We start from the raw sequence: 127148 nt of genomic DNA on the forward strand, positions 1-127148 counted from the left end.
ACACTCATGAAAGAAATGACTTACAGGTCCAAGAACTGCAGCATACACCAATCAAAATAAATCAAAACAGACCAACTCCAAGACACATACTGTTCAGAATATCAAACACCAAAGACAAATAGAAAAGTCTAAGAGGAGCAAGGGAGAAACAACTATCACATACAAGGGATGCTTAGTAGGACTTAGTGCAGATTTATCATCAGAAACCAGTGAGACAAGAAGACAGTGGTATGATACAGTTAGGATACTGAAAGAGAAAAATTGCTAGCCAGGTATTCTTTATCTGGCAAAATTGTCCTTCAAATATGAAGGTGAGTTTAAATGTTCACAAACAAACAGAAATTAAGAAAAATTTTTAAAAAGAATCCACCTTTGCAGGAAATAATAAAGGAAGCCTTACAACCCAAAAGAAAAAGAAGAGAGAGGCATGCAGGAGAATGTGGACAGCAAGAATAGCAGAAAGGATAACCAAAAGAGTAAAAACACAGACCAAAATGAGATATGACATATGAAAACCAAAGAATAGAATGGTAAAAGTAAATAAATGCATTTAGAGTAATAATATTGAATGTGAATGGAGTAAACACCCCAATCAAAAAATATACATTGACAGAATGGATTAAAAAAGCATGAGCCAGACAACCAGCAAGAAGGCAGCAGAGTAAGGAGCTCCTAAAGTCAGCTCCTGCAATAGGGCAGTTAGTAAACACCCAGAGCTATCTGGTGCTAGCATCTGTTTGGGGGCTCCAGGAGACCAGAAGGGCATCCTGCTACATTCTTGAAGGAATGGAAGGAGGAGACTGCCCATCTGCAGAGAAGATTCTTAAGTAGAGCACTCCATGCAACAGAGGCTGGTACCCATCCTCCACTGGAGGCACAAGCTACCTCAGAAGCTGTTCCACAGCTAGAATTGAAAGCTCCACTTCCCAAAAATGGGGGAGGAAGAGACCGTTGGGCACCAACTTTAGCTACTGATGAGTAAATTCAGTGGGCTAAAGTATAGTCCTGAGAACAGCTAAAGTTTGAGCCTGTCCAAGTCAGAAAGAGGCCAGTAGCTGCCATCTTATCTCTTCCCCTGCATGAGGGGAAGCAGGACAGACTGAAAATCACAGTGCTGGTAGGGATTGGTTTCTTTCCACTGAGATCAGATTGCAGGTCTGACTTAAGCCCCAGCCCCACCTGCAGCAGGGAGGAAGCTGCAGGGACCTGTGTGAGACTCTCCAGAAAATTACCAGCCAAGCCATGGAGGCTGGTGACTGTCCTACTTTGGCAGTGCAAGCTGTCCCAAGGGCTATTCTGTGGCTGGAATTGGAAGCTCCATTTCCCAAAAACAGGGGAGGAGGAGACAGCTGCCCACTGATTTTGGCTACTGATTAATGGACTCAGCTGGCTGAGGTATAACCCTAGGAACAGCTAGGGTGTGAATCTGTCCAAGTCAGAAAGAGGCCAGTAGCCACCATTTTGACTTCACCCCCAGCCTGAGGGGAAGCCAGGACTGAAAATCACAGTGACCATAGGAACCAGTTTCTTTCACCCAGATTGGCCTGCAGCCCTAGCCTAGGCTTCAACCCCTCCTCTGGCAGGGAGGAGGCTGGTGGGCCCTGCACTAGCCTGTCAGGTAACTGCAGGTACCTTTGGCTGGCACAGACTAAATAATTGAAAGCCTACTGGGGCAACTGTGGTCATCTTGGATCTGCACTGCATAAATTGCTGACCACATCTGCAGGTCCATCCCTACCTCAGGCAGGGGAAAAAGGGGTATGAAACCTCATCAATCTCTCTAGGCAACTACAGTCTAGGCCTGCATGACTTGGATTATTCCACACAGCTGTGACTTTGTCCTACTCCTGGCAAAGCAGAAAGTTGGGAGAAGATTCATCAGTCCCTGGGGCAATAAGGGCAGCTTGAGCCTCCTAGCTTATAGCACCAACTGCATCCTTGGCTCCTACTGTACAATCAGCAAGGGAGAAAGGGTAGGAAACCCTAAATTAAAGAGAAAAACTGCACCCAGAATAAATACTCTAGTAAGCCAGATGCCAAGCATCAACAAAAAATTACAATCCACACCAAGAAACAGGAAGCTATGGCCCAGTTAAAGGAACAAGATAAGCCTCCAGAGGACATAAAGAAGTTGAGACAACTATCATAGATGTTCAAAAAAATCTCCTTAATAAATTCAATGAGATAGCTAAAGAGATTAACGATAAGAAGACATTGGATGAGCCCAAAGAAGAATTTGAAAGCATACATGAAAAATAGCAGATCTTATGGAAAAGAAAGGCACAATAAATGAAATTTTAAAAACATTGGAATCATATAATAGCAGATTTGAGGAGGTAGAAGAAAGGATTGGTGAGCTTGAAGAAATAGCCTCTGAAAGTGAACATACAAAAGAGCAGGTGAAGAAAAGAATGGGAAAAAATGAACAAGGTCTCAGGGAACTTAAAGACAGCAAAAGACATGCAAACATATGTGTCATGGGTGTCCCAGAAGGAGAAGAGAAGGGAAGAGGGGCAGAAGGAATATTTGAAGAAATAATGGTAGAAAATTTCCCAACCTTATTGAAGGACATAGATATCCATGTCCAAGAAGCACAATGTATTCCATCTAAAAAATCCAAATAGACCAACTCCAAGACACGTACTAATCGGAATGTCAAATGCCAAAGACAAAGAATTCTGAGAACATCAAGAGAAAAGCAATGCATAGCATATAAGGTATATCCAATAAGGTTAAATGCTGATTTCTCACCAGAAACCATGGAGGCAAGACAGTGGTATGATATATTTAAGATACTGTAAGAGAAAAACTTCCAGCCAAGAATCTTATATCCAGCAAGATTGTCTTTCAAAAATGAGGGCAAGATTAGAATATTCACAGATAAACAGAAACTGAGAGAATTTCTAACCAAGAGACCAGATTTTCAGGAAATGCTAAAGGGTGTGCTAGAACCTGAAAAGAAAAGACAGGAGAGAGAAGCCTGAAAGAGAGTCTAGAAATGAAGACTGTATCAATAAAAGTAACCAAAAGTGTCAAAAGAGTGGGGAAAATAATATATGACAGATAAAACTCAAATAAGAGTAAACTTAACCAATGATGTAAAGCACTTGTATTCAGAAAACTGCAACTCAATGTTAAAAGAAATTTTAAAAAGCCCTAAATAACTGGAAGAACATTCCATGCTCCTGGATTGGAAGACTAAATATCATAAAGATGTCAATTCTACTCAAATTGATATACAGATTCAATGTAATCCCAATAAAAATTCCACCAGCATTTTTTTAAAAATGAAAACATGACTATCAAATTTATTTGAAAGGATAAGGGGTCCTGAATAGCCAGAAACTTCTTAAAAAGGAAAAGTGAACTCACATCTCCAAACTTTAAATTATATTACCTAGCTATAGTGGTAAAAACAGCATGGTACTGGTATAAAGAAAGACAGACCAATGGAACCAAATTTATGGTTCAGAAACAAACCATCACATGTATGGTCAAATGATTTTTTTTTTTGCATTTTAAAATTATTTTTTAATTTTCTTTTTTTTTTTTAAAGATACATAGACCACAAATTAAGTTACATTAAAAATTATAAGAGGTTCCCATATACCCCACACCCTACCCCTTCCCCACTCCTCCCACATCAACAACCTCTTTCATCATTGCATCAATGCAATGCACATTCATTGCATTTGGTGAATACATTTTGGAGCACTGCTGCACCACATGGATTATAGTTTACATTGTAGTTTACACTCTCCCCCAGTCCATTCAGTGGGTTATGGCAGGATATATAAAGTCCAGCATCTGTCCCTGAAATTTTATTTAGGACAAAAACCCATACAGCTCGGGCGGAACATTTCATTCAACAAATGTTGCTGAAAGAACTGGATATCCATAGCCAAAAGAAGGAAAGAGGACCCTATGTCACACCTTATCCAAAAATTAACTCAAAATGGATCAAAAACCTAAATATAAAAGCAAGAACCACAAAGTTTTTAGAGGAAATTGTAGGAAAATATCTTCGAGCCCTCATGGTAGGTAGTAGATTCTTAAAGGAGATAAGAGGAGGTTTGAGATGGACTCTTGACGTTTGATATATGTGGAAGTTTTAATTAGCTTTACTGTAAAAGTGTGGAAATGTATAGAGTGGATGGTAACACACAGTAAGTAACAGCTAGTTTACAAATGGGGATGTGACTGAAAATGGTAATCTAGTTATGTAAATGCCAATTAACAGAATGCTAGAGAATAATCTAGGAACTAGGTATCACAGTAAACCAAGAGGTGGATGAGAATTGTGGTTGATGGTATAGATGCAAGAGTGTCCTTTGTTAGCTAGAGCAAATGTATATCAGTATTGCAGGGTGTTGGGAATGTGGAGAAGCATGGGAAAAAATACAGCTGGAGTGACCGATGGACTGTGGTTAGTAGAAGGAATATAATATTCTTGCATCTATGATGAAGATATACTGTCTTGATACTGAGGCAATATGGAAAATGTGAACCAAATATACACTATGGATGTGGTAACAATCAGATGATATTATTTTATCTGTAACAAATGTCCCACCACAGTGTGGTGTGTTGATGGATGGATGTTGTTTTGGAGTTCTGCAGTTGTGAATGCCTGTTTTATAAGTTTACACCTTCTGTCATAAAAAAAATATTTAAAAAATAATAATAGGGTGGGTAGGGGGAAAAATAAAACAAATGTAAGATAAGGACTATAATTAGTAATAAGATTTTGACAACATTCTTTCATAACCTGTAACAAATGTCTCATGACAATGCAAGGTGTTGGTGGAGGGTTGATGTATGGGACCCATGTATGTTATGCATATTTGCTTTGTAAATCCACAACTTTTATTGTACACTTACTGTTTATGTATGTTCATATATAAATAATATAAAGATAATAATAGGGTGGACTGGGGGAAAATACTTTGGTTAGTAGTAATATTTTGACAGTGCTCTTCAATCATTAATTTAAAATGTTTAAGAACAATGCAAGGTATTGGTGGCTGAGTTAGGCTGAATTATGAGAGTCCTTTATGATGCTATATAAGTTTTGCAAGTTCACAACTATTACTATACACTTATTATTTATCTATGTTTATGTGTGAGTGATATACTTCAATAAATTTTTTTAAAAAGTATGAGCCATTCATATGCCACCTACAAGAAACTCATCTTAGACCCAGGGTTACAAATTGGCTAAAAGTAAAAGGTTGGAAAAAAATACTCCACACTAACAGTAACCAAAAAGATTAGGTATATCTTTACTGATATTGGACAAAACAGACTTCAAATGCAAAAAAGTTATAAGCAATATAGAAGGACATTATATATTACTAAAAAGGACAATTCACCAGAAAGAAATAAGAGTCAAAATATCTATCCAACTAAGAGGTTGTCCCAAAATAATGAAGCAAATGCTGGCAAAACTAAAGGGAGAAATCACATCTCTACAATAATAGTTGGAGATTTCAACACATCACTCACATCATTAGATAGAACAACTAGACAGAAGATCAACAAGGAAACAGAATTTGAACAATATGATAAACCAGTTAGACCTAACAGACATATACAGAATGTTGTATCCCAAATCAGCAGGTTATACATTCTTCTCAAGTGCACATTGATATTTCTCCAGGATAGACTAAATGTTAGGTCACAAGGCAGATCTCAATAAATATAAAAAGACTGAAATTATACAAAGCACCTTTTCAGATCACAAGGGAGTGAAATTGGAAGTCAATAATAGACAAGAAAGGGGAAAATTCACAAGTGTGTGGAGACTGAACAACACACTCCTAAACAATCAGTGGGTCAAAGAAGAAACTGAGGGTGAAATTAGTAAATATAGAGAGAAAAATGAAAATGAGAGCATAACATATCAAAACTTATGGTATACAGCAAAGACAGTGTTGAGAGGGAAATTTATACTCTTAAACGCCTATATTAAAAAAGAAGAAAGAGCCAACCTCAAAGATTTAACTGAACAAATAGAAAAACTAGAAAAAGAACAGCAAACCAATCCCAAAGCAAGCACAAGGAAAGAATAATAAAGATCAGAGCAGAAATAAATGAAACTGAGAATGAAAAAAACATTTTAGAAAATCACCAAAACCAAAAGCTGTTTCTTTGAGAAGATCAATAAAATTGACAACCCCCTAGCTAGACTAACAAAGAAAAAAAAGAGAGAAGGTGCAAATAAAAACAACCAGAAATGAAAAGGGGGAAGTTACAACTGACCCCACAGAAATAAAAAGAATCAGTAAGAGGATAATATAAGAAACTGTATGCCAACAAACTAGACAACCTAGATGAAATGGACAAATTCCTAGAAATGCACAACCAACCTACACTGACACTACAAGAAATACAAGAACTTAACAAACCAATCACATTTTTTTTCTCCCCATCCCGTCATTGTTTGCACTCACTGTCTGCTCTCTGTGTCTGTTCATTATGTGCTCTGTGTCTGCTTGTCATCTTTTTTTTTAAGGAGACAGAGGGAACCGAATCTGGGACCTCCCATATGGGAAGGAGGCATCCAATCCCTTGAGCCACATCCATTCCCTGTTTGTGTGTCTCTCATGGTTTCTCCTTGTTTTGTCTCCTCATTGCATCATCTCCTTGCATCATCTCATTGCATCAGCTTGCAATGCCAGCTGCTCTTGTCAGCTCGCTGTCTTGCTCGTCTTCTTTAGGAGGCACTGGGAACCAAACCCAGGACCTCCCTTGTGGTAGGCAGGCACTCAACTGCTTGAGCCACATCTGCTTCCCCATTGACTTTTTTTTTTTTTTGGTTACATCTTAGTTATTTATATAGAACATTGGTCCAATAACATAAAAATAGAGAACAGCAGCTGGAAATTTATCTCATTTAATGTTCAAAAACAAAAGGGTTAAACACTCTTTCCATTATTTTCTGTATGTAAGTTCTTTTTCATTTTGAAATCAGACTGCAATCAAATTCTGGCATTGTTCCAAGCTGTTGCACAAACAGGATACTGGAGGCCATCACTATACATCATACAGTAACAGGAACACTTGCATTCACTTATTCTGGCACACTTCCGAAACGTATCCAACAGGCCAGTTTTTTTTCTATCCAGGAGGTGGGGTGCCAAGGATCGGATGTAAGCACCAGTACACGCGGGCAGCAAGGCTGCAGTCACAGACTCTACTGACATGTCAGTATCTATCAAAATGACAAAGCCATTTAGCATTTGTCACAGCAACCCCATTTCAAGAGGTGTGTCCTACCAATCTACCGTTCTTTTAATCCGTTTATTGTCCCCCTCTCTCCGGGGAACAGGAAATCCTCAAGGGCAAGCTCCATGCTTCTCTCAGGTGGGCGCAGAGCACAGAGCGGGCACATAGTAGGCATACGCACGTCCTCAGAACCAGGGCAACTGCGGGGCTAGATGAACTAGCGGAAGGCAAATCGGACCCATTGCGGGGGCACAGAATAAAGTGCCTAGCCGGCGCCCTCCACTCGCCATCCCTGCACCCGGCAGTCGCTCATCCAGACGTGTGGAAGGAATGGCCGTTCCTGGGCCCGCCAGCGCAGGGCGCACTGCACCTGCAGGCAGGCCAGGGCCCGAGCCCTGTGGCCACGCATTCTGGCGACTGCGGGGCCTGGCCTGCCCAATCACATTTAAAGAGATTGAATGCATCATCAAAAATCTCCCAGCAGGGAAGCAGATGTGGCTCAAGTGATTGGGCTTCTGCCTGCCATATGGGAGGACACAGGCTCGGTCCCTGGGGCCTCCTGTTAAAAAAAAAAAAAAAGAGGCATGCCCAGGCAGCGAGCCAGTGCCCACGTGAGGAGCCAAGTGCCTGCATAGAAGCCAAGTGCCCACACAGTAAGATGATGATGCAACAAAAAAAGAGAGATGAAGGGGATAGTCAAGGCGAGATGCAACAGAAACCAGGAACTGAGGTGACACAAGTGACAGGGAGCCTCACGCCACATCAGAGGTCCCCAGGATGGAATGCCGGTGAATCCTAGAGAAAAAATGAAGAGAAGACAAAAAGAGAAACAGACACAGATGACCACATAGCAAATGGACACAGACAGCAAAAACAGCAGGGTTGGGGGGATGGGGGAAAAATCTCCCAGCAAAGAAAAGTCCAAGACCAACTGGCTTCATAAGTGAATTCTGCCAAGCATTTTGAAGAGAGTTAACACCAATTCTGTTTAAACTCTTCCAAAAAATTGAAGAGGAGGGAAAATTACCCAACACCTTTTGTGAAGCCAACATCACCCTAAGACCAAAGCCAGATAAAGATGTTACAAGAAAAGAAAATTATAGACCAATCTCTCTAATGAACATAGATACAAAAATTCTCAACAAAATACTTTCAAATCAAATCCAACAGCATATCAAAAAACACATACATCATGACCAAGTGGGATTTATTCCTGGTATGCAAGGGTGGTTCAAATTGAAGGAAAAAAACCACATGATAACCTCAATTGATGCAGAAAAAGGCATTCGATGAAATCCAGCACCTTTTTTTTTAAAAAGATTTATTTTTAATTTCTCTCCCCCTCCCCACCCTCCCTCCAGTTGCCTGCTCTCTGTCCAATCACTGTGTGTTCTTCTGTATCTGTTTGTATTCTTGTCAGTGGCACTGGGAATCTGTGTCTCTTTTTTTGTTGTTGCATCATCTTGCTGCATCAGCTCTCCGTGTGTGTGGCGGCACTCCTGGGCAGGCTGCACTTTTTTCACACTGGGCGGCTCTACTTATGGGGCACGCTTCTGTGTGTGGGGCTCCCCTACATGGGGGACACCCCTGTGTGGCACGGCACTCCTTGCGCACATCAGCATTGTGCATGGGCCAGCTCCACATGGGTCAGGAGGCCCTGGGTTTGAACACTGGACCTCCCATGTGGTAGGTGGATGTTCTATCTGTTGAGCCAAATCTGCTTCCCAAGCATCCTTTTTTGATAAAATACTTCAAAAGATAGGAATAGAAGGAAAATTCCTCAATATGAAAAAAGGTATATAGAAAAATCCATAGTCAACATCATACTCAATGGGGAAAGGCTGAAAGCTTTCCCTCTAAGATTGGGAATAAGACAAGGATGTCGATTGTCACCATTATTATTCAACATTGTACTAGAAGTTCTAGCTAGGGCAATTAGACAAGAAAAAAAAATTAAAAGCATCCAAACAGAAAAAGAGGAAGTAAAACTCTCACTGTTTGTGGATGACAAGATCCTGTACTTAGAAAATTCTGACGTATCCACAACAAAGCTACTTGAACTAATAAATGAATTCAGCAAAGTGGCAGGATACAAGATCAACACACAATAATCAGTAATATTTTGTATACTAGTACTGAACAATCTGAGGAGGAAATCAGGGGGGAAATTCCATTTTCAGTAGCAACAGAAATACTCGAATACCTAGGAATTAATTTAACCAAAGAAGTACAGGACTTACAAGTATAAAACTACAAAACAATGCTAAAAGAAATTCAAAGGACCTAAACAAATGGAAAGACATTCTTGTTCATGGATTGGAAGAATAAAATGAAGATGTCAATCTTACCCAAACTGATTTATAGGTTCAATGTAATACTAGTCAAATACCAACAACTTACTTTACAGAATTAGAAAAGGCAATTACCAAATTCATTTGGAAGGGAAAATGCACCCAAATAGCCAAAAGTATTCTAAAAAAGAAGAGTGACATGAGAGAAATTTCACTGCAACATGAGAGGAATTTCACTGCCTGACCTTGAAATATATTACAGAACTACAGTGGTCAAAGCAGCATGGTACCAGTATAAAGATAGACAAATTAATCAGCAAAATAGAACTGAGAATCCATAAATAAACCCTCACCTATATAGTCAACTGATTTTTGATAAACCTACCAAGTTAATGTTAATGAACAAAAGAGTCTCTTCAACGAATGGTGCTGGGAAAACGAGCTATCTATAATCAAAAGAATAAAAAAGGACCTCTATCTCACTCCCTATATAAGAATCAACTCAAGATAGGCCAAAGATGGGAAACGGACTTTGGCCCAGTGGTTAGGGCGTCCGTCTACCACATGGGAGGCCCGCGGTTCAAGCCCCGGGCCTCCTTGACCCGTGTGGAGCTGTCCATGCGCAGTGCTGATGCGCGCAAGGAGTGCCGTGCTACACAGGGGTGTCCCCCGCGTAGGGGAGCCCCACGCGCAAGGAATGCACCCATAAGGAGAGCCGCCCAGCGCGAAGGGGGGAGCAGCCTGCCCAGGAATGGCGCCGCCCACACTTCCCGTGCCGCTGACGACAACAGAAGCGGACAAAGAAACAAGACGCAGCAAAAAGACACAGAAAACAGACAACCGGGGAAGGGGAGGGGAATTAAATAAATAAAAATAAATCTTAAAAAAAAAAAAAAAAAAAGATAGGTCAAAGACCTAAATATAAAAACCAGGACCACAAAACTACTAGAAGAAAATGTAGGAAAACATCTTTAAGACATTGTAATAGTTGGTGGCTTTTCAGACTTTATACCCAAAGCATTTTTTGAAAAGAATTAACACCAATCCTGTTTAAACTTTCCAAAAAAATTGAAGAGGAGGGAAAATTACCCAACACATTTTATGAAGCCAACATCACCCTAATAGCAAAGTTGGATAAAGATACCACAAGAAAAGAAAATTACAGACCAATTTTTCTAATAAACATAGATAAAAAAATTCTCAACAAAATACTTGCAAATAGAATTCAACCGCATTTCAAGAGAATTATGCACCATGACCAAGTGGGATTTATTCATGATATGCAAGGGTGGTTCAACATAAGAAAATCAATCAACGTAATACACCACATTAACAAATTGAAGGGATAAAACCACCTGATCATCTCAATCAATACATAAAAGGCATTCAACAAAATTCAGCACCCTTTCTTGATAAAAAACACTTCAGTAGATAGACATAAAAGGAAAATTCCTCAATATCATAAAAGGCATATATGAAAAACCCACAGCCAATATTGTACTCAATGGGGAGTGGTTGAAAGCTTTCCCTCTAAGATCGGAAAGAAGACAAGGATGCTTACTCTCACCACTGTTATTCAACATTGTGCTAGAAGTTCTAGCTAGAGCAAGAAAAAAAGGGATCCAAATAGGGGAAGAGGAAGTAAAACTCTCAGTATTTGCAGATGACCTGATCTTATATTTAGAAAGCTCTGAAATGTCTACAACAAAGCTACTTGAATTAATGAATTTCAGCAAAATGACAGAATATAAGATCAATACACAAAAATCAATAACGTTTCTATACACTAGTATTGAAAAATCTGAGAAGGAAATCAGGGGAAAAAATTCCATTCACAACAGCAGCAAAAAGACTCAAATATCTCGGAATCAATTTAACCAAGGAAGTACAGGACCTATATGCAGAAAACTAAAAAAAAAAAAAAAAATGCTAAAACTGATCAACGAAGGCCTGAACAAATGGGAAGACATTCTGTGTTCATGGATTGGAAGACTAAATATTGTGAAGATGTCAGTCTTACCCAAACTGATTTATAGATTCAATGCAATATCAATCAAAATTCCAACAGCTTACCTTACAGAAAAAGAAAAGGCAATTACCAAATTTATTTGAAAGGGAAAGTGCACCCAAATAGTCAAAAACGTTCTAAAATAGTAAGAGCTATATGGGAGGAATTTCACTGCCTGACCATGAAACATATTGCAAAGCTACAGTAGTCAAAACAGCATGGTATTGGCATAAAGAGAGATATATTGATCAGTGGAATAGAATTGAGAGTCCAGAAATAAACCCTCATCTCTACAGCCAACTGGTTTTCACCAAACCTACCAAGTCCATGTTAATGGGACAAAGCAATCTTTTCAACAAATGGTGCTGGGAGAACTGGATATCCACAACCAAAAGAAAGAAAGAGGACCCCTTTCTTACTCCCAACACATGAATCAACTCAAGGTAGATCAAAGACCAATATATAAAAGTCATTTGGACCATAAAACTACTAGAAGAAAATGTAGGGTAGCATCTTAAAGATCTTGAGGTTTTCGGGACTTGGAGTTGTTCTAAATTATATTGCAAGGACAGATGTTGGACATTATATATCCTGCCATAACCCACTGAAAGTATTGGGGACGAGAGTGTAAACTATAATCCATGTGGTGCAGCAGTACTCCAAAATGTATTCACCAAATGAAATGAATGTGCCTCAATGATGAAAGAGGTTGTTGATGGGGGAGGAATGAGGTGGGGTGGGGTGTGGTATATATGGGAACTTCTTATATTTTTTAATGTAACATTTTTTGTGATCTATGTATCTTTAAAAAAAGAAAATTAAAAAAAAAAAAGATCTTGTGGTAGGTTGTTGGGGACGATTGGTGAGGGCGTGCGCTAAGATCAGCGATGCCAATAGCATGGCCGCCAGAGCGGAGCCCATTTCCTGGTTCTTCTCCCTCCCTGCTCCTTTGTTCTCTGTTCCCGCCACTGCCTAGGCTAACACAGTAACGCGCAGGCGCAAGGCGTGAAATTGAAGTCTGCCCTCCACCCCAGCAACGGCAACAGCCAGTCCCTGGACCCTGCCACTTCCCCTAGTGACAGCAATAGCCAATCCCTAACCCCCATCCCTCCCACTATCCCTCCCCTTCCCAAGAGTATAAATGCTTTGTTCTCACAATAAAACTTTGCAGCTTGATCCTCACCCTGTCTCGCTGTCATTCCTCGCGTCTCCTGTCTCACCATTCTCCTCCGCGCGACCACGAGCCCCCGTTCCCTGCCCCGCTGGCCGGGGCATTCACAGTAGGTGATGGTTTCTTGGACCTTACACCCCAAGAACAAGCAACAAAAGAAAAAATAGATAAATAGGACTTCCTCAAAATTAAACACTTTTGTAACCTCATAGGACTTTGTCAAAAGGGTGAAAAAGCAGCCAACTCAATAGGAGAAAATATTTGGAAATCACATATCCAATAAGTGTTTAATATCCATGATATATAAAGAGATGCTACGACTCAACAGTAAAGAGTCAAATAACCTGATTTAAAAACTAGAATAGACATTTGTCCAAAAAGAAATACAAATGGCATAGGGAAGTGGATTTGGCTCAACTGATAGAACATCCACCTACCACATGGGAGGTCCAGGGTTCAAATCCAGGGCCTCCTGACCTGTGTGGTGAGCTGGCCCACACGCAGTGCTGATGCGTGCAAGGAGTGCTGTGCCACACAGGGGTGTCCCGGCATAGGGCAGCCCCACACACAAGGAGTGCGTCCCGTGAGGAGAGCCGCTCAGTGTGAAAGAAAGTGCAGCCTGCCCAGGAATGGCGCTGCACACACGGAGAGCTGACACAAAAAGATGCAACAAAAAGAAAACAGATTCCCGGTGCCGCTGATAAGGATAGAAGCAGTCACAGAAGAACACACAGCAAAATGGACAAAGAGAACAGACAACTGGGGGGGGAGGGGGGAGAAATAAATAAAAAATAAATCTGAAAAAAGAAATTGCTTTAAAAATTTTTTGGTGATGAATGCCCAACATCGTGATCGTACTAAAAACCATTGATTATACACTTTGGATAGACTGTATGGTATATGAATATATCTCAATAAAACTGCTTAAAATAGATAAATAAATATGCAAGAATAGCCAGAAATAGCAGCAATGTACAGCAGGGGAAGCATAAAAGGATTGAAAGGTGACGAGTTTTTTGTCTGTGTGTTTTTTATTATTATTATTGAAATAATGAAAATGCTCTAATAATAATTGAAGTGATGAATGCATAACTATGTGATAGTAGCAAATACCATTGATTGCACACTAATATGTGCAATCATACTATTGCACATATTGATACATACTAATATGTATCAATAAAATTGATTTGTTAAAAAAACCCACTTTGATCATGATGAAAAATTTTTTAAATGTGTTATTGGATTCATTAGCAAGTATTTTGTTGAGGATTTTTGCATCCATGTTCATTAGGGAAATGGGTCTGTAATTTTCTTTTTTCATAATATCTTTATCTGGCTTTGGTATTAGGGTGATATTGGCTTCATAGAATGAGTTTGGGAGCATTCCTTCTTGTTCAATTTTTTGGAAGAGCTTGATTGTATTAAATCTTCTTTGAATACTTGGTAGAACTCCTGTGTGAAATCATCTGGTCCTGGGCTTTTCATTTTGGGGAGTTATTTGATAAGTATTTCAATCTCTTTACTTGTGATTGGTTTGCTAAGGTCTTCTATTTCTTCTAGGGTCAGTATAGTTATTTGTTTGTATGTTCCTAGGAATGTTTCCATTTCATCTACATTGTCTAGTTTTTTGGCCTACAGTTGTTCATAATATCCTCTTATGATCACTTTTATTTCTATGGAGTCAGTAGTAATGTCCCCTTTTTCATTTTTTATTTATTGGCATCTTCTTTCTTTTTTTCTTTGTCAGGTTAGTTAAGGCTTTGTCAATTTTGTTAATCTTCTCAAAGAACATATTTTGGTTTAATTAATTCTATTTTTTTTGTTTGTTTATTCTCAATTTCATTTATTTCTGCTCTGATCTGTGTTATTCCATTCATCCTACTTGCTTTGGGGATAGTCTGCTGTTCTTTTCTATTTCCTCCAGCTGTGTACTTAAGTCATTGATATTAGTACTTTCTTCTTTTTTAATGTAGGCTTTGAGGACTATAAATTTTCCCTCTTGGCACTGCCTTCTCTGCAACCCATAGGTCCTGATATGTTGTGTACTCATTTTCAATCACCTTGAGATATTTATTGATTTCTCTTGCAATTTCTTCTTTGACCCACTGATTATTTAAGAGTGTGTTGTTTAATCTCCATATATTTGTAAATTTCCCCTTTTTCTACCTCTTGATTTCCAACTTTATTCCATTATGATCAGAGAAAGTGCTTTGTATAATTTAATCTTGTTGAATTTATTGAGAGCTGCTTGTGACCCAACATATGGTATATCCAGAGAAAATCCATGAGCACTTGAGAAGAACATATGTTCTGCCCTTTGGGGGTACAATGTTCTATATATGTCTGTTAGGCTTAGTCCATTTATCATATTATTCAAGCTCTTTGTTTCTTTATCAATCCTGTGCCAAGGTGTTGTCTCCAATGCTAAGAGTGTATATTGAAGTCTCCAGCTATTATTGTAGAGACATCTATTTCTCCCTTCAGTTTTGCCATTGTTTGCCTCATGTAATTTGAGTCGTCCTGATTAGTGCATATAAATTTATAATTGTTTTTTCTGCCCAGAGAGACTGATGAAACTTCACATCCCTTCCTCCCCTGCCTGGGACAGAGATGGATCTGCAAGTGTCAGCAGCAAACTAAGTCTTATGGGTCAAAACTAACCAGTTTCTCACATAGACTGACATAGTACTGGCTCCCCTCCTCCCCTGCCAGGGGTGTGTATGGAACCCTCCAGTGTGCCAAATAATCTGATCTGTGTGGTCTGAAAGCACCTGTGGTTACCCTGAGAGGCTGAAGGAATACTGTCCCTTCTGCCCTGTAAGGGGTGGGAATGGAACCACAGGCACCCAACAGACCAGTCTGTGCAGGCCAAAAGCACCTGCATTTGCCCAGAGAGACTGAGGAAACATAGGCCTCCTCCTATCCTATTGGAGGGGGTGAGGAGAGCCACAGGTACACAACAGTCCAGTTCATGTGGGCCAAAAACACCTACAGTTGCCCTGAGAGGTTGAGGGGAGGCAACTCCCCTCCTATTCTATTGGAGCACGGCAGGGGCAGAGCCACAGGTGTGTGAGTATCCAGTCTGTGCGGGCAGAAAGCACCTGCAGTTTCCCGGGAGGCTAATGCAGGTCCTCCCCATCTTCCTCCCTACCCGAGGAGGGGCTGGGGCCTAGACTAGGGCTGCAATTCAATCTGGGTGGAAAAAAGCCTGTCCCTATGGCCACTGTCATTTTCAGTTAGCTCTGCTTCCCCTTATGCTGGGGGCAGAGGTAATATGACAGCTACCTGGCTTGAACAGGTTCAACATTAGCTGTTCTTAGAATAATACTTTAGCCATCAGAATTTACTAATCAGCAGCTGTGGTCGGTGCCCGACCATCACTTTCTTCCCATTTTGGGGAAATGGAGCTTCAGCTCCAGTCACAGAGCAGCTCCTGGCTTGCAGCCGCCAGTGGAGGATGGGCACCAGCTTCCACAGAGTGGAGTACTCTATCATGAATCCTCACGGCAGATGGGCAGTCTCCTCCTTCCATTCTTTCAAGGATATTACAGGATGCTCTTCAGTTCTCCTGGATCCCCCAAACAGGTGCTATAGATAGCTCTGGGTGATTACTTTACTAACTGTCCTGTAGGATAGGCTGACTCTTGGAGCTCCTTAATCTGCCACAATCTTGCTCCTCCCCCTCATCTTTGATCCTTTTTTTAAGATTTGTTTTATTTATTTATCTCTCCCCATCCATCGTTGTTTGCATTCACTGTCTGCTCTCTATATCCATTTACTGTGTGCTCTCTGTGTCTGCTCGTCTTCCCTTTAGGAGGCACCAGAAACCGAATCCAGGACCTCCCACGTGCAAGAGAGGTGCTCAAACACCTGAGCCACCTCAGCTCCCTGGTTTGTTGTCTTTCCTCTTTGTTGCATCATCTTTTTTGCCTCACCTTGCCACGCCTGCCTGCCAAAACAACTCGCCTTCTGGGATGCCCCTGGAACCAAACCAAGGACCTCCCATTTGGTAGGCAGAAACCCAGTCACTTGAGGCACATCTGCTTCTCCTGTGATCCATTTTGAGTTCTCTTCCTTCTTTCCTTCCTTCCTTCCTTCCTTCCTTCCTTCCTTCCTTCCTTCCTTCCTTCCTTCCTTCCTTCCTCCCTCCCTCCCTCCCTCCCTCCCTCCCTCCCTCCCTCCCTCCCTCTCTCCAAAGATTGAACCTGGGACCCCTGTATGTGGGAAGCCAGTGCTCAACCACTGAGCCACATCAGCTCTCCTGAGTAAGTTTTATTGTTTGTTTGTGCTTTTTGTCTTTATTTATTTTTTAATGTTACATTAAAAAAATATGAGGCCCCCATATACCCCCCTCACCCCACTCCTCCCACAATAACAACCTCCTCCAACATCATGGGACACTCACTGCACTTGGGGAACACATCTCTGAGCACTGCTGCACCACATGGTCAGTGGTCCACATTTAAGTTTACACTCTCCCCCAGTCCACCCAGTGGGCCATGGGAGGACATACAATGTCCAGTAACTGTCCCCACAGTACCACACAGGACAACTCCAAGTCCTGAAAATGCCCCCACATCACATCTCTTCTTCCCACTCTCCACCCCTAGCAGCCATCATGGCCACTTTCTCCACCTCAACGCCACATTTACTTCCATCACGAATCACAACAATTCCAGAATAGAGCATCAGCAAGTCCACTCCAATCCATACTCCACTCCTCCATTCTGTGGACCCTAGGATGGCTATGTCCACTCCACCTCTGTATCAAGAGGGTGCTTAGATTCCACTTTGATGATGGATGCAGTTCTCCTGTTTGCAGTTGTAGGCACCTAGGTGTGGTGGTTGACCTTCTTCACCTCCCTGTTAGCTGGCTCGGGTAAGTCCAATAAGCCAGAGGATAGGAGTTGCAAGTCTGTTGAGGCTCAGGGCCTGGCTATCACATGGACAGTCCAGAGATTCAGGTCCCCTGAGTATACACTAAACCCCAGCACCAACCACAGGTCTGGTAAAAGTGACAGGAGAGGCTTGTGAACAAAGATCACATCTGAGTCCAACTCCATCACACTCAGGACCACAAACTCCAAAGTAGGGCCAACTGACATGGCACTGAACTCCATCTGCCATGACCATAGAACCTGTGGGTCTCTGTAGCTCTCACAAGAACCAATACCTGGGGTTGTATCTACTTTACCTGTCTCTTGGACTCTGTTGAGGTGTGTGTAAGAGCAACCCCTCTGATGACCTCCTGGCTCTTTTTTGGAGACTCATAGCCATATAAACTCATTTTTCCTTCCCATTTCCCCCTTTTATTCAAGATCAAATAAGCATTTTTAACTCCTGATATTACATGTAGGCTGAGATATTCTGCTGGTCTGAGTTGACCCTTTTATTGAAGGTCGTTCTCCAGCCACATCATCAGTGGTACTTGGCAGTAATCCCTTGGTGCCAGGGAGGCTCATCCCCAGGAGTCATGTCCCATGCTGTGGGGAAAGCAATGCATTTACATGTTGAGTTTGGCTTTGAGACAGGCCACATTTGAGCAACGTGGAGGCTCCTAGGAGGTAACTCTTAGGCACCCTGCTGCTCTAGGCCTAGTTCTTATTTCAGGCACACAGGCTCACAAGCATAGTCATTAGCATCAAGGGCTCATTGTTGGACCATCCTTCCTTATTGGTCTTAGCCATTGCACTCGGGGGATTGTTGCTGTTCCATTAGAGAATGTGACAGAGCTCCCCCAGGCAAGGAACTCAGCACTCCCCAGCCGCTGCTCCCAACTGTAACCACTATGAAAATATCCAAACTTTTTTTTTTTTCTGTTTAAATATCCAAACATTTTTATGCACCTTGCACATATGCCTTGGAGTACTCCCTCCCAATCATGTGCCCCCACCAATAACCCCCCACACCAGTATTCCTCCCCCGCCACCATCAAACCCCTCTGTGGCCCAAAACCTCCCTGAAAACGAAGCCCAATATATTGCCAGGTTCCATTAATAGTAAAATGGAATATAGTGATGGGTTTATTTTTTTGTTTGTTTGTTTTTAAGGAGGCGCTGGGAACCAAACCTGGGACTTCCCATGTGGGAAGCAGACACTCAACTGCTTGAGCCACAGCCACTCCCTCACTTTTTTTTTTTTTTTTTGATTATGGATATCCAGTTCTCCCAGCACCATTTATTTCCTCCTTAGCTTGCTCATAACTATGAATTTTTGCATCTATATTCATTAGAAAGATTGGTCTGAGATTGTCTATTTTCACAGAATCTTTATTTGGCTTTGGTATTAGGGTAATAATGGCTTCATAAAACGTGTTGGTTAATTTTCCATCCTCTTCAATGTTTTGGAAGAGTTTAAACAAGATTGGCACTAATTCTTCTCAAAATGTTTAGTACAATTCACCTGTGAAGTCATCTGGTCCTGGACTTTTCTTTGTTGGAAGATTTTTTTTTTTAAGATTTATTGTATTTATTTCTCCCCCCTTCCCCTCATTATCTGCTCTCTGTGTCCAATAGCAGTGCGTTCTTCTGCATCCTCTTGCATTATCAGGCAGTACTGGGAATTTGCATCTCTTTTTTGTTGCATCATCTTGCTGTGTCAGCTCTCCATGTGTGCGGCGCCACTTCTGGGCAGGCTGCACTTTTTTCACGCAGGGCAGCTCTCCTTACAGGGCACACACCTTATATGTGGGGCACCCCTTTGTGAGGGCGCCCCTGCAAGGCATGGCACTCCTTGTGCATGGCAGCACTGTGCATGGGTCAGCTTACCACGAGTCAGGAGGCCCTGGGGATTGAACCCTGGACCATCTATATGGTAGATTGACGCTCTATCAGTTGAGCCATGTCTCCTTTCCTGTTGGAAGATTTTTGATGACTGATTCAATCTCTGCTTGTGATTGGTTTGCTGAGTTCCTATATTTCTTGAAGAGTCAATGTAGGCTGTTCATGGATTTCTAGGAATTTGTCTATTTCATCTAGGTTATCTAATTTGTTGGCACAGTTTCTCACAATATCAACTTATGATCCTTTTTATTTCTGCAGGGTAAGTTGTAATGTACCCTCATTCATTCCTTATTTTATATATTTGCATCTTCTCTCTTTTTCTCTTAGTCTAAGGATTAGTCTATTTTATTGATTTTTCTCAAAGAATCAGCTTTGGGTTGTTCTCAATTTCATTTGTTTTTGCTCTAATCTTTGGTATTTCTTTCTTCTTGCTTTGGGATTGGTTTGCTGTTCTTTTTGTAGTTATTCCAGTTGTTCAGGTAGTTCTTTGGTTTTAGCTCTTCTTTTTTAAAGAAGTGTTTAGTACTATAAATTCCCCTCTCAGCACTGCCTTCACTATATCCCATAAGTTTTGATATGTTGTTTTCTCTTTTTCATTTACCTCAAGATATCTACTAATTTCTTTTGCAATTTCTTCTTTAACCCACTGTATGTATAGCAGTGTGTTGTCCAGTCTCCATATATTTGCATACTTCCCCCTTTCCTGCCTATTACTGATTTCCAGCTTCATTCCATTATGATAAGAGAAGTGCCTTGTGTAATTTCAATCTTCTTCAACTTACTGAGAGCCACATTGTGGCCAACATGTGGTCTATCCTGAAGAAAGATCCATGAGCACTTGAGAAGAATACATAACCTGCTGGTTTTGGGTACAATGTTCTCTAAATGTCTGTCAGGTTCAACTTGTTTATCATATTGTTCAAGTTTTCTGTTTCCTTGTTGCTCTTCTGTCTACAACTATTATTGTAGAGACTTCTATTTCTCCTTTCATTTTTGCCAGAGTTTGCCTCATGTATTTTGGGGCACCCTCGTTAGGTCCATAGATATTTATGACTGTTACTCCTTCCTGGTGGATTGTACCTTTTATTAGTATATAATGCCTTTCTGCATTTCTTATCACTTTTTTGTATTTAAAGTCTGTTTTGTCTGACACGAGTATAGCTACTCCTGCTCTCATTTGGTTACTATTTGCATGAAATATCTTTTTTCCAACACTTCACTTTCAATCTATTTGCATTCTTTAGTCTAAGGTAAGGCTCCTGCAGACAGCATATGGATGGTTCATGTTTTCTTATCCATTCTGTCAGCCTATGTCTTTTGATTTGGGAGTTTAATCCATTAACATTCAATGTTATTACTGTACAGGCATTACTTACTTTAGTCATTTTATCCTTTGGACTTTAAATGCTATATCTTATTTTTGTCCATCTTTTTACCTTTTTCATTACCTGTAGCAGTTTGATATAGTTATGAATTTCAAAAATAGATATTAGATTATGATAATCCTGTACCTGGGCATGATTAAATTATGATTAGGGCTTTGATTGGGCCACGTCAGTAGGGTGTTGAGTCCCCATCCCTTAATGGGTGGGGACTCATAGATAAAAGACATGGCAAAGGAGTTGGAGGATTTTAATGTTGGAGTTTGGTGCTGAAGTCTTAAGTTGGAGCCCTTGGAAGTAAGCACACAGAGGAAAGAGAAGCAAGCCCCAGGAAGAGAGGAACCCTGAGCCTGGAGAGAAGCAAGACCTGGGAAGAGAGGAACCCAGGATGCCTGAACCCTGGCAGACATCAGGAGCCATCTTGCTCCAACGCGTGGAAATAGAATTTGGTGAGAAAAGTAACCTATGCTTTATGGCCTGCTATCTGTAAGCTCCTACCCCAAATAAATACCCTTTATAAAAGCCAACAGGCTTCTGCTTGTTGCCGCCTTTCTCCACCCCTCCTCCCCTTCCAGCCCCCGCCGTCCTTCCCGCCAGTCCCGCCCATATTGCCAACCCACAATCTGCCCTCTTCCCCAGTAACTGCTTACCTCAGGTCTATCCATCAGCTTCAGCCTGTCCACAGCCGCCCCTTAGCCAACCCTCCCTTCATCACGCCCCTCCCTCTACCCAACCCTATATAGCTAAGTACTTCCATAATAAAGCAGACCTGTTCTTGCGCTCAAGCGGTCTCCGTGGTTTTTCCCCAACCGCGCGTCCCCCACACCTGGAGAACCGGTGCTCCCTCTTGGGGCACCCCCTGCCGGCTGATCGGCAGGAGCAAGCCCCCCCGACTCTTGGGCCTGAGCGAGGACAAAACCCCCACGCTCTGCTACATCTGCTATTTTTTGTTCCATGCACCCCTTTGACAGTTAGATGAAATAAATACTACAGTAATTTATTTACTGCATACATTCATAAGTAAATGCTAGATTTCGGTTAGAGATCAGAGAAAAGAAAAGTAGTAAGTTGATTTTTTTAAAATTCAAGCTCATGGACCCCCTAAAATTCTTCCACAGACCCCTTGTGGGTCCATGGACACCTGGTTAAAAACCTCTGCTTTAAAGATTGTGTCTGAGTCAGTACACTGTCATCATCTCTTACAAAAGACTTGCTGTGTGATGACGGAGTCCTACCAGAGCAGGCTGTTTCAGGAACCTGCAGGATGGGAGGTGTCTGGACATCAATCTGGAGAGACTGCAGCAGAACTGGTGTTTGCTCAAGGTAGAACTGCGGGTTTCTAACACTGAACTCGGAAGCCGTGGGAAGAGCCTCGGCGTTCACTGAGAACTTCTGGTCGTGGAGTGGAGTTTCCAAGCCCTGTGCCCCCCAAACACGTGAACCCCAAGCCTGTGTCCCCTGAACCCCCGCAGCCCATGCTAAATACCCGAGTCCACATTCTCCCAGGTCTCTGTTTCCCCGAGCCCAGCACTCCTGGAAATCCAGCATTGCCCTACCCTTCTGGATGCGGAATAACTCCGGAAGTGGGAGAGTTTAGGTGGGAGGTGCAGAGAGACCAAGGAGTGTAGGTTCAATTTTCTGGTTCCCCCCTTTTTTATTGAGTTTGGAGGAGATATTAGCTGACTTGGGGAGAGCCTAATAAAGAATAGGCGAATCTGGTGAAAGAGCGCAATTTACCTAAACGCCCTGGGATAGGAAACTTGGTCTGGGAGAAGGTGGAGTCAGAAAATTAACCAGCCCCCTTGTAGCACACCTAAAGGAGAGGGACAGTAGGACGTGCTTTACAGGCTTCCAATAGCTTATTTAGGGTTTCTGGCAAGGGGTGGGTGCTCTCTTGAGAAATTAAGAGTCATTATTTCCTCAGGTGAGTTGGTTCACCAGGGACCCATTTGAATTTCCTACAGGAGCCCTCACAGAGCCTTCCTGCTGCCTTGGGAGAGAGAAAAGTGAGGAAGGGTGAAAGGGGGAAGGTCAGACTTCTAAGCAGTTTATTCATTTGCAAAGAGGATTCTTTGCCTGAGGCCTTGTCTGGTCTTTTTTGTTGGTCTGTTTTCTTGTTTTCCTTCCTCTTTATCCCCCCACTGCCCTTTTTCTTTTCTTTTCTTTTTTCTCCCCTCTCTCTGTCTTTTTTTTCTTCTCTCTTTCTTCTCCTTCTCCTCCCCCCTGTTTTTCTTTTTTTTGTATTAGTGCTGCAGGCAACATTTCTTATTTGCTGTGCTTCCTCACTCTCAATTTTCTCTTTTCTGGGTGTACTGATTTTGGTTTCCAATGCTATCCCTTTTCCTTTACATCATTCTCTCCCCCATCATTTATTGTTTCTCTTACATTCCACCTCTCTCTGTTTAACACCCAATATTTCTGACTTTTTATGTCTAAATACCTCTACTCTGTTTTCTATCATTTATTCACTCTTTATGTTATTGTCCTCTCTTTTCTTTTTCCCTCTCTCCTGATCACACTGACCTTTTAATTCATAGTATATTCCTCCCCACATTCAGTTTAATATCTCATTATAGGTACTCCACTTTTTTATGGTTACAACTATACACAGCTTCCATGAGTTCTATATCCATTCTCCTAGATCTCATATGGTTCTTCTGCTAACACTCACTATCAATACTACTATTATGTTTTTCTTTTTCTACCCTTTTTGCTTTCTCTGGACTTAATATTTTCCTTCAAGAGAACTTAGCCAACAACAAGGAAATAGAATAAGAAGAAAAAAATGACAAAGAGAAGACTTAACACACACACAAAACAACAACTAATTAAACCCCAAGGCTTGAATAAGAAGATAATCAGCAGAATAAACCCAACAAGATAAAATCATGACCAGACAGCAACAAAAAAAACTACAGACCATACCAATAATCAGGAAAACATGGCCCAATACAATGAACAAACTAAAAACCAGGAAGAGAAGTGGAACACCGAATAAGTAATTAAAGCTCTCAAAACATGTATCATGGACCAATTCAATGAAGTGAAGGAAGAGATTAAGCATATTAAGAAAACACTTGGAGAGCATACAGAAGAAGCTGTGATCATGCACAAAAAGATCACAGAGATGATGGGGATCAGTAGCACAATCCAAGAAATCATAAATACACTCTCAGGGAATAACAGCAGATTTGAAGAGGCAGAGGAAAGAATTAGTGATGTGGAAGACAGTACTTCTGAAATCAAACAGATAGTAGAATTAATTGATAAAAAGATAGAAAAAATCCAGCAGGGACTTAGGGACCTGAATGACAATGCAAAATGCACAAAATATATGCATTATAGGCATCCCAGAAGAATAGAAGGGAAAGGGGACAAAAGAGGTGTTGGAGGAAATAATGGCTGAAAACTTCCCAAACCTATTGAGGGAGATGGATGTACATGCCCAGGAAGCACAACACACCCCAAACAGCATAAATCTGAACAGGCCTACCCCAAGACATATACTTGTCAAATTACCCAGTGCACAAGACAAAGAGAAAATAATAAAAGCGGCAAGAGAAAAGAGAACTATCACATACAAGGGAGGCTCCATAAGATTAAGTGCTGATCTCTCATCTGAAACCATGGAGGCAAGAAGGCAGTGGTATGATATAGTCAAGGTACTAAAAGAAAAGAATTTCCAACCAAGAATACTCTATCCAGCAAAGTTAACATTCAAAAATGATGGAGAGTTCAAAATATTCACAGATAAACAGAAACTAAGAGAGTATGCCAACAAGAAACCTGCCCTTCAAGAAATACTAAAGGGAGTTCTGTAGGAGGAAAGAAACAAACAGGAGAGACAGAGTTGGAGGAGAGTGTAAGAGCAACTAAAAAGACAAAAAAAAAAAAAAAAAACCACACACATGAAAAAACATAAGACAAATACAAACCCAAAGAAAACATGGCTAATATAAGTAATTCCTTGAAAGTAATAACACTAAATGTCAATGGATTAAACTCATCTGTTAAGAGACACAGATTGGAAGACTGGATAAGGAAATACGACCCATCTATATGTTGTCTACAAGAAACTCATCTTAGACCCAGGGATTCAAGGAGGTTGAAAGTGAATGGCTTGTCTTCTAAATTTGAATTTATTTCAAAATAAAATGTATATGAATTTAAAAAAAAAAACCCTCTGCTTTAATGTTTCCTGCAGACCTGGATTCATGTTTACAAACTCTCTTAGTTTCTGTTTATCTGTGAATATTTTATGCTCACCATCATATTTGAATGACAGTTTTGCCAAATAAAAAACTCTTGCTGACAATTTTTCTTTCAATACCATAATTATATCATATCACTGCCTTCTTGCCTCTATGGTTTCTGAAGAGAAGTCTGCACTTAAGTCTCACTGGACATCCCTTATAGTGATGTTTCACTTTTCCCTTGATTACAGAATTTTCTCTTTATCTTTGGCATTTGGCATTCTGCATGTCATGTGTCTTGGGGTAGGTCTATTTGGATTTTTTCTAAGTGGAGTATGCTGCACTTTCTGGACACATATATTCATATCTTTCATGAAAGTTGGAAATTTTCAGTCATTATTTCCTCAGATACTACTTCTACCCCTTTTCCCTTCTTCTCTTCTGGAATTCTCATAACACATATGTTGGTGAGTGTATTAGTTAACTCTGTCCTTTGCCATGTCTTTTATCTGTCAGTCTCCACCCACCAAGGGGTGGGGACTCAGCACCCAGTGATGTGGCCCAATCAAAGCCCTAATCATAACTTAATGACACCCAGGTACAGACCAGATTACAAATATAATCCAATATCTATTTTTGGAATTCATAACTATATCAAAATGCTACACTCCACCCTCTGAATTCCAAAAAGACATTAATATTCAAAAAAACCTTCAATCAGTTACAGTGCAAGTACTAAATCATATCACAATCAATTTAAAGAAATAGTTTGTCTTGGGGCAAAGTCCTGTCTGCTATAGACCTCTGAAACTTACAAAACAATGTATGTTTCCAATACACAAATGGACAAAGGATAAACATTTTCATTACAATAAGGAGAAATTGGGAGGGAAACATGAATCATGGGTCCTCTACAGTTCAGTAAACCTGCAGGGCATCCTCCATTTGATTTCAGTTTGAGAGTCATTCTTAAGATGATGGTTTCTTCTCCTTGGTGCCTTAGGGGAACCCACCCTTTCCACATGCTTGCCCAATGGCCATTTTCTTGGTTCCACCCTCATTAAACATCTGGGTGTCAACCAAGCTCCAGAACTCACCCTTCAAGAGTGTTGGGGTGATTGCCACACCTTACCACACCTTACCCAATCTTTGGATTAGTCTTAACCCCTCTAGTACAGTGATGTGAAGACAACATTCCAGGGAAGCAGACGTGGCTCAACTGATAGAGCATCCATCTACCATATGGAGGGTCCAGGGTTCGATCCCTAGGGCCTCCTGACCTGTCTGGTAAGCTGGCCCATGCACAGTGCTGCTGCCATGCACAAGGAGTGCCATGCCATGCAGAGATGCCCCGTGTAGGTGTCCCCCATGCACAAGGAGTGTGCCCCGCAAGGAGAGCCACCCATGTGAAAAAAGCACAACCTGCCCAGGAGTGGGCCCGCACACATGAAGAGCTGAAGCAGCAAGATGATACAACAAAAAAGAGACACAGTTTCCCAGTGCCACATGATAATGCAGGTGGACACAGAAGAACACACAGCAAATGGACATAGCAGATAACAGGGGGAGGGGGAGAGGAATAAATAAAATAAGTATTAAAAAAAAAAGACAACATTTCCCCTAAAATTTCCCCTAACCTTTGGCATACAAGCTCAACCCTCTCAGAACAATGAGTTGATGGGAAGCAGACTTGGCCCAGTGGTTAGGGCATCCATCTAACACATGGGAGGTCCGTGGTTCAAACCACTGGCCTCCTTGACCCATGTGCAGCTGGCCCATGCGCAGTGCTGATTCGCACAAGAAGTGCCCTGCCACGCAGGGGTGTCCCCCACATAGGGGAGCCCCATGCACAAGGAGTGCGCCCCATAAGGAGAGTCACCCAGAGTGAAGGAAAGGCGCCGCACACACAGAGAGCTGACACAAGATGACGCAACAAAAAGAAACACAGATTCCCATGCTGCTGACAACAACAGAAGCTGACAAAGAAGAAGACGCAGCAAATAGACACAGAGAACAGACAACCAGGGCGGCAGGGGGAGGGGAGGAGAGAGAAATAAATAAATAAATAAATCTTAAAAAAAAAAGAACAATGAGTTGAATACTTGGCCTTCCTTAATCCACGGCGGACAGGTGAACCCCTCTCAGACCTGTGGGGTGCTGAGTTTAACTGCCATAATCCTTGGGGAATGTTCTCCACCCTCTCTGTTCTCTGGGGTGGCAAAACTCTCCCAGAATATTGGACAGGAACATCCACCCTCTTCAACTGCTAGGCAAACTCACCCTCTCTGCACACATGGGTGGGGTACCTCTCTAGGCTCAAGGCGATGTCTTAATTCTAGGTCTCAGCTTCCATGGTTTTCCTCTTAAAGCTGTTTCTCCTTCAATCTCTCCTTTCAATGTCCCTTTTAGTCCAAGCTGACAGTGGTTTTGTTCATACAGTTCTCTCAAAAACCTTGTTGGTTTAGCATGCCAGAAGCCAGGGCCCAAGCCATCAACAGTAAGACTTTTCACAAGCCTTTCTGAGATAACTGCAACTTCAATTCTGCTTTACAAGTTCCAAGTTTAGTTAAGTCCTCCAATGGGGCACTTTCTTCTGGGAGCTTGATTTCCAGAGGCTTGGGATTTCCAGAATTAGTTTCTGTTTTCTTTGTGTCTGACAGATCAGTCCTTAGTATATCTCTCTCGTATAGCATTTTGCTATGAGCTGCAAGCAGAAGGCAAGTCACAGTCTCCAGGTTTACTTTGGAAATTTCTTCAGCTAAATGCCCAGGCTCACCATTTTCAAATTCTGCCTTCCATAAAACACCAGGAGTTAATCTTGCTAAGTTCTCTGCAACTTTAAGTCACGGATCGCCTTTCCTCCAGTTTCCAATAATAGTGTCATCATTTACTTCTAAGACATCATAAAAAGTCTCTTTAGCATCTATATTGCAATCAGTAGTCTCTTCAAAGTGATCTAGGCCTTTTCCATCAAATATCTTACAATTCCTCCAAAAAATACCACTTACTCGTTTATAAAACCATTCCAGTGTTTTGGTAATTGGAAAAGCACTTCCCCACTCCTTGGTACCAAATTCTGTATTAGTCAGCCAAAAGGGTGCTGATACAAAATATCAGAAATCTCCTGGCTGTCTTAAAGGGTATTTATTTGGGATAGGAGCTTACAGATACCAGGACATAAAGCATAAGTTACTTATCTCACCAAAGTCTATTTTTACATGTTGGAGCAAGATGGCTGCCGACGTTTGCAAGGGTTCAGGCTTCCTGGTTCCGCTCTTCCTGGGGCTTGCTTCTCTTTCCTCTGTGTGCTTACTTCCTGGGGCTCCAGCTTAAGATTTCAGCATCAAACTCCAACATCAAAACTCCAACATTAAGAACCCTCAACTCTATCCTTTACTGCGTCTTTTATCTGTAAGTCTCCACCCACCAAGGGGTGGGGACTCAAACACCCTAATGGCATGGCCCAGTCAAAGCCCTAACCTTAATTTATTCATACCCAGGTACAGACCAGATTACAAACATAATCCAATATCTATTTTTGGAATTCAAAACCATATCAAACTGCTACAGTGAGATTCCTGTTATTAAAATCCCTGAGCCCTTGCTCAATTTTTTTCTATTCTTTTTGTTTTTCTCTTAAATTTAAGTTGTTCTTTCTTCCATGTCACTGATTCTTCCCTGATTTCAAATCAGCTGTTGTGTCCCTCTGTTAAATTTTTAATCTCACTTATCCTGTCTTTCATTCCCATAAGCTCTGTTACTTTTTTTCCCCAAGATTTCAAATTTTTCTTTGTGCTCACAGTATCTTCTTAATGTCTTTTATTTCTTAGCCATGTTGTCCTTCAACTTTATGATCAGATTTAGGAGATTTGTATGAACCTCATTGATTAGCTGGTTCAAGTCCTATGTCTCATCTGGAGTTTTGATTTGTTCTTTTGCCTGAGTAATATTTTCCTTTTTCTTTGTATGGCTTGTAATTTTTTTCTTTTGTCTAAGCATATGATTCTGATGCCGAGTTTAATCTGATGTTCAGTTTCTCTCTACTTTTAAGTAGCTGTGTGCTACCACTCTTCTTTGACTCTCAGTTCAACTTGTTCTAGATATTTAGGATTGCCCCTGTTTAACTGCTCAAACCAGACCTAAGGACCCAGTAATGGGGTGCAGGCCAGTTTCCAAGGGCCTTGGAGAGAGGGACAGTAAAGGCATCTGCTGCCTTTTTTTTTTTCCCTTTTCATGCTTTTTCTGGTCTGGCCAGCAGATGGCAACTTTGGCAGAATATGAGCTCAGACCACATGTGCTGGGGGGAATGCATTCAGTGTAACTCCTCAGGTGGGTGCAGAAGCAGTGTCCTCAGGACTGGCCAAACCTCAAAACTTTCTCGGAAGCTGTTCCCTACCCTTGACCAGCCACACCCTTCCTCCCTCTTCCTCTTCAGCTACCAGCCCCAGGCAGTAGGGAGGGTGTTTGAGAAGGCAAATTATCTTGAACTCCTTGCTGGCTCTCAAGGTAAACAATGTTTCTGTGCCATCTGGCTCAAAGTGTGTTACCCTCCAATGCAGTAAACCAAGTTCACTGGCCAAAATCAGTCTACAACTGCTACCATCCATGGCCCCTGCAGTCCAGACTGCTATTTGCTCAGTGTTGGGGTAAGGATGACTGCTGCTGCTTTTGCAGCTCTACTCATGGGACTTTTCAGCCACCTGAGACTCCTTTCTTTCACCCCTCTCTCTTCTGGGTGGTGTCTCACCTTCCCCTGGTGTCCTAAGCCCCAGTGCAGCCCCTCCAGACAGTCTCCGCCTGTCCTCTAGCTTTTTTTCTTTTTCTCCTGGGAGAGAAGTGATGCCTCCACCTCTCTAATACTCCATCTTCATTCTTAATATTTTTTTAAGAAAAGTTTTCTTCATTTGGCTGCATATTTTAAAATAACAGCTCTCCAATTCTTTTTTGCTTACTCTATTTTTTTTCAACCTGGGGTATTTCTTTACAGTTTTCCTAAAAATTAAACCTAACAGTCTCAGCTGCAGCAGTTCATTACACTGTCAATGTTAACACTGCTGCTGTGTTTTGTACTTTTGAAAACACACATAATATATATAATGAACTGTAAATCATAACTAAGCACAGTGGAAGTTGTTTTTATACTTCTATTTAAACAATGCATAATGAATAATCATTTGTACTAATTTATAAAAGTAAATTTTTAAACACTGAACCATCATTGCTAAAATACATATTCTTTCATAATATTTGAGCAAGAGGACATAATTTCATTGTTAGCATTCTTGATTATATCCCTTTCTAATGATTTTCAATAATATATCATAAATTATTAGTGCAAAAACAGGTTCAAATTCCATCTGTTGCAAATTTTTAATACCATTGATTTTTAAATTATTTCTTATATTTTGGTTCCTTCATTCCTAGAGATGAGCCAGTTAGTTTTGTAGTGCGAAAAAGCAGAAGCAAAGGTTCTACCTCTAATCTCACTATACTTGATAGTTACACACTCTTACCAGCTCAATTTAAAAAATACATTTTAAATAGGAAGAAGAGAGAAGGATATATTGAAAATGTATAGAAATGAGGTGATATTTTCATAAGAATCTGAAGACTCCTTGTCAGAATGCACAGGAACTAATCCTATTAAAATGATTGGATTAGGAGATGTGATCTCTGTTTACAATTCAAACTGTGATGGGAATTTTGAAAGGTTTATTTCACTTGTCCACTGGATCTCACAAAAAAGCAGCTATTAGTGTATGACTATGACTGAAGTCCTTTTTCATGGCTGAAATTAAAGAGTTGAGATTCATTTTAAGTCAGAACTTATAGGAGAATTTTTTTTTTTTTTCAGGAGGCACTGGGGATTGAATCCAGGACCTTGTATATGGGAGGCAGGTGCTCAACCACTGAGCTACACCCACTGACCTTTTGATTTTAACAGGTGACAGATCCTAAAAACAAAGTAATGGATCAGAAGATAATGGAATTTCACATCATTATCTAAAAATGTTTAAAAAGTGAGTATTTTTAACATCACTTCAGAAAGACTAGAAATGTATGCCTTTTTCTGCATGTTTATGAGCATCATGAGTATTACAGGATTATTCCAATTTTCAGTGATTTTCAGAGTAGGAAGTCAGCATTGTAATTTATCATTTAGGTATTGAACACTGAATTGCATGGTTGAATATATCTTTAGTCCACTGCAAAATGCGCTTGTTATTGATAGGATTATGTTAAGATGTATATTTTCAAAATTAATTGTTTTTAAAATGTTGAGGCCAAAGTAGTGTAGAAAAATTTAATTTAGTTGTACAATTATTAACATATTTGTTGTAGAGCTTGACATATTAAAGGGAGATATTGGTGCATATAAAAACAGTAATAATGCTGTATTGTTAAGCTTGTATTTTTGCATTACAGGGTAAGCCCTGATGAAATCTTATTTTAGTAGAACTACAGCTGAAATAGTTTTTAAGGCCATATCAACATCTAATTACAAATTATAGTTTCCGTGTTCAGTATCTCAGCTGTTTTAGAACTTTCAGCAAAGTTAAATCTCTTTTGGTGTTGAAATTTAGTAGTAAGCTTTTTTTTTCCTTCTAAAGTAATCCATAATCTGTTCTTTGTGTGGACTGAAACCTATTTATAATTCTTAAAATAAGAATAATTTAAAGAAGCCAAATACAGTAGTTTTACTTGCTACTGCTGAGTATGCACAGCAGGATTTTTCATTAATACAGTTTTCACATTTCAAGCCTTGACCATGGGCAAATTCAGTTACTCAATGACAAAGATACAGAGCAGTGGTCTAGTGTAGGGAGAAAATGAAATTGATTTTGGTCTTATAAATGTGATTCATGAACGTTACCTAGGCATATATTAAATGTATAATGGATGTTTGGTTTTAAGTTACAAATATAAATTATCCCTCCCTCAATTTCCCTGTATTTTCTTGATATTTTAAAAAAACAAGTTGACTCAGTGGTTCTCAAACTTAGAAACATAATAGAACACCCTGCAAAGCTTGAAAAAATATTGATACTTGGGTCCAATTCCACACCAACTAAATGAAAATCTCTGGGACTAATGCCCTGACATTTTTATTAGTCTTTCCAGGTGGTTCTAACGGATACCTAGGGTTGAAAATGGCTAGTTTTCTCTTTATAAAATATTCTAATTATACTGGACTCTGTCTGGAAGTATAGGAATAATTTAATTTGCAGCTATGTAATGACTGATTATATTTCTTAGTAATTTCTTTAGGAATAAAAGGTGCTAGGTATTTTCTTGTCTGCAATGAATTAGTCTACCTTAATTTTTAAAAAAATAAAATCCACCAGTAGATTAAATGTAAACTTTTAATGTGTGACACCTTTCTGCTCCTTACCTTTAAAACTTTCAAAAATTTATTTTTAGGAGGTACCAGGGATTATATCCAAGACCTCATACATGGGAAGCAGGCGCTCAGTGAGGGAGCTACATCTGCTCCCCCCAAAATATTATTTGAAAAAGCATGCTTAAAAATGCAGATAAGAAATAACATCATTGGTAATTATCTACTTTCTTATGTGACCATTGCATCCACTTTATAATGGTTATAGTGGCCTAGTTCATTGAGGTTTGATGATGCAGATGTGCTTTTTAAAAATCATTCTCCTCTAAATTTTTAAGTCATTTTGCTCATGTATTCAAGAAATTTAGCTCAAGTATTTTGTTTACAATTAAAATGGATACGATAGCATTTTTATTTTTTTTCTCTTTTCACCATTTTATTTTTTTAAAGATACATAGATGATACCATAGCATTTAATAGAAGAAATGGTTATGACTTCCCTGAAGAGAATGTCAGCATGACCTGGTGTAGATTTAATACATGTTGTGAATATTTTAGACCGTGGAAAGATCATGAAATATCAAGGACTCTGGTATTATTTGCATTTCCTGAATAAATGTAGGTTTATGAATTTAAAAAAAAAAAAATGAAGTTGAGCTGCAAGTGCTGGTATAACATTTTCTAAAACACACTGAATGATGTAGCATATCTAGTGGGATCTTGGCTAGAATTTTTAAAGGCATATATAAGGTTATATATACATACTTTTTCTGGAGTGATACACCAAAGAAACTTCAGTATTTGTCTTTGGGGAGAGAAACCAGGGGTAAAGAATAGGAAAACTTCTTTGTATGCCTGTGAGGGGTTTTTTTTTTTTTCAAACATGTATCTATCACTATTATTTTTAAAAATTTTAATGCAAAAATAAAGTGATTCAGAAGGGAAAATGACATCATTTAAAAAAACAGGTAAGAATGCAGGTATTAAAAATATTGTGGAAAGTCAATACTTGAAATTGTGGAAAACTCACCTGTGTAAAAACTGAATGGAGCAGTATAGCAGACTTGATTCTTAAATTATATTACTGCAGTTGCAAAAGAAGTCCCCATATCCATGACATTTGGTGGTGGTATAGAAAAAGTACTGGAATGCAATCAGCCTTTGATATAGCAAATGGAGTCACAGCCCAGTAACAAACTGACTGAAATAATCTTCTAAATCATGCAGTCCTAACCTACAGGGAAGGGCCACTGCCCCTGCCAGGTATTGTAAGAGGTCTTGGTTCTGATCAAAGAAAGCAACACCAGAGTACAGAAGAGCTACCCTGGCAACTTGAGTCTATCACGCACAGGCACACCAAGTAACGGCCCCTTGCCCATGAAAACGCCAGGGAGAAAACATGATAGACGAGACTGGGAAAAAGCGCTGTGAAACAAGCAGAGTAAGACTGTGAGTCAAATTATGGTGAAGCTTCTTTGGCCTATTTCCCCAGCAAGACTCCAATCAGGACAGCTTTCAAGTTTTGTTCATTGAAAAGGGCAGAGTATCTGGTTGCCCAGGAAGGGAAATCTGGGTCTGGAAGTTGTAGGTAGGGGTGGAACACCATTAGTCCATCCACTGAGCCAGCTGTAGAGGTATTGAAATCTTAAGCAATGAAATTGAAGGCTCCAGTGCTGTTTTAAGTGGGGACTGCCACTTAAAGTCACAAAGCCCTGGCCTAAGGCGTTTGGAAATTTAAAAGCAAATGTTGGGAGCAGATGAAGCTTAATGGTTGAGTGCCTGCCTCCCTGTACGAGGCCATGAGTTCAAAATCTAGTACCTACTTAAAAAAAAAAAGGCGGGTATCTGCCTGGATGAGATTCATAGAAGATTCAGAGGCCAGGGTGTAGCAGGGCTGGGTAGGAATCTTTCTGAACTTAATGAATATGCACACCACCACACTTGAACTGGGACAGCCCCACTCAAACTCCTTAAACTTCCCTGTTCTTCCCTGCAACATACACTCAGAAAAAAGCAAGTGGCTCAGGAATGGAAAAGGAAGCCATAACCCCCACACCAGGCAGCAAGATGCATAAACTCAAACCCCTCCCCTCATCACAAAGGCCCAATGCAAATCCACCTTCTCTTAGTAGGACTTGCCTACTCATTAATTAGCTTGTTTCTCTCTCCTTGAAATAATTTTTCACTACCCAGTGTAGAGCTGGCTGGTTTTTCCATTTGTTTCATTTTTAGGAGGTACCGGGAAATGAACCCAGGACCATGTACATGGGAAGCAGGCACTCAACCACTTGAGCTGTTTCGCTCTCCTTGCAATGCTTTTTGCAACCATTATCTACCTATGTCACTTCATTACAAGCTTACCATGTCTTAGGGTGTTAGCTTTTGGCTTGATCCTCCCAACTATTAGATTATAAATCCTAGTCTTATATTTCACCATTTGCCACTGAGCTCCTAACACTAAACAATTGGTTCTACAATGTATCTGACTGATGGATTTCCACAGACATGATGTGAAATGTGTAATGTACTTATTTCCTTCAAAAACCCAAAGTCAAAAAGGAAACCAGGAAGACCTAACCAGGAAAGAAAATCCAGAGGGCAGCATTCACATAAGTAAAAAGCAAACAAATGTATAAAGTTACAGAAAAAAAAGAAATGTTATTTCATTCATTAAAAATTTTTATTTTGAATAGCATCAATCAAAAAAGATTTAGTAAGATTATTTACAGTGTTGAATGTACAATTATGAATGTATGCATTTTTTGACAATAGGGTACCATCCTTGAGCAGCAATATACTTTAAAAAATATAAAGATGCCATATCATTTCTAATATAAAGTTACTTTTAAAAAATCCACGGTTTAAGGAATTCACAAATCATACCAGGTAGTTAACTATTTTATTGAATGTGCACATAATTACCAAATTTTAATACATTAAAAATATGTGTAAATGCCCACAGACTGTACAAAAATTAACACCCCATTTTTGTTTAAAAGTTCCCACCCACCTCCCACCATAAATATACAAAACCTATCTTCAGATATGTCAAAACTGCATGCATGAAATTTTAGAATGCTTTCTAATGCTTGAATTTTGCTCTTCTCTGGATATTGCATCTATAGCTTTTTTTGGAACAGACAACATAAAACAGATTGGCATATTATCTACCATGCCTTTGAAACTGTGCAGTACTTTCGTAAACATGGGAAACAAAATAAAGACTGCAACAGTTCTGTTTAAATTCAAGTGCAGTTTGGAAAAGCTTTCAAATTTGAGGATTACAAAACTAATTTAAAAAGTATTTTGTTGTTGGCTTAGCCACTTCTATTCAAGCATTATTTGCAGCATTGCTTTACAGCAGTTGATGCTAGAAGATAAAAAACATATAGTTACCACTATTTATATTTGAGGGGGGAAAAAAAACAAACCTTTAAACAACCCTGAGGGAGACAGACATTAAAAATCTTATTTTTTATTTAAAAAGTTAAAAAGTTACATATCATTATTTAACAAATACTTTCCAGGACATTTATGTCCTTTAGTATGTGCATAAATAAAATTTAAATCAGCAATATTTATTAATCTTAATACATCAAAATAATATATGTACAGATTTTTTTAAAATTTAGGCTTGCATACACTCAAATAATTTAATGTGAAATTCAGAATCAAAATTACTATGCAGTGGTGACCTTCGCAGTAGAAGACTCACTCTATCTATGGCACTGAGTAGGACCCACACCTGGATTCACAGACATTCTTCAAACAACATTCTGGAAGCCACCAATTACAACTTAAAACAATCCTCCTTGTCTATATTTGAATCTAACTTCCTACAAATGCTTTTTCACCTACCTAAAATCCTCATTCCTTTGAATACAAAAGGGACAGATGAAATATAAAATGCTCATAGACTCTAAATGTTAAGGAAAAAAAAGGGTGTGTATGTGTGTGTTAAAAAATAGCTATTTATGGCCATGCTCTCAAAGATGTTAAATATAATTTCATAACTGGATTTTAAGCTGCTACTTAGCAATTACTTTAATAATATGCTTCAGTATTTAAACTAAAGAATAAAATTTACAATTCTGAAAAATCACTAAAAATAACACCTGTATATATTGAAATGAATACGGAAATTATGAAACAATCAAGAAAATAATTAACTATAGGAAACAGTGCTAATTCACAGCTCAAGAGGTCTAAGATGCATAGCTTCATAGAATCATTCATGGAACAGCTGTTTTTATCATCTAATGGCATGAGTATTATATTTTCTGATGGAAAACTTTGATGATTATTTTTTGTATGAATCATCAGTGGCAACAGCATTAACAGTGATCCTGAGTGTAACTGAAATTTTCCCACAGTTACCAAACACCAGCCCAGTCATTGCAGCATAAAGAATGAGAACCAGTTGGCTCTAATGTTCTGCATAACATTTGTTAAGTTACTTCTATATATCAGGAAAATAATGATCAGTTAGAAGTGGAAAGCACAACCATGCTACTGGCTTGGGAAGAACATAGGATAATTTCAAATTGTTTTTTAATTTTTAGCATCCATTCTACAGCAGTATTAGTTTTCTTGTGTTTATTATAACTGTGAGCTTTGCCAAACTGCTAGATCCTATGTATCAAGGCATTTTAAAGTTACTTTAATTTTGTTTACAATTTAAGCATTAACCAGGCAAAACAGAAAAGTATAAAATATTTTCCACATTTCTTTTGGCTCAATGAATGTCTACTCTTTATTTCCTGTTTTTTTTTCCTTCCAGAAATCCACTCAACCAAATATGCTCATTTATAAACACCTATATTGTCTGATCCAGAATAGGTACAATCTGACCTCTGGCGCCACCTAATGGCATAAGACAAAACTGCCACCAAGCTCACAATTGCTTTAAAAAACAATAGCATTCAAATCAGAAAATCCTTTTTTTTAAGTCTCATTATTCAAGGAGAGAAATACACTTCAAGGAGAGAAATACACCAAACCTTAAAAAATCTTAGAGGTAAAATGCTAAGAAACTGAAAAAAAAAATTTTAAATCTCATTATTATCCCAGGTCTTTAGGTAATTATTAAAGGTAGAAGTAAAGAAAATGTCATTTTGAATACTACAAAGCCATGGGGGAGGGGGAATATGAAGAGATATTAGAAAGAATTACACCTATTGCCAAAAGAAATATTCTATTTTTCCTTGTGAAAAGGATTCTATAACATTTAACTTAAGCAAATTATACTACTGACACCAGATATAGCACAAGATCCATTTAATAGCTTCGAGGGACATCAAGAAAGCAGTGAAGCACCTTGCTGATTAGAAAAATAGAACCCAGGCAGTTTATACAGAAAATATAAAACCTCAAGCGGAGATTACCTGAGTTGTTCTCTCAGCAACATCATATAAACTCACTCCTAACTCTAGGCTATCAAAGGGAACTGGTGTATATACATATAGAACTCTTTGGAAAATATATTGGAAAACAGGATTTCAACTTTAATGCTGGAGGCTAATTAACAGCCATTTTATCTGTATAATCACAAATTTAGGGCATGTATATAAATGCTGGCTCTTTCTAATAAAGGGGTTAGTCAAGCTTCAAAAACTAATGTCCACCAACCTACCAAACATCAATTTCTGCACTCAATATAGAGAGTATCATCGAGGCTAAGAATCAAAAAAATTCTACAAAGGAATAGGGTATTTAGGGTTTATAGGATGTTTACAGATTATTAATCTAACTGACAAGCCAATACCCCTTTTTGTTGTGTTGTGTTTTTAAAAAAATAACAACAACCCTCAAATCAACTTCTATAACCTAAAGATTAGAAAGGACATAAAGTGAAATGGGGCCATTCTGACACTCAGGATCAGAAAATCCTATAATTATGTTTTCCTGAATACTGCTATCAAGCACACCACTGAGGGACTGATTCATTGCTATGTTATGGTGATGATTTGACATGATCCATTCTCCTTAACTAAAACTTTAGCTTCTGTTGTTGTCTGAGGTTTTGGTGGCCATTCTGGATCAACCAACAGCTCCTGCGCCAGATACATGTACTTTGCCTTTGGTATCTTCTTTCTACAGCCCAGGACCCAGGACAAGCAGCATTTCCCCCACCTATCAACTGATTCCTAAGAAAAATAAAGAGAGAAAAAAATACCCTGTATGATTAAGGGTTTCTTATTTTAAACAAGTTTGCCAAAGCATAATAAACTGGCACAAAAAGTAACAGGAAATAACTTCTGAGTTCAACAAATAAGTCCACGTTAAAAAGTCAGCTTTCGATTATTTAGGGATAGATTTATTTTTAAGAGTAGATTTTTTATTAATGTAATTTACTTCATATATTTTTTAGTAGTGTCTACCTATCCTCTTGTGTACTAATAACTTTCAAAAATAATTTGTAGTTCTGGAATCCATGATTCTATAACATAAAACATCTAGTGTATTAAGAATAACTTCATTCAAAAAGAGAAAACATTTTTAATGTTTAATGAGGAACCCCTATTATTCTATCCAAACTACTTTTTGGTGCTTTTGCTCCTTGCAACTTAGCAACCTGATCATTTTTGGAAGAAAGCACCATAAAAATATTATTGTTACTGTTAATATTACTTTTCAAAAATTTAAGCTGAAGTAAATATTGTTAGGTCTAAATTAGAACTCAGATCACATTTAACACCAATCACATTTTTTTAAATTCACAAGCTCATGAATATGAAAACAATTTTATAATGATGGTTTCCCTTAGTGTTCCCCAAGTGGGGTTACATATAAAGGTATAAAGCAAACAATATTTCTTAATATTAATTAGGAAAAAGCCCTGTTGTCACTGAAATGATTCTAATCAATCCCAATGTTTTTAATAAATATGATCTTTGATAAATAGTTCTTAGAGAAGAAAGCAGAGTCCTTGGCTATTGTATAGAAATGTAAATTCAGTAAGAGGGCTGAAAGGTGTCTTCATAATTTGTCTTAAATTTTTGCCAATCAACACTAGCTCTAATCTTTTTGTTGTTGTTATTGTTATTTACCTCTAATCTTAATTGAAGTAATCTGAGAAAATAAAAGCCTAAGAACTGGAGGGATATTCTAATTTGTACACCCAAAATACTTTTATGATCAAGAAAAGCAAATTTGCTATAACAGTTATTTTGAAACATGTGTTTCTAAATTGATTAATGGAGAATGGCAAATACACTTTAAAACAAAACCTTGGAACCCTAATTAATTTTTCCCATCTTCAAAACTTTGAGGTGCGACTGTGGCAGCTCTCACAAAGTGGTAAACAATACCAGTACTTTTAACTAAAAGTCTATTTTATTTTACTTTGTCAACAAAACACAGTAAGCTACACTGCTACCAAAAATTTGTGTTAGATTCCAAGAAAAAATAAAATATTTAATATTATTCACCTTAGAAGCCCTCTTGTTTTGACATATGCTAAAAAGAGAGTTATTACCATCACTTTAAAATAAATCCACATATGTTAAATAAAATATTTAGTATCAGGACTCAAAGAGACTAGTTACAGGATGCTTCAGGTGATCCAAATAAAATGTTAGATAACAAATCCTTTTCAGTGTTTATAAGCACATATATAATAAACCTTAATATTTTATCTAAAATGACAGTTCATTACTTGTATCTTACTTTTTCCCAAAGAGTTTAAATTCTTCCATCTAATTGAGGAATGATTATTCCTAAATCAATCTGAAAGCTGTCACTTTTTATCTTATGGCAAGTAGCACTGTTAAAGGACCACAGAAAAAAGCTAATCTTGATTGCTAATTAAAAAAAAAATACAGAAACATAATAGGTCTTGTCTGCCCAGCTAAGTCTTGTCAGGCTATAGGGCAATGCTAAAGCAGGTTGAGTTCAGGACAGTTTGGAAAATCACAGGCAAGTGTATTCAAATTAAAGACAGACAGAGAGAGAGACACACACATAACACATCTAAATTTACTCTTCCCTAAGTGTAGAAAATGAGGCAAGCAATAAAATTAAAACTAACCTAATTGCAAAAAAAAAACACAACCGAATAGAATTCTTTTTACATTAAAGTGCATATTTTTTAAATCCTAACATCACTATTAAAAGCAGGGAACACTTTTCAAATTTTCTAAAAAAAAAAAGTTTACATCATGAGGAGCACTAAGCTCCCCCCGCCACCATAATTAGAAAGCTATTTTGTTCCTGTACCCTCACCTCCCCCAAATTTCACATATAAAAACTATACTTTATACATATAAAGGTTTACAAATACCCTCAAACACAAAATAATCCACTGGAAGAGAAAATAAAGGTGCTTCAGGTATGCTGGAATGAGAAATAAATCAGGGAGAGAAGATGGTGGCAAGGGGAGAAAGGGCAGCACTGTGCAACAAGAAGGAAATGGGATGAGGCATCACAGGGGCTGGAATGAGCACTTGGGTCTCCCCATAATATCTAGGGCATTATGTCCTTGAAGGAGGAGAACACAGTGGCTATAGCAATTGGAGCTTTTGGTTTGCTTCGAAAGGGCTGGATAAATATCAAAAAATACCCCTCAGAGAAAGCAGAGTCTACCATACTCCAGCAGAGAAACCAGAAAACCTTTCAAAAAGATCTATAGCTAAAAAGTTCTCCTGCTTTTCAGACCTTTGCAAGCTGCTCATTCTAGAACCCAAATGCCAGTTTACTCTTAGCAGTGTCTTTTAGGAAATGTTTTCCATGGGTTGCACATAAAATATAAAGCCGTGCTTATGAAAAAAGCACAGCTTTTTATCAAAAGTTTTCATAAAAGCCTTCTTCCAGACCAATTCTGAATATAAAACAAATACAAATAATCATAATTAACATTTTGTCTAAATAAGCTCAAATAATATTCTAAGTGTTACTAAGTTTACATATAACACTTGGATTTAAAAAAAAGAAGCAATTAGACACAAAACCTTATGCAGGATAAAATTATATGACAACACTGCCATAGAATTTCTAGCTTCACTCACGTTTGGAAACAAAGTGAAAACTGGTGATTCCAGTACCACATGTACTATTAAATGATCTCAGTTTACTAGGCGAAGGATAGGCATACTATTAGATGCTTCTAAAACATAGTTTCTACTAGCATAGCTATTCTCAAATAGGGGTACAGCTTTATAGAAAATCACAGATAATGGAGTCCCACCACTGAAGAAAATTTTGATTCAGTAGGTCTAAGATGGAGTTCAATGCATTTTTGATGAGTCTCCTAACTTGAAAACCTCTTGATTATTTTTGTTGGAGAATAAGTGTTAACATCTGAGGCTGTTAAAGAACTTCATAAGAAAAAAAAACCATACAGCTACATAAAAGTTTTGCTTTTATTATCTGAAAATGGTTTACTTAACCTGTTTTCAATTTGATTCAATAGACATTTATGGAGGTCACTGAGCATTGATAAGAAAAAGAACCACCATGGGAAATAAGTTATACTATATAAAAACCCTACTTCCTGTAACTAAATTATATTACTTGCATGAATGTTCAGCAGACCAATTATAATATAATGTCTAAAATGTTCACTGCTAAATAAAATGATTTCTAAAAGTCGATTTGGTCTTTAAAGACTATACGGAGGCTCTGAGGTATAGGAATATTACAGTCGTGGAACTAAGTAAAACTTACTTGAGTTCCAGTTCTAAAACTGTTTATCTATGAAAACTGGGATAGAGAGACTAACGATCTTCCTATCTATTAAGATTCCTCTAATGTTCAGAGAGAATGCATGCAAAATTTTCACACACTGTCTACCATTTAGTAGGGACTGATAAAGAGCACTTATTGTATGTCTCCATTTTGTTATATGGTTGTTGTATTAGTTTACATCTCTATGGCTCCATAAACAATGTATGTGAGGCAACCGGGCATAGTGGAAAAAACACTTCCCTTTAAACAGAAACCTTGGGTTCAATTCCCACCACTATCATTCATTAGATGCATAACTTTGACTAGACAACTGAATGCTGTTTCTTTATCTGTAAAATAAGAGTTAGAAATACCTTAAAATTGGGAAGATCCTGGCGATTATATTTAAATTTTCTATAAAATTTAACATTATACAAATTATAAGATTATACAACTATAGGGTTATATATATTTTTTCCTTCAGCAACAATGTTCTTTTGAAATGTGCTTTACAATGGAGAAACAAGGTTGTTTTTGCCAAACACTCTCCATCCAGTGATACGAATACATATGTTGCACAGTGCTTTGTGGACCACCAGATATTTTGTACATAGTTACGAGAGAATTCCAGGTGAAGTTACCGACTTCCCAAGTTGTCTTAAGGCCTGAAGCCTAATCCAAGGTCTCTAGTTTAAAAGCTTTCAACCTAACTCAGGGGTCCCTGGGACTACATGGTAAGGAAGGAAAAGAAGAATAGGGCTTTTCCTCCCACTACCATCAATATAGTCTGAGACCTCATGGGTTTAAAGTGCACAGAATGGGCAGAAGTAGAATGGGGGGCTGAGGGAAGAGCAGCCACAGACAGAAGTCCTAAGAACAAGTCAATCTCACCTTTATATTCTTTTTCACCTTACCACAGGGTTTCTCAACCTTACACTATTGACTTTTTAGACTGGAAAATTCTTTTGTCATTAAACATTACATTGTACACTGTAAGATGTTTAGTAGCATCAGTTGCTTCTACTCACTAGATGCCAGTAGCAATCCACACCTCCATCAAATTATGACAACCAAAAATAATGGCAGATATTTTTGTCAAATGTCCTCTGACAGTAAGGGGGAGAAATTAACCTTGATTGAGAAGCACAGCCTTTTGGTAATATGACTGCTAGATTCTCAAAGGGTAATAAACATGACCAGTAAAACCATAGTACACATAGAAGTATAAGAAGATGAAGGTATCACTCTATGTTAAAAGGTTATAAAAACTCTCTTTTCCAAAGCCACTATTTCTCAAAATGCTGCATTCTTAATCACGACCACAGAAAAGGAAGGCTAAAATTGTTTACTGACTGATTCTCAGAATCAGACAACACACAGAGCGTACTAGAGCCTGTCTACTCTGGACCACTCTCTACCTTCACTCTCTGCCCTGAACACTTTAGAGGTAGGAATTTACATTAGACCCACTCTTAAAAATAAGGAAAACAGATATTTATAAATTAAACTTTCTAAAAAATAGAGATCTTTAGCAAATGATAGAATTTTCTGCCCTTAATTTTGGTTGAAAAGTGAGGGAGGGACTTCCAATTCAAATACTTCAAGGAGCTCTACAATACCTATTTGGCTAAATCAGGATATAACTCCTCTTCAGAAGTATATTTCCTATTTTCAGCAATAGTCAGAGATCTCTTTGGAGAAGCTGAAAACTCAGTTTAAATATTTTCCTCTGCTCAGGCGTTTTGCCAATACAAATATTTAACCTGAGAACTCAGGGTATGAGCCAAAGTTAACTTCTTGAAGCAAGTGAGACAACCAAAAGAAAAAAAATACATATATATGGATGGGAAGATTTTGCTAACCTGGCGACCTTAGTTTACAGCTCTGATCCTAACCACTATTAGGAGCAATATTCATTAATGCTGCTCTGAGAGAAAAAGAAATGGAGGCTGATTCCAGACTCATCCTATCATTACAAAAACATCACTATTCATCAGAAAGCATTAGAAAAAGGAAATGGCATAAAGGACCTCTTATAAAGCAAACCTATAATATTACACAGGGGCATCAAGCCTGCTGGATTACCAAAATAAAGCTGACAAAGTCGCCAGTTAAGTAAAAGAAGGCTAAAAATAAGAGAGTGACCCAAGTCAGAAATACCAGGGGATCCTCTTCATCTCTGCAAGTTTTCTTGTGGTTTGAGGATTAGTGAAAGATTTAAAGTTCACATTTGTAAAGCACACTGCCCACTACAAACAGAAATGGTGGAGATAATGAAGGAGTCAGAGTTGATAAACTTTTAAGTTCTCTATACACAAAAGGCTGGCTCAGAGGTTTTTGATTCAATGTTATCAGTTTAAAAAATATCTAATATCTACTTTCTCCCATGAACTGTACTTCCCCCATCCTAACACAAGGAAATGAGTTTTATTCAGCTAGTTCTCTTTTTCATTTTTATGGAAGGTATCTTTCAAATAACGTTTTTAACGTATCCAGAAAGGCAAAAGTCCTAAACCATGGTTTGTACAAAAATAAGCAGTCTCTCAGAAAATGTTCTTATTGGTGAGATATATGTAGGAGTAATGCAAAAAAAGCCCCCCAAAATAAGGCACAGCAACTGACAACAAATCAGAAACAATTCCTCAAATTTTCCTCTTTGGGCTCTGATCCAAGAAGCAATGGTTCCCATTTGAAAACTGTTTTCATGACTCTCATTTAATTTCAAATGGGACTCATGAAAACTAAAAACATAGTATTTAAAGCATAATAATAGAAAATTAACTCTCATCTACAAGGACAAAATTAAGACCTTTATACACATAGAAGATTAGGATTGGAATGGAAAAGAGACTTATGAAATTTCTGAAGTCCTAAAAAGCCTGTAGCAGTGTTTGCCATGAATTTTCCAGGACTTCTTAAAAGAAATGAAATGGCAGGCATAGGGAAAACAGTTTAAGCAAACACACAACAGAATGCCACCCTACAGAATACAGCGCACACAACGCAAATTGCCTAGATACGCGTGCAGAATTGATAGTAAGTGCTGATTTCCAACCTGTGGTGGCTGTGTAGTGGTGAAGCGATATTCTCCTTGTTTGTCTCGACTGAACACAACTTTCCAAAGGACCATGTCAAGGAAGAAGTTCTGAGAGATATTCCAGTGAGTTAAGAATTAAAAAGGACTAAGTCATTCTTTATTAATGTGCACATTTTAAGTCTTACACAATGCTGCATACTTCGTGAAAAACATGACTTGGTTCATATACAGAGAATTTCAAACAATACTGCAAAAAGATCAAGAATAACAACAGGACTTTTGTAACATACGAATTATCACAAAAATCCCTAAGAAAATGGGGCTTCTGAATGTCCCATAAAATATGGCTTTTATAAGAATCCTCACGTTTTTCCCATATTAACAATGTTTATGAATTGAGGTCTTTTTTTTAAACACTGAGTTGTTATACTGAGTTAATATCTATAAATGAGTATGATTTCATCAGAGTTCAGAACAATTATTTTGATACCAAGAATAATCATTTAAGACAAGATCATGAAAGGAGTCCCTAAAAATTCTCTTTTAAAAAAATTTTATCTTACAATAAATAACATTTAAGTGAAATGATGAACTTGCACTGTAGAAAAAAAGAAAACTTTGAAACATAACATCTTGGGTGTGCTTTCTACTATCCATAAACAGCAAAAACACTTTCCATTGGGCAATTTAAGAAGGCCAGTAACATAATATTCATGATGCCCACTGTAGCCCAAATTTAAATACCAAGCCATCTTTTAGAAGGAAAACTAAAATTAAGCAAGATTTCTCTGTCTAGAACTATTATCATTAAAACATACACATGTCCCCACAAATTACCTTAATTTTAATTCAAAAGCCTGACCCATGAACTCCTACTTAAAATTCTTCCCTTTTGTTTCTTATTAATATTGCTAATGTAAGTGAATTAATTAATAAGACAAAAGTTTATTAATAAGCAGCAAAGGAGAACTTGCCAGCTCCTTCAAAAAGGAGCTGACCTAAAGGCAATCCTAATTGCCTTTACAATATGCAATGAATGAAGAGTACTTCAGATTCTTTGAAGGTCACTCAAAAGTAAATACCAAGGAAGAAGTTTCAGTAATCAATGCTGAGATTAGATAAGCCCATAATGGTCATTATTTTACACTTTCAATAAACTCTCATTATTATTAATATTCATTATATTTATGGGAAAAGCCTCCATTCTTGCCTTTCTTCCTGAAATGGGGAATGTTACAATACATCACAGGACATAAGTAGTACATATCCAGTCTGATCTCAGGGCCTCTTGTTCAACAGTATGTGGGCCGTAAGGGCACCAAACTTCTCTCCTTTCTACCAATCATTATCTTTTGCTACCTCACTGTGTGAGTGCAGCTAAGTCATATATCCCGTAATGTCAGGTCACCAAAAGTCAGAAGATAAGGCTAAATGAATTGGGCTAAAATGAAACTGAGAACCTTTGCCTGTCCTTTTCCTCCTACTCGCATTAAAACACCAAGAATAGCAAAACAGCAAAGTAGCATTTGATTATCTGAAATGCTTACCTCCACCACGATAGACACAAGGGCATTGACAAGAACAATGATAAGCATAATTATACGCCACTCATGCGGCACACATGTTAACTGTAAGACAAAAATGTGAAACTCAAAATTGTAGTATTATAGAACACAGTTGCTAATATAGCATTATATCATAATTTCCAATTTATTGAATTCCTATTATGTATCAAGCACATTCACACATTTCATCCACTTAATCCTCACAACAATGTCAATGTCACAGGGTATATATTATATCCACTTTTCAGAAGTAAAATCTCAAGAATATATATTAGGTGGCTGGGCTTCTATCAAACCCTATTTTCGCAGACTCAAAAGCCCATGTTCCACTAAATCATGAATTTCTAACAAATCTGTTTTTTTAAAAAGCAGTTTTATTGAGATATATTCACATACCATACAATTCATTCAAAGAGTACAGTCGATGGCTTTTAGTATAATCACAAGGTTGCACATTCATTGCCACAAAACATTTAGAATTTTATTATTCCAAAAAGTACACACCACTCAGCAGTCACCTCTCAATCCCTCTATCCTTCCCCAGTCCTACATAACCACTAATTTAATTGCATCTTTATAAATGGACTTATATTTAGGTTTTTTATAAAACGAATATACGATAGGTAGTACTGTCTGGTTTCTTTCGCTTAGCATAATGTTTGGTTGTTTGCTTGTTTGCCTGCTATTTAACATCTTACAACATTAACATACATTTGTTCAGTTTCAGAGAAAAATAGTCATGTATGCAATATTACCCACATTTCATATTTCACATGAGAGTTTACTATGCTATACAATCCCATGTTACATTTGTTACTTTTATTTTAGTAATTTACATGACCTTACACTTGCCCTTTCAACCACTGTCATACACATATAATAGCACTGCTAGTTACAAACACCATGGTGTGCTTTTCCCTTTTCTATTCATTTCCGAAGATCAACAAACAACCTTTTTACCAATTCTGCACAGATTAACCCCTCAGCTTTCCATTCTCTACTCTCATTCTATTTTCTGGTGACCTATATTCTAGTTATTATCTCCATGAGTTTACCCAATATATTTAGGTCATAATAGTGCATATAGTAATTGTCCTTTTGTGTCTGGCTTTTTTAAAAAAATCCTGTCTTTAAACAATGAGGCAGGTATCAAAGGTTTCACTTTAAAACCTGAGATTAATTTCTTAGGCTTAAAATAAAAGATCACCTTCATTCATTAATCCTTTTAGTCAGCAAATGTTCAGTGAGTACCTAAGATACTACATTACATGCCAGAAGTGACGTGAACTAATGTTTGAGAAAAAACACTATGACCTGAGTAAGAAAGATTTTAAAGGACTGCTACAGTGATCCAGGCAAGAGATGATGATAGCCTGAACTAGGTTAGTAACAAATGGGATTGGAGAAAGGACAGAAATACACATTCAGAATTGAAAAAAAAAAAAAACACCAAAGCAAGCTCGCAACCGACTGGCTATAAAAACAAATGAGGAGGAGGATAAACACACATACACATTTATTTCTGAATTGGATAAATGGTGGTACCGAGAAACAAGAAAGAAGCAAGGTTGAGGGAAAGCAGGATAAGCTCAGTTTTAGACATGCTAGATTTGACTGAACTGTTGGTAGACCACCCATGTAATCTTCAATATGTCAGTGGACTGCAGGTCTAAAGCTCAGTAATGAGAGTGAGTCTGAGGGTATAAAGTTGGGCATCTTCAACACACTGATGGCAAATGAAGCCATAACTATGGGGGAGATCACACAGGTATACAGAGTGAGAAAAAAGAAGAATGGAAATGTGAGGAATATTAACATTTACAAAACATGTGGAAGAAGCAGAATCACAATAGAGAATGACAATGAGGAGCCATACAGACAGTTAGGAAAAAATCTGGAGAAAAAGCATCACAAAACCCCAGGGAGGAATGTCTCAAGAATACTGCCATGTCAAATACTGCTGAAAAGTCAAGTAAGATTGAAAAAAATAAGAGACATTGGACTTCACAAGAGAGTTGTTAATGACCATGGCCAAGGGCAGTTTCAGTGGGGTGGCAAGGGCAAAAGTCAGACCAGTTGACAAATTGTGTGGGAGGTAAGTTGAGATTCGCACACTTCCAGGAAATGAGAGCGGAAGCTGTAAAGTGGAAGAAACCTGTGGCTGGAGAAAAATGTCAATGTGAAGAAGATGGTTTCTTCTTTTGCTTAAAGTGCTTATGTAAATCCCTCAATGAATCATGTGGGGAAATAGACACCCTCATACACTGTTGGTGAGACAATAAACTGGCAACCTCTTCAAAGTTCTGTAACAATATTTAGGAATGTTTAAATTTTAGATGTTCTTTGACTAATCAACTCCACTTTTATATATATATTCTATAAAATATGCATTTGTCCTTAATGTAGTGTGCAAGGATTTGCAATATAGCACTGTTTATAACACCAAAAACACTGGGAACAACCTATCAAGCAAAAGGGTACTGGTTAAATAAATTATGGAAAAATTCCTGCAATGAAATACTCATTGCATGGGACTCATATACCCAAACTTGTCAATGACATACAAGAAAGAAAAAGGAAAAGTCTGGTGTCACTCAACCACCTGGAGGCAAAAATCCTAAACAAAATGCAAACCAAATCCAGATATAAAAAGTAACTGTCATGACTTATTCTAGGAATTCAAAGTTAGATCAACATTTAAAAAGAGTATAAAACAAACATCCTATTCAATGCTAAAATACTAAAAAGCACTTCCTTTCAAGTCAGGAACAACAAAAGGATGCCTACTATCAGTACAACCAACATATTAAGGCATAAAAAATAAACAAAAAGTAGGATTGAAGTGCCAGAAAGAAAAAGGTTGTTATTATTCATACATGAAGGGTGTCTATACAGAAAACCCTAGAGAATCTACAAATTGTGAGAATAAAGTTTGACAAGGTTGCTGGATACAAGATGAATACCCAAAATAACAGCATTTGTATACATTAGCATAAAAGACTAGCTAGAAAATATAATTTGAAATAGATACTATCAGAGGAACAAAAAATATAAGAGCCCTAGGGACATATTTAATTAAAAATATCAAAAGAAAATTGTCAGACTTTGCTGAAAAATATTCAAGAAGACAAAGAGCTAGAAAGAGATATTGCTCATGGAAAGAGACTAAATCAATAATCCCCCAAATTTATTCATAAACTCAATTTAATTCTACCAAAAAATCCCCAGAGGATTTCCCCTGGTACTTGACATACTAGACTTAAAATGTATATGGAAGAGGAAAGGCTCAAGAATAATCAAAAAGATCATGATGAACAACAATGTAGGCTGGGGGATGGGAGTGTTACCCAACCATATATCAAAGTTTCTTGTAAAGCCATAGTAATTTGATCAATGTGGTACTGGCAAAGAGTAAAATAAAGAAAAATAAGGACAAAATATAGAGCCCCCAAACAGACCAACAGTCTCATATATGGTGACAAAGGGGAGAGATAACTTTGAAGATCAGCAGGAAAAGATGGACTATTCCACAAGTAATACAGAAATTAATTCCAGGTGGATTAAAGAATAAATGTGAAAGATGCCTATCTTTATACCCTTGAGAGAGACAAGTCTGTTGAATTTAGAAGAGCACAAAAAGCAATAAACATAAAGAAAAGAGTACATACTGAAAATTCTATTAGACTACAAGAGAGGAACCCTTTGTTCCTAGTGATAAAGTTGGAGGTCAGGGTGGGGAGGGAGAAGGAAAGGAGGAGACAAAGGATTATTTTTGTCACTGACACAGTTTAGAACTGCCAGCACATGGTGATATTAAAAAAGCAGATGGATTTTCAGTGGGCTTTATTTGTTTAAATTCTCTACAGTGGTGTTATTACCCATTATTACTTGTACCTAGAGCGAACTGTTTCCAGCCATTGCTTATATCCATACACTAAGAGACATAAAAAAAAAAAAACATTCATGGCAACACTGTTAATAGAGCAAAAGAAAACCCAAACATTTATAACAGAGAATGGAGAAATGAGTTATAGTATATTCCTACAATGGAATACTATATAGCAGTGAAAATGAAATATATGGATCAATCTTAGTAATTATATGGGGGGGAGGGCAAGTCACAGAAAAACAGGTAAGATAGTTTTCTGAACTATCTTTTATATATATATAAAAAGTATATTAAAAAAAACAAGGGAAAAAATAGTGGTTCCCTCGGGATTTTGAGAGCAAGTTGCCTTAATAATATTGGTAATGCTACATTTTTTTAGGTTGGGTAATGGATTCATGGATGTTCAATTTATTGCTATTATGCTTAATAACTTAAAGATGTGTATTCTTTTGTATGAATCAAATAGTCATTATTCATGAATTTAATGGAACAAAGAACTAAATGGACAGTGAAGATGAGGCAGCATGTATAGACTATTGAAGAAGTAAGTGGTAAAGGACAGAAGAGTAACAAGAGTTATCAGGATAAAAGTTGGGTATTTGAGGACCAAGGGACATATAATTTGTTTGTAGAAAGGTGAATATGGGACCAGAAGGAAGGACTGAAGAAACAATAAAAAGAAATCAGGTACAGGCAATAAAAACTGCTATTTTAATTATGTTCTTTATTTTTTAAGGGTATCTCTGGCTTAGCATAACTGCATCTTGGAAAATTTGGAAAGAAAGGATTCTTAAAAAAAAAGTAATATAAATAGTCTCTTTTCTCTGATAACATAAGAGCAGAGGAGAGGAAAATTTTAAGCCCTCTTATCACTTATAAGTCTCACTTGACTGTTAAAATTTCATCTACTACTAATATACCATTTGCTATTACTGTCTTACTATTACTCTCTCAGATACTACGGACTATCAGGCAACCAATAATAACTTATGCGCCTAAGCCTTACCTGAAGAACCTGCTCAACAGAGGCAACTGGATGCAACATGATGAATAATATGAAAACATATAAAATAATCACAGACAAAACAAAATAATCTGAAAAAGAAAGGAAAACAATTAAATTAGGAAGTTCCTTTAAATAACAGGTATACAATAACAACTGGTATATACAACTGCCAGTGCTAAATTGGGTTTTGAATACTTCTGCTTAAATATAAATTGATGAAATATAAAGTATGCCTCTAATCTTTTTCCTGGGGTATGAGACATTGTTCAGAGCCACTCAAAAGATTCATGTATGTTATGTAATGTTAGAGATATTTAAAGCCCACTAGCTTTAATCCTAAAAATATTTCAGAAAATAGCACTTATATAATAAGATGTGTACCTTTATAGACATTTATTTGTTTTCCCCTCAGATAGCTACTTTACACACAAATAAGAGACTATACTATGAATGACAAAATGAGAATATCATTTAAAACACACCAAATTGATAATTATTACTGATAGTAAAATCCAAACACTTATTTTCAATACTATGAATTCAGAATTCAGTATTATGTATGTTATATATCCTAAATAGAGGCTTTCTAACTTGAATTTAGATATTTTTCAGTTAGATGAATCCATTTTCTCATTGACTTCCTCTGTGAAAAATATTTCTACAGAAAAAAGCCTGAAAGCCCAAGCTTGAGTTGATCTAATCTTTGAAATAAGGGCTAACGCTATGGTGTGTTATGTTAGCTGGAAATGGGAAATTTCATCCGAAAGTACACTCTGTACCACTTTCCTCACTCAAAAATAATCTTGCTGAAGTGGATGTAGCTCAAGCACTTGGGCATCCGCTTACCACCTGGGTTCGGTTTCCAGTGTCTCTTAAAGAAGATGAGCAAGACAGTGAGCTAACTCAAAGGGCTGGCACAGCAAGCTGATGCAGAGAGATGACACAATGAGAAGACACAATGAGAGACACAACAAACAGAAAGCAGATGTGGCTCAAACAATCGGGGACCTCCCTCCCACATGGAGGTCGCAGGTTCGGTTTCCAGTGCCTCCTAAAAGAGGACCAGCAGACAGCAAGCGCAAACAATGAGGGGGAAAGGAATAAATAAAATAAATCTTAAAAAAAAAAAATCTCCCTGCTCATGGCCATTCTGTTAAGTATGTAAGCATATGCATACACATACATACATGTACTCAAGGATACCCTTGAATAATAAGCCATAAAAGTGGTTTGGAACTTTCCCAGCTATATTGATAGCCGCAAACATTTTTCCCTTTTTCTTCTGGTCTGGATAATTATTTATAAGTTTTTATTTGAGGATGACTTCAAACTTAAACTTCACTAAGACAGAGAGTAACCAAAACTTTATTATGAAGGCTTCAGGATTGGGTAAAACTAGTTAATAGCCTATTTTATGAACCATAAGCAAGTTCTAATAGTATTTTTAATGGGGGGGGAGTTGTAAATATAGACTCTGTTAATATGAGAGTTTAAAACTATAAGCATCTGATATTTTTGTTTTATAGAAAAGGACATCATACCTAGAAGCTTAGACTAAAAACTATAAAAACATTCATGCCAAAAGTGAAATTTTTTTCTATGAATCAATGACTCATCAGTGAAATAATTTAGAACCCACATTAGGTAAAAAGAAGTTTTTTCTAGATTTCTGTTTCAAACATTCTATAAACTGCAAACAGGAAATTTAATAGTCTATTCAATAAATGCAGCAACTGAAGTAACACATAGAAGTTGTATAGTCATTTAAATAGCTATTGTGGCAAGTTAAAGGAAAGGTATTTAGAAGATACTAGTTGAAAGTATACAAAAACACAAATGAAAAAAGACAATCGGAAAAAGGACAAAAAGAAATGGCAAGACTCTAAATGGCAGAGAGAGATATGGAGACAAAGTTTTATTTCAATATCAGTATTTTTCAAATCCTATTAACATTTTTACAATTTTAAGCAAAAATAGGTTTCTAGTGTTTCTCAAATTTTCATCTATGTCTCTCCCAAAGTAAGCCCTTTGATCCTACCTCTAAAAATCTATTGCCAAGATTTCCATGTGAAGGAGAAAATAAATAATTGAATCTTTCCCTTGTTTAGCTGGGGAAGAAAAGAAGGACTATCAGAGGGGTAGATGGCTTGAAGACTTATAAAGCCACACAAAATGAAAAGATCAGTAAGGACTTCAAACAAGAATGGTAAAAGCAGGTATTCATTTTAGAGAGGTATAAATTTCTAGCAGACTCTGCACTAAACTGGATCCCCTGGCAGTGTCAGTAATCCCTTAGTAATCCTATTAAAGTACAAACATTACCCTTCACCAGAATACAGCTTTCAAAACAAATTTATTACTAGAGTTGATAAGAGTATGTCCAAGAGACTTCAATCTTTGAGTTGTCCATGTACCAGCTGAGCCCTGAATCTCAACAGAGTTGCAACACCTACTCTCCAGCTCACTGGACTCATCCAGGACAACTAACTAGGAGATGATCATGGACAACCACCCCCCCAAGGAACAGAAAGTATACAAGTGCGAGCAAGAGAGCCTCATCCATCTGCCCTATGGGATCGAGGTTCCCTCTTAATTAGAGATGGAGTGGGCATCAACATCCCAGAATCCTCAGGATTGGGGAACGAACTACGGACCAGAGTAGACTTACTGATATTAATTTATATCATTGACATGGAGGAGGTAGTGGAGGTTTTGAAGTCAGGGAGAGAGAAAAACAGACATAATAAGAGGGCATTTTCAGGACTTGGGAATTGTCCTCAATGACACTGCAATGACAGATACAGGCCATTATATAACTTGCCATAACCTACCAAATTGTGCAGGAAGAGTGTAAACTACAATGTAAACTAACCCCTGCTTAGTGACAATGCTCCAGAATGTGTTCATCAATTGAAACGAATGTACCACATTAATGAAGGATGTAGGACACATGTACCACATTAATGTAGGAAAATGTGGGAGGTGTAGGGAGGAGGGCATATGGGAATTCCCTTTATTTTTTATGTAACATTTATGTAATCTAAGTATCTATTAAAAATATATAAAAAATATATTAAGAAAAACAAAAACAAAAACAAATCTGTGCTGGTGGTAATTGGGAGACTGGGACAAGGGAATGTTCCTTAAGGTAAAGATTTAGATTCACTTTAGATTCTGCCACAGAGTTAAATGAATGTGAACAAGTCACGCAGAGTTAAATTATTTTACCTATAAAATAAGGGTATTATGAAGTCCTTAGGATAGTGTAGATTTAAGAACTTAAAGGTAAAGTAATATGTAAATTTAGGTTATTACTAAGCTATGCCCTAGTGCATGGCAACAAAGATTTGTTGTTAATGATACCAAAATCTTTTAATGGAACAGCATCAAAATAAGGCACTATAAAGAATTTCCTTCATTTTATTCCTTAGTAAGGGATTAAAAAATAAAACCATACATAGAGTAAATACAAGCACAATATTCGTCCCTGGCTGAAATATAACCTCTTTTTCCTTAAAAAAAAAAAAAAAAAAAAAGTGCTTCCCGAAACAATAACGGGGGTCTTCTGATTCATAAACCCAAATTTCAAGTCTTTTTATTCTTATCTTCCTTTCTCTTACTCAGGTTCACTCTGAGGAAAGTCCACCTTATTCTGTAGGGCTTCTAGGTATCTGACCTGATTCACCAAACTCAGGCATGGCAGATGACCAGGAAAAAGATGCAGAGGCCCTGAGCAGGAAGGACAGTGGCATTCCAGTAAGAAAGACCACACAGACCGAGAAACGGATTGGATTTCACAAGACAGTAAGCTGAAGGACTCAAGAAAGAAACTGCAGCAAAAATTGAAGCCAAATTCTAAGAAATCACATCAAGTTAAATAAGAATGTAAGAATTAAGTGAATGTCATTAAGGCTCTTGGAATAATAGCATAGTCAGTTGAGAAAATATACCTGGGCAAGCTAAAGTTGAAGATGGGTAACCATAAACTGAGATTAGGTTTTACTTACAATCAAATTGAATAGAAGAGAGACTGAAAATGCCTTATACCAAGACCTATATAAATTTTTTAAAATAATAATCTCAAATTAGAGTTAATGCATAATACTGTTTAGATACAATAAACTGGCCAGTTCTAGCAGATCTAGCAGCAGCAAACCACTTTTAGCTGTATATTCTACAGGAGAAAATGAACCTTTAGCTGTATATTCCACAGGAGAGATGAAAATCTCAGGCTGTCTCTACCTTTTCCCCATTCACGTCTGTCTATCATACCATTTACGCTTTACGTCTGTCATTTCTTATTTTCTTTTCTACATTTTTTTTCTTTACCCATCAGTAACATCTACATTCCAAGATCATGAGACTCCAAAGACAGAAAGACAAATAAGAGGTGAAGATTAGCAAAATGTTTATGTCTAATTTATTGTTCCTTCTGTATTTTTCAGGAGGCATGTTTTATGACAGCATCTACTTCTTTTTTATTTATACACTGTATAATTGTGTTTGATGCACACCTACTTCTATTTACCAGCTAACAGAAGAAAGAAGAAAGGTTTTTTGAGTAAGACAGTTCAAACTCCTTTTTTAAATTGCTGAAGTATAACTGAGTATAATTGGATATAGGTTTTTAAAAACATATCTAGTGGTTAACAATCAAGTGCTGGGAGCAGAAGTGGCTCAGATGATTGGGTGCCTCCCTCCTACATCAGAGGTCCCAGGTTTGGTTACCAATGCTTTCTAAAAAGACAAACAGAGAGCAGACAGCGAGTGCAAACAGCGAGGGCAGGGGAGGGGAGGAAGGGCTAGAAATAATTTTTTTTAAAAAATCAAGTGTTTATTATTTATTCAATTAGAAATTAAATGGTAATACAAAATGTAAGTCTTTAATTTTTCTGAAGTTTTTCAAATAATATAAGAGAGGCATTAGAAGTAAGTAAGTAATCTCCTTCTCTCCTTCTGTTTTTTTAATTATTTAAGTATGGATAGAAGATTTACTTAGATCTCTAAAATGAACTTTCCTAATGTGGTTATCTTGCTACCAACCAATCTGAATACCATTTACCATTCCATATAAAGAAAGCATTGTCCTTTGATTCATATTTTTAACTATCCTTGAACATGTGCAATATATCCTTGATTTTTATAAACACTGAACTAAAAATAAAATAAGTTATCAACTTTAAAGATACGATAATAAACATGTCCTACAAACCAGAGTAAAAATAAAGGAAAAATAAGATAATGTATATAGAAATGCTTTGTAAACTCTGACACAAGATAGAGATACTAATGACTGTTACTCTTTGGCATATACCAAAATCTGTGACCTAGCATTTTGCCAACCAGACCACTGACATTTCTTCACAACTCTAACAAAATAACAACTGCTATTCACTCCAAAATACTGCAAAAGTCTAAAGCCCCCAAATGACCAAAAGATGAATTTATGTTCTGTATACTAAAATTAGTATATTCTCAATTTTAAACTGGCAATCTATATACAGTAAACTGATTTTCCCCATTAAGCCTAATTTTGATCAGTCAAAATGCTACCCTATCGCCATAAGCAGATAATAGAGTGTACTACATCTCATTTATTTATCTAGCTTTTTGTGATGGCAAATTTTTTGCTCTAAAATGTGTTAAAATTAATTATGCAAACGAACCTTTTCTTTCCCTTCCTCCTTCTATAGTGGCTCGTAAAAGTAATAGAAAGGAAGAATTCCAGAGATGAGTACCAGTGTCAAGAAATGAAAAAAAGACAGCTGGAATTGTGCAGACCAAACAGATGGAAAGTACAATATCCACTGTTCCAAATGAATGACAGTGAAGACATTTGAAAGGCTCTACTGCAGTGTTCAATTCAAATTCCCTCTGCAATGGGCTGTAGAAATACAAGCTGGAGCTAGAGGTTACTGGTTGTGATAACTAGAATGTTCGGCACTGACGTGGCTTTAATTTTTACAGGGTGAAAACTATCATAAGAATAGAATCGTACTATAACATTTAAATTACTAGGTTCATTCTATTTGTGAAAATCTATTTTGAAAAAGGTATTTATAATTCTACTCTTCTACATTATTTTAAGGAGGGACGCAAGGTAGAAATTACAATTAATGCCAAACTTACAATTCTTGTAGCAAGGTTGCCTGAAGGGTTTTCCTTTTGAAAAGACAATTGCCACTATGAGGTACTGAAAACTGGAGATAAAAAACACTGTGGTATTTTCATAATTTTGTATATTATGTGTATCAAGTTCGGTTTCATTGTAAGATTGTGATGAATTCCCAGATTCATTACTTGTTGTATTACAAGTACTGGAAAAAAAATTTTTTGTTATTACTAAACACAGTACCCATACCCCAGGGAAACCAATTTTTAAAGGCGAGAAATTTTACCTTAACTGCCTGAATCCCAACCATAACATTCTAAAATGTTCAAAAGACAATCTCCCTCAATTAACCAAGCAAATCAAAAATAAAATATTTGTATTCATAAATTCTAAAAAATTACCTTAGTAAATAACTTGTACATTTAATCAATATAAAATGCTGTTGCTATCAGAATTCATAAACTATAAAGCAACCTACCCATATATAAATACCAGAAGCAATTATATATATATATACACACACACACATAAACACACACACGTATATACTTTTTTTTTTTTTTTTAAGTTTTAAAATGTCATCTCCTAAACTGGGGGTAAAAAATTTAGATGTGCAAACATTCTGGGTTTGGAAGAAACACTTAGAGATAAATTCCAACTTCCTGATTTTACAAATAAGGAAATCATGGCTCAGCAGCAGATTAAGAAACAGGTCCAATATTCCCATCTTGTTAGTGACTGTTGTTTTGACCTTGCCTAACCATTATTATGACCTTGACATAGTATACAGACAAATGCAGGCCATATTTAAGTTTTTAATCAAAACACATGTATATTTTTATTTTATTTTTATTTATTTTTAATTGATTTTGTAAAAATGTTACATTTATATATATATGAGGTCCCATTCAGCCCCACCACCCCCGCCCCACCACCACTCACTTCCCTCATCATGACACATCCATTGCACCCGGCAAGTACATCTCTGCACATGTATATTTTTAAATAAATTTTATAGTTTTTTGTTTTTGTTTTTGTTTTTGGTAAGGTACCAGGACTGGGGATTGAATCCTGGACCTCCCATGTGGTAAGCCAGCGCTCAACCACAGAGCCACATCGGCTCACCTGAGTTGGTTATTTTGTTTGTTTGCTTGTTGTTTGATTTTTTTTGTTTCTAGAACGCACCAGGATCCAAACCCAGGACCTCCAATGTGGGAAGCAAGTGCTCAACCACTTGAGCCACATCCACTCCCCCAGACTAATTTTAACATGCATATATGTTGCACATATTGTACACATATTAACTAACTTACACATTATACCAACACTGCTGCTTGACCCAAAAAAACCCCAAAGATTGAAATCCAATGCAGATGAGAATCTGAGACAAAACGGAGAATAGAAGGGTCCCGGATATAAGACCTGAAGGTGGTCTTTGTGCCACAAGTTCCTTCCAGGCAGGATTTAAACTCACTACATTGAGAAGAAAAGAGGGAAAGGTTTATATCTAAGTTAACTTGTCACCAAAAAAAGACAGATTCATTTAGGAACTTTAATAATGTGTCCTTGGTTAAAAAATCTTTAACCAAAAATGTCCAAAATCCAAGCCACAAGTCATACATATTTAAATAATCTGTAAGTAAACAATTTAAGCTTTAAGAAAAAACAAAAAACTAAGCCTCAGGAATAATTTTAGTCTATTACATTCAGAAAAATCACTGGAACAAATAAAAAGACTCTAAATATAAGCAGGTAAACAAAGATTAATCGCCACCCTTATATTTAACTGAGTTCATTATTTTCTGAATCCTTAATTACAAAGCTACAATTAAAACAATACATCTTTCTTCCACTTAAGAGATTAACAAAGGTTTAAAGCAATATAAACAACAGCAACATAAAAAATTGAGGCTTTGATCACTTCTCCACTTTCTCCACTATAAAGTTTCTATTTTCCTTTGTAATTAATAAGTAATTTGCAAAGAAATACTTTGAGACTGTGTATACATCCTGTTTCTCTTCAAACTATCATTCTCTAGTTTTAGCATCCACTGAAGATTGCCTAACACAGAAATTCTCAACTAGGTGTGATTGTGTCCCTCTCTTCTGGGAGATACATTTGTGAATGTTTTGTTGTCATTGGAGGATGCTACCAGCATATAGTGGGCAGAGGCCAGAGATGTTGCTAAGCATCCTACAATGCACAGGATAGATTCCCACAACAAGAATTATCTGGTCCAAAATGTCAAGGCCAGTTGAGAAAGTTTCTTCAGAGTTGTGTCTTTTATACCGGTATAAGACTCTTAAGAATTCCATGGACATTTGCTTAGAGGACAAGGAGCCAAGGAAGCTCCATTTGACTCATCTCACCAAAGAAGAAGCAAGAAACAAATGGTGACCTAAAATTCTGAAGTCCTACACCAATGACCAAATCTCTCTTGTATGATTTTTGAAAACTTTTAAAGTTAGGGGAAGGGGAGTGGTTGAGTGCCTGCTTCCCATGTGTGAGGTCCCAAGTTCAATTCCTGGTACCTCCTAAAAAATAAAAATCAATTATTAAATTTTGTAAAGCTTTCCAAAAAATATTTTTGAAAAAAAAAAAAGCAGCTTTCCCTTCTTTCTAGTGTGGGTGCATGGGTTTTTATATTATTTAATGGGTTTATTCCATTTTCCTCATTACATATATTGATAACATCACCAATACTGTGACAAACGAAACCTTGTGTCTTTTAGAAAGACACAGCATTACTTCTGTAATATTTCTGCCAAAAGTTAATAGTCCAATTCTAAAGAGAATATATCAAACAAACCCATATGAACAAGCCCAAGAAAGGTCAAGGGACTGTTCCAGATTCCTAAAGATTAAAGAGACATGGCATCTAAATGAAATCTGTGAATCTGTACTGCATCCCAGGTAAGGGGGAAAACAGATATCAAGCACATTATTGGGACAATAAACAAAACTTAAATATGGGCTGCAGATTAGATTATAATATTGCATTGACACTAAATTTCCTGATCTTTACAAGTGTACTTAGTCTATAAAAGAAGAATGTCTTTACTTTTAGTAAATATACACTAAAACATTCCAGGGAAAGGGGGCATGATGTTTCTAACTTATTCCCAAATACTTCAGGAAAAAAATGAAAAAACAAATGGAGCAAAATATAAACAATTGGTGACAAAAGAACACATTTATAGGGAATCTGGAGAGGTATAAACTATAATTGTTGCAGCAATTACTCATGTACATTTACTGAAGTTTAATAAGTCACAGATACAGAATTTAAAATGCTTTAAAATCAAGATAGAAGCAAAATACTCACTTGTAAAAACCACTACCAAAATTATTGCAAGATCAATGAAGAGGAACTGGAAGTCTCCAAGGTTACTTAAGATCTACAGAAGTAATTTTAAGAACATAATTAGTTCTCATTGACTATTTTTATACCACTGTCCCCTTAACCCCAGTTTTCACTGGTTTTAGTCTGCTTGCTTGTTTTTTTAACAATAATGGACAGCTTCAAACTGACACAGACCTGCTTTAAAACTGGAAGGAAAAAAAAAAAACCTGAAATACATTTACATTAAAATAAATATAGTATTATATATTCCATTTAATATGCTAGTATGAAAGGAATCTCCTAAAATGCATTCAATAAAAATATTTTTAAAGTTTTTGGCAAAAAGAAAACACCAACTTTTACTCACAATATTTAACACTCATGAAAATTACAATCCTAAAAATTCCTTAACATCTAACATCATCCCTTCCGGTACTTTCTACAAATGTAAAAATGGGATAGTTTCTCAAAGACTCCTTGGGATGTCACCAGTATTCATTTAGAGAAAAATCTACAGTGAGTACACCCCAACTAAAAATTCCAAGAGTACCTATGGACACCACTGTTCTCTGCTTTTTCTATTATTCCAGATGGAATAATGTCCTACAAACTACTGCTGAAACATCTTTTCTTATTCTGTCCTTTCCTGTAAATATATTGCAAAGTTAACTACAACTGTAAAATATGCCTTGACTTGACATTTTGAAGAGTTCTAACAAAGATGTCCGATGTGTGCTAAAGGCAAAAAAAAAAAAGAAAACCATCACCTTTTATTCACAAGGCTTCATTTCCAATTGTCAGCCTTATGGAAACTGCTATTTAAGATTATGATTTTCAATTTGCCATTCAAAATACAGTAAAGTGAAAGTAAATTTAAAGATGCTGCTTATGTCAATTCCATTATTAATGGATATACACTCAATAACCAAACACATATATTCAATATATTAATTTAAAGGTCTTAACATCAAGTGTTATTATCTATGAGAGCAATGTTAGTACTCACGGAATACAGCAGAGTAACACTGAAGTACTGGATAATGCTGTACAAAGCCATATATTTAAACACACAGAAGGAAGTCATTAAAGCAGCACGGCCTTCCCTGTGAAAACAAATGTTGTATGAGAATAAAAACATGTTAAACTCTTCCTCTAAACCACAATAATATCCTGATAGATGAACATCAACATTCAACAGCTGTAACAAAGAGCTTTTCTACCAAAAAAAAAAAAACAGATTGAAGAGATGAGGAGGTGGCAATCTATCTGTTTACTAATAAGTTACAGATCAGATATGCTAATATACCATTAAAACAAGTTCACATTATTTTCTATAATAATTTCCCCCTGTATAATTAGAATAGAATGCAAAGAGAAAATCTGAAAATTTTCCATTTTTCTTACCTGATAAGGTTTGGCACACAGGAAATACTAGGAGTTTTGGAGGTAAAGGGAGATGCCACCGAAGCCTCAAGCTCTGATAAAGAAATGCCTCCATGGGCCCTCTTCAAAGCCTAACAGTTTCAAGAAGAAAACCAGTTGAGTTTTGTGACTGTGATTTAGACTAGATTAAGAAGTATAAAAGTAAATCACAGAAGTATACTTACACCACAATCATTTGCACCATCACCGCACATACCGACAAAGTAACTATGAAAAGATATTTAAGATTTCAATTAATATCTTAAAGTACACAAAATCTCACTTGTTAAAATTCCTCCAATACAGTAGTATAAAAATTTCCCCAGTGGAAATAATGAATTTTTTCTTTACAAAGACCACAGGTATGTTGCTTTGGAAATAGCACCAGCATGCAAATCAAATGACCTAAGTTAGTGTTTTAGTTCTGCCACAATATTGGCAAATCAGTTTATCTTTTAGGGTCTTTGTTTCCTAATGTTAGAGCAAAGAGCTAGGACCTATTTAGCCTTTATTACGCCTACTTTAAGGCTACCAGTACATATTTCTCCATTCAAAAAACTTGAAACTGTTTATTAAAACGATAAAGTTATTTCTGTCAAGATAGAGCAGGTGAGTGAATGAACTCCACTTCATAGATATTACCCAGGGAAGGAAATGTGCATATTATACTTTAGCAAAATAAACAAGCACACTCATGTGTACTCACTCTTTCAAAGAGGCACTTAAAGTCCTTTATCTTACATGTAACAAATACATATACTTGAAATATTACTTTTCAAAGTTTAAAAATGAAACTATAATTCACTAAATAATTAATAATAATAAATTTTAAAAACTTACTCTACGTTTTGTAAAGCTTCTACCAATTGCGTCTTCTGATCAGGTGCCATACGTGCAAATACGGTGCCATGCAACATTAACTGGAAAAAATATTAATTTTTAAAAATCACTGTTCACAATGTATCTGTGTGACTATACACATAAACTCAAATCACTAACCTTAGGAACAAGATCTTGAAAATGTTCCTGTATTACTGAAAATGATTTTCCATTCATTGCAAAATGATAACGAGTCATTTGAAGATCTAAGCTATCATGGACCAATTTAATTGGAAGAGCCTGTGTATAAGATATGCAAAATATTTAGACAGCCAAACCAAGTAACACAATCCTATTTCAAGTATATCTGTTCCAAAACTGTATTTCTTCCATTTCATATTTTAGGTAAGACACTGGAAACTTAAAATTGATTCAAAGTAAAAGGAAATTCAATTTTGAGGTAATATATCTATAATGCTTATTTTTTTAAAAATTTGAGGGTAAAATGTCAACTTCAATTAAAAATGGTGAATGAACTGCTTCACTTAGCACTAATTGCTTAAGCATAACAATGACCTGAGATTCTGGTACTTTAGAGCTGTGGTTCTCAATTGTGGCTTAACATCACAATGTAAAAACTGAGATTCCTAGGTCTACCCCACTTACACTGAATCAGAATCACTAAAAGGTCCAGGCTTCTGTATACATTCAGTTTTCATCTTGTGTTATTTCAAAACACCACTTTTTATTTTTTTCAGAATAAATTCAAACAAGCAAGCTACAAATGGGAAAATTCATCTTAACATTACCTCCGAGTCAACTGGTGATGAACGACTGCACTGTGATAGGGTATCTGTATAATGCCAATTTATTTTGGCAACTTTCCCATCCTTTGGAGGTAATGCTTCAGCAATAATAACTTTATCCTGAGGTAGAATCATTCCACAGTCTCTGGCCACAGAGAGAGCAGTCAACATGTTGTCACCTGATTTTTCAAAATATTTTAAATCCATTAAAATTTAAATGGAAACATAAATATATCAAACAAGTACTTATTGTGGCTCTACTACAGTGTCCATTACTGCGTGGGCAGAATGAGGACAATGCATACTACCTGAGGTGTCTTCAAATAATTCAAACATTTGTATGCTGAATATTTAGAACATTCTCACCCACAATTTTTAAGGTCAAATATAATTCTCAATCTTTTTCAGTCATACCCTATTTATATGTGTGGCAAGGAGCTACATACAGAGCAGGTGTTCAATAAATATTTGTCAAATTAAACAAAGAGTGACTGCACAGTGGTGTGAGCAAGAATATCAAGGGGGGAAATGAATTACAAAAGCAAAGCTACACAAAACAAAGAGGTAATAAGCAAGGTAATAAGAATAGATGTAGAGAGAAGCAAAAGAGACTTCTCAGTATAAGAAGGAAAGAACTGGGAAACGGACTTTGGCCCAGTGGTTAGGGCGTCCGTCTACCATATGGGAGGTCCGCGGTTCAAACCCCGGGCCTCCTTGACCCGTGTGGAGCTGGCCATGCGCAGTGCTGATGCGCGCAAGGAGTGCCCTGCCACACAGGGTGTCCCCCGCGTGGGGGAGCCCCACGCGCAAGGAGTGCGCCCGTGAGGAAAGCCGCCCAGCGTGAAAAGAAAGAGCAGCCTGCCCAGGAATGGCGCCGCCCACACTTCCAGAGCCGCTGACGACAACAGAAGCGGACAAAGAAACAAGACGCAGCAAATAGACACCAAGAACAGACAACCAGGGGAGGGGGGGAAATTAAATAAATAAATAAATAAATCTTTAAAAAAAAAAAAAAAAAAAAAAAGAAGGAAAGAACTGAAGAGAAGCACTGAAGAAACAGAATTAAGTGAAGAAGATATAATCCTTCAAGAGAAGTAGGCAAAGGCTTGGGAATCCCATTGCTATAGAATTGAAGTGAGAGTTATTTCTTCTTCCCAACAACCACACACTATTTCCAAGGGTGTGTCTTCCTGTGACTAAACAGACCCCCTCGGAACACAAAAGCCATATTCTGTCATGGCAAAGGTGAAGGGAAGAGATACAGATGGAAGGAAAGTGCCTTGAAGAAGAAGACATAACTAAGAATTGTTGGGACACTAATAAATTTAGTTACGTTGAGCTATATGATAAAAGTATCCTATTAGATGGATCTGAGTCTAAAATATATGTCTTATTGAACATATAAATGCCACAAAGGAAATATCTTAAATCTGGCTATTTGCCAAGGAAAAAAAAACTTAGAGCTGCCACAATTTTCACAATTAAGGAATAATAATTATCTAATATTATCAACAGTATAATGATTGCAAGAGACTCTTCAAAGTTTAATAGTCAAAGCAAAACAAAACAAAACAAAAAATGGGTTACTTTCACTATTTTAAATACAAGCCATGACAATAAATTTAATATATATAAACTTCATATATATAGATATATAAATATAAAATTCATCCTACAAATACCTAATAAACATTTTCTATTCATCAGGGACAGTTCTAAAAATTGTAGAGGTTCCTAAAATAAGTAAAATATACTCTCAACCCTCACAAATCTTATATTCTAGTAGAAAAAAACAAATCTGCAAATAAAGAACACGAGGCAAAGTACAATAAGTGCTATATGAAATATGACTAAAGAGCAAAAAACAGCAATGTTTACATGTCTATACTGTATTCTTCATTGTTTTATTATAATTTAAACAGTACTTGCTAGATTTTTTTTTTTTTAGTATTACAAAGGTTTTATTCCTTCAGAAAACATTAAGAGCTGAAATAACGCAACATAAGATAAAGCCACTATATAATATGCTTTTAACTAACTGATCATTCCTCGTATTGTACCAAGTAAACTCTAAGAGTCACCCTCAGGTTTTTTTTTCTATGTTCTTTTTTAAAGTCTAACCTGTGACCATAACAGTGCGAATGTTGGCTTTATGCAAATCTTCAAGTACTGCAGGGGTTTCTTGCTTTAATTTGTTCTGCATTATAATTAGTCCCATAAAATCCATGTTGTTTTCAATGGCATCTCTGCAGAAAAAGGGGTTTTAACATATAATGGTTTCATCAACAGAATAAGCAATATTGAGAAAGCAATTTAAAATATTTGTAAATTTTAAATTAAAACAATTTATATGCTGAATAAACACTAAATGTGTACATTTTAATATCTGAAAATATTTAAGTCTGGAAAAACGATTATCAAGAAATACAGTTTTGAAATATATGTTACCTGTTGGAATATGGAAATATAAAGATCATCTAAAAGTATATCTCTCCGTGAGACTAAAACATTTTTAACACTGAGGAATATTCATATTGGATCATAACCAAAGGTGAATAACCATAAGTAAATCTGCTCTTCTTTACTGGTCCCCATCCACAATAACCTATTTTTCCCCCTTTAGGGAGTACTGAGGATTGAACCTGTGACCTCATATATGGCAAGCTGGCACTCAACCACTGAGCTACATCTGCTCCCCTACATAACCTAATTTAAATGTTAGAAAAAGGAAAAAAAAAAAAAAGTGTCACAAGCACATTTAAAAGACTAAAGGATATTCATAATATCTTTGAACAATTCTATAAAAACTGTGATTCTAGAAATGTGACACAAGAACCATTAGCCATCTGAGGCCTCAGGACCCAAAGATGGGTCTTTTAAAATATTAATATATAATATACTTATCAAGATGCTATTTCTTCAAAAAGCTAGATGTCTACTATGCACCAAGCACTATGCTAGGCATTGGGAGGCAAAGAGCATAATCTCTACTCTCAAGATGCTCTCGTAAGAAATAAATATACAAGCAAAGAGATCCGAGTAAAACTAACATATGCTTCAGCACTATAGTGGAGGTATGTTTGGTAATAGTTGGAGTTCTAAGGAATCTCAACCCACTAGAATTATAGCACAAAAACATCTTTCTTAAAATAAGGAAAGGGGACTTAAGGTTAGGGACTGAACTTTCAGATGTGCAAATTCACAATAAAGGTGCTTGAATTATAATAAAGCTATGAAACATAGATATCTTTGAAATATATACTAAAGATACTGAAGAATGATTAAGAAACTTGATGTAAATGTTACTGCTGGTGGTAACAGAAAAAGAAAGCTTTGAAACCTGAAAATGCATTTCAAAGCACAAAGTTGGACCACTGTGAAACTACTAGGTCAAAGTACTTCAGTCATTTTCCTATCAGGCACTAGCTTCTGGCTGCAACTGGTTTCCTAACTCACCTGTGAATGATACAAGCCAAGGAAATCTTGTCCTCCAACTAATGAATGGTACAACATTCAATTCAAAATATAAAGGTTCATGCCAGTGTTGCAGGTGTAGCTCAGTGATCGAGCACATGCTTCATATGTACAAGGTCTTGGGTACGATTCCCAGTAGCTCCAAATAAGTAAGTAAGTAAATAAATAGATGCAGATTTTGGGGAGTGGGTTTAGCTCAGTGGCTGAGTGCCTGCTTCACATCTACAAGGTCCCAGGTTCAATCCCTGGTACCTCCTAAAAAAAAAAGATTCATGCTGTAAGAGAAATGTTATCTACCCTACTTCTGCAGTTCTCATTCAGAAAAACAGGACTGTACCATAAATACTGCTTTACCTTTTTCACTTTGCCTGGAATATTAACAGAATCATAATGGTCCAAAATTTAATCACAGAGCTACTGGTATTATGTTATTTACAAAAAATGAACCTTACACATACATAGATGAGTATTTCTTTAGACTGGATTCCCAGAACTGTACTTGCTGGGTCAAAGTATATGAGCAAATTTAAACTGTGACAGGTACTATCCATTTGTTCTCCAGAAAAGTTTTATGAACTTACAATATGTATTAGCAGTAGCTGTTAAAATCTTCCCAGGCCTTCACTAACACTAAGAATTATTGATCTTTTCCATTTCCCCAGTCTTGTCTGAGAAAAATGATGTCTCATGGTTTATTCTGGTTTGGTTTATTTGGTTTTATTTTTGGTTTCCTGATAAGTATCATCATTTTCTGGCATTTATTGGCCATTTGTATGCCTCCTTCAGAGACTCGAGTTTCTATCATTTGCCTTTTTTTTTTTTTTAAGTTAAGTGGATATGTTTTGTTTTTGTTTTCCTCTGAAGCATATCCCTTCTTGAGAACTCCTCTAGTACATGATGGGGAACCAATTATAAGAATTCTACATAGGAGACTGATAATAGATCTGAGGGTGTTAAAAAGCTCTCTCTGGAAGCAGTGCAGATCACAGATTACAAGGAGGTAATACAGGAGAAAAGAGCTGAGTCCCTAAATTAGAGTCAATGCTGGTAGGAATGGAATGGAAGAGAAAGATATTTATTGAACAGAATTAGCAAGATATCCAATGAATAATCCATACTGCTTATGAATGCTAGTTGCACCATAAAATGCTCAAAATCAGTTTTATCCCCAAAGAATAGGTCTTTATTAGAAGTCACAGTAAAAGCAGCAATCCTTGAATGTGAAACCAATTTTTATACACGAAAGGTAAATAATGTGGTGTTGGCAATGCCATTTGACTTTGAGGGTAAATGGGATATGGGGTGGGAAGAGAAATGCTGGTTGTTGTTGCTCACGATAATCTGACCATTTAGTGCTAGTTACTTAGTTCTGATTACTGGAAAAAAGTGGCAAGTTCATTGGAAAAAAAATTAAAAATACCTGCCATACACTCGATAAATACTTAAGAAATAAAAACAAATCCAAAGAATTATAAGTAAAAACATATATTAATAAGCATTCCATTTTAGGAAATAATCACCATAGAATGAAAGGAAACTAGATAACAGAAATCACCTACAACAAAACTACCTTATAAATGCCACTTGAGCCCTGAATCGCAGCAGAGTTGCAGCCAACACTTAACTCTCCAGTTCATCAGACTCGCCCAGGACAACTAACAAAAGAATGATGATGGAAAACGCCCATCACAAAAAACAGAGACTATCTATTCCTGCAAACAAGACAGTTTCATCCATCTGCCACAATGGATCTAAGCTCCCTCTTAACTGGAAGCAGAATGGGCATCACCATCCCCAAATCCTTAAGATTGAGGAATGAACAGACATAAGGGGGGGATGCAACTATGGACTAAAGTAGACTTATTATTATTCTAATAATGGAAGAACTTGTAACACTGGTATGAAGACAGTGGTCACCAGAGGTTCGGAGGGGAGGGGAAAGGAAAAACAGGTGTAACATGGGACATTTCTGGGACATGGGCATTGTTGTACCTGACATTGCAATGATGGATACAGGTCATTACAAATTTTGTCAAAACCTATATAATTGTGTGGTGCAAAGTGTAAAACAAAATGTCAACAATAGACCATGGCTAGTAGGAATGTTTCAATACATGTTCATCAATTGTAAAAACTGTAGCACACTAATGAAAGATGTTGTTAATGGGGAAAAGTGTTTTGGGGGGAGTGGGGTATATGGGAACCTCCTCTATTTTCAATGTAACATTTATATAATCTAAACTTCTTTAAAAATAAAAAAAAAATTTTAAAGCTAGCTGACATATACCTTTATACATTCATTAAATATTTACTAAATACACAACTACATGCAAATCATTGTACACTACACATAAATAAAAATGAAACGTTATTGGAAAAAAACTGCAGAAAAACCATTCATCAACCTTACCTGTTAATATTCTGTACTTTATGCCATGTTAGTTTTGACTCCAATTTTCTGTGTGCAAGAGCAATCACACGGAAGCCCTGTTTAGTGTAATCTTCTAAAACTTTTTCAAAATCAGCAGGAACTTTTTTTAAAAAGTAAAATACATTGTTAGACTTGCAAATAAAGGCTTATACAAAGAAAGAATATTATTCAAAGCCAATTTATTTTCTTACCTGTTTCAGGTTTACAAAGGCTGGCAATGACCTCAGGTGCTCCTTTCATGTAGGCATCCATTTTCTTTTCCCCTAGTACCCTTGCAACTACACTCATACGTTGCAAGGCAGAAGAGAATGGGAACTGGCGAACAATTCCAATCTCATAAATAGCCTATATAATTCCAAAAGATGCACAAAGCATTTATTATTCCTCAAGAATAAAAACAATATTCTTATGGAAGAAGTAACTATTCTTCACTTACTGGAAGTTCAAACAGCTCCTAAAATCAAAACACACACACAAAAAAATAGAATAAAGAAATAGCTCTAATTAAGTCCATTAATTTATTTGGGGGAAAAAAGTACTTAGGTTTCACAACAGATTATTTGAAGACTAGCAAGAAACTTTGACTACTTCAAAGGCAGGATGCTTCAAGACTCCCTCTCTACCACTTTTCATTTTAAAAAGTATGTTTCTGAATACTTTCAAATTTATTGGTATCCTGAAAATATTAACACATTAAGTACTAAAATAAACTAAAAGGAACATATTAATAAAGAATTTACCAAAAAATAAACCTTTCACAAATTCTTTTTATATATAGGTATACAGATGCAATTTAAAAGCATTAACCATCATGTATGTACAGCATAAGGCAATAATCTGCTTAATAAACAGAAAAAGTAATGGTACTGAGAATTTAATCTAAATGTTTTAGAAAGAATGTCTGCAAAGCACTAGAGGCATAGTTTCTGATAAATGCAGCTAAAAATCCCCACATCTACAAAAGAGTTAAATAAAAGATACATGATGTCCCTACCTAGAAGATTTCAAAGTAACACTAAATGTGAGCATCAACAGTATTATCCAGTTTAAACTGTGAATTCATACCATTTCTTGGTTTCCTGCAGGTATAGATTCAGGAAGCAATTGTTTTGGAGGACGAACCACAGTGGGCATAATTTGATTATGAAGTGCTGTTTCCTCTTCAGTTGCTTCTTCTAGAATCTGAATAGAAAATATTCAACACATTGCTTCATAAAATTCAATTCACTGGTTTAGTTTTCAAACAGAATATGGCCGTTTTAGTGAATTAAAAATGAACACATGGGCCTCCTTTGGAATTTGTGCTCCTGAGTGTGATGGAGTTGGACTCAGATGTGACTTCTCTACCATGCCTCTTCTGCACCTTTTATTCAACTTGTGGTTGGTGCTGGGCCTGGTGTCTTGCCCAGGAGACTTGAATCTCTGGGCTGTCCATGTGCCAGCTGGACTCTTGAGCCACAGCAGTGTTGCAGCACCTACTCTCCAGTTCATTGGACTTACCAGGTCAGTTGACAGGGAGGTGAGGATGGACACCACCACACCAAGGAACTGAGAGTCTACATCTGCGGGCATGAGAGTCCCATCTACCAGACACGTGGGATCAAAGCCCCCTCTCAAATGAGAGGTGGAATGGTCGTTGCCACCCCAGGGTCCTCAGGATGGAGGAATAAAATACAGATTAGAGTGGACTTACTGGTATTCTACTATAGAATTTTTGTGATTCTAGCAGTGGAAGAAATTATATCATTGATGTGGAGGCAGTGGCCATGGGAGTTGCTGAGGGCAGGGAGAGGGAAAAGATATGATATGAGGGCATTTTCGGGACTTAGAGTTATCCTGAATGACGCTGCAAGGACAACTGAAAGACATATATTCTGCCATAACCCACTGACTGAACCATGAAAGAACATAAACTACAATATAAATCATAATCCATGCTGTGTAGCAGTGCTCCAAAACATATTCATCAATTGCAATGAATGTACCACACTCATGAAAGAAGTTGTCAGTGTAGGAGGAGTGGGGGTTGTGGAGAGTGGGGCATACGGGAACCTCCTATATTTTTTAATGTAACATTCTGTGTGATGTGTATCTTTTATAAATAAATAAGAAATATATTTTTTAAAAATGAACACAATTACATCACTGATATAAGTAAAACAAAATAAAAGCAAAGCAAGTTACCTTGTAACCCATCAGCAAAGAGAGACAGAGGATAGAAACAGAGTTTAAAAAAAAGAGAGAGAAAAACTTCTCTAATTTTGCTCCTAAACCCTTTGGGTTTAGAGACTAGTTGTACAACAAACAGAAGATCCTTACAGTTCTAAAAGTTTTCAGTCTATCAATTCAGGGATTCTATACTGCTCTTAGGAGAAAAGTCAAAAGTATATAGAGCAGGAAACAGATGTGGCTCAAGCGACTGGGCTCCCTGTACCATTTAAGGCGGTCCAGGGTTCCATTCCTGTGGCCTCCTGGTAAAGGCAGGCTGGCCCACACAGCGAGCTGGTCCGAGCGGAGAGCCAGCCAACGTTGAGTGCTGGCCCACTTGGCATGCTGACCCACACAGGAGTGCTGACCCACACAGGAGTGTTGGCCCACAGGGAGAGCTGGTGTAGCAAGATGACAAAACCAAAAGAGACACAGAGAAGAAACAATAAAAGACACAGCAGATCAGGGAGCTGAGGTGATGTGAGAGATTAAGCTCCTCCTTCCCACTCAGGAAGGTCCCAGAATTGGTTCCTTGTGCCGCCTAAAGAGAAGACAAGCAGATACAGAAGAATACATGGCGAGCAGACAAGGAAAGCAGACAGTGAGTGCAAAAACGAGGAGAGGGTGGATAAATAAATCTTTTCTTTAAAAAAGTATATGAAATGCACTAAAAAAAAAAAAAGATAAAATGAAAAAAAAGTATATGGAGCTCAGGGAAGCAGATGTGGCTCAAGCAGTTGGATTCCTACCTACCACACGGGAGGTCCCGGGTTTGGTTCCTGGTGCCTCCTAAAGAAGATGAGCAAGAGAGCAAGCTGATGCAACAAGATAACACAACAAAGAGACACAATAAGGAAACACAATGAGAGACACAAAAAGTGGGGAGTGGAGGTATCTCAAGCAATTGGGTGCCTCCCTCCCACTATGGGAGGTCCTGGGTTCAGTTCCCAGTGCCTCCTAAATAGAAGATGAGCACACAACAAACGGACACAGAGTGTATGCAGTGAGCACAGACCATAAGGAGGGGAGAGAAAAAATAAATAAAATAAATCTTAAAAAAGTATATGGAACTTAGATATGGTCAGTAGAACCACTGGGTCAAGAATAGATTGGAGTTAAAAGTTATGAGTTTCGGGAAGCGGATTTGGCTCAATGGAGAGAGTGTCCGCCTGCCACATGGGTGGTCCAGGGTTCAAACCCAGGGCCTCCTGATCCATGTGATGAGCTGGCCCACATGCAGTGCTGATGCATGCAAGGAGTGCTGTGCCACACAGGGGTGTCCCCCGTGTAGGTGAGCCCCACGTGCAAGGAGTGCACCCCGTAAGGAGAGCCACCCAGTGCAAAAAAAGTGCAGCCTGCCCAGAGTGGTGCTGCACACATGGAGAGCTAACGCAGCAAGATTATGCAACAACAACAAAAAAGAGACACACATTCCCAGTGTCGCTGACAAGACTATAAGCAGACAAAGAAGAACACACAGTGAATGGACAGAGAGAGTAGACAACTGGGGGGGGAGGGGGGCGGGTAGAGGGAGGAGGGCAGGGAAGGAGAAATAAATAAAAAATAAAATAAATGTTATGAGTTTAGTGTTTCAGCTTAAGTACCTTTTCTAGTTAAGATGCTACTATCCTAACCCCACTTTTTTGGATGAAATAATTCAAACAAAACACAATATATATCAAACCCACAAACTACTCGGACTCTATTAATAGGGGAATTAATAAACGGATAAATGAGGAGGTAGGGAACTGTGTCCAATTAGCCAGTTCTAAGACACATTTCTTTTTCACATTTTAACATATCTGAAATTGGGATGCATCTTACAATCACCATTAAATAAAAGTTGTACCTGGCGATGTGAAACTTTCTGGAATGTGTAAGCATCAATAAAACATGCTATTATTAAAAAAAAAACATGCTATTATATAAACTTAACATTTTAAATAAAGTCCACAAACAGAATGCAATCTATTAAAATATGTATTCATTGGAGAGGTGCTTTGGAGAACAAAAATGAATCACCCTGTGATGGTTAATTTCATGTGTCAACTTGACTAGGTTATGATGTCCAGTTGTTTGGTCAAGCAAACACCGGTCTGATTTTGTAGACCAACTGAAATCATCTGTCAGTTGACTGCACTTATGGCTGATTACATCTACCGTCAACAAAAGAGAGTGCCTTCAGCAATGAGGGGAGTCTCCTCATCCAATCAGTCAGAAGTCTTAAAGGAGAACTGAGGATTTTGGCAGCCAGAAAGAAGAATTTCTATCTCTACTTCAGCCAGCCCTCTTCTCTTGCAGAAATCAACATCACCTTTATTGGAATTTATTGTGACCTTTCCTATGGAATTAGGACTTGACAATCCCCATTCTTGTGGAGTCAATTCCTATAATAAATCTCTCAATATTTACATATATCCTTTCAGTTCTAATTCTCTGGAGAAACCCGACTAATCCACAGTCCTATTTTCCTTTTCTCTACATAAATGAAGTGGGTCTTTCTTTTGTACAAGAATTTATCAAAGGTTTTCTGATCCAGATGGCAGACTGAGCACTTACACAGTCATCTACTTTACCTCCCTTTCAAAATAGTAACAAAATGCAAAAAATAAATAAACCTGTGAAAGTAAACAGAAAGGAAGGTGTGGGGGAGGGTTGTGGGATTTCAAATATGGTGAAAAAAGGAAACAGTCCAGTATAAATATAAAAAGATCTATAAGAGAGGTGGGAACATTACTTGACAGCCAGAACAGCTGAATTAAACAAAAAATAAAACAAAATCAGTGTCCTTCTAGACATATGAACTACCAATATGACAGGAATAAGAACGGCTAATATGAGAGATAACCTCCTGGAGTGAAGCCCTACTCGAGCAGGCATGGAGGAAAGCAACCTAAAGACTAATTTTGCAATTGCTCATCAGAAACCAAAGAATGCCTACTGATGATACCTTGACATACATCAAGAAAGCCATAGGCAGCCTCCCTATTCAGAAGTGACACTTCTCAGGAAAAAAAGACTACATATATATGGGTGAGGATAAAAGCTCATTGCAGCTACCCAGATTTATCAAGTCAGATCTTAACTCTTAAATATGAAAGTACCAACAAGAAGTATAAAGAAAATCAGAAGCATAAAGGAGAAGAACAAGCATGGAAAACCAAACAACTGACCCCAAAGAAGATAAGTAATTCAGAAGCTAAAAGGGAATTTATAGAGTATTGCATCTATAAAAGGAGAAGTGAACACTGTGCAGTGGTAACAACCAGAGAACACAGGCATTTAGAAATTGAATTGCCAATGACAAAATGATTGGAGGAAGTTGTGTTAAAAAGAAAAAACCTGAGTGTGGGGTGTGTGGGTGCGCGCGTGTATAAGACATGTGGCTACAAAGAACAATGAATATACATGACTACATAAAACTTTTTGTCTATGCCAACAAACTGTGCCACTGAAAACCATCTTAATGACTTCCGGCCTACTGCTACAAGTTGCTGATACCTGGAATATCTTATAAATATAAAGCAGAGGACAGAGCAGGTTATGCTTAATTAAAGGTGTTTACATGGGTCATTTTAACTAAAAAAGACACTTTTTACATAACTATAAACATTTCTCCAGTAATCTGATATCCTTGGAAAGTACAATTAGACCCTTTATGGTCCAAGAAAAACTTCCATCAGAACACCTAGCAAAAACAAATACCTCAAAAGCTAAATTTAACTTTTATATTATTTTCCTAAAGGCTACAGATGATCACTCAGGAAGAGGGAGCAAAAAGATAGATTAGATAGACAGACACACACAAACACACATCTCTTATTTGCTTTATATTGCAACAAAGAAAAAAAAATATTCTACTTACACTTTATATTAGAAAACTTACCCATCCAATGGCTTCAAACATTTTCAAATCAAGTGGATCACCAGAAAGCACGCCTTCAATTTTTGTAAGTGAATGACAAGTAGCCATACAAGCAACAAACTGTGATTTCACCAATATTTCATTGCAAACATTTTCTTCTGGCATAAGAAAACTAAACAGAAAATACACTGAATTAGATTCACAAATTTTAAGAGTCAAGACAATATCCTAAAAGGCCTTTTTATGCTTTCTAATTTAAAAAAAGAAGGAAATAAAATGTTTGCATTTCTGCATATATTAATTTTCAAAATCATTTTTAGCATTCAAGCATTTTCTTTGGTGAAAGTTATATATGTCTAAAATAAATTACTATCTTAGTTTCTGAATAACTAGACCAGACATAAGACTACTGAAAACACTAGAAATAAATAAGACTCCTATTTTTGGGCCTATGGCAGATGAAAATACCTAAAACTCTCATAAAAATACAAAACAGAAACATAAAAAATAATCTCTCAAATGCAAAATTAAGCTCATAAAAAAGGCAAATCTTTCAGTGCCAGGTAAATAGAGAAAGAACAGAGAGGTAAGAATTGAGTTGATGCTGTGACTGCTTGAAGGATAAGGTAAAAAGGAGAGACCATCACAGTACCCTAAGGACTTGGGGAGACAAAGATCTAGTACCATACAAAGTGGGGAGTTAGAACTGGGAGACTGCCTCTCACCCAATCAAATCAGTGCTCCTGAAGAGCTACCCCCTTGAAAAACAGGGTATAGTAGGGAAAAAACTTACCTACAGTACCCATGGACCAAAAGAATAAAAATAATAAACTTGTCCTTTTCCCCACCAAAGTTCATAAAAATAGTTAACACCTCCATAATATTCACTATGGACCAGGCACTGTTTAAAAAGCTTTATATGGGAGTGATGTGGCTCCAAGCTGTTGAGCACCTGCTTCCCACACATGGGAGGTTATGGGTTCTGTCCCCAGTGCCTCCAAAAAAAAAAGACAAAAAAAAACAACAAAGGGAAGCAGATGTGGCTCAAGCAATTGAGCTCCCACCTACCACATGGGAGGTCCCGGGTTCAGTTCCCCGTGCCTCCTGAAAAGGACGCACAAGATGGTGAGCTGACACAACCAGCTGGCAAGACAAGCTGATGCAACAAGAGACACAAGGAGGAAAACATAATGAGAGACACATTAGAGAAGGAAGTGGAGGTGGCTCAAGCAATTGGGTGACTCCCTCCCACATGGGAGGTCCCAGGTTCAGTTTCCAGTGCCTCCTGAAAAAGGAAGATGAGCACACAAAGAACAGACACAGTGAGCACAGACAACAAGGGGGTGGAGAGAAATAAAATAAAATAAATCTTAAAAAAAAAAAAAGCAAACAAATGAAAAAACCAACTCAGGAAGCCAATGTGACTCAGTAGTTGAGCTCCACCTTCCCAAATATGAGGTCTGGGGTTCAATCCCTGGCGTGGGTACCTCAAAATATAAAAATAGATAGATAGATAGATAGATAGATAGATAGATAGATAGATAGATAGATAGATAGATAGATAGCTTTAACTATATTGACATTTCATCCTCACACCACAGGAAAGTATTTTATTCTCCCTATTTTACAGATGAGGAAAGAAGAGAGTGGTTAAATAACTTGCCCAAGGCTACATAGCCCATAAGAGGCAGAGAAAGGATTCAAACACAGGAGATCTGGTGTCAGGCCTAATTCCTGTCCCACTAGGCTACACAGGATGGTTTGGGTTTGACTATACGCTATTGCCTGATCCAGAAACACCCAAGTTAAGAAAGTAACATTAAAACTTGTCTGGCACCACTGATACCACTGGGACTCTTAACCAAGCAAAGTCAAAACTTCTTTAGAGGAGTCTAAGGCTCACAGAAAAACCCTAAGTATAAGTAGTTCATAATTTTAAAATATACCAAAAAATAATTCACCAGGAGAGTCCACAGACACAACAAAGACATAATCAATTCCATAAATTTAAGATTAAATGGCTTTTTGAAAGAATGCAAAATAACATGAAAGACTTAGAACTGTGGACTCTCCTGGTGAATTAGAGACACCATGTGGGGGTGTTGGGAGGAGGAATTAGGAAAAGAACAAATTAAATTTCTTATCCAATGATATCGTTAGAATTCTCTGATGAAGAAAAAACAAGGAAGAAAAGGCCATAACGGAAGAAAAAGGTCAAAATTTAACAGATTTATGAAAAACACAAACCCTTAGAATATAGTAAAGTCCTGTGCAAAGAAAAAAAATGACCATAGTAAAATTGGAGAAATCAAGGATTAAGAAAAAATTTAAGAGCAACCAGGGAGAAAGAGATTACTAAAGAGATTACAATCTGTCAATAGCAAAAACAAAAGGATTCAGAGAAAAGGAATAACACCCTCAAAGTCCTGAGAGAAAACAACTATCAACGTAGAAATCCATGCAGTCACACGACCATTCAAGAATAACAGTGATAAAAAAATGTAACAAGGAACTATATACCATAGTAAAACCACATGTGAAATATGAGTATGGATAAAACTGCATATATGGGAAACGGACTTGGCCCAGTGGTTAGGGAGTCCGTCTACCACATGGGAGGTCCGCAGTTCAAACCCCGGGCCTCCTAGACCCGTGTGGAGCTGGCCCATGCGCAGCGCTGATGTGCGCAAGGAGTGCTGCACCACGCAGGGTTGTCCCCCACGTAGGGGAGCCCCACGCGCAAGGAGTGCACCCCGTAAGGAGAGCTGCCCAGCGTGAAAGAAAGTGCAGCCTGCCCAGGAATGGCGCCACCCACACTTCCCGTGCTGCTAACAGAAGCGGACACAGAAACAAGACAACAAGACGCAGCAAATAGACACAGAGAACAGACAACCGGGGGGTGGGGAATTAAATAAATAAATAAATCTTTAAAAAAAAAAAAACAACTGCATATATGACTATCTCTGAAATTTAACAAATGTGTTTTTTTTGCTTTTTTTTTTTTAAAGATTTATTTATTTATTTAATTCCCCCCCTTCCCCGATTGTCTGTTCTCTGTGTCTATTTGCTGTGTCTTTGTTTCTTTGTCCGCTTCTGTTGTCGTCAGCGGCATGGGAAGTGTGGGCGGCGCCATTTCTGGGCAGGCTGCACTTTCTTTCCCGCTGGGCGCTCTCCTTAGGGGGCGCACTCGTTGCGCGTGGGGCTCCCCTACGCGGGGGACACCCCTACGCGGGAGACACCCCTACGCGGGGGACACCCCTGCGTGGCACGGCACTCCTTGCGTGCATCAGCACTGCGCATGGGCCAGCTCCACACGGGTCAAGGAGGCCCGGGGTTTGAACCGTGGACCTCCCATGTGGTAGACGGACGCCCTAACCACTGGGCCAAGTCCGTTTCCCAACAAATGTTTGTTAACACTACAAGATGTTAATATCAGACCAAAAAAACACATTATGCTAAGTACATAATGTGTACACAAAGTACTACATATTGTATGATTCCATTTATATAAATTGTAAATATAAATCAATTTATAAAGATGAAGTTAGATTAGTAGTTATGTAGGGCTGGGGAAGGACTGCAAAGGGGCATGGAGTTTTTCTTTTTTGAGTAATGAAATTGTTCTAAAATTTTTGTGGTGATGAATATACAACTTTGTGATTATACACTTTGGATAGACCATATGGTGTATGAATATATCTCAATAAAACTGCTTAATAATTGTTCAAGAATAGTCAGAAATAGCAGCCATGTACAGCAGGAGAAGTATGGAAAAATCGAAGGGTGAAGAATTTTCTTTTTAGTTTCTTTTTTATTATTATTGAAATAATGAAAATGCTCTAATAATGACTGAGGTGATGAATGCACAAATATGTAATTATACCAAATACCACTGATTGTACATTGTAGATGAATTGTATGTTTTATTAATGTGTATCAGGAAATGGATGTGGCTCAACCAACTGGGCTCCCATCTACCACATAGGCGGTCCAGGGTTCAATGCCCAGGGCCTCATGGTGAGGGCAAGGTGGCCCACGTGGCGAGCTGACGCACGCAGAGGGCCAGCCCACGCAGGAATGCAGACCTGCGCAGGAATGCTGCCCTGTGTGGGAATGCTGCCCTACAGAGGAAAACCACCCCACGCAGGAGTGTCGGCCAACACGGACAGCTGGCGCATTAAGAAGATGCAACAAGAGACACAGAGGAGGAAAGCGGACTTGGCCCAGTGGATAGTGCATCCGTCTACCAAATGGGAGGTCCGCAGTTCAAACCCCTGGCCTCCCTGACCCGTGTGGAGCTGGCCCATGTGCAGTGCTGATGCACACAAGGAGTGCCATGCCCCACGGGGGTGTCCCCCACATAGGGGTATCCCCCGTATATAGGAGGCCCACGCACAAGGAGTGTGCCCCATAAGGAGAGCTGCCCAGTGCGAAAGAAAGTGCAGCCTGCCCAAGAATGGCACCACACACACGGAGAGCTGACACAACAAGATGACACAACAAAAAGAAAGAGATTCCCAGTGCCCCTGATAAGGATAGAAATGGTCACAGAAGAACACACAGCAAATGGACACAGAAAGCAGACAACTGGGGGGGCCGGGGGAGGAGGGAAGGAAAGAGAAATAAAAAAAAAAAGAGAGAGAGACACAGGAGAGAAAATAAGAAGATACAGCGAACTGGGAGCTGAGGTGGCATGAGAAAGTAATTCCCTTTCTCCCACTCCATAAGGTCCCAGGATCACTTCCCAGAGCTGCCTAATGAGAATACAAGCAGACACAGAAGAACACACAGTGAATGGAACGGGGAGGGGAAATAAAAATATATGTACATGTATCAATAATATTGATTGTTAAAAAAGTAAACATATATAAAATTAAAAAAAAAAAAGAATAGCTGAAGCAAAGAACTACTAATGAATGCATATACAAAAGAAAGCAATTTAATCCAGAGGAACTGGATACAAGAAACAATGAAGGCAAGCAAAAGATATTAGTAAACCAAGGTAAATCTAAGCATGTAGATTGTGTAAAACCAAAATTATAATCACAAAAATATTATATAACAAATATATAAAAAAAGGGATGGCAACAATCAACGTAACAGTGTTGCAAGGTTCCTTTCTTAACTTGTTTCAAAGGCAGTCAAAACACTCATGAACTCTAGGCTCTAACTATGAATATAAATAATTTCAGGAAAAGTAAAAGATGAACATGTATAAATTTCAAGAAAATGAGAGGGAAAACATGAGAAAGAAAAAATATGACAGACTGTGGGTGCATGATGGGGGAGAAGCCTAGCAGAATTAATCTCAAATATATCTGAAATCACAATAAATGTGAACATAATGATACAAAGATTGAAAATAAACATGGAAAAAGATGCACTAGGCAAACGAAAAGCTGGTGTGTTGCTATGTAAGTACTAGGTAATACAGAATTTAAGGCACTGTGCATTACTGTGAATAAGGACGTGATGTATTTTCACCAGGAAGATGAAACAATTCTGAAATACAATAACCAAAAAATACAGCCTCAAACCACATAAAGCAAAATCCAACAGACACTTTAGGGGGAAAAACTGACACAAATACAACCATAGTAATAAAACTTCTGTGAACTTAAAGATAACAAAAACAAAGAAAGAAGATGACCCACAGATTGTACAAGACTTTTGCAACGCATAGTACTGAAAAAGATTACTACCCAGATCTTGTAACAAATGGGTAAGTTAAAGTAAGTTAAAGACTCAGTTAAAGGAACAAGATAAGCCTCCAGATGACATAAAGGAGCTGAGACAACTAATCATAGATGTTCAAACAAATCTCCTTAATAAATTCAATGAGATGGTTAAAGAGATTAAGGATATTAAGAGGACACTGGATGAGCACAAAGAAGAATTTGAAACCATGTGTAGAAAAATAGCAGATCTTATGGGAATGAAAGGTACAATAAGTGAAATTAAAAATCATTGGAGGAGAAGTGGACTTGGCCCAGAGGTTAGGCCGCCCGTCTACCACACGGGAGGTCCGCGGTTCAATCCCCGGACCTCCCTGACCCATGTGCAGCTGGCCCACATGCAGTGTTGATGTGCGCAAAGAGTGCCGTGCCACACAGGGGTGTCCCCCACATAGGGGAGCCCCACGCGCAAGGAGTGCGCACCGTAAGGAGAGCCGCCCAGCGCGAAAGGGAAGTTCATCCTGCCCAGGAATGGCACCACACACACAGAGAGCTGACACAACAAGATGACACAACAAAAAAAGAAACACATATTCCCGTGCCACTGACAACAGAAGCAGACAAAGAACACGCAGCAACAGACACAGAGAACAGACAACTGGGGTGGGAGCAGGGGAGAGAAATAAATAAATAAAAATAAATAAATCTTTAAAAAAACAACAACATTGGAATCATATAATAGCAGACTGGGAAGGCAGAAGAAAGGATTAGAGAGTTTGAAGAAATAGCCTCTGAAAGTGAACATACGAAAGAAGAGACGAAGAATGGAAAAATTTGAACAAGGTCTCAGGGAATTAAATGACAGCAAAAAACGTGCAAACATATGTCACGGGTATCCTAGAAGGAGAAGAGAAGGGAAAAGGGGCAGAAGGAATATTTGAAGAAATAATGGTAGAAAATTTCCCAACCCTATTGAAGGACATAGACACCCATGTTTGAGAAGCACAGCTTCTCAATTGAAAAATTCTGACACATACTAATCAGAATGTCAAATTCCAAAGACAAAAAGAGAATCTGAGAACAGTAAGAGAAAAGCAATGCATAACATATAAGGGATATCCAATAAGATTAAGTGATGATTTCTCACCAGAAACCACGGAGGCAAGAAGACAGTGGTATGATATATTTAAGATACTACAAGAGAAAAACTTCAAGCCAAGAATCTTATACCCAGCAAGACTTCTCTTTCAAAAATGAGGGTGAGATTAGAATATTCACAGATAAAACAGAAACTGAGAGAACTTCTAAGCAAAAGACCAGATTTTCAGGAAATGCTAAAGGGTGTGCTAGAGCCTGAAAAGAAGAGACAGAAAGGAGAGGCCTGGAAGAGAGTCTAGAAATGAAGACTGAATCAATAAAAGTAACCAAAAGAGTAGAGAAAATAATATATGACAGATAAAACTCAAACAGGAATAAACTTAACCTATGATGTAAAGCACCTGTATTCAGAAAACTGCAACTCAATGTTAAAAGAAATTTTAAAAAGCCCTAAATAACTGGAAGAACATTCCATGCTCATGGATTGGAAGACTAAATATCATAAAGATGTCAATTCTACTCAAATTGATATACAGATTCAATGCAATCCTGATTAAAATTCCACCAGCATTTTTAAAAAATTGAAAACATGATTATCAAATTTATTTGGAAGGGTAAGGGGTCCTGAATTGCCAGAAACATCTTAAAAAGGAAAAATGAACCCTAACCTCCAGGCTTAAATCATATTACCTAGCTATAACGGTAAAAACAGCATGGTCCTGGCATAAAGACAAACATATAAACCAATGGAACCAAATTGATGGTTCAGAAACAGACCCTCACACATATGGTCATGTGATTTTTGACTAGCCTGTCAAACCTACACAGCTCAGGCAGAAAAGACCATTCAATAAATGGTGCTGAAAGAACTGGACATCCACAGCCTAAAGAAGGAAGGAGGACCCCTATCTCACACCTTACCCAAAAATTAACTCGAAATGGAATAAAAACTAATTTAAAGCTTCTAGAAGAAACTGTAGGAAAATATCTTCAAGAGCTGGTGGTAGGTGGTGGATTCTTATAGGAGATAATAGGAAGACTGAGATGGACTACTGATGTTTAAGGTAAGTAGAAGTTTAATTAGCTTTAATGTAAAAGTGTGGAAATGTATAGAGTGGAAGATGGTAACACACAGTGAGTAATAGCTAGTTTATAAATGGGGATGTGGCTGAAAATGGTAGTCTAGGCATGTAAATGCCAATTGACAGAATGCTAGAGAATAATCTAGAACTGAATAGCACAGTAAACCAAGAGGTAGATGAGAACTGTGGCTGATGGTACAGATACAAAGGTGTCCTTTGGGAGCTAGAGCAGATGTATATCACTACTACAGGGTGTTGAGAATGTGGAAAAATACAACTGGAACGACCTATGGACTGTGGCTGGCAATAAAAACGTAATATTCTTGCACCTAAGCCAAAGATGAACTATGTTGATAATGGGGCAGTATAGAAAATGTGTGCCAGATATACACTATGGACATGGTAACAATCAGATGATATTATCTTCTCTGTAACCAATGTTCCACCACAATGTGGTGTGCTGATAGAGGGTTGTTGTTTGTGAATTCTGCACGTGTATGATTATTTTTTAAGTTTACAACTTCTGTCATAAAAAATATATTTAAAAAATAAAAATATGGTGGGTTGGGGGAAAATACACCAAATGTAAGATAAAGACTATAATTAGCAGTAAGATTTTGACAATACTCTTTCATAATTTATAACAAACATCTCACGACAATGCAGGGTGTTAGTGGAAGGTCAATGTATGGGACCTCTGTATGATGTTATGCATGTTTGCTTTGCAAGTTCACAACTTTTACTATTGTTGTTTATGTATGTTCGTATATAAATTATATAAAGATAACAATAGGGTGGGTTAGGGGAAAAATACTTCAGTTAGTAGTAGTATTTTGACAATGCTCTTTAACCATCAGTTAAAATGTTTGACAACAATGCAAGGTATTGGTGGTAGGGTAAGTTATGAGAGTCCTGTATGATGTTATATATGTTTGTTTTGTAAGTTCACAACTATTATTATACACTTATGGTTTGTGTATGTTTATGTATGAGTGATATACTTCAATAAATTTTTTTTTAAAAAGTGCAGGGACAAAAGTAGTAAAAAACTAAACTGTCCTTTAGTAGAGGAATAGATATTTTTCGTTTAATCACACAGTGAAATATTAAACAGCACTTAAAATTAATAAATTAGATCTATACAAATTTAACATGAATAAATCTTAAAGTTAAAGGAGAAAAAAGTAGAAAAAACAAAGGTATAGTATATAACATGTAAATTTGTAAAATAATGCAAAAAAACCTATCTTGTTTACAGATGTATACAAATGTGGTGAAAATATAAAAACATGTAAAAATTGTAACTTTAGCAGTATCTATAATATTTTAAATCTTTTACGAAATCTGAAGGAAATATGCCAAAATACTGACCATTTACCCTTGGTAGTGGGTACACAGTTATGTTATATCACTCTCTAGACATGAATTAAATTAAATAATAGTGTCAAGTCTAACTAATCTTTACCGTATATTTTCCACTCGTTGAATCCCCCAAAGATCTAAACCACCTTCAGTAAGAGTTCCAGTCTAAAAAAATACAAACACACATAAAGTATGAGTAATGCCTCATATCAATAAAACTATGTTACATATATAAAATGTAGTTCTAGACAGCTATTAAAAAAAAAAGAAAAGAAACAAACAGAAATGAGTGTGCTGCTAGAGAATGGCTTCTATGGGCCATGATGTGAACCAATGTATATGAGGTGCAGAGGTGCCCAAAGATGTACTTACCAAATCCAATGGATGTGTCATGATGATGGGAACGAGTGTTGTTGGGGGGGGGGGGGAGAGGGGGGGGTGGGGGGGTGGGGTTGAATGGGACCTCACATATATATTTTTAATGTAATATTATTACAAAGTCAATAAAAAATAAAAAAATTAAAAAAAAAAAAAAAAAGAGAATGGCTTCCAGGATATATTGTTAAAGTGGAAAAGAAGTACAGGACAGTATTTAAAGTATGCAACCACCTTCTTTGTAAGAAAAGGGGGAAATATGTATACAACTGTACATGCATGGGCTTATATTATCAAAAGCACAAGAAGGATGTATTGATTGCTTGATTGGTGTAAAGATACACCAATCTACCTATCTATCAATAAATAAAGGATGTCTATAAAGTAGAGAAGGCTGTGGCATAGGGAACAGGAGATGGGAAGAGGAACAAGTTTAATACATATGGATAGAGACTACTCAGTTACATAAGAATTATATAAATATGTGAAAGATCATATAAACTTTACTATTACTACAAGGCATAATTTTCGATATGAGTGATTGATTAATCAATTGCAGATTTGAGGAAATAAGCCATATCGAAAGTATGAAAGATTGAAAAAAAATATTTCAAAAATGCTGCATATGCCAAATAAATTGAGAAGGAGAAAAATTAGAGAAACATATGTACAAATTGGTTGGCAAAGAATATGGAAAATACTAACTATAATAAGCTACTATGTAATCTTTGAGAATGATTATGAAACTGAACCTACCTTATCAAAACAAACAAGATTCAGCTGTCCACAAATATTTATTCTTTGGGGACTGATACAGAAAATACCAATTTTTTTCAGTCTTCTTTGGGCATACACAATACCAGCAGTCAGTGCAGCAGGAAGTGCAGGTGGCACAGTAATTGTAATGATATCAAGAGACTCGATAATTATATCTCCAACTTCTACCTATATTAAACACAAAAATACATGTCAAAATAAATTTACTAATCAAATGTGGCTATATCTTTAGTGGAAATGTATAAACAATATTACGTATATAAGTATGCATGTGTACATATATCTATCTGTTAACCATTTATAACTTCTTCCCTTTAGAGATTCAGCAAATTAGAAAGCTCAATGGATTGTCAATGGATTCTGGAATGACAGCTATTTTAAAGGAAACTTCTCATTTTACTATCCCTACATACTTCATCTATTACACACTTCAAAGTCAAATTCAACAAACAACTGTCAGACATCTACTCAAACTGCAAGTTCTATCCTTTGTCTATAGCAGATAGAGAAATCTGACAAGGTCCCTTAGAGATGCCTTCAATGAAGCAATTACAAATAAATTTAATGCAGTATACTCTACTCCAAAGGTTAAAAGAGAGAGAGAGAAAGTAAGGCTAGAGGGAGTTAGTGGTGTTTTTTTTTTCCTTTTTTTAAGTCACAAAAGAGGAAGCAAAAAACCACCTAAATAGAGTCATCCAAAAGAACATTCTGCAAAGACAGATATTTTCTACATCTGTACTAATACAATAACTACTAGTCATATATGACTTTTTAAAAGTTAAACTGATAAATATTTAATTTAATTAAAAACAGTTCCCAGTCTCACTAGCCACATTTCAAATCCTCAATAGCCAGGTCCTAAATAATTAAGGATCAAACCTTATTAAGAATCCCATGTACGTACCTCTTTTAAAATGTTATTAATAATAGTGTAGATAAACCCAATGCCAGCCACTGCCACAAGGCATAGTAGAAACAAGTAGGCATCTCTGTAGAGTTTAAAATCAGTCGGTTTGGGATACAATATGGAACGGACAAGCTGCCCTTTGGAAGTACTAAAGCCTTTAAAAAATTAAATGAGAAAATTGTATTTTTACAAGGAAATGAAAATTATCTCCCAAAACAGAACTCATAAGCACCAAATATGCTACAATGTGCAAAAAGAGAGTACATAAAATGTTTTCTACCTGTTCTAACTACTATGGCTTTGACAAGTTCTCCAGTGTAGAAACGAGTTTGAAGAACAGTAGTCCCACAAAACAAAGTGTGTCGCTTATGTATTTCTGGACTATACAATTCTTCTCCCATTCCTTTTACATCCACTGAAGGATTTGGCAAATTAGTCTTTGTCACTGGAACACTCTCTCCTGAAAAAAACATTTTTCATTCATAAATTAAAAGAAAGCTTAGAGATCAGTATCCAGAACGTGTTCTCTATCCCTAAGAACTGAATTAGAAAGCACTCTACAAGCTGAAGCACGCAAGAGATACAAAAAGACTTACCCTAACCCCTCTAAACACACACGTGAGCACAAGTAAGGAAGAAAAAAGGCAACTGGGTAAGGGACAGAAGAATGAGTAATAAGTACAGAGGATCTCTCAAACAGAAATTCTTTTTAAATTTAATTATTTGTAGCATTCAGTTCTTGCTTCAAGAAAGACAAGTAAGGATATGTATGTAGTGTGTGAATATACACTGAGACAAGACTCTTAGTTTCAAAATATATATGCAAGAATCATTTTCTTGCACATAGATATGACAATAAAAAATATTCATGTGCTTAAAGAAACATATAAAGCTCTACCTCCAGATTCTTTCCATAGTAATTTAAAGTCTACTTCTCCCGAGTTCAAGAAAAATGTAAAATCTTTATTCATACTCTTTATACATCAAATAGGGAGACAAATATGCCCTCTATGGGCAAAGGACTTTTCCTTTTTCCTTAACATAAAGCATTTCCTCTGTGTCAAAACAGTGGCCAGAAGCAAGCATAGAGATGTAGCCAACATCAGCATGATTTATTATCACAGCTGGTATAATGCATAATTTGGTGCCCTCAAAATTAAAAAATCTTCAATATCCACCACATTAATGAGTTAAAGGCTATAAAGAACATGGTTAATTTTAAAAATAGCTTAACCAGGAACTACTTAATCCTAACAGTATTATAAGCAACTCATGATAGTTTACCTGTTAACATGCTTTCATTTACAATACAAGTCCCACTAATAAGTACTGCATCACAAGGCATGACTGTCCCATTTAATGGAATGACCATGACATCTCCTGGCACAAGGTCTGTAGAAAAGATCTCTTCTATTTCTGAATTTGAAGAAAAAGAAAGAAAAATCTGAAAACAATGCTTTTTACCTTGGAATAAAAAAATGCGGAAAGGAAGAGGAAAGAAGAGGAAGGGAGGAAGGGAGGAAGAGTTTTGCCAATAGTCTGATCTCAATAAGTAATACAAGGGGCTTAAATCCAAAACTCCCAACAAATGAACAGTTTCAACAAGAAACATTATTACTTAGGTTAACAAAGCATGGTGCTTAAGTGTCAGCTAGTTTGTCTCCTGATAGGACTTCAACTGAGCACAGGTGATACCAAGAACTCTCTGACCAAACAACCGCCAATGATCAATTTTAGCTAACAGCCATCTTAGGAAAGAAACAAGACACAGTGAATCTAAACATGAGATGTCCCCGTGACATGTAAAATAAACTCAGATTACTGTTATCCCATAAAGGCAGAAGCACTGAAAACTTTAGCATACTTTCCTTTTTAACAGCATTTTTACAGCATTTTTTGTCTCACTGCCACTATTTATAGCCCAAAGTTTCAATGGCTTCTCGGTATTTCTAAAATAGTCTTTTAGATATTATTTGAAATATGACTAAATATATTTTTGAAATAAATTATTACATTGTAATAATTTATCTAGTTCATTGTTTCCTTAGAAATTCATGTATTAGTAATACTGATACATCTAAATTAGCTAAAAAAATTTTTAAAGATCTTCCCACTGGTAAAAAGATTTCCACTAGGGTCACTCTTATTTTGGGGATCTCTCTCCCCGCCCCCCCCCCCAGGTTTAATGCTGTGCACAGAAGAGTTACCCCTAGTAAGAAAATGGAGGTGGGTAAGGACAAAACTATTATTTATGCTGAAGGACAAATATTCTTTTTATTCCTCTCTAAAAAAAGGAAAAGGTACTTCATTAAGACATGAGGAAACAACTTTTAAAGAATTCTAAGGCTATTTAGTACAAAGCAGGTATAATAATCTTCATTTCTTATAAGATCTTTTATTTTAAAAACTTAACTCTTTTTAAAGCTTTAAATGTCACTTAAAATTCTACTCCCTTCAGCTGTACCAGTAACTAAAATATATCAATGAGGTGTTACACTATACAAATGGGGCAAGGACGATAAAAGGTGAATGATGTCTGTCCCAGCATCTCTAACATCTTCAAATGCAGCAGAGTGGGAAAGAGGAGGAAAGAGTATCAATAAGCAACACCAACTATAGTCAGTGACTGGGGAAACAGGTACTCCCAGCTAGAGTAGTAAGCAACAAGAAAGTACAAAGATGGAAGCAATATTCTAGACAAAACTGTGCTTAGCTTGGGTGTAGTCTATGGAGCCAAGGGAATGGAGACTGAATTGGTAATCTTGACAAATGCTAGTGGCTGCTGCCTCCAGGCACATGATGCAGGGCTGCCACTCCAGTATCTCCTTTACACTTTTTTTTTTACCTCTTCAACATCTTACCAGACAAGTTAGCATATCCAAAAGATTATCCTACCCTACAATCTTGCTTCTCCTCCAGTGCTCCCTACTTAATTAAATGGCACCAATGTTCATCTACCAGTTGCGCAAGCCAGACACCTCTCCATCATCTCATAGCCAATCAAGCCCCAAGTCCTGTCAATACCCAAAATTAAGTCAAATCCATTCATAAACACCAATGATCAAGTCATGCCTTCAGTATTACTCCCCTTAAGTTAGTCTCAATACAGCAGCAAGAATGATCTTTTGAAAAAGGCATATCTGATCTTATCACTCCCCTATCTTAAAACCTTTCCATGGCTTCCTATTAACCCTTTGGATTGAATCCAAACTCCTTAACATGCCCTAAAAGGCTTTCTATCATCTAGCTGCTGTACTGTCGCAATGAATTTCTTCCAGTTACTTGAATTACACACTCTCTGATTTCCAGGTCTTTGGGAACTTAGAACTCTTTCCTACCCTTCTCACAGCCACCTTACCTTCTCTCATCTAGCTCTGATCTGACTAATTCAAAGTCACTACTTAACTATGTGAATTAGCCAGATCTCCCTGATGCCTATAGTAAATAAGGACTGTAAGTCCCCTGACTACTTCTTCTTATCATGGCATTTGTTCTACCTTACTGTCATTGTTTATCACCTTGCTTTCCAACTAAACTAGAGTTCAATAATGACAATGCCTATGTCTGTTTAGATAGCAACTGCAACTCCAGAGCCTAGCACTGTACCTTTCACATTGTAGAAAAAGAAAAATACAATTACACAAATGAATGTGATAAAAACTCACAAATAAGTACAGATCCAAATGCATGTTTTTATTTCTTAAAAAAATAAATCATATACGTGTAACTTATTTGGCTTACTTCACATATTAGCACTTAATAGATATCTTTTTTGGTTTATTCTTCCATCATTCATCTGAAGTACTTACCTTCATTTACTCTGCAAACTGAAATTCTCACAGTACTGTGAGCTGCTACCATATCATGCAACATAACATATTGCTGAAAGAGGAAAAAGAAATTAAAAACTAACAAATATAAACCCACTCTCCAAGATTTTTTTAAAAGCAAGGAACTATAAAATAAGGTAATTTTAATACATTAAATGCATATTGCTCTGCCTTTATAAAAGTAAGAATCAAAGATTCAACAAATCAAAGTTATAGCTCAAGACAAAATAAGAAGCACTTAGTCCTGAAAATGGACAGAAGAGCCAACCCACCAATATTCCAATCAGAGATAAGCAAACATAGATCCTTACGGCCTCCAAGTAATCAAATCTGACCTGCCTTTCCTTAACCTCAGGTTAAGAGGGGGTGAGTGCAAGCAGAAAGGGAGTACATATTCGTATAACTAAAATAATAATAGCTGATACTTAGAGAATACTTGTTTTGTACCAAGTACTACTCTAATTACCTTACATGTATTACAAAATACAAACACTTTTAACTACGGTTGTGAAACCCATAATAAATTGAACTTACCTTTCTAATGGAATATAGTGAGCTTACGACTGACACTACTGACATTATCACAATGGCTACAGCATAGTAATAGTATTCATCAGTGCACCACAGGATAACACTGAACAGCTGGAAAATGTAAAATGGGTTGAGGACCTAAAAAACAAGATTTCAAGTCAAACTGAGTGTGATATTTATAACCATACAGACTCCTCCATCTTTTCATTTAAGAAGTAATCCATAAGGCACTTAATAGAAGAGATAAGCTCTATAGTACCCTAGTGCAACATACACTACCCAAAAAGTAAGGCAATATGTTGGCATAGGTCTTGTTTACTATTAACTACCAGTATTTGGCTAAATAAATAAGCTTAATTTAAATTGTCTTCATTAACCCAGATTCATACCAAACTCAAATACAGACTGAGCTAGAAACAGCTAAATCATATGAGTTCAGTGGTTCTGCATTCTGCTTTAGTAACAGAGCATTTACTTCCAATGATTACTGTGTTCTGGGCTACTACAAGATGCAAAACCTTTACTTAGTTGGAACAGATGTTTATTTAATATAAACTCAAAATACGAATTTACTTATAAGTCGAAGGTTCACTGGACTCCAAAGGAAAGACATATATAAGAGAAAGAGTTACACTGTTTTGCATTCTCTAAGGAAAATAATAAAACCCTGAATAGAGACAAAGGAAAATCCTGGCAGTGTACATCATTTATCCAAATCTAAGGTATTTTACTATCAATTTCATTAATAACCCACCCTAATGTCTTAAAATTGATGCTTCTGAACTCTTCAAAGAACATTCACATATAGTCACTTTTTGAAATCAAATGAGATAATTAGAAAGAAGTTATTACAATTTTACAGATAAAGCAGCAGAATACTCTAAAGGTCAAAGTTACTAAAGGAACCTCATTACAAATCAGGCTTTCCAATTCCTAATCACTCTCCTATACTATATTCTTTCTTAAGCAATACTATCTAAAATCCATGGAACTACAAAACACACAGTGAACCCTAAGTTAAACCACAGATTATAGCTAATAGTACAATTATAAAATTGTACTTTCATCATTTGTAATAAGTGTATCACACCAAGGCATGGTGTTAATATAAGGGTGGTATACGGAAATCATGTATTTTATCCAAGATTATTCTGTAAACCCACTTCCCTAATTAAATAAAAAAAGAACTAAGGGAAAACAATGTGTTATTTCTACAATACAACTCTTCACCTTCAGCCAATCAACAGAAAGACTGGCAAGCCTAACTCAGCTGACTCATTACCTCCAAATTCTTCTACTACATAACTGAAAAATCACTACAGTAACTACCACATGAAGTGGGAAATATAAAAAATAGGGAAGAGAGGAGAGAGGAGAGAAGAGGAAGGAAAGAAGGGAGGGAGGGCATAAGAAGAGACAGGCTATGTACAGCAAGGGAAACAGATTGAGAGGTGAAGAATTTTCTTGCTTGTCTGTTTTTTTATTTTTACTATTACTGAAATAATGAAAATGCTCTAATAATGACTGAAGTGATGAATGTACAACTATGTGATTATACCAAACACCATTGATTGTACACTCTGGATAAACTGTATTTCATCCAAAATAAATGCACACATATTTATTTAATATGTATCAATAAAGTTGATTTGTTTAAAAAAAAAGACACAGTGTATAAACCTGTGAGGTGGAAGAAGACTGACATGTAACTTGAGTAAAATAATAATCACCATCATCAACAATAACAACAAACAACAACAAAAAAGGCCAGAGTAAAAGGAAATTCATGCCAAAAATCCTTTCTCCACCTTTGCATTTTAAGTAAAGAAATAAGCAAAGAGAACAGAAATCTATAGATAATGAGTTCTCATTACTTAAATCATGGCTTTTTCCAAATTGACAAATTTATTGATCAAAAAGATTGAGTTATATATACTAGGTCTTACCTCCTTAATGAGAAGCTTAAAAACAGAAGGCACTTTCACAGTAATTTCATTTACTCCATAAAGCAATGTTCTATAACAAGAAAACACAATAATTGAATTATATTATATAATAGTATAATTTAGAAAATGCATTGTATTGGATAAGGCTCAAACTACCAAATGCTTTTAAATCACAAACATTCATGTTTCTAAATACCTGTCTTCTACAATTCAAATTCTCCACCTGCTGTATTTAAAGCAAAGAAGTCAATAATGGAACACATAACTGTAGTGTTATAATTTTATTTCACTCTGTCTCATATCTTTTCTGCTAGTCTGTAATAATCTTGCGATCAAAAGGCACTCTCATAAAAAAAATGTTTTTAATTTTGTAAAAAAGGCACTCTTCTCCATCCTTGTGCATAGTAGTTCTCAAAAATTTTGAACTGAAATTAATTTTTCCAAGAGACTAAATAAATTTGAGGAGTCCTTTAGAATTTTTCTAATAAAAATACAAATAAGAGCAAGAATATTTCTTTCAAAAATATTTCTTTCATTTGAATTTTATGAAAAAAAGCTTAAGAAAAGTTGCTTAAATCTTTCCACTTAAATTCCTCATGGTGTTCCTACATGATAGAGTAATTCTTGTCTTTTATGAAGTTTGAATGCGTGAATTTTTATGTATTAGTCCTTTGAAAGAACATGCTAAAAAGTAAAAGAAAATTTCCAATTAAATTTGAAAATGACATTTATCTTTAAAATATGCAATATACTGGCATATTTTTACATTTTAAAAAAGAACAATAATGTAAAAATGGCTGTACCCCAATTTAAAATTTTTCATTGCATAAATCTGAGCTCATGCTTTTAAGTCACAATAGCACATTTCAGAAAATCTAAGATACTATATCAATTTTAAGATGCACCATCATTTTATGTACCATCTATAAAGATAAAAATACTGTCAATGATACTCCATGAAACTAAACTGTATGGCACATCCCAATTTCAGACATGTTAAAATGCAGGAAAATATGTGCCTTACAATTGATTAAATACAATTTATTTTTCAGTGATAGCTATTTAAAAATCACAGCTTCAACATTTTTATAATTCTTAAAACTAAGAGACAGTCTTAACCAAACAAAATTTAGTAAGTTATCAACTACTATGTCTGTAATATTTAAATACCATTAACATATACAACTATATACAGCTACTGGATTTTAGGAATTCTTATAATACATCTAACTTTAGTTGGATAAAAATTACCTGTAGGCATGCATCCCCTTTGTCAGTCCTGCACTATGCTTTTCATAAATTGACGTACAAGAAACACCTTCATCCAGTCCCCTAAATGAATCCAAAGTTTTTACTTTAAACAAAGCTTAAGATATCCAAATGTCTTCATGCCTCATTTTTTATCTGCCTGAATTTTAAGTGTTATTTCCTTACTAACAGAAACCCTTAACAAGAATTTAAATAATGAATAAGAATTAAAAATTCAAATTCCTAAGATAAATGATAATGAAGGTCTAAGTCTCAAACATGGCAATTTTTAAGTTATCCAACATATCTATCCCATAATAAGATGTCTCTAAATGCTCAAATTTATATAATATTATCATCCTTTTTAAAGGATGAATCAACTATAAGAGCTAATAATCAAATTAATAAAAATTAAAGGTAAAGCTTAACTAACTTGAGAATTCCAAAACAAAGATGAAATAAATCTTACTTTTTACCTATATAATTTCCCCTTTTCAATTTTATAAGCTTGAAACTAAGAAATCCTATTCATTTTCCTTTCATTTCCATAAAGACATCAATCCAAATTCTTCCCTGATCTAACAAATAGATCACACCCAGATCAGAAATACAGAATTTATGGGTCACAAGCAAAGTCTAAAATCTGCAACAATTCTATCAATTTCATTAATTAACATATTTACTTTTCTTCAAAAATATCTTAATTATGTTTATTTTTACTGAGATACTAGTCTTAGAATTCTAAGCAAAGAGAATTCTTTCACATCATTTAAATCTAAATCCTTGCTCAATTTTTTTTCAGAAGAAATCTAGGCTCCATAATTAACTGCTATCATTAGGATAATTTTTTATTTTACACATTTCTATGATTGGCAAAGGCCATGTAGGAAATATATTCAACAGATTTTTCCCACTGAGGTTGAAGACATCTCCAGAACGCATCAGAGATCAGGTTCAAGTTAATTTTTTTCTTTTCTTTTTTTTTTTAATAAAACAGCAGCTCTTTGGTAGTTTTCTTTAAGGCAATGGTTCTTGAAGAAATGCCTAGTTTCATTCCAGAATATTCCAAGCCTTTGTGCATTTGAAGAAGATCCCAGGCATGAATATTTTAAATGTCCATAGGATGATTCTGTTTTTATTGCTAATGCTATGAATGCATTTGTCACTTTGAAGAAATTATACTTAATGAGTGTTTATAATAATAATAACTTCAATAGCAGCAATAAAAATAGGATCCTAATTAATATTATACTTGTATTATTTGAGCTCTCTAACAAAAATATTTTAAGGGATTACTCTAATTTGTTCTACCCATTTTTATCCACATAGTAAAACTAAATTTAGGTTTGTCTCTTACTCTATCCCTAAAGTACAAGTGGATGATGCTGTCAACAAATTTGAAGGTGATAATTCAGATACTCTGACATAAAAAACAGGCTATACTCAAATATAGCCTAGACATACTCAAAATCCACTTTCAGATGAACCCTCAAAAAGAAAAACAAACTTAGACTCAAAGTAAACAAAAAGTAATTTTGAGATCATGCTCCTTCTAACTTTGATGTAAATATTTGCCAAAGTTCAAGTTGTAGTGGGGATTTATTTTTAAAATGGCGAATGAGTCATCAAATGCCAAAAGGGAGCTGTTAATGAGTAAATGAATAAAACCTATGTAATAAAAACCTCAATTTTGTGATATTAATATGTAACCTAGACATGTCAGGTAACATAGAACATTTTCAAGATACTCATATTAATATCCAAACAAAAAGAAAAATACTTACTTTAAGAAATCAAAATTGTGTAGGGTATCATTCCAGAAGTACTTTACACTATGGTGTGTGAAATAACGAATCTGTAAAGCATAAATAAATGTTCTATCAAAAAGCATATAACTGTTTATTAACAGTTCATTTCTGTAACACAATTTTATCATATAAAAGGGGAACAGGTGTAGGTCAGTTGGTTGAGTGCCTGCTTCCCATATATGAGGTCCCGGGTTCAATCCCGGATGCCTCTAAAAAAACACAACAACCACCTATTAAAACTGAAGTGATTACATGTGTTCTGTAAAATATTTATCCTAAACTGTATTATACATAGTGATGGGTACTTATATGCATATAAATTACCTCAAACATTATCTGCCAGGATAAAACTTTAAGATATACATGATAGCATAAAATGTAACATGGTTTTTAAAGAAATTTGTACTAAGATCACAATACCTGTTGTGACTGAATCTGTGAATATTTACTCATCTCATGCCTCTTTTCTTCAGCCAAATTCCCAGTTAAATGAACAGCAAGGCCATTTGAAATGTTAGTAGCTATAGATTTTGGACTCAGAGATGGGTGATTTTCCAGAGAAAGCAAGCGAATTTTTGCACAAAACCATATTCTGAATTCATCCTTAGAAAACAGAAAAGGAGGAAGGTAAAGGATAGGTCAATTATATTTATTATATAACTGCCTGTATTTTAATTTAATGTCCATTCTTTACATATTTACTTATCTCCTATTCACTAAATACAAAACCATTTCATAAAGATGAAATGTCCATTCTTTACATATTTACTTATCTCGTACCACTAAATACAAAACCATTTCATAAAGATAAATAAATGAAAGTGCTTTTCATTGCTCGCCATTCTATATGACATACTTTACTGATACATACATCAACATTCCATGAAAGATACTGAGTAATTCCTTAATTTACCCATCTATACACTGAGACTAGAAATCAAAATCTCTCATAAAATGCTTTCAATTAGAATTAAAAAAAAAAAAAAAAAAAAAAGACCACCACTGAGGTGCAGCAGCATTACACAAAAGAAAGGTGGATAGCCTAGTAAATGAGAGATCTGGGCTACAGTCCTAACTAGCCAGTCACTGTAGCAGATAAGCATCATATCTGAGTATCAAGACCTATATGGAAGGGCATGAATTTGATCTTTAAGGCTTCTTCAACTCAAATCAGTATAATACTTCTAACACAAATGCTTTAAAAATACTAGAATTAGTATTCCTCATTATGTTCTGGCAGCTATGTTCCTTTCATATATTATTTTGAACAAAATACACAAAAAGATATTCCATTACTCCTCAAATGATCAGCTACAAGTAAAACACATGGACTTACAGTAGTCCTCAGGAGTACCACTTCACAGTCTTTAATTGCAGCTCTAACACAGGTCGCTTTTACCCTCCACTCAGGCATCCAATAGAGGAGGAGGAGAAGAAAGCCACCAGTGCAAACCACTCCAAGAGAAACTAAAGCAAGCTTCCAGCGACACAAATTATAACCATGAATCTCCTGCATGGACAAAAAAAGTGATCACATGATTAAATACCCAAAGATGTAGCAAATAAACTCCAAAATTCTTTGTAATCTAGATAGGTTCACTTAAATGTGGATGGGTCTGTTTTTGTCTTGTTACATGAACTGCAAATACTTCCCCAGTTCATGATTGACCTTTAAGTTTTGTTTTGGCAAGTTTATTGTCAAATTTATACTTTTTAAGTAGTTAAATCTACTGATATTTATTTACTGACAGAGTATATTCAGATTCAGTAGATTTTTTTCCTAGAACTTTTATAATTTCATTTTTAATATTTATCTTTTTAATTTTTCTAGGGTTTACCTTGTTAAGAGGTAGAGGGTTTTTTTTAATAAAATTAACTTTTTATTTTGGAATAGTTTTAGATTTATAGATGAGCTCTAAAGATATTACAAGTAACTACAGACCTTTAACCTAGTTTCCCCTAATGTTACCATTTTATATAACTGGGGTACATCTGTCAAAATCAAGAGATGAACACTGTTAATAATTAGTAACTAAACTGAGACTTTTTATTCAGATTTTGCTAGTTTATCCACTAACATTTTGTTTTTGTTCTAGGATACAATTCAGAATGTCACTGCATTTAGGTGAGTTATGTTTTAACTTTATTTTTTCCCAAATGATTAGCTAATTGTCCCAATATCACTGTAACTGATCAATTTGACCCACTGACCAAAATTATTTCAATTGTTTCAATTAGCTGCCTCTCCTCCAAGGTTACCAATTAAATTTAAATTTCAGATAAAGGAGAAATAATTTTTTAGTATAAACAAATATTGCATGAGACAAACTTTTACAAAAAATTATTCCTCCTTTATCTGAAATTCAAATTTAACTAAGTCATCTTTTTTAAAAATTGTTTTCAACTTTATATTAAACTTTATAAATCCAATTAGAAATCTGTATTCAGGATTATATTTAAATATTGGTTAATATTACTTTAGAGGAATTTAAATCACCAATAGCACAAACATGTTCTGTCACCTTAGTTTTAACAGTCCACAAGTTAAAAAGGAATTATACTAAAACCAATAAACAGAGATGTTACATAACAACCCTAATGCAAAACCACAGGATGCGGGGAGTAGATGTGGCTCAAGCAATTGGGCGTCTGTCTCCCACATAGGAGGTCCCGGGATTTGGTTGCCATTGTAGGTGCCTGCAAGAAGATGAGCAGACAACAGGCAGACACAATGAGTAGGAAGAGGATATGACTCAAGTGGTTGGGCACCCACTTCCCACATGGGAGGTCCCGGGTTTGGTGCCCAGTGCTCCTAAAGAAGACGAGCAGACAACAAACAGAGACAATAAGCAGACAGACAAGGGAGCTATCTCAGGGAAGGAGAAAAAAATTTTTTAAATATGAAAGAATATTTAAAGGGAAGTGGATGTGGCTCAAGCTACTGGGCTCCTGTCTACCATACAGGAGGTCCAGAGTTCAATACCCAGGGCCAGGTGCAGCAATGCCCAGAGATGTACTTACCAAATGCAATGGAAGTGTCATGATGATGGGAGAGAGTGTTGCTGTGGGGGGAGTGGGGGGTGGGGGCAGTGGGGTTGAATGGGACTTCATATTTTTTGAATGTAATATTTTTTAAAACATGAATAAAAAAAAAAAAGTACCCAGGGCCTCCTGGTGAAGGCAAGCTGGCCCATGAGGAGTGTTGCCCCACACAGGACTGCTGCCCACACAGAAAAGCTGGTGCAGCAAGATTATGTAAGAAAAAGAGACACAGAGGAAAGACAATAAGAGACACAGCAGACCAGGGAGCTGAGGTGGCACAAGAGAATGAGGACTTCTCTCCCACGCAGGAAGTCCCCAGGATCAGTTTCCAGAGCTTCCTAATAAGAATACAAGCAGACACAGAAGAATGCACAGCAAATGGACACAGAGAGAAGACAATGGGGGGGGCAGAGAATAAATAAAATAAATCTTAAAAAATAAATGTAGATTAATTTTTAAAAAGAATATTTTAAAAAAACAAAACCATTACCAGGATGAGGAAAATAACACATATCAACTCATGAATTGATGCCTTTTAAAATTCCAAAAGGGTACCAATAAGAATGATTTGGCAGGTTGTTTTTGGTATTTTTTAGGAGGTACCAGAGATTGAACCTGGGGCCTCATATATGTGAAGTACACACTCAACCACTGAGCTATACTTGCTTCACAGCTGGGTTTTTTTTTTTAATTGTACTTTTTCTAATCCCTAGAATAATGAATTGCAGAGATAAGTTCTTCACACTTTACAAATAAATTACAAAAGCTAGTTACCATTTCATCTTCTTGACCCTGGTTAATAGTCTTCCTTTCTTCTTTGTCCATATCTACAGTGGTCTGAAATGTCTTGTGCTTCAGAAGACGTGAAGATAACTAAGAGGAAAAGGAACAAATGTTAGGGTTGTCATTTTTAGGAAAAGCTAAGAAATTGTTTTGTATCATAGTAGACTATAAACTTCATTCTATCATCAGTATCTATTATACCATGAAACTGTTCCTTTAAAATTTGTTGTTTAAATCTGTCATTCTCGGGAAACGGACTTGGCCCAGTGGTTACAGCGTCCGTCTACCACATGGGAGGTCCGAGGTTCAAACCCTGGGCCTCCTTGACCCGTGTGCAGCTGGCCCATGCGCAGTGCTGATGCGCGCAAGGAGTGCCACACCACGCAGGGGTCTCCCCCGCGTAGGGGAGCCCCACACGCAAGGAGTGCGCCCCATAAGGAGAGCCGCCCAGCACGAAAGAAAGTGCAGCCTGCCCAGGAATGGCGCCGCCCACACTTCCTGTGCCGCTGACGACAACAGAGGCAGACAAAGAAACAAGACGCAGCAAATAGACACAGAGAACAGACAACCGGGGGGGGGGGGGGGGGGGGGGGGGGAGTGTTAAATAAATAAATAAATCTTTTAAAAAAATCGTCATTCTTCCAATGCAGTAATGAACACTTACTGACAGGAAATTTCAAACTGTTAAACATGTATCAAACAAAGGCTAACTGATGTATAGCTGATGTCACTAAAGCGCTAGCTGGTTCTAGTGACATTTTCAAAGGTTTTGCCAGTTCTCAAACTAGCATTATTTACTATCACAGTTGTTGGCATGTTTTATTAACTAACTCATACTAGTAACAGTCTTGCTACATAACATTTAAAATTCTGAAAGGAAGAACTACTGAGTCTTCCTTTTTCATCCCCTCAGATTCAGAAATCCTGCTTTACTCATCTTGGGCTCAAGAGCTTCACACAGCTCAATCAAGTGCCTAAAGTATAATAAAGAAGTAAAGCCCCAGCAGTGAAACCAAGCCAAAAACCTCTCAGGGATTATTAAATTAATCATCCAACAAATATTTGCTAGCCCATTACAGGAATGGCAAGCCCTGGCTAAGAGTCAATCCATATGGCAGGTGTACCCCTACTGGATATCACTCAACTGACACCCTCAGTTTTGAATCCAAGTCTATTAAACAACCTTCTGACTTTCTAATGACCAATGAAGCTTGTCTAGGAAAATTCATCAAGCTTATTGACTTATTTTTTCTTTTATTCTGCATTTTAAAAAAGAGATTAATTTCAAATAGACATTCAGCCAGAAATTAAAGATATGTGAAAAAATAAAAAATGTCAGTTTAATGCAATTTTTTTTTGGTTTTAGAAAACAGGAATTTTTAATAAAAATGTAACTTACATGTAATGAATATATTTTTTAAATATATCAATTTCAACTTACAGTAGCATAAGATGGAAACTGTAAACTCAGAAATCCAAGAAGCTCAATCAACCCCATGCAAAGAAACATTAAGAAAATCGACTAAGGTACATCATTATCAAATTGTTCCAAAAAGTTATTTAAAACAAAAATCTTAAAACAAGCCAGAAAAAAAACACATGTTATATACAAAGAGAAAGTTAAGAATGACATCAGATCCTGGCCAAAAACAATGCAAGTGAGGCAACATCTTCAAAGTACTAAAAAAGAAACTGTCAAAAGAGAATTCTATACCCAATGAAAACAGCTTCCAAAAACTAAAGTGAAATAAAGACTTTTTCAGGCAAATAAAAACTGAAAAACAAAATCAGGGCCAGCAGATCAACATTACAAAAATATATAAATATTAAGTGGCAACAATAGCACAAAGAACACGGAAAATGGAAATAATACTGTTCTTAAACTATACATGAAGTGATATAGTATCACTTGAAGGTAAACTGTGATAAGTTAAAGACGTACATTATAAAACCTAAAGCAACCACTAAAACAAGAGTCATCACTAAAACACCAACAAAGGAATTAAATAAAAAAATTACTCAACTGACCTAAAAGACAGAAAGGAAAAAAGAGTAGAGACAAATAGAAAAACAGTAAGACGGGTGACTTAAACCTAACCATATCCATAATCCCATTAAATGTAAAAGAGCTAACCAAAGTAATTAAAAGGCAGAAATTGTACCTTTTTAAAAAAAGCAAAACTTAACTATACGCTACCTACAAAAAAAATATATTTTAAATATAGAAGTACAAGTAGGTTAAAAGTAAAAAGGAGGGAAAAGATATACCATGTTAACATTATGCAAAATAAAGATGGAGGGAAGCAGATGTGGCTCAAGCGACTGAGCTCCCACCTACAACATGAGAGGTCCCAGGTTTGGTTCCCAGTACCTCCTAAAGAAGATAAGCAAGACAGCGAGCTGAAGCAACAGACAGGTGAAATGACACAACAAGATGACACAACAAGAGACTCGAGGAAAACATAATGAGAAACTCAACAAAGCAGGGAGCAGAGGTGGCTCAAGCAATTAGGTGCCTCCCTTCCACATCAGGGGTCTCGAGTTTGGTTCCCAGTGCCTCTAAAAAGAAAAGACTAGCACAACAAACAGACACAGCAAATGCAAACAATGAGGGAATGGGGAGAAATACATAAATAAATCTTTTTTTAAAAATTTTTAAGAAAAGGTCAGAGTGACTCAATATCAAACAGTGGATTTCAGAGCAAAGAATAATACTGGGGATAAGGTCATTTCATAATATTAAAAGGATTAATTCATCAAAAGATAAAATAATATTCCTAAACATATATACATAACAGTTTTTCAAAAATAAATCCAGCAAAAACTAATAAAATATAAAAGAGATGGAGGGAAATTCACAATTACACTTTGAGATTTCAAAGTCTCCAATAATTGATAGAACAAGTAAAGAATCCACTAAGATACAGAAGACCTGAACAACACTGTCAATCATCTCGACCTGAATGACATATAGAACACTGTACCCAACTTCAGCAGAATACACATTCTTTTAAATTGTGCACAGAACCTTTGCCCATCCTCAAAGGAAAAAATATATATATATACATATATATATATTCTGAGACATAAAACAAGTATCAATAAATTTAAGAGGATTTAAATCATCCAAAGTAGGTTCTAAACACAACAGAATTAAATAAGTCAATCAAAGGAAGGTAAAATGGAAAATTTCAGCTGTGGTTGAATTGTATCTATCAAAAACATATACCCAAATCTTAATCCCTAGTACATGTGAATGTGCTCTTATTTGGAAATAGGGTCTTTGCAGATGTAATTAAGCTAAGACTCTCAAGCTCTCTCATTTTGGTATATATAAACTATTCTGATTCTTTAAGACAAATAATCCAATTTTCTCAACAATGTTTAAAAAAAAGTAAAGGAGAACATCCAAATTTTCTTAAATAAAAAGATCTAATGTAGTAAGCAGACTTTAGATCCTAATCCAAACAAACTATTTAAAAACAAACAAACCTACATTCGATATCTGCCTTCTACTGAATCCTTTACTCGAAGTGGGGAAAACGCTGTAAATGACACTATTGGATCAATTGGCAAATGAATGGTTAACAGATTAAAATTTTCTGTTAGATAACTGTACTGTGGTATTTTCTTATTTAGTAAATATGTACTGAAATATTTAAGGATAAATGGCCAGGTGTATGTAACACTGTGAGAAAAAAAGAGAGAAGGGGGGGAGAAAAAGAAAGACCACAAATGATACAAATGAAATAGTTTATAATAAGGGAAGCTGAGCAGAAGGTATTTGTGAGTGAATGTTCCTTATATCATTCTTATTCTTGCAACCTTTCTATACATTTGAACGTATCTCCAAATAAAAAATTTAAAAACCCATCTTTATTGGTTAGGGGATGATGAGTTGGTAACTGAGTATACAGAGGTTCAATTACATTAAACTTTCTATTTTTTAATATGTTGAAATAGTACATTATAAAAAGATTTTAAAAATAAAATAATAGCTACCCACCTCAACTATTTAGATACAAGAAAACTTTGTAGGATATCACTAATTCATCTTTTACATAAACTTCAGTAAAATCCAATAAGACAATTGCAGCAGCTCTTACATTTAAAACACATATATACTGTAAATGTATATTTAAATTCTTAACATGTATGTAAACAGTAGAAAGTACTTAACATTATTTCAATGACTCAAGAAGATAAAAACTGTAGCTAAACATTTTAAAATATACTGCTTACAAGGTGAAAACATATGTTAAATAGTATTCTACCATAATATCTAGTTAGACATTTGAAGCATTAACATCAAATTTCTAAAACCCATTTAACTCACAAAGGTAAAACTTTGGTGGTTTGCTGAAGTACATTTGTTTTTTAACCAAGTCAATTCCTACATCGTAGAAAACAATGAAATTTTTCTTACCAGTAGCACTATTCCATCATTCCTCCCAATTGATAGTATAAGCAGGACTTTCAAAAGCTGGCTCTCAATAAAAAAGAAGCATAAAAATCCATTCACATGAGAACTTTCTGTCAGACAGCTGTGTTTTAGCTCTTTCTGAACTGCTTTCAAAATGATTAAAACATTAAAATTTAGGATCTTTTAATTCACTGGTTTTAAGTGGGGTTTCAGAAGATATCCCTTCTGTCATCTGACTGCTGCTGGTAGAGCTCCTATTCTTTGCATAAGTCAAATCTAACTGGCTCTGGCTCACTGAAGGACCAATTCCACAGAGCATGTCTGAGCCTTGATGTTATCTGAGTAGCAAGGAGCTTATAGGCTATTGTGCTTGACCAAACCCTTCCTTGCATTTACAATGAATTTGATCTGTTGTGTCAGTAAAAAAAAAAAAGGCAGTACAAGAATAGTGAAACTATGAGAAATAAATCTCAATCTATTATAAAGCTAACTTTAAGTTTCCTTTTTCTTTTTCACATTATATAAATTTCTAAGAACTCAATACTGTCTTTAGCCTAGCCTAAGAGTTATATCTTATCCCCTATTTGCCGTATTCTGGGGGAATGAAGTAAAATCCACAAAATAAACAGAGATAAAAGAAACTTAAATAAACTTACAGATTATCTTTTTTGTCAGTTTTGGAGTTATTTAAAATTAAAACTGTGCTAAGACTTTTGTATTGCTGAATGGTCAATCAGCCTCCCTTTTGTTTTATAAGCTGATTTTTTTCTGAGAGTCAATCATATTAAACTATGTTAAATAAAGACTTCAGTCTTTAAGTGGTCTTTAAGGACCACTTGGTAAAAAGTGTTTTAAAGATCCTGAAGTGCAAACGGCACAGTCAATATTCTACGTATTTTTTCATTTTTGAATTTGCAGCATTCACAACAAATGAGAAGATGACCTACAATTCTACCTTTTGCAACAGAAATAAAATGTCAATATAAAATTCTAATTCTAGTTATTGAAGGACTTCAAGTTATACATTTATATAAAAAGAGTAAAATATATCTGAATCTAACAACTAACAGCAACAAAATTGTGACAGCTCTTTATGGAGGGCAAAACTTAACACTTCAAGTCAACTCCTAACAATAAGAATGACATAATAAAATTTAATGAATACATGGAAATTTTACAAGTATACCAGCTAAATTTTAACAAAGCTCTACTCAATACCCATTTTATCACTTCCCATCTAGGGACTTTCTCTTATAATACATGCTTTTGTTTCTGTGTTTAGGCTTAAGGAAAACCATTGTATCCAATATACACCAAACCGAGATTGTATTTACATTTTTAAAGTGCAGTCTTTGTATAATTATACTTTTTTGTATATTACAAGACAATGAGATAGCTATAACAAAATAACTTACAATTAGAAAAGATAATGTAATTAACTTGTATTAAGATCAATATTAAGAATATTAAAAGTTAAAACATACAGCCTGTGCTTTATACCATTCTTCTACATATCTTTACCACTTTTATTATATACACTATTAAAAAAAATAAATCAACCTCTTTTCTCCAAAGAAATGCCATGTGATAAGACTATCAGCATTGGACAAAATTGGACAAAATAACAGCTTTGAGTATTAGAGTCAAATGTACAGTACTTAGTATAAAAGGAGAAAGGGTGCCTTTGTGGACTGACAAATTACAGTTTACATCCTCTTTATAAAAGAAGAAATGTATAACAAAAATTATTTATATAACATAAAGGTTTGTATTTTCTAAATATCTACTTAATATAAATGAGATTTTCTATTTCAACTATTCAAGCTATTTTGACCTTAAAACTTTTATACTTTCCCTTAAATCTTTCTCATGTATGTGACTTTTAAGAACTCTAGGGAGTGGATGCGGGTCAAGCAGTTGCACTCCAGCCTCCCAGATGGAGGTCCCAGGTTTGGTTCCCAGTGCCTCCTGAAAAAACAGAAAAAAACAACAAGCAAAATAAATGGGGAAAAAAAAAAAAACAAAACTAAGGGACACCAATGTGACTCAGTGGTTGAGTGCCAGCTTCCCACATACAAGGTCCTGGCTCCTGGTACCTCAACAAAAAAAAAAAAAACTCTAGGGAGCAGATGTAGCTCAAGTGGTTGAGCACCTGCTTCCCAAGTATGAGGTCCTGGGTTCAATCCCTGGTACCTCCTTATAAAAAGAAAAACAAAATACTCTATACTCAAGGATTAAGAGTTATGAAAGTGTTATAGTTGCTACATAGATTTCAAAATTTTATGGGAAATGCTACAACAGGCAATAGGAAATATTGGAATTACACTAATAGGACCATTCCTAAAGACAGAATATTCAAAACTGGCAGAGGGACCAGATGTGGCTCAAGCAGTTGGGTGCCCACCTACCACATGGGAGGGCCTGAGTCTGATTCCCGGTGCCTCCTAAAGACAACAAGCAAGACAGCGAGCTGATGCAATGGGGTGGCACAATAAGATGACACAAGGAGACACAACAGGTGACACAACAAGCAGGGAGTGGCTGTGGCTCAAGAGAATACATGTCTCCCTCCCACATGGAAGGTACCAGGTTTGTTCCGAGTGCCTCCTAAAAACTAAAAAGACAGACACAGACAGCAAACAATGAACAGATGCAGAGAGAGCAGACAGAGAGCACCAACAACGAGGCGGAGTGGAGAAATAAATAAAATAAATCTTAAAAAAAAAAAAAACTGGCAGGACCAAAAGGCCCATAAAGAAAATGGACAGACTTACCCCTAAGATAATCAAAAGTCAAATATATCGATAAATTCACAATGACTACCTGTGGATTGGAGTAGAACTAGACTTTAGTCTTTCTGAATGCTTTTCCCATCTGCAGATGTTAAATATTTTTAAATAAATAGTTTAAGGGGGAAAAAAATAAAGGAAGGACAGAAAAACATCTAATTCTACAATGTAGGGTCAACCCTGGGTCTGAACTTGGAACCTCCAAAATACTTTCTGGTGCCCTATTGGACCATTCTCTATGCCTGGCTCTCTTAATTATTTTAACCTTGGGTAAGAAAGAGTAGGGATTTTGAAAACTTCTTTAGAAAGTACTTTTCTATAAAGCTACAGTTAATTATTTTTACAGCTCCTCTACATTTCAGTCCAACTGAGGAAAAGACATATCAGCTGGTGATAAAGCATAAGTAGCAGCAAATTATAAATTATTTCATCAGAATAATTCATCTAGTAAGTATTAACTGAGCAAGAGGCCACATTCATTGCTATAATAAGAGTAAGAGATATACAACTTCCCCACAAAATAAAAAATTAAAAGTCCCCTATATTCTGTAAGTGACTTTACTATGACCTAAAATTTCTTCGAAGTCATAATGAAAAAAAAAAAAGGTACTAAGGAAGAAACTGCCACTTTACATACAGGACAACAGCTATTACAGCAATAAATTTAGGCAAAAGTTTTTAAAAATTTTTAATACTTTTCATTTTTTTAACACCCCAATTTTTTTTACTTTTTCTGGTTTTTCCAAGTTATTATGCATTTTATTTCTCATGCTTAAACCTATCATTACTATCTCATTTTCCTATTAATTGAATTTGGCAATATATTTGGCTTCATTTTTGAAGACGTTTTGGATCACAGAAGGGTTCGACTATGGCAAGGGAGGAGCATCAGTGTAGGGGGCCCTTATAAGGGACACATCAGAGGGAGTTCACCTGGGCATGTCTATAGGGTATATAGATATGTTCAGATGTTCACTGGATATTACCACAGTGGGAAGAGTTTCACGCAACAACTGAGTGAGTACTGGGTTCCCAACCTGGGAAGCTGTATTAGTCAGCCAAAGGGGTGCTGATGTAAAATATCAGAAATTGGTTGGTTTTTATAAAAGGTATTTATTTGGGGTAGGAGCTTACAGATACTAGGCCATAAAGCATAAGTTACTTCCCTCACCAAAGTCTATTTTCACATGTTGGAGCAAGATGGCTGCTGATATCTGCGAGGGTTCAGGCTTCCTGGGTTCCTCCCTTCCTGGGGCTTGCTTCTCTTTCCTCTGTGTGCTTACTTCCTGGGGCTTAAGCTTAAGGCTTCAGCATCAAACTCCAACATCAAAAACCCTCAACTCTGTCCTTTGCCATGCCTTTTATCTGCAAGTCCTCACCCACGAAGGGGCAGGTACTCAATGCCCTACTGACACAAGAGGTTTACATAATAACTTAATCAAATAAACCTATGAATCCAATATAATCTAATATGCCCAGACAAAAAGATGAGTTTACAAACATAATCCAATATTTATTCTGGGAATTCATCAATAATATTAAACTGCTATAGAAGCTCTGCTGCATTCCCCAATGGAACAGCAACAATCTCCCAAGTGCAGAGGCAATGACCAGTGAAGAACGATAGTCCATAGATGGGCCCTTGATACCGACAACTATGGTTATGAGCCTTTTGCAGTTGAAATTTCAACTTGGTGTAATGTTGCAGGGTACATAAGAGTTACCTCTTACGTACTCAAATGTGGCTACTCTCTAAGCCAAACTCAGAATATAAATGCATTACCTTCCCCCCAGTGTGGGACATGACTCCCGGGGATTACTACCAAGCACCAGCTGGTGATGCAACTGGAAAAAGACCTTGAATAAAAGGGAGAAATGGTAAAGCAGATGAGTTTATAAGGCTAAGAGACTTCAAATGAGTCGGGAGTTCATCAGAGGGGTGGTGCTTACGCATGTCTCAGCAAGATCTCATAGAGAGCCAAAGTAGATACAACCCCAAGTAGTGGTGCTCCTGAGGTCTACGGAGACACATAGGTCCTACGGTCATGGTAGATGGCTCTGGAGTTTGGTGCCTTGCCAGTGGGCCCTACTTTGGAGTTTGTGCTCCCAAGTGTGACAGAGTTGGACTCAGATATGACTTCTCTACACATGCCTCTTCTGTCCCTTTTATTAAACCTGTGGTTGGCACTGGGGTTACTGGGTATATGTCCAGGAAACTTGAATTTCTAGGCTGCCCATGTGCCAGCTAGGCCCTGAGCCTCACCGGAGCTGCAACACCTACTCTGCAGGTCACTGGGCCCACCCAGGAGAGCTAACAAGGAGGTAAGGACAGACAACTACCACACCAAGGAATCTAGAGAGTCTACAACTGTAGCAGGAAAGTCCCATCCATCAGCTATGTGGGATCAAAGTCCCCCTCAATTAAGAGATAGAATGGGCATCACCATCCCAGAGTCCTCAGGACTGGGGTATAAAATATGGACTAGAGTGGACTTACTGATATTCTAGTACAGAATTATTGTGATTCTAGCAATGGAAATTTTTTTTTTTTTTTTAAGAAATTATATCACTGATACGGAGACACTGGCCACTGCAGCTGAAGGCAGGGAGAGGGAAAAAGAGGTATAATACGGGGGAATTTTCAGGACTTGGGAGTTGTTCTTAATGATATTGCTAGGACAAATGCAGGACATTATATATCCAGCAATAACCTACCAAATGGACTGGGAGAGAGTGTAAACTACAATCCATGCTGTGTAGCAGTGCTCCAAAATCTATTCATCAATTACAATGAATGTACCACACTAATGAAAGAAGTTGTTGATGTGGGAAAAGTGGGGGGAGTGGGACATATGGGAATCCCCTATATTTTTTTAATGTAACATTTTGTGTGATCTATGTATCTTTTAAAAATAAATTAAAAATATATTTTAAAAAACTGAGGGGAGCATATATAGCTCAAGCAGTTGAGTGCCTACTTCCTATGTACAAGGTCCCAGGTTCGATCCACAGCACCTCCTAAAAACAAACAAAAAAAAAAACAACTTTCATTGGGAGTGGATGTAACTCAGTGGTTGAGTACCTGCTTCCCATATATGAGGGTCCTGGGTTCAACCCCTGGTACCTCCTGAAAAAAAAAGAAACTGAAAAGAGCATTGAAATCAAGTCTGTTTTAACTTGTCCTTAAGTGATAATTCAACATGAAATATTCTGCAAGTTCTTTCATCTGTCTTGGGCTCAGCTCCTTCCACACTAAAATGAGGCAGCTGGTATAGATAATTCCTATGATATATTCCAGCCATGAAAGTTTGCACATAACCAAACTTTGCTTTTCTATACAGCCTGCTACTGCACTCTTCCACCACTAGGTGTCGTTCCAACAATGGTAAGGAAATAAGCTGACAATTTTCACAAGCCTTGAAAAAGGTTAGCTGCAGTTATTCAAAGTGATCAAGAGTGATTAAAGATGAGAGGTCATACACAAGGTTTTTAGTTTTGCCTAAGGTCCTGATATGGAATAGCAGGGGTTGCCTATAGCCCATTTCATGTGCCTCAAAAGGTAAAAATAAGGCATGCAATAAACACAGAAATTGGTTGTCAGGGGAGGCAAGAATATTATTATTCCCATCATATAGATTACCCTCAAATTCACAATTGTCTGAAACTAGGGATTTTAGGGATTTTACTTACAATATTATGGAGCAGGGGAGGGAAGAGCGATAACAATTAAAAAGCACAAGAGCCTACTAGTGAACAAGATTGTGTATTTTAAAGTTTAAAATTATGTGCATGAAACTCTGCTTGTCCATCAAATTGGCATTAATAATAATTTTTTTTAAATTAAAGACAAACAAGGAGCACTCCTATACATTCCTGGTGTGAATCTGTACTACCTTTTTGGAATACCAATTGGCAGTATCTATAACTCACATATACTTTGATTCAACAATCTCAATTTTAAAAATCTGTTGCATCAGTATGTATGTACAAAGATGTATACTAACTGCAGCACTGTTTACAGCAGGAAAAACAATAAAAAACAAAGCTAGAAACAACCTGAATGTCCATAAATAGAAGACTAGATGAATAATTTAAATAATTAAAGAGAATGAGTTAAATCTGTATGTCCCTAACAAGATAAACAATATCACAATATACAGAAAGGAAAAAAGTGATGTCTAATATATTTTTGTAACAACTTCCAAAAAACTCTGTGGATAGATATTTTAAAAGTGAAAAGAGAAAAGTTTAAGATACATATAATATTACTATTATTTTAGAGGGTGTATGTATTGTGAGGCCAAAGTTACAAACTGCTTCTTCAAATTCCTCTGTATTGTTAGGCTTTGAGTCTAGACTTCGAGTTTTCTCTTTAGAGGTAAGAGGGAGACTTAGAAGTAAAAATATGTACTTGAAACAAACAAGAGTATATTAAAATAAGCCAAAAAAAATTGTGTGGCATGGGCATTTAATATTATAAGAATTAACGACTGAGTTCTAATACCAGATTGTGTACAACCAAAGTGATAAGCTAAAAATTATACTTTTAAGTGAAGGTTTTTATTAACATATAAATGAAAGTATCTTCAATTTTAATGCAAATTAGTTAACTATTTCTTTTAAAGTGTAATGCTTTTAAATCCCTAATAACCTGCTTGACATTTTGATCAAACCTGCAGAGAGCTGGTGCAAGATGATTCAACAAGAGACACAGAGAAGAGAAAATAAGAAGACAGATTTTGATGCTGAAGCCTTAAGCTAGAGCCCCATGAAGTAAGCCACAGGAGAAAGAGCAGCTAAGTCCCAGGAAGAGAGGAACCCTGAGCACAGAAGAAGCAAGCCCTGGGAAGAGAAGAACCCTGAACTTGGAGAGAAAACTGAGGAAGGGAGGAACCCAGGAAGCCTGAACCCTCACAGACATCAGCAGCTATCTTGTTCCGACATGTGAAAATAGACTTTGGTGAGGGAAGTAACTTATGCTTTATGGCCTGGTATCTTTAAGCTCCTACCCCAAATAAATACCCTTTATAAAAACCAACCAACTTCTGGTATTCTGCACCAGCACCCCTTTGGCTGACTAATACACTAGGTAAAGTGACATGACCCAGCCTACAGCACTAGTAAGTGTTAGGGCTGGAATTCAAAATACTTTTTATCTACCTTGGAAGCCCACATTTCATTCAATACACCATGTTCTCCCAGGGTATATGACTTTTAACAAATCTTTAGGCACCGCAATGTTTTTTTTTAAGACAGTGTTTCCTCACTTTGCTATTCCCAGAGTGATGTTTAACTTCAGTTAGTTTAAATGTCATGGAAACATTAGCGATATATATAGTTCTTTTAAAACAATATGGGGAAGTGGATTTGTCCCAACGGATAGGGCATCCGCCTACCACATAGGAGGTCCGCGTTCAAACCCAGGGCCTCCTGACTAGTGTGATGAGCTGGCCCACGTGCAGTGCTGATGCGCACAAGGAGTGCCGTGCCACACTGGGGTGTCCCCCGCGTAGGGGAGCCCCATGCGCAAGGAGTGCACCCTATAAGGAGAGCTGCCCTGCATGAAAAAGTGCAGCCTGCCCAGGAATGGCACCACACACACGGAGAGCTGACGCAGCAAGATGACACAATAAAACGAGACACAGATTCCGGGTGCTGCTGGACACAGCACACAGTGGACACAAAAGAACACACAGCAAATGGACACAGACAGCAGACAACTGGGGAGGGGGGCGGGGCGGGGAAGGGGAGAGAAATAAATTTTTTTAAAAATTAATCTTTAAAAAAAATAAAACAGTATGTGCACCTTGCTGGCAGTAAGGGCAGCATTAACTCAACACTGAAAGTAGTTGAGTATCAACCCAGAATTGTACAAAGCACCAAGTCTTTTAATTATGCAAAATTCTTTGTGTGTTGTATAATGCCTAGTATAACCTTAGGAAGATAGCAGACTTTCACAAATATCTAATCTTTTTCCATTATTCACATTGATGAGTCACATTATATGTGCACTTCAGTGTCACTATATACACTAATGGAAAAAAAGAAAAACAAGAGAAAGAAACAATTTAAATAATTTATTCATCAGTTGTAACAAATATACCACATTTGCAAGATGTTATTAATAGGGGAAGATGTAGGAGAGGAAGGGGATAGGGTATCCGGGAATCCCTTATACTTTTTTTTTTAACATTTATTTTTTATTTATTAGTCTCCCTCCCCCCCCAAGTTGTCTGCTCTGTGTCCATCTGCTGTGTGTTCTTCTGTGACTGCTTCTATCCTGATCAGCAGCACCAGGTATCTGTGTTTCTTTTTGTTGCGTCATCTTGTTGTGTCAGCTCTCCGTGTATGTGGCGCCATTCCTGGGCAGAATGCACTTTCTTTCGCACTGGGCGGCTCTCCTTACGGGGCGCACTTCTTGCGCATGGGGCTCCCCTACGCGGGGGACACCCCTGCATGGCTCGGCACTCCTTGTGCACATCAGCACTGCATGTGTGCCAGTTCATCACACTGGTCAGGAGGCCCTGGGTTTGAACTGCAGACCTCTCATGTGGTAGGCAGACGCCCTATCCATTAAGCCAAGTCTGCGTCCCCCTTATACTTTCAATGTAACTTTTCTATAATCCAAAACCTCTTTAAAAATAAAGTTTATTACATAAAGTAAAAGAGAAATGTGCAAAGCTTGGTGAAAATGACTGATCATCTAACTTGTTTGTTGTCAAAAACCGCTTATAACAATGGCTAAATAAAAGCTGGTATATCCATATGGGAGGGGGGGACTTCATATTCACAGTAGTTATAAAACCACCATGCAAAACAAGTGCAGCTTCATTCAGTCTATGGAGTAGAAGAGGGAAAGGAACTATTATGTGCCAGGAAGAGTGCTCCTTTCTTTGGATACGGTCTCAGCTACTTCTCAAGTATTATTGTTCTACTTTATTAATTAAAAAAAAAAAAGTATGGGGGGAGGCAGGGGTTTGATGAGTTAACCAATTTTCAGTATAAGAGAGAGCCAGACCCCAGCTGTATGTAACTGTGACATAGAGGTTCCAATTTCTAGGTTTCCAATATTAGTAGTTGTGACTCTGGGACGTCTCAGTTTCATCCTCTATAAAATGGCATTTAAATAAGACATTTCATTACAAATGTATAATTCAGAACCTAGTATACAGTAAGTTTACTCAGTAATTATTAGCACTGTTCAAAGTCAGTTTGTAACAAGGGTCAGAATTTGAATTCAGGTCTGAGTCCCAAATCCATGCTCCTTTTACTACAACATGCTCTAGCTGCCAACAAGACCTATTTATACACAGAAGAACCCATAATTGAAATGTGACACAAATGGAAAACTGATATTACCTCAACTGAGATAATATTTAAGTCTAACCGAACCAGCATCAGTATTTCAGTTCTAATATCTGATAATAAGAGAATGCAAACAGAAAACATATCAGAGGATACCGTTTAGACACTCAGGATTATAGAGCTTTGTTCTAATTGCTATAAATCTAATTATCTACCTCTGTAGGAATTTATTCTTTTTACCTCAAATAAGTGGAAAATTAACATTTTAATTGCCAGAGGTCTCCCAAATAAAGCTTATGACTGACCTGAACAAAGAAATGAGCTCTCCTACTACATAATTTGAACAACGCATCAAATTGAAGCTTATCATCTTTATTTTCAAAATAAACTGCTACTTAATATTTTTATTTAATTATAACTATATTATTTATAAAGTGAAGTAATCAGTATCCTCACTTTTCCTACCCAGTCTCTTCTAAGCAAACAGGTTTTGCTAAACTGACAATATTTTTTTTTAAAAAAACCTCACTTTCCTAACTGCCTCACCTGAAATTACAAAAAGGACAGTAGCAAAAGTTAACTTCTGCAACAATCAATAATAAGTTTACTACTTCCAACAACTTCCAGGAAGTGATTTCTCTTGAAAAAGAGGTTCCTAAATCAGGCTAGAATGTCCACACACATTTATTTTGGCAACTGTAGCCTATTCAACAAAGCAACAAACTTCTAGAGAAAAGAATGCCACATATAGTCCAGTGAAACAAAATGAACACATGTGCCTTGGTAAAAAAGCTGACTTCTACTCCCCGATCAAAAGACAACCAAATCAAAACACCTTCGTTTTAGCAACAAAACCCTTAAAGACAGTCCTCATTTCCAATAATCTTTAAAATCCCTGCATTTCTTTGATTCTAAAATTCTCACTTCCTGTCTTAACTGATCTTTTTAAAAAACCCTTTGTATACCTCACTTAGTTTGGAATCATGTGCAGAAGAACAGAGGTTTCTGTTTCTAGGTTTACAACTACACGTACCCAATCATTTTGTTCTAATGTAACCATTAAATATAGCTCGAAGACACTGATGATCAAAAAGTGGTTAATTATGTGAGTGATTCATACCTTCTTGTCCAGACACCAAGATCCAAGGATGTTTCTGTCAGATCTACGAGAAGAGGACACAATAAACACCTGTCACAAGAGCTATCCAAATTAGGAAGCCCCAAACTGAGGACTATCCAAACTGCTTCCCTCCTAAACAAAAAACCAGAGGTCATTCATCTTCCGAAGCTAACTTTGTGAAGAGAAAAGAGAGGAGGGAAAGCCATAAAGAGAGTGGCTATGAAAGAACTGGAGGAAAGGGTCCTAATCTACGGGAGAGAAGATCTGGATTTTTCTGGTTCTAACCTGAGTCAGAGTGAACGACCTTAGACAATCCATTTGTCACTTCTCCCAGGGCCTCACTCAGTTTGCCTGTGAAATGCGGTGGTTGGCAAGGACCTCCACTTCACAAGGATGAACCCAAGATTCCTTCAGGGAGCACTAGCGCAAAGCCATTAAGGGCCCTGCCAGTACCCACGCCAGCTACCATCCAACCACACACACCACCGCATCCCACTCCCTGGCCCCGGAATATATCGCCCTCCCCGCAAGCAAGGTGTCCAAATCGGGCCTTCACATCCACAGCGTGGATCCCTTTCTCGCCTCACCTGTCCCAGACATTCCGTAGTCTCCCCCCAACCACCGCCCCCGCCCACCTACACCTTCCAGCAGAAACGATCCCCGCTCTCGGCCCGAGGAGGCAGACCGCAAACTCACCCGGTACCCGCCACCCTGACCATTCCACTCGTCTCCTCCAACCTCCGCGATCACCACCCTCTCCACGCTCCGTTCGCTCGGCCAGACTGCGCCGGGAAGCCGGCGCCACTCACCCGCGGCCTCCCGGCCGGAGCTGCCGAGGAGCCGCGGGGGGCCGGGGCCGCCGCTGTCGCCGCCGCCCCCTCGCCTCAGCCCAGCCCCATCGCCCTCGGCGGGCGCCGGCGGCCGCGGGTCGCTCGGGCTCGAGGCGCCGCTGCCGCCGCGCGCCGCGGCTCAGGAAGGGGAGGCGCCGCGGCGAGGCCCGGGCGCGCCGGGCGCAGGGGCGTCCGCGCTCTCCTCCTCGGCGCCCGCGGCGGTGGCGTGCAGGCTCGTCAGGGTGAGGACAAGGGAGGGCCCAGGGGCGGGGGGCGGTCTGCACTCCCGAACAGCCTCCCGCCGCTAGCGACGTAGCAAGCGCCCCCTCCCCACGGCGGCGGCGGCGCCCAGACCACGCAGCCACGAGAGCCCGCGGCGGGCAGCGCGCAGCCAGCTCGGGCCGCGCCAGACGTGAGGTCACGTGAGGCCTCCTCCTAGCGCGGAGCGCTGAGGGACGCGGGGAGGGGGGCGTCGGGAGGGGCGGGGCGAAGGCCCTGGCCCCGCCCCCTTCCCGTAAAGCACCCGGAACGTACTAAGGAGAGGAAAGGGGGATTTCCCCCTCGGAGAGCGCTGATGTCAAGACGTGGTTTTCCTAACGGAGAACGCCCTTTTTTTTCTTTTTTTGGCGAAAGGAGGTGAAATTTGCTGTTCTGGCCGTGCAAAGGCACAGCTCATAGTCCAAACCCCCATTTTATGATCAGGGAAACTGAGGCGCAGAGAGAGGCCTACACTAGACTTCCCCAGAGTCACGGAGGAAGCGCGCTAGAATGGTGGAGAAGACGGCAGATCTTAGTTCCCAATCCAGGGCTCTTTCATTTTCTTAGTCTACCATTCCCCTTACCCCCTACTCCCCGAAAAAAAGCTCAAAACAAAACAATTCTCACTTAACCTGCTCTGCCCGCCCGCCCTTGGGGGAGGACTGCCCAAGAGAAATCTCTCACACGCCAGTCCAGTCGCTTGGCCTCGGGAGGGAAGGAGTTTCTTCCGACTGGGCTGGATGTAAATTAAATAATTTCCCTCCGCAGAAGATTTATCTCGGGGCAGCACCAGGACCGGGTTTTCAAATAGCTGGCTTGGTTTTTGCTGTGCCCCCTCGGCGGTGCGCGTGGGAAGCGGGGAGATGCTCAGCCACCTGCTACCTGGGACTCGCGGCCGTCTTTCCACCCTGGCTCAGGCTCTACCGCGCCTGTAAGTCTCGGCCTTTACTGTTATTATTACTCCACCTTGCAGCAAACTGGACTCTTAGCTGCTTGAGCGAGCAGACGGCTTACAACCCCTGTTCCACTGCACTGTGGCTACCTGGCCAAGGCCTGGGGGCATTCAGGCTCCGGTTCATGGCATATAGTGACACATCTCGGAGGCTGCATGCCACCCCTGGTGCTCGACACATGGTGACATGTCATCTGGGGCAGCACACCACCCCGAGTCCACAGCACTGGTGGCACGTTACCCACACGTCACCACACGTGCCACCATCCTGAGTTGTGTGGGGCTAGACAGCGTCGCCACATTTCTCACACCACATGGTGAAGACAGTGCACTGGCCCTGTAAGTCCATAGCTTTCCCTTCCTGTTCATCTCACTGTTTTAAACCCCATTGTGTTGAAATGAAAAAAGGGCTGTAAACGTATTGGACAAACCAGAGAAAGTGTCAGGGCAGGCCTGGCCCTAAAAGCCTCCTCCCTTACCTCTCCTGGCTCCTGGCTGTTTCCCCTCAGCCTCTAAACAAGCCAATCCTCACTCTACAGTTAGCTTCCAAGTGTTTTTCTCCCTCTCCTGCATACCTCTGAACAGTGGAAGACTCTTCATTTTTTAACACTGTAGTCTGGCTTCTCCTCCCCACAACACGTACCCACACACACACCCTTCCCCACCTTGCTCAGGCCAGAGTAGTCTTTTACTTTCATTTTGCCAAACCTGGTGGGCACATTTCAGGTCCTTTATCTCTCTGGATCTCTCTGCTACATTTAATATTATGACTCCCACCTTCAAGAACCTCTCTACTCTTTGGCTTCCATTAAGAGTGCGTGCTTGGGAAGCAGATGTAGCTCAAGTGGTTGAGCACCTGCTTCCCATATACGAGGTCCCTGGGTTCAATCCCTGGTACCTCTGGGGAAAAAAAAGTGCATGCTCCCAATTTTAGTCCTCTGCTTCCTTTGTTAGCATCCTTAAATGCCACCAATTATAAATCTGCACTTAAATTCAGGGCTCCTACTTAGGCCTACTATTCCTCTCATTCCCTAGTCCTGGGAGATTGCTTCCATCCTTATGGTTTCAACTCCCAAATCAGTGATCTGCAGCCCAGACCCCTTCCACAAACTTTAAACCCAAATATCCAAGTGCCTGCCAGATACCTCCATCTAGAAATCACAATGGTACCCCAAACTCAGCATGTCCAAAAATGAACTCATCCTCTGCCTTCCTCCCTGCCCCTCCCTTGGCTGTCGGCATCACTGTAAGCTCCCACTAGTAAGTTCTCGATTCACTTTCCACAAAGACTGTTTCATATCTCCCCCATCCTCAAAACTCCCACTCCTGTCCTCAGCTATGTTCTATTTCACTGAGAAAATGCAGAGCATATCAAGACGGAAATCTTCAACCTCTCATCGACAAATCTGTAGGTCAACCCACACCTCTTCCCTTGCTCAAGTTTTTGCAGGAGGGCAGTGCTCCCACCTGGCAGAGCTAACCCTTCTCAAGTACAGTCTTCAGCCTCCCAAAGGTCACCACTGTTGCCAACTCCAATGGACACTCCTCAGGCCTTATCTTTCTAGCCCTCTCAGCAGCATTTAACTCCCTTTCTTGAAACATTTCTCTCTCTTTTGGAATTCCTCCTCCCTTTCTATCTACTTCTCAATTGCTTGTAGGTGCTTCCTCTATCTTACCTCTAAATATTGTTGATCCCTGGAACTTCCAGGGTCCATTTCTCCCTCTACGCAAGTTTGACTTTACTATTATTATTATTTGGGGACTATGGGCATTGCAAGAGTCATGGATGGATATCACGGAATCTGTAAATTTCTTAAACTTGAATGCAGATTTTTAAAAAATGTATATTGTGGGAATGTATATACAAACAAAACATTTCCCACTCTCACTACTTTTAAACCTCAGTGTTGAAATTTTGGAATGACTGAATGAGGTAAGGAGCGTAGAAGTATTGGGCAAACCGTAGAAGGTGGACAGAGCCCGGTTGGCTCTAAACCTCCTCACCTACAAGGAGGCATCAATTACATTCACAATATGTTGTTCTACCATCACCCCCACCCATTACCAAACTTTTCCATCAAGGCACACAGAAACCCTGTATCCATTAAGCAAAATCTCCCCATTCCCTACCCTGACCCCAGTCCCTCGTAACCTGCAATCTATGAATTTGCTTTTTCTAGTTATTTCATTTCACTGAGATCATACAATATTTGTCTTTTTGTGTCTTGCTTATTTCACTATGATGTCCTCAAGGTTCATACATGTTGTAGCATTATCAAAACTTCATTCCATTTTATGGCTAAATTGAAAGCAAATATTTTTAAAGGAGAAGAATAGCTTCATCAACTTTTAGCTTTTCAAAAGTGTCTGGGGTCCAAAAATGGGTGATACACATGCACTTGCCCTAGATGACTTCATCCACATGGCTGTAGCTATCATTGGAATGTGGGAAAACAACCCTCAACTACATACCTGCAGCCTCTCTTGAGGGTTCCAGGCCACACCTCCTTAACATCTTCAGACTGTTGCTCACTGATGTCTCATAATTTCACTTATCCAAACTCAACTCTTGCCCTTCTGCCCCAAACCTGCTGCTCTCCCAGGCTTCCCCACCTTAGCAAAAGACATTGCATCAATCGACTTGCTTAAGCCAGAAACCTGGGAGTGGTTGCTTATACATCCCTTTCCCCCTCCTTCACCACCCATATCCAATCCAATACCACATCCATTTCAAATCCTTCCACATCTCTCCATCTCCATTGACACTAGAACAACCCATGCCACCTCTCACCTGGGACTACTGCATTAGCCTCTGCTTTCCTCACTTCCTTGTTCCCCACCACTGTGGGAAACAAAGGCACACTGTTTCCATTAAGCAAGTTACTTCCTTGACCACTGAAACATACTGTCACCATGGCTTTACGTGCAGGTCACAAGGCCAGCAAGGAGATGTGTGTGTTCAGGTGGAACAAAGCGAAGTGAGCAACAAGATTTATAGACTTGTTGATAGACTAGTGTTAAAGAACATGGTGATTTTGTACTTAGAGGTGTAATCATGTAGGTCCTGTACATTAGATGTATATCTACTTTTACTGGAATGGGTTGATGTAATGGTAATAACTAACTAGGAATAATTGCCTGCTTTCATGCTCTGAAGGGGTATAAAAGGAAGCCCCTGAAATTAATAAACTTGTCTGATGAGTCTGAGGAGTCTGTGCTCTCAGACCCCCTGATCCCAATCTTTCTTTTTTTTTTTTTTAAAGATTTATTTATTTATTTAATTCCCCCCCCCTCCCCTGGTTGTCTCTTCTTGGTGTCCATTTGCTGCGTCTTGTTTCTTTGTCCGGTTCTGTTGTCGTCAGCGGCACGGGAAGTGTGGGCGGCGCCATTCCTGGGCAGGCTGCACTTTCTTTTCAAGCTGGGCGGCTTTCCTCACGGGCACACTCCTTGCGCGTGGGGCTGCCCCACGCGGGGGACACCCTTGCGTGGCACAGCACTCCTTGCGCGCATCAGCACTGCGCATGGCCAGCTCCACACGGGTCAAGGAGGCCCCGGGTTTGAACCGCGGACCTCCCATGTGGTAGACGGACGCCCTAACCATTGGGCCAAAGTCCGTTTCCCCCAATCTTTCTTTGTCCTTCATTCCCCACACCCTTCCGGTCGACGATTCTGACACACCACTGCAATCCATTTTCACATAGCAACCAACATAATATTGAATGTGTAACTTGGAGCATAGCTCCAGCAAAGGCCTTCAATCACTTCCCATCGCACTTAGGATAAAATGTGAACTTCTTTGACCTGCCAGGTCCAGGATAGGATGTAGCCTGCCCATCCCTCCATTCCACCATCACTGGCACTATCCTCTCCAATCCCATAGTTCTCTCCCTTCCTCACCTCACTCCAACTTCAGTAGGCCTTCTTTCAGTTCCTTGAATATATCAAGTTCCTTCCCACCTCAGAGCCTTTGCACAACAGCTTCTTTCTCTTTCTCCTCTCTTTTGTTCTTGCCTGGCTAAGTCTTTTGCAAGTCCAGCTCTTGCTTAAATACACACACATCAGTTCTTGAGAAAGCCTTCCTGGCCACTCAGTCTTTCACTTTATTTTCTCATTACCAAGGGAGCTGATATGGCTTAGGGGCTAAGTGCTGGCTTCCCACATACAAGGTCCAGAGTTCAATCCCTGGCCCCAGTACATACATATATATATAAATACATTTTTTTTCTCATTACCACCATGTGTGTTTGTTTGTTTTTCTCAGTAGTCATTATCATAATTTTAATTGCCTGTTCGTTTATGTATGAATTTATTTAACACCTGGCTCCCCCACCAGAATGCAAGGTCCATAAAGACGCAGAACAGTGGGAGCCTGAGAATTTATATAGGAGGGGCTTGAAAGTGGCAATCTTGTTGAAAGAGGAAACCGCAACTTGTCTTGAGGCTGTATTTGCATGACATTTTATGTAAGACTGAAAAAGTATCAGGTGTCCATTTTTGTAAATGGGGGAAGGACTGGTGGAATTACGGGGAGGGCATACATAAAGCATCTCCCCAATTCATCTCTTGATGCTGTTACAGACAGGCACTGAGTCACTATTGTTTATTACTATAGTCCTTGCACTAAAGGAAGCCTGGCCTATTGCAGATATTCAAATGTTTGTTGTCTCAATGAATAAGTAGACAAATCTATAATCTCAAACATCATCTCCTTCAAACACTATCTCCTTCTCTGACCTCCCAGCCCAAATTAAGAATCCCTCTTCTGGGCATATCTTATCACTGCATTTCCCACTTTGAATGAATTTCTGTTTAGCATCTATCTCTTACATATAGTCCATGCCTTATTCATTTTGTATTTTCAAAGATGAGGAAACAAAGGAAACTTTACTTACATTATTTCATTTAACTTATAACAATTCTAGAAGTAGATGTTGCAAGTCACATGCCACTGAATATGGTTTACCAACCTGCTCTTTAGAGTATGGGGCCCTGCTTTAGGAATACTCACTGCTGGCATATAGCCAGATGTGTGCTGGTAAACTGGCTCCCCAAAAGGAAAAAAAGCCCTGATTTGTAGCATCTGCCAATTTTGTGGTGTAAATAACTCCCACCATGGCCAGTTTTAAGCTATCAACAGTTTAACAACCAGCTCACAAGATTCCTGAAAATTTGGCAATCTGCTCTAACAGCTGATACAAAGCAGTTCTAAAACACCACTGCTTATAGCAACTCCTCATGTGGAAGTGGAGAGGATCACTATAAGCGATACTTTGAAATGATGGTTTTAGGAGCCAAAGTCTGCCCCAGAAACTGTTACAAGGTATGTTTAGATATAACTATCTGGGAAGTGGACTTGGCCCAATGGATAGGGCATCTGCCTACAGCATGAGAGGTCCACGGTTCAACCACCGGGCCTCCTTGACCTGTGTGGGGTTGGCCCATGCGCAGTGCTGATGCGAGCAAGGAGTGCCCTGCTACGTTGGGGTGTTCCCCAGTAGGGGAGCCCCACGCCCCACACAAGGAGTGCGCCCCATAAGGAGAGCCACCCCACGCGAAAGTAAGTGCAGCCTGCCCAAGAATGATGCCACACACACGGAGAGCTGACACAACAGGATGATGCAACAAAAAGAAACACAGATTCCCAGTACCGCTGATAAGGATAGAAGCAGTTATAGAAGAACATACAGCAAATGGACACAGAGAGCAGACAACTGGGGGGGACAGAAATAAATAAAAAATAAATCTTTAAAAAAATAGATATAACTATCTGAGCTCTAATGAGAAAAGAACAATTGTACTGGAGATAGGGAAACTAAGTTTAAGTCGCTGGCCTCTTCTCAAGAGCTAGTATTTATTTCTTTGAATCTCAGTTTTAGAGAAAATAATAATACCAACCTCACAGGATTGTTGGTTATCTAACAAACACTTATAGAGCACTTACTATCTGCTAGGTACTGTTTAAGTACTTTACAAATATTAAGTCATGTAATCTTTATAACAACACCGTAGGGAAAGTACTATCATCAATTTACACATGAAAAAACTGAAGCACAGACAAGTTAACTCAGAGGTCATACAGCTAAGCAAGTAATAAAGCCAGGATTTGAACCTGGCTCCAAAACCTGTGCTTTTTCCCTCTACAGCCCTCAAGCCAAATCTAGTCACTTGTTTAGGTAAATAAAGTGTTAATGGAATACAGCCTAGTTCTTTCATTTACGTATTGTCTATAGCTGCTTTTGTGTTACAAAGGCAGTTGAGTAGTTGTGACAGAGAAGGTACTGGCCACAAAACCCAAAATATTTACTATCTGGCCCTTTATAGAAAAGGTCTGCTGACCCCTGCTCTATGATATGCCACCCTGTTTGGGGCAGGGCATTGTTTATTATTTGGAACCTGGTAGAAGCCAAGATCAAGCTGGTTCTGAAACTGTTCTGGGCCAAAAGAACCAATTATCAAGTTAATATCAAGATTGTAACTACACTATAACAATTGTACTAAAACAATTGTGCCAGTGAAATAGCATTCTCAAAGTGTGAACTTCACTAACAAACCATGACAACGTATAGTTACAAAAACATATCTGACTTCATAGGATGCCAGCATCTCAGAGATTGTTCACCCCAAAACTGACTTTCCTCTTGGGGATGCCGTATTGGGTTTCTAAGAAGTTCATGTTGTAAATCCCTCATGATCACCCTTTGAGTCCTGGAAGATGACTCCCTTATGTACAGATGGGCTTTGATCAAGGCATAGCAAAGGCAGCTCTTTTATGGGGCAGAGGCATCAGGTGGGTATCTCCACAGCTGTCGTTCTGTCTCAAGGCAATTCCACCAAGTGCTTGTTTTAGATGCCAAGCAGAGAAGCTCCTCAAAGCTATTATTCACATTCCTCCTGTATAGTCATTAAAAAAAAACTTCCCCGGACTTTTGCAGCTATTTCCTGTGAGCCTCTCAGGGGCTGCCAGTCACTTGTGACCTATTTTCAGATCTGGCAGTTCTGGCTTCTGGAGCAAATATGAACTAGGCCCAGCTACAGGTCGTTGACTGAGTTTCCTTTGGGATCCTAGCACCAAAGGAGAATTACTCAGTGGAAGGAACATGGGTCAGAAGAATGTTTATCTCCTTGCTGCCGACAGTTGCTTCCTTATGGTAATAAAAGAAATACCCATTGGCTTTTCTTGTTGAATTTTGTTTTCTCAAGCAAAGATGCCTCTCCGAAAATGGGTAAATTAAGGCAGAATAAATAAATGATGGCAATACTGACTGCCACCTCCTGTGTGGAAACCCCATTGCCAAAGAATTTCTTTCATAAACATTTAGAAAGTGAGCTGATCCAAAACACGCCTCCACTATGAGGTTACCATAATCAAATCCAGTGTAGGAAGCAGAGTCCAAAGAACTCAAAGTTCTGCAAATTCCAGAAGAGTTGCAACCACAAAAGGAAAGAGAACCAGGCTTTAAGGCAGAGAACACAAAAAACATCTCACTATTCTCACATTACTCTTTGTCACTACACTCCTACTTAAATAGCTCATATTTTTAGCAAAGACGACCAGACAAAAACTCTTGAGGCTCTACTAAAAGTTCTTTTAGTGTCATTTTTTACTTTAAGTAATTTTATGATTTAGTCTCATTTTTCAAATACAAATAAATTTTTAAAAGACTCAAGACCCTAAAAATTTCAAACATTCCTTTAAAATAGTACCTACCAGCTCTTTTGGATTTCCAGAATACTTGATTTTATCTCTTCTTTAGAGTCTATGTATTCCTGCAATTAAAGATCATGTGCATTTCCACTCCCTCCATGCCAATTCAAATATTCACAAACTGATTACAAGCTTTAAGACAGAAGGTACAGAGTTATAGACACCGTCTTATCCATCATGTGTAGCCACAGTGTCTTTCACGTAGTAGGTGGTCAGTAAATGTTACTGTTTTTTTTTTAAGATTTATTTGTTTATTTCTCTCCCTCCCCCCACACTCATTCTCCCCATTATCTGTTCTCTCTCTTTTTTTTTTAAAGATTTATTTATTTATTTCTCTCCCATTCCCCACCCCCACCCCGGTTGTCTGTTCTCTATGTCTGTTTGCTGCGTTTTCCTTGTCCGCTTCTGTTGTTGTCAGAGGCACGGGAATCTGTGTTTCTTTTTTTTGCGTCATCTTGTTGCGTCAGCTCTCCGTGTGTGCGGCACCATTCCTGGGAAGACTGCACTTTCTTTCGCACTGGGCAGCTCTCCTTACGGGGCGTACTCCTTGCGTGTGGGGCTCCCCTAGACAGGGGACACCCCTTCATGGCATAGCACTCCTTGTGCAGATCAGCACTGCACGTGGGCCAGCTCCACATGGGTCAAGGAGGCCCGGGGTTTGAACCACGGACCTCCCATGTGGTAGACGGACGCCGTAACCACTGGGCCAAGTCCGCCGCCCCCATTATCTGTTCTCTGTGTCCATTCACTGTGTGTTCTTCTGTGTCTGCTTATATTCTCATTAGGCAGCTCCGAGAAATGATCCTGGGACCTTCCAGAGTGGGAAAGAGGCAATTACGCTCTTGAGCCACCTCAACTCCCTGTTCTGTTATGTCTTCTTATTTTCTCTCCTGTTTGTCTCTTGTTGCATCATCTTGCTGCACCAGTTCTCCACCTTGGCTGGCACTCCTGCGCAGGGCAGCTTTCCTGTGCTGGGTGGCATTCTAACACAGGATGGCATTCCTATGTGGGGCAGCATTCCCGCATGGGCCAGCACTCCTCATGGGCCAGCTTGCGCTCACCAGGAGACCCTGGACAACGAACCCTGGACCTCCAGAGAAAATGAACATATTCCTAAAAAGACAAACTACCAAAGCTGACTCAAGAAGAAATACAATATCTGAATAGACCTATAGCAAGTAAGGAGATTGTATTAGTAATCAAAAAACATCCCACAAATAAAAGCCCAAATCCAGATGGCTTCATTGGTGAATTCTACCAAACAT

The 127148-nt window shown here is 37.7% G+C and overlaps 1 protein-coding gene across 9 annotated transcripts; it reads right to left on the reverse strand.

The window, feature by feature from the left end:
• Positions 1 to 35057: 35057 nt before the first annotated feature.
• Positions 35058 to 117355, reverse strand: ATP13A3 (ATPase 13A3). 9 transcript variants are annotated; one of them, XR_011648638.1, is made up of 35 exons: positions 116835 to 116989; positions 116139 to 116181; positions 104928 to 104990; positions 100493 to 100591; positions 98013 to 98186; positions 97097 to 97279; positions 96653 to 96723; positions 94872 to 94952; positions 93621 to 93690; positions 91678 to 91812; positions 91123 to 91195; positions 88598 to 88729; positions 87594 to 87773; positions 87311 to 87468; positions 86386 to 86574; positions 85358 to 85419; positions 76059 to 76209; positions 71030 to 71146; positions 70401 to 70418; positions 70156 to 70309; positions 69944 to 70064; positions 66181 to 66305; positions 64063 to 64238; positions 63434 to 63553; positions 63275 to 63354; positions 62620 to 62662; positions 62417 to 62526; positions 62019 to 62115; positions 60995 to 61067; positions 58982 to 59141; positions 57686 to 57873; positions 51557 to 51645; positions 46644 to 46724; positions 45115 to 45343; positions 35058 to 38542 (listed from the first exon to the last, which is right to left on the reverse strand). XR_011648638.1 is itself a non-coding variant. In XM_058295561.1 (35 exons), exons 4-35 carry the CDS (start codon positions 100541 to 100543, stop codon positions 38345 to 38347), a joined length of 3750 nt encoding a protein of 1249 aa, XP_058151544.1. In that variant the 5' UTR covers positions 100544 to 100591; positions 104928 to 104984; positions 116139 to 116181; positions 116948 to 117355; the 3' UTR covers positions 35058 to 38344. The 9 variants fall into 9 exon arrangements, 8 of the variants coding, with proteins under 8 accessions (XP_058151544.1, XP_058151543.1, XP_058151539.1 ...); XM_058295561.1 differs by having other exon boundaries at positions 45115 to 45204; positions 104928 to 104984; positions 116948 to 117355; XM_058295560.1 differs by having other exon boundaries at positions 45115 to 45204; positions 116948 to 117355.
• Positions 117356 to 127148: the final 9793 nt, after the last annotated feature.

This window comes from Dasypus novemcinctus, chromosome 4, assembly GCF_030445035.2.
Source record: "Dasypus novemcinctus isolate mDasNov1 chromosome 4, mDasNov1.1.hap2, whole genome shotgun sequence".
NCBI classification, from domain to species: Eukaryota; Metazoa; Chordata; class Mammalia; order Cingulata; family Dasypodidae; genus Dasypus; species Dasypus novemcinctus.

Bases quoted from the DNA above. Each gene is read 5' to 3' on its own strand.
- ATP13A3 (XM_058295555.2), bottom strand. From the start codon at position 116,857: ATGGTCAGGGTGGCGGGTACCGG. The intron at 96,724-97,096 runs GTATTGTGATCT...TATGCTTTACAG, and splicing joins CACAGATTCAGTCACAACAG to ATTCGTTATTTCACACACCA. The intron at 64,239-66,180 runs GTTAGACTTTAA...TTGAAAAATCAG, and splicing joins TCGCACTGTTATGGTCACAG to GTGACAACATGTTGACTGCT.